This window comes from Syngnathus typhle, linkage group LG1 (assembly GCF_033458585.1).
Source record: "Syngnathus typhle isolate RoL2023-S1 ecotype Sweden linkage group LG1, RoL_Styp_1.0, whole genome shotgun sequence".
NCBI lineage: Eukaryota > Metazoa > Chordata > Actinopteri > Syngnathiformes > Syngnathidae > Syngnathus > Syngnathus typhle.
In genome coordinates this window covers 12,628,787-12,750,682 of record NC_083738.1, presented here as the reverse complement: position 1 = coordinate 12,750,682, position 121,896 = coordinate 12,628,787, and the positions used below count along the sequence as shown (strand labels likewise).

Genomic DNA, 121,896 nt, shown 5'->3' with positions numbered 1-121,896 from the left:
TTTCTATATATTTGCATTCCAAATTGCTTTTGCAATTATGATAATTTTGGATTAGATATTTGGATATTTTATAAACGGACAATAGTTTGGGTTTCAACTTTGTATAATGTGCAAATGTCTTCTCTCCTAAACTGCAATTTCCTGTATCCACATTTGCTGCTAAAATGATGCAAATTCCATCATTTTCTCAGGAATGAAACAGATATTTTAATTACGGAAGAAAAATTTAACCTTGGTTCTGAATGTTGAAATTTCCCAAACACAAAAATGTTTTGGAGTATAAGATTTTATCTACACCATCAATCACTTTAATTCTGAACAGTCACATCCCCAGATATTAGAGGGTGTGTGCACTTGTGCAACCACATTATCTCATCGTTTACTTTTACAGGTTACACAGTAGGTCGCCAAACTTTTGGGAAAAAGTTTTCCAATCATTTATGTTAGTTGCTGCAGACTTTTTGCCCGTTTGAAACCATTTTCAAGCTATTCAGCTCATTTCGGACATCTTGGGAAGTGTTTATGACATTCCTCAAATGGCTAATTTCTTTTACAATACAATGTCCAAATGACACTTTTACATCCTCCAATTACATTTTGAGCAATTCAAAGAAGTCCCACTGTGAGGCTCACGTTATTCATTTTAACGATTCAATTAATTCCACAGCTTTTATCATCAGTTCATCAGTATCCGTAAGTAACTGTTTTATAAATGACCCAATCAACAAAAACGTAGCTTTGAACATCCTACACTAAGTATTCATATGCAATCTAACAAGATGAACATTTTCCATTTCTACTTGTACTTACAGTTGTTGTTCTTATTTTGTAGTGGTCTGGAAACGTTACTATTTTTACGGCCTCATATTGACACAAGAGGGGCTAATGAAAAAGAAACCTTTCTCAGTAGTGCTATTGTTACAAACGATCGTTGCAGTCTGTGCCACACAAATCCGAAAGCAAATGTTGCATCATTAACTAAATAAGAGTTAAAATGCAAACTATATGCAATTTTAAATTATCTTCTTATTTTATTATCCTCATTATTTGGAGAAAATAATAAAAATAATAAAATTACTGTTGGAACTCAGGAAATGTTGCTTCATGTATAATAATCATTTCGAGCAATACAAAAAATAAGATTTCATTCTTTTTCGTCAACCTTAAAAAAACATTTGATGTTTGCATGTAATTTAATATATGATATTTTGTGTTTTGGATTTGGTACATACAGTAGGCCTACTTTTGAGAAGAAGAAAAAAACGCCACTGAACTTGCAGTATATCATTGCCGTTGGGTTGTAATACATTTTATATTTATTTTCTTCGAACCATAAATCAAACTTCTTAAAAACAAGTAAAAAAAAAAGTCGAAACGAAGTCTCTGAGGCAAATGGTAATAATAACTTTTATGAAGCAACAAAATAGCCCTCCTCAACCTGTGTTTGAAAAAAAAAAAACCTAAATGTTTGTCTCTCTGGAGAATAACAATTAGCCACTGCATAGGGTCACATTTCAACACAGAACTCTAATTGAAATGTTTTATTCAGAGTATCGTTAGAAAGACATGGCAACCTTTTATGAATGTGTCAAATCATTATTTCCACAACAATGTTGAAAGCTGTACAATAGTTTTGCTTTTTCTGTCTTTTTTTAATCAAGCACAGCAGCATGGTGATTTCAAGCCAACTTGACTAAAGAGCTCTAAGATGGCATTCAGCGTTACAAGCGATCATTAAGCTCACTGACAAAAGGTCATCTTTCAAACGTAGCAATCGATGTTACTTTGAGGTGACATCACTAAAGTAAAAGGAGTGTGTAAAAGCAGAATTTGAGGCAAAACATTCAGAAGCTGAAATATGTACCTAACAGATGTCAGAAATGATTGTCACTGTCTTTGCCTGCATCACTGTTCATTACATCTTCTGTCTTTGAGCTCTGTAAAAAAAATAAAAAATAATACATAACACATACCGCTGACATGATGGAGGTATTAAGAAACATGTTCAAAATACTTTATGATCTAATGTTGTCCAGTGTATTGTTTTAGTAAAATGCTATCAAATACAAAACATTATTGGTTGGATATAATAATATAAAGAGCTACAGTACCAATCAAATATTTTCCCTTCAACAAGACTAACTATTTATAAATTATCATTATTATTACTGTGTGAAGGCCTTCACCTTGCATAACATGTTATTGCTATTTCACCCAGTTTTTTGACGCTTAACTACTTCCACATAATTCATCCGATTCACCTCATTCCACTTTTTGCTTATTCCAAATATTCACACCAAGCATGCGTGTATTTTTTTCCATTCCAAATATTTACCGTTTTCGAGAAATTTCGATCCAAAATTTCACCATTCATTCTTTATGGCACAATCAACATTTCTCATTTTTTTCCACATCATTCATCCAATTCACCTTCTTTTACTTTACACATATTCCAGATATTCATGTCATTAGGGCTTCCATTTTTTTCCTTGCACAAATTTACCATTTTTGCAAAATTAACAATATATTCATGTATTTATAAAAATGTAGGGGTCGTTGTACTATAGCAAGCAGCATTTTATAGCTGTCTTCTGGCCATATTTTCAAGAGCGTGATATGAATTGGTATTCAGAGTCCTCTAGGCGAGTAAATCACAGTAAGCCATTAATGTTGCATTAGTACAGGAGTGGCCAACACGTGGCTCGCGGGTGGGTGGGTGTGGGTGTTAATGGGACGTCAAACGCTGCGTGTTCGCTTCGCTTCCGGGGGGGGTATGGGATGTGGCTCTTTGCGGTACACAGTAAAAAAATGTGGCTCTTAGTCTCTGACCGGTTCTTTTCTAAGGCCAGTTTGATTTTGTTCTAAGATGAGGTACACTTAGAAACAAAACACGACGACGGAAACTAGTGAGCTACGTGATTGGAATGGTGGGGCTGAACCAGGTAAAAAGCTCCATAGAAAACAGCAGTTTGAACAGCCAGTTAGGCCACAAGGGTCAATTCTGAGCTGTTATGGTCATGTCTTGAATTTCTGCCCATAGCAGTGAAGGCTGCAAATGTATGAATTCCTTGCAGCAAGAACAAAAGAGTTTATTTACTGCAATGTTTTTGGTTGTATTGATTTCAAACAGAAATAATGTGGTGAGTCCCCCCATGAAATCATGAACGCAATCAAAGGGTTTTGGAACCCTGATGAAAAGGAACACCTGTTATTCTGCTTCTTCATGTCTACCTTGGACTTGAAGAAGAGGCCGATGACGCCTTTGGAGCGTCTGTCTGCTGTTCGGTCCGAGGGGATGCAGAGGGACATGGACTTGCTGTCTCTCCTGGCTCGCGTGGTCTCCACCTCTTCGGACCCACCCACCACCGCCAGTGATAATCCTACATTATGAGCGCAATCAGCTAAGTTACACCAATACTACGTTCCGAAATAAACTAGTCAAGTGTGGATTGTTTTGTAGTTTACCTGTAATGGTAGGCAGGGACCTGGAATTAGTGCCGCTCAGAGATACATTATTCGGCTCTGACAAGTTGGTGTCACTATGGAACTCCTGCTTCTTGGACAGCTGGGGGCGGGTGACAGAGATCATCATGACCCATCCACACACATGCACAGAACTAACAGTAAGAAGTCATGCTCACCCGTTTGCAGTCCAGAGTGTTTGTTTGCTCTTTCTCCTCCGTGATGAAGATCATGCTACTCCTCTTCCTCTTCTTCTTAGTCTTTCTCAGTTTCACCTCAGAGTCACCCACGGTCACAAGATCGCCATCTTGCCCGCTGGTGCTGAGGCTGCCGCTGGAGCGAGGTAGTGTGCTGCTCGAGAATGGCTCAGGGGGGAAGTCCCTGCAAAGAGGAGAAAGAAGGTCCGGGTGTCATTCACTCAGATCCCAAAAAGCAGGCACTTATATGAATGTTTTGCTAATAATGCCAAGACAGTTAGTGCGTGTGCGCTTGTATGGTGCCAGTATTTTTGTTACTCAGCCAGTGTTCTTGGGTCTGGTAGACTCATTACGAATTGTAGGTTCTTAAGTTTGTGCTAGTTTTTGCATGCACAAACCACATCAGTCCCTCACAGTTTATACTCCCTATTTTTCTCTGATAATATTACTTGAACTACCTGTCGACAGTGAGTTTGGTTGGTGTTGCACATTCAGAACCTTGCAGTGAGGAAATGGAGATTATGGAATGACGAACAGATCGCAGCATGGAGCAAGGTCGAGTAGACTTTCTGTCATCCAAGTCCAACTGGAAAAACAGTGAGGCAGAATTATGTAACACTTGTCATCTTATGATCACGTGGATACTTGTATACCTTGGACTGGTCGTCAGCCAATCACAGGGCAGAGTCAACGCATTTGTGATGAACCTTTCGAGATACGGACCGTAGCCTCGCAATTTTTTTGCATCTACTTACGAACCAATTTTCGACTTCCGAACCAACTGAACAGAATTTTTATTAGCTTTGGGGTTCTTACCAACTCTCTCACGCCATACTCCTTCTCCACTTTCTTTTTCATCTGTTTGAAACATTCTTCCATGCGCTCGTGAAAGGGACGCAAGTCATCTGTGACTCTCTTCCCATGGAGAGCAATGCCTCCACCCAGCAACGGAATCTACAAACAGATTCAACAGTGTAGGAAGTTAAAACTGATTGTGACAAGGCACCAAATAGATCTGGGCTACATCTGGGCCAGAGCTTTCGAAATCTGTTCGGGTTCTGTACATTCAAAGCGACAACAATTTTTTACAAGTTTTACAAATGTTTTAACTTGTTTAAGGATGTGAAATGTAATTTTGTCAGGTAGGCTACCTGCCATGCAATGAGGTCCTTAAGACGCAGTAATTTCTCTTCATCATCTGGGTGCTGCTGATTGTACTCGTCTGTAAAGAAAGCCTGGCAGCAAAACAAGCCAAACACAATTATAGAAAGGTTGAATGTTTCATAAGCGATTACGATATAATAAAACATAAGTACTACAAGTACATAGCATATATGTCGACATATGTTCAAATGTCAGGAAATTGTGGTTTAGTAAAACATTTCGACCAAGATTAAGTGCCCTCAACACCATTAATGTGACCTATACCCTAAAAGTGTAGTTGAAGGGAAAAAAAAAAATCTTTTAGACAGGGTACCAGAAGATTTTTATTTTGATATGGTTTAATCAGAGGCACTTTCAATTAAAGTAGATGTGTGCTGACTCCCATGTGACGTAGTTTTTAATGTGATTGTTTAATCCTGGACAGTGACGTTTTCAGTTAGGAGAGAGTGTGCACATTTTTTACATAATTATGGCCAGCCTCACACAGTTCCACAACCCGTGATTGGGCAGCTAAGCTACTAGATCTCAATCTACTAGTCCAGCTCCCACTTTACTCTGGTGTCGCTGGGTTGTGAATTAGTGGTGACTTCATGCATGTGCCACTCATTTTCAATCTGGTTGTGTGTTCCTACTCAGGCCTACGTCAGCAGTACAAAGGATATTTTAATCACCTTTTCGTATTTGGCAAAGCCACCCATGACTGCTGGGTCCACGATACCATTGAGAAGCATTGAGAGGGGGTTGATGGGAAGGCTCCAGTCTGCCTGGTATTGGTTGATCAGAGCCAGAATTTTCTCATTGGTGGACTCCATGGTTTCAATGGCATTCTCCAAAGGAGACAAGGTTGTCTGAAGACGCAGTGGCCCAGGCATAGAGGGATGAAAGATGTAAAAGACACAAATAATAGAAAGAGATTGAGCCTGATGTAGGGTTTTGAGGAATACAATTATACAAAAAAAAAAAAGAGGTAATCAAATCTTATCATCCTTACATGTTTCATGTCAGTAGCCTCGAACCAACGCAGGATACCGGGCAACTTGTACACAGTGGTAAAGGTCGTACGCTCGATCCACATAGACTTTAAAAGAAGAGAAATTATATGAGATTAGTAAGGCCAACCAGTGTTAAAAAAAATCACATACCCAACAGTGGACAGATTCTAATATTACATGGACTGGGAGGGCACCATTTCATACTTGATGGCAACGACATTCACTCCTCTATGGTCATAAAAGTCTACTCACAGCAAACTCATTGTTTGGGTCCACTGGTCCTTTCCTCACAGGTCTGGAATAATGAAAACGTTGCACGTAGTTGGACTTGTAGAAGCTAGACGGAGTCAAACAAAGGTCAGTGTCATTGAAATTCCAAACTCTCTTGCAGTTTTTGTCTCACTGCACACTTGTGCCTCTTCAAACAACACTGACTTGATGATCTGGTCCGGGACTGGTTTATTCTTCAGACGAGGAGGGATTTCAAGGACAGGCTGGACAGTGAAACACTGGATATCTGTACCAATTCACTGAGCATTTAAATATTACATAATTGGAAATACAATGGAACTGCCTAAGTCCAATGCCACCGATATTGTGCAAGTTGAAATTCTAAAATCAGTAATTGAACTGCTTTCTCATATTGTCGATTTCATATTTTTTTCCCATAAATTGGAAATACCGGTCGTATGTCCCCATGTCATTTATTTTTTCTACCATCAGTATTCAATTTCAAATGTTAAAATGAACTTGAAAACAAACCATCGAACTTTCACGGACACTTGACCCGTCTGGGAATTGTCGTAAAAGTCTGCTTCTGCCTCACTCCCTGGGAGCCGTACAACGTTGCCTCAAGCTTAAACTTCTGAGAGTTGTTTGTGTGTCTAGACAATAATTATAATGGTGGAATAATTAAATCAGGTATATTTGAGTAAGGCTGTTAAAAATGGATAGCTGTCATGCTTTGGTGCAAACAAACAGAAGATTATTTTCTGATTATTACAATACTCAGCCATCACGTTGTTTTATGTATTGCATCAATCAAAGTAGTATCAGCAATAATACCAACTTGAATGAAACAATAAGGTTTTTGATACGTCAAGCAAGAAGGATGTTTTTTTTTAAATCCCCAGAATTAGTGATTGTGGAAATGCAAGGAATCGGCCAAACAGTGACGAAACAGGACATTGCATTGATAATTGAGGTGCCAAATATTTATGTACATTGATTTATTCTGTCACAAGGATACACTGGAGAGGAGAGTTGCGGATGTCGTCCCCAGGCATGGTGGTGGTATTGAGGCGCACGGCACTGGGGAATTGGCTCATCAGTTGGTTTTGGAAGTCCTCTCTGCGCTCATACTCCTTACCTCGATGAATGAACACCTTGTTCTGTTGGACAATAAATGGCTGTAAAAATTCTTATAACTTGCATTTGCTCAGAATTATAATTGTTTTTTCTAACCACCTTCATTTAGCTCTAGCGCTTTTTCACACTTTTTCTACCCTGCTCTTGTAAAAGCTAAAATTGATTTTTCTGAAAATTCCTTGGCACAGCAGATTCATTGTAATTGAAAAAAGTTAGGGCACCATTTCCTACTTTCATAAGCTCCTCTGTGTATTATTGCGTTATATAGTTCAATTTGTTGAGAATATTAAAGTTTCACTTTACAAATGGGGGAACTATACAACATGAACACACACCCTGAGGAATGGAGGGTATCCCTGCCCATAGTAGCCAACTGCAAAGTAGTCTGGTTTGGGCCTCAGAATCTTCATGATGTTCTCATAGAACTTTGCTTGTTTCTCCTGCAGAAAGGAAAAGATAAATGCATCTTTCATTGCGTCCATGCACAAGGTTTGAATGGGCGTTCCCCCTTCCCCACATGTTACCTGCTCTCAAAGCTGCACTCAGCAGAATACAGGGAATTAGGTGAAAATAAAGTGCAAACCTTACAAGGTTATTTCTATAACCAAATAAATTCACTGAGAGAGCAACTGCAGGAGTCCTGTAAGGCAATGAGATTTTTTTCCCCTCCAATGGTGAGAATAAGAGTAGTCTAACCAAAGAAGGATAGATCATAAGAGTACTAGCCTAAAGGGAAATTAAATAACGGCATGAGGGGCATTAACTTAAAAATCGGGGAGTTATGAAATGTTCAGTAATGTCAGTGAATACGTATATTGTAACTACATATGCTTTTTTTTTTCCTGAAAAGCAAAAGTAGCTTTAATCTTTAAATACACCAGCGGTAGACTTATCAGTACCATTTTTTTTCATGTATAATGCGCAAAATTTAACTAATTTATTGTCCTAAAATCCGGGGTGCGCATTATACATGGGTACAAAAAAAAAAAAAACTTTTTTTTTTTTTTTTTAAGAAAATCATGGTACAACAATTTTTGAAGAAAATCTTGTCAGGATGGTTCTTTACAACGTCACTTTCCGCTCTTTTCATTTTAACCTAACTGATCGCGGTGGTACCTTTCTGGGCAGTCGGAGAAATCAACGCCAACAAAAGTCAAGTTTATTTATTTAAAATAAAATACATCCTGCCTAGTTAAGAAATCACCAGAAAGATCACCATGACAATTGTGAATAATAAATAAATAATTATTATATATATTATATATAAATTATTATTATAATAATAAATAATTGTGATAAATAACTGGAACATCACTCAAACATTGGTGATCCCGTTGAGAGTCTCACATATTTCTTTGCTATCGAGTTTGCTACTGCGAGATCAGATACTGACCGGCAGAATAACATCCGGTTGTTCCCAAAGATGATTTTTTTTTTGAAATCATTTTACGTTTACGGATTTAAGTAACCCGGCCGGGTCATACCAAAGACTATAAAAATGGGACCCATTGCCTCCCTGCTTGGCACTCAGCATTAAGGGTTGGAATTGGGGGGTTAGATCACCAAATGATTCCCGAGCGCGGCGCCGCTGCTGTTCACTGCTCCCCTCTCCCCCAGGGGATGGATCAAAATCACACGAATGGATCAAATGCAGAGGACAAATTTCACCACACCCAGATGCGTGTGAGACGATCATTGGGACTTTAAAAAAAATAAAAATAATAAAAACATTTGCAAGAGTATTATACATGGGTACAGGCTTTTTTCCAGCATCGACATGTCGTTTTTAGGGTGCGTATTATACATGGAAAAAAACGGTACTCTTTTTTTTCAATTCAGAGCACTATACTCGAGCTGACGATTTGTTGATTGAGGCACACGTTACCAGTCTCTTGCCGAGTAGCTCGTAGTCAAAGATCTCGTTCTCGTACTGATCAGCAAGTTCCTTGCACAGAGTGATGGCCTCTTCCCACATCTAAACACACACACACACACGCACACACACGTCCGTGCGCGCACGCACGCTCGTCAAAAGAAATTAAAAAAAGACAGCAGTGTCCTTCATTACACCATCTGCTGACAAACAGCCACCGTCTGGCCTCCAGGTCATGCATTTTATGGAAATCTCTGTGACAAATGAAGGAACTCAATCACTGTTTGAGGGAACATAAAGGACTCAGTGGAGATAGAAAATGAAAGTGCCACCAAGACATGAAAAATTGGCTATAAAATGTCTCATCATAATTTTGCTGCTAGTGTGGTGCATTTTTAACTTTTTAGAAAATACAATTCAACTGGATGGAAAGACCACTTTCACAACTATTGATTTGAGGGAATGGAAGGACATCTAAGAACATAACCCCTTTAAAGAAAACTACATCGTACAAATGTGTTATGGCACAATTCAGACCTTGCCCATGTCAAAATAGTCGATGATGGTGTCCGAGAGCGTTTCTTTGAGCTGTCGCTGGGTTTGAGAGCCACGGAACTCAAAGTGGCTACACAAATCATCTGACCACTGAAGGAGAAAACACAAACAGAGGACATGTCCCTTTCTTTTTACAATAGAATATAGGTAGATATTTTTAAAACATATTGATATCGTTCTATCAAAAGCAAAAATGTCATTTAGCCCAGTTATGTTTCCAGTGATATAAAAAGTTGTTTATAAAGGTCACAGTTTTAGACAGCACTGCATAAAGGAATGCATTGTGCTCTAATGAATGACAAATGTCATTCAAGAAATGATATCATCAAATTATAATCATAAATCATTGTTTGAGTCCTGAAAATTGCTCCAAAAAGAAGTAGAAGAAAACACACTACTGCACTTTTCAAATGAGCTCTTTGCAACTCAGTCCGTAAGAACTGCTAGTCTGCTACCAGAATATCCAAAACATTTGCTACCTTCCCTGCATGTGAGTGACTTGGTTCTTTGGGATATGTGCATGCGCAAATTACAAATTCTAACCAGAATATGCTCTCCAAAATGCATCCGTACGTTCTTCTCAGCAATCTCCCAAGTGCCCAAGATAAGACACAAAAATTCTCACTTTGTGTGCTTGTGTCGTTTATCCATGCCTATATAACGGTCTCACTCAAGGCAGGCAGACATGTGATTAGAGAGCAAGACCGGCTAGAAACTCAATTCCACTTTATGTGTTCACGTGTTCTGGCTACCTTGAGGAGGCGTGAGTGCAGCAGCAATGTGTACGCCGCCTCAGTGTAGTTTTCACCCTCCAGGTGAAGGTCTCGCAGCTTGTAAAGATACCTGAATACACATAGACATCACCGAGCGGGCGCGCGCGCACACACACACGTTCACACGCGCTTGCGTGCACGCACACACACTCACGCGCACACGCAAACACACACACACATGAAGAGGTTATACACAAACAATATGTGAGTCATGCATCATTCCACTAGATGACACTGTTGGACAACCCGATGTATTCATCACATGTCTGTCAATTGTGGGGCACGCAGACGTAAGAGAGACGCAAAACAATTACAATGATATTAATGGTTGGTGATTGTGAACTTTATTCGAGAAGTAATAAAGTAATTGAATGTGTGTGTGTGTGTGTGTGTGTGTGTGTGTGTGTGTGTGTGTGTGTGTGTGTGTACATTAGTCCCTGAAAATGTTTGGCATTGTAAAGAAGAAGAAGATACACAACTTTTGTTCTTCCACGATTTAGGTGCAGGTGTACCTACTGCTATGTCTTGTAAGTGTACATTCCGTAAAAAAAAATCTTAATACAATCTCCTCCATTTGAAAAAAAGAAAACAGGCCAAGCAGATGGCAAGCAATGATGCAGATAATCCACTAGGGACTGGGTGTCGTATTCACAAAAACACTTTGATTGGGTGTACAGCATAAATGGTCATCAGAAATACACAATGGGAACTGACAAAATGCATAATCTCCTCTTGTGAGCCAGTCTTCCACTTCCCACCCACTAGGCCTTTCTTTCTCATACCACTCTCCCTCAGTCAAACCAAGTGCTGATCCAGTGGGTTGTGACATTAATTCAGTGGGACATGTATAATCCCTTGTGAGATTATGGAGCCTCACACACTTATTTGCACACGCAAACACACACATATCCTCACTGAACTCAAAGGCAACATATGTCGGCTGTAGCATGGACATACCTGATATACATTCCTTCACGATTGATGTCCTTGTAAAAGTTCTGTAAGAGCAAACCAATAATGGTTAGTGACAATGTCGCTCAAACCATTGCATACATTGTTTTAAGAAGAATAGGTTGCATTTAATTGTGTGTGTGTGTGTGTGCGTGCCCTAATATGTTGGTCCATATATTGTTTTCCATGATCGTTTGAAGTGTCACATACATTCTCAGGTTATTAATGTTGAATAACTTCAACAGAAAGCAGGAGACTAGTGATGCAACCCTTTAGCAATATGAACCTTCCGACAGGAATCCTCAATGTGGACTCACCAGCCAGTTCATTTCAGGATCTGTTCAACTGAATTTACAAATAAACCCTATGGTGGTTGTTTGTAGAGACGTATAAATGGACAGGTCCCACTCCCGTTGCAGACTAATTTACTAAAATATTAGAAAAATCTATATGTGCTATAGAGCGACGCCATTGCAAACCAATGATCATAAACTTGTCACAAGATGCACAATATTCGAATATTTTATCTATTGTATATGTAGACTTATAATAAGTACTGAAACTGGCTACATTTTACAGTATAATTCTATTATTTCAATGCAGGCAGCTCTTTTGGTGTCTCTCCAGCTCTTAGGTATTACATAAAATAAATATTAGTCAACTTTTCAATAAATGAATGAATGAATGAACAAATGAATGAATATTAGTAGGAACAGCCATGTTTTAGCTGTCTAGATGTTTTGTTGAGCTGTATTAAAAGACTTTGGAAGTTAGGCCTCCTTTTGTGTACCACTGGCAGCAAAATGAGCTGCAGAGTATTATGCTCCCGCCATCATGATTGACGAACAATATTGTGCTTGAAAGCATCACCCTGACTCCAACAAAAGCATATCTGGTGGCTAAATAGTTCAATTGCTGTCTTGTTGGAACATAGAAAAAAGATCCAGAAGGCATTTAGCTTCCCCAGCTGCAAATTACAGCCAAGCTTGAAGCTATTTCGAAAGACAAACTACCAGTTCTAGGCAATTGTGATCACTAACAAGTTAATGCGGCTTGGCCTCGTCAAGAACAAGAACAAATTCTAGAACCTTAAAACACAATCAAAGATTTAGCTGAAAGTAAGCTTATCAAATTTAAGGCTGCGTTTGATCCAGCATACATTAGAGAAAATTCAAACTTGTGAACTCAATTATTTTTCATGAATAGTGTTGGCCAATAAAACTATTAAATTCCATGTTGAGCTGTCAAGCACTTTGAGTAAAAAATGCATTTCAGTTTAAACCCAATAAAACTACAGTATGGCTGCTAAATATCAGCAATGGCTTTGGCGGTGGACAGGTCTCTATGAATCCATTGTATGCCCTGGGTGATTAAACATTTAGTATCTTTGTAAAAGGGTATCTTTTTAACCCACCACTTATTTTGGATCTCGTTAGATTCTGTGGGTGTATCCAATAACACCCGAGTGTAAACACACAGTCACTGAGGGGCAAAAGTTGGTCTATTGTGAGTTTTTCCACTATTTTCTCTTCCTTGCAAAGGTCAGACACAATATCGATGCGGAATATTATCAGTGGGCTCGTATCCCGCCGGAGAATGCCCATCTACACGAAGGTCATGTGCTCCATGGTGCCTCATAGCCAAGTGAGTCAAGCTCTAATTAAATGATGATGCACCAAAGTGGGGGCTGTAGACAAAATCTAACCAACACTACTGTGACCTCAGCAGGTGAGTGCCTGGGGAGGCCACTAGCATAACATGAGGATACAGCTGGGCGTGACTTTGTGGTCATGTTAGTTTGCAACCGCATCTGCATGCATTTTTGCATTGGCATTTCTTTCTTAAAGCCAACATTTAATTAACAATCATCATTCAAATTTAACCTTTTTACTACTTGTTTGCAAATCCTTTGCAATCAATTATAGCCCGAAGTTGCATAGACATGATGCATAGACATCACAGAGTTCATCCATGGTGATGCTCTGCCAGGCCATCACTGCAACCGTCTTCCTATTTGTTGTTGGGACATTTTCCTTCTGCTTTGCAAATTAGACTTGGATCACAAGGCACCAATGTATGTCAGGAAATGCCTTGGACACCCCTGTTCTATTATATACTGTACTATACTGCCTTATGGCATGTCCAAGGTTTGAAATGACTTTTGGATGTCCTGAGCACAGATATGCATTTCCAAGCTGGACCAAACTGTCAAGTTATTGAGGACCACAGAGCAACCCCGCCAGCAAACATTTGATGAAAGGGACTTACGAGGAGATTGACCGTGCAGCTCATGCGATTGTTGCGGCTGTCATCCCTTATCACGGTGCGGTAGTCCAGCAGACGGATGAGGAGTCCTTTCACCAAGGCGACAAAATGCTCCACTTGAGGCCTCAAAGTGGTGTTCGGTGCAGAACAGTCCAACAGTCTGCCAAGAGAATTGCCAAAACTTTGTTATTTCCTTAAACATGAGCAAAAAAACAACAACATTTTCAGCTTTTTGACAAGCTGGTGGGGCCACACACACACACACACAAAAACCCACTGGACTTTAAGGTACCTGTTTGGAACTTTTCTAGGTCGAAAAGGTAATACCCCAAAAGTAGAATGATGCAGTTTTTAAAACGATATAAAAAAAACTTGTGGACAAAAGTATTGGAACTATGGCATTACACAAATAGGAAGTGAACATTGAAGAAAATGGAAGCAGTTGCCCCGCAAGACATTGTGTGATGCCAATGGCCAATGATGGTTTTAACATTTATAGTGCATTTTTAGAAGGGTCTTTAGTGCATAGTACAAAATGTGCAACAAGTGCAACAATTCAATCCCTAAGCCATTTAATGGCGTAAGAAGAGAATCACAATACATTTGTCTATTTTTTTTTTTTTCATTGCGGCTGTAACTAGTCCTACATGGTTTCCAGTAGTTGCATGTATCGCTCATCTCCGCCTCCACCCTCCACCTCGTGGTCCAACTTTAGAATGATCTCGTTCTCAAACTGCAGATGAAGCAAGACCAAAGAGCGATTAGAAAAAAGACAGCAGGAGTATTACTGTACTACTGTATATATATGGGAATTAATTATCCATGTACAATGAAGGTGTCTGTTTTATTTTTATGCACAGTGTAAAAGAAAATCAATGATACAGTGCAGCCCACGTGCGTCCGTAAACCCGGAGGCATTTGTACGTGTCATTTTTATATGCACTTGATTAAAGACACTTGCTGTGCAATGTGCATGCACCTTGTTGAAATTCCCACAGTGTGCATATTCACACGTGATCATGTCAAAGAAAATGGGAATGGTCGCCCTCCTCAACTCCTCCTCTGGGATCAAAGTCATCTCGAGGATAGGACCAACCATACCAGGGATGAAACAGATCTTATGGGTGCCTGCAGGAAATGAAAAGAGGCACAAAGTTAATTCTCGGCCCAGCAGGATAGATGTACTCACCACTATTCCAGTATACCGCTTCAACATCAGCTCTGATATATCAAACAAGAAACAATGTTGCCACAGTTCCCTTAAAAAAACTTGGTTACTTTCCTAATGACTTGATTTTATGAGTTACATCCAGCAGATACAGACAACTCTGATTAACATGAAAACTACATTTAGGATTGTATAGTGTTATTTTACGATGATGTATTTTATTACTTGATACCATGCCTTACAGCACAGTATATGTTGTAATCGAATGATAGCATGTAGGACTTTCTTACCCAATTTGAACCAAATGTCTCGAATCGCAAAGCCAATGAGTCGTCTCATGTCTCCATATCTGAAATAGAGAGCCATTCAACCGTTCCAATCTCAAAACTTATTTTCTACAATAGAAAAAAAAAAAAGAACATCCTGCTGCCAAAAGTAACTCTGCGCTAAACTGCCTTAACATGAACTTAATTGAATTATCTTTCCACACGCGGTCCAACTCGGGTGCAGCAGTATAAACAGTGATGCAGATCCTGAAATAAATGTGCTTCATTAGAGCGAAGGGAGAAGGTGTGTGAGTGATGTGGCCTTTATCTCACTTGGCGAGAATCTTGTTCCTCTTTGTTGGCGAGAAATGTTGTAGCTGCAGAGATTCCTGAGTAATGAATGCAACAGCCAGGTGGAAGTAGTTATTCCACAACTAGACAGTGGAAAAAAAGAGGAGCTATGACGCACATTGACGTAAAAAGCAGCATGGACAAATCCTCCAATGACATTACACAGCTATACTCACCTGTACTTCAAAATCATCATTGCTGAGAAACTTTTTATTCATTGTGTCAGCATAAGTATTGATGGCTCTCAGGAACACCCTAAATCACAACAAATATAGCCACATATCCAGCATAATGAATCAGCACAAGCTTGTCTGTCATTGGGATTGATCACGCCATAAAGAAATTGCTTTAAAAACTGCTGTAGCTTTTTAACTACACCTTGCCGTTTGAATTCAATTGAACGATTCACTATAAAAAGAAGAATACCTGTTCTGAACCATGATCATGGCCATCCAGTCAGAGGGGTACACATGCTTGCCGATCAGGTCTTTAAAAAGTAAGAAAGACTCCATCAGAAAGTCCTGGATTGAAGAGAACAAGGTGTTCTTATCAAAAGTGTACTCGATTATTGTACGCGCATGCATGGACACTTACCACTAGATCTGATGTCTTAGTGAAGGTTTCTATGTATGTAGAGTAATGACGGTCATTCATTTGACTTAGGATAGCTGTCATGCAGGCCACCACCCGGGACTATTCAGGTCATTTTTATGTAGAGAAGACAAGGAGAGAGAGACCTGCGGTTACCTATCGGTTGTGTGCAGCTGCTCCTCAATTGAGTACTACACATCAAACGACCACAACAAAAAGGCTGACCCGTGTGTGTCTTTTTTCTTGAGTAATATCCAAATGTCAGTGTCATATATTTCCGCTTAAAGGAACAATTTTGAGAACTTGTCACTGTAAGAGAGCTGACAAGACGCTAGTAAAGGTTTTAGCCCACCACTGGCTTTGTTGACATAATTACCTTGTTCCACAGTCAACACTTTGACATCATGGACAGCAAATATAGGTCAGAGAAAGATTCATACAATAAAAGCGGTTTCTACTTAACCTTTTGAGAGATGTGCCTACTTGTCAAGGAAGAACACATTCATTTATGAGATTTGGGTAAAAGAGGGGCTGCTGCATACAAATATATTTATCAGATTTCTCTCTGCCTAAAATTTTGAAAACTATGCTTCGCTTTCGTTCCCCTTCACAAATATGACCTCCAGAAAGAGTGTGCTACGGAAAATTTATCACAATTCTCTGAAAACTACTACTATAGAAAACAACAAACTTAAATACAAATTAATTCACTGAAAAAGTCAGCCTGCATCGAGGAGGACCTTCACAAGGGCAAAAAACAAACCAGCAATGAACTGGGAGAACACGAACAGACAATAATATGAAGGTAAAAACAGAACAGATTTTATGAATATGGGAACCCGATACATACCATAATACACTTTCATTCAATTCTGTGCAAAAAAAAACACAGACAAGGTTACTAACGACGTCGCGACTTGCTTCCCCCCGACCAATCAGTTTACTCTCCATTAGAAAAACCAGAAACACAGGACAACAGTAGGAGGACTTTCATCGTGTTATCGAGCAAAGTGGTTCAGTCCGCATCGTTATTGACCAATGTGGGAGTGCCAGCCATTTCTTTATGGTAATGCTCAAACTTGAGGTCTGCATTCTTCTTATCACTTGGGCAGTTTTTAAATTTAAGTGAGACCACTTACAATGAATGAAAAAGAATGGCAGAAATAACTTCAAGGTCAACTGAAGGCAATCGCACCTGCATATTTCATGAAGACTGTTTAAGTATTTTTCCCTCACAAAGATAAGATATATCTAATAACAACACTCTCTCATACAGGTAAATAAGATTACCATCAAATAAACTGATTAATATGGTTGGATTTCAGAGTACAAATATAACACTGCATGGGCCTACATACAAACAAGCACAGGAGCATACAAACTCGTCAGCCCGACAGCAGCTGGTCACATGACCTGTTGCCCCACTTTGTTTTACAGTAATTAGTCTCAGGACCTACACTATGTACAGTATATCCTCAATTTTCTTAAACATAAAACGCACATATGCACGCCTGAGTGGAGAATGTTTACAATTCTGCATTACATCATCAACGCTGAATAAATTATGAAGTGTTTGTGTATGTGTGTGTGTGTGGTCTTATGCAACACAGGAGATTAGTGACAAAACAGGACACAGATGCTAGGGAGCTAGCTGGTGAGTCCTGGGATTTGCCCTCCCCATCCTCCTCTTCACTCTTAATTTTTCTCACTATTCCTCCTCACTTATCTCTCGTGTACATAATGCATCAATATCTAGTATGGGCCACCTGTATCCATACAGCAACAGAGAATTAACCAGACAAATTACGCCATTAAAGTGTTTTGATTAAAAATGTAAGTGTTGTGATTAAATCAAACACTGATTTGATCACTTACCGTATTCACTGGTTGAGAAAATATCAAATGCATCTCCTTTTCCCTTTAAAACGGATGCAAATTATAATTATTCATTACCACCCCCATTGAGGTGCCCAATGGTGTGGGAATAGTTAGATAAAACTGATGCAATTAAATATGACTAACTACGATCATTACATTTAACTTGAGAAAGAAACCTGCAGCAGATATTTGAAAGATTCAAAAATGGAGGGTAGTATGTGCTGACAGGATGCAACAGCTGCACAAAAAATACCAGTTAAAGAAATTCCTAGACTTAGTACATTACTTTGCGACAAATGAAATTTGCGAATTATACAACTGAAAACTTTGTACCCTTCTGTGAAGATAATTGCTGACAATTGCCACTAGGCTGCAGATATGCGTAACATGAGGCGCAATTAAGTTACTGATCACCACACCAAATTCAGCCACGGTCTGGTACATGTGTAGTTTGCATATGCATAAAAAAAATATAGTTAATGAACAATAAAAATAAAGGAGGTGAATTAGACCCGTTTACTACTTTATAAAAGCAATAAAGGGAAAGAATCATAATAGGATGAGGTCATCCATGCTCCATTGTTTGGGGGAGAGGAATCACATATGTGGCGAGTCATGTTTTCAACACCTTGACAGTATTTATATCTACATAAAAAGTACAACAAATCTAAAGAACACATTTGGGGTCACAGCACGGTAAATTCAAACTTACAAAGTCCCAACAGGTTGTCTGAAGCAGAGCTGTGGCTAATGCAGGAGGTCCACACATTTTTCTACTTCTATTTCTAAATAATATTCATTTTGTACTACTATTACAGTATTCACAGGCTAAATCAAAACAATATATGAAATAAGTTACGTTCACAGTCAACTCATTGGTAAAATAATTACATGTAAAATCAATCCATCAGTAAAGCAACTATAGTTTCTTTTTCAAGGTAACTGTGGCAACACCTCAAAAGACTGGACACAAGTCTGAGCCTCATCTTTCATGTACACAACATGCACTTACTGTAGAGTACTGATGGAGGCTTGTGGAGGGTTTAAGAGGGATGGATTGTCAAAGGTGTAATTAGAGTTGTTGTGTTCGCGCATGTGCCATCTGTTCATATAAAAATCATTATGTCCTCAAGCTACAATTTCTCTGTTATTAAAGCACACAAGGACAGAAGAGATGACAAAAAGCAAAACGCAAGATTATTGACAACGAGTCATAGTCACATTTTTGTCTGTTAAACAACACTTATTAAATTTATTTTGAATACATTTTTTTATTTTCTTTGATGTATAAATAAGACCCCATCAAAAGCCTATTTGTTAGCCCGATGCATGGAGAAACAGTAATTGTTAAATAAAATAAGTTTTTGTTGTCCTTGGTAGCCGTACGTACGGAAGAGGATTAGGGCCAGTGAAGAAAAAAAAAACAAGGGTGACAGGATTCTGACTTTTTTAGAATAAAGTCAGAATCCTGTCACCCCTCGGGTTTTTTTTTCTTCACTGGCCCTAATCCTCTTCCGTACTTTTCATCTCAAAGTGTTACCAAAAAAAATTAAGCAAACAATCAAGAGAAACAACAATATTCCTCTAGTAGTTTCATAATAATAATTTGACTTTTCATAATTTTGTTGTGTGGTCCTTATACTTCTTTGTGCCAAATAATCTACAAGACTGGGGGACTAATAACTTGCAAATATGAACACAAATAGAATTGCAAATTGTGAGTCATGCTGACACAAGTTTCAGGCTGCAGAAGAAAGCTCGGGGCTGCAATGAAACTAGATGCATACACGTGTCTGTTTGTGGAGGTTAACTATGCAGGGACCTTTCTCAACAGACAAAGTCATGGGAAGTTAAAAATAAATGAGGCAAATCTGTTTTGCAAATGGAAACACGACCTGCAGTTTAACAACAGCAAGCGACATCCCTGGAATGTACACAGGCAACATGTGTGTACATTTTGTACATTCTGATCTGTCTTATTTTTAAGCTGCACTGGATCCACCAACAGCTTTATCGTGTATAATCTGACGTGCAGGATTTTTGATGTGATGAATACACTGGTCCAGATGGTGCCCCAGTCATGGCCAGAACCAAACACTTTAATGTTTGGATTCTAGGATGCAGTTGTTACATGTATTTATGAGACTCTAACAGGTGCATCTGTTTCAAAACTCATAATCATGAGGTCAACGATGTACCCAAGTTAAAGCCCTTAATCCTGTTTTCCAGTAAAAGAGAATCCTTCTTGACAGACAATCGAGGAAATTAGTAACTTCCCCAACAAACCAGACAGGCACAACAGATAAAGCATTTATATTTAAACTTCATTTAAAATGTCTCTTTCTAATTGCTTCATTTGCCTTGGCTAAGAGCACATCACCGGGCTTGGGTGCATCAGGGTAACAAAAAAAATGACTACATTTGGCATTGAGAGGGGAAAGGAGCTTAAATGGGTCCGAGGCAGAAAGCGAGAAAGGCGAACGTGGATGCAGACAAGACTAAGATAGAAGTAAAGCCAGAGCGTGTGTTATTAATGTGTGCACCAGGGTGTTTGTGTTTGTTACAAGCACTGGCATTAGTCCCAGCCGAAGGAACGTTTATGCTGCCAAACTTTTACTCAGTCTTCATCCATGCCAGGGTCAAAACACAAATGCGCGCGCATACACACGCACGCACACGCACACACACGCACACACACGCACACACACACACACAAGGAGACGTGACATTGTATTAGAAAGGGAAACAAGGAAATGTAATTTTTAAAGAAGGTGAAACACTTAGGGTAATAACCCATGAGGCGAAGGTGATGGATAAGCAGGCAGCGATGACTGCATTTGTAGCAAAAACAGATGAAGATGACGATAGAGTGGATAGAGAGGGGTAAAGAGAGAGAGTGAGAGAGGGATGGAGCGGGAGAAGAGGGCGGATCACTGCAAGCATGTGAGGAACAGAACGCAAAGGAGAGAGCAAAGAGAGCGGCAAAGACTCACAGAGGACTAAAGGATTATTAAAGATGTGAGCAAACAGACGAGATGACAATCAAGAGACTGGAAAAGACGAGGAAAACATCAAGTAAGTCTACGTGTGTGTGTGTGTGTGCATTGTACGTGTGTTTATGTGCAAATAGAATCAAATAGTCTAACAACCCTCTGTGGAGCCCTTTCCAGTCCACAGTCAGCTCACTGTGGACATACAAGCAGGTATTTGAAAGGAGGTGATGCGCAAACAGGCACCACAGAACCAATGAGACCACTAAAACAAACAAAAACAATCAAACAACGTGAAACTCTATTGAGAGCGCATTTTGCCGCACAGCTCTTCAGATGTGACAGCTGTGCATCTTTGCGTAATTTTCTTTAAGTAATAGTAACTACACAGGCACGGGGACCAAATGCATCCACCCAAGTAACCTTCTGTGCCTTTCTGTATTCGTGACAATTAACACTTTTACACCCTGCAGTTCCAGATGTTCCCGACCGACTACGTGTGTGAGTCAAAGAGGCAGAGCGGCTCAGCTGATTGCTATTAAAAGCCCATGTGCCAATCGTTCTAATATGGGATTATATTGCAAGGCAATAACCCTCCTCTCGTACACTAATGCTGGGCCTGTGCTGCAGGAGGAAAGATGAGAGTCACAAAGTCAGCTCGCATGCATTTTCAGGAATAAGAGAACCAGAGCAGTTCATTTCTGTCGCTCAAGTTACACTCTGCACTCCTGTAACTCCTGTGGGGCTAATTATTGGAAGCTGTGTAGACCTGCAGGTCCTAAAAGATGTCAAGGGTGCAAACGTACCAGTGAGGGTAAAAGCTTTGCTTGTGTACCAGGGTGGAACCTCTGAAATTGAATGTAATTTGTTTTTTGGACATACTCATTTGTTGAGTTTTACCATGGAAAATAGTGAACATGGAAATAATTAGTTTGAGAGTTTAACTGCAACAATGGTTAGACTTTTATTGATCCACAAAAATGTTGTGCCAAGATGAATGTTGTGGCAGACTTAATTTTCACGTCACACAACTGTGAAAATAAGTTAAATAGGGTTAAAAATGTGAAACCCAAACCCAACCTGATTTATTCAGTGACTTGAAAAATGGGAATGAACGCACGCATGCGCGTACGCACGCAGAATAGCACCACAGGGTATTCAGACTGCTGGAAAATAAGAAGGGGAATGAGCAGAAGAAGCTAACAGTTATCTTATTGCGTATCCTATAATTATAATTCCACTTGCTTCTCTTTTTGTGTCAGGTAACGGACCAAGCTTCAGGTTGCATCCGTCTTGGCTATCATTCTCTTATGTCACAATCATGGCGTCTTTTGCTCAATCGAGGCTTAAGCGACCACACATGAGGATTTGCGATGGTAAATACTGAATAGGTTCAACGTTTACAATTATCAGCCCCAACAGCTCAGATCATGCCAATCTGTGTTATGTAAAATTCACTCAACACACCCATACTTTAAGCAACCAGGATAATCTTTTTAGATATAACTAATTAGGCCTAGGCTGATTTTGGGCACAAGATAAGGAATATTTTAGTTAGTTAGTTACTTTGGAGCTTTTTCTATGAGACTGTATAATGATAAATTCTTTGCTTTCTTCAATCCGTTTTTTTTTTATCCACAAAATATCGATTGGGCCACTAAGCCTGCAACATATTTAACCTATTTATGCAAAATATAATACAAATAAAAACGGTAAAAAGCGAATAAACACTGAATACAGTACATGAAATTAGGTATTTTTTTAACAATATAGTTGCCCATCAAAAACGCTCTAATAATAACGCAGAATGTAAAGATTGGGATACTGCAGTCCGTCATCAACATTCTTATCATTTAGACTCACAAACAAACAAACAAACAAACAAACACACACTTTCAGTTGCACCTAAATTGATGTAATTGAGAAGATTGCTGCTTTGACAATTTACTTTCTCTCACGGCTAAACAATCACTCAATATCTCTCTCGATCCATCAATCTATCAATATATAATATATCCCGCACCACTGAATAATCATTGACGATACTCTAGTGCCAAAAAACAGGGAGAGTTAATCATTTGATGTCTATATACAACATCACGAGAATAGAACTTCTGACTTCGTATGGGAACGAGGGTGAAGATGTATGAGGAAGAGAGCCAGGTTGATGACGGACAGGTTGAAGACAACATGCAGACAGGATGAGTGATAAGTCAGTGCAAAGATAAGAGGATGGAGTGAGAGAAAAGAGCAGTGAGCAATGGATGTACATGGACGTGTGTGCGCTCCAGCTGTAAGAGATGAGCAAAATTACTGGCGCAAGAGAGGTAAACTCCAAATCTTAGTTTTCCTCACTAAACCAGCACACCTCAAGCAACAAATCGATTCCATTGGTAGATGGATTTGTCAAAAACTTGCATTCCTTTAATATATCATTCCTTCTCTGCTTGTATAGGTTGCTAATGACTCATAAAAAAGTGTCACTCATAAATCAGAAGAAGACATACTTTTTCTTCCTGTGTGGGCCTTGACTCGATCGACATGTCACTATGAATTACATCCCGTTTAGCATGAGAACAAAAAGCTGCAAAAAGGCTGACTGCATTCCCTTGATGAAAGAGATGACAGGAGCGAGTACCCACTGAAAATTGAAATAGTGTAAGGGATCAATTTTATTCATTATTTATGGCTCTCGTCTTCATTAGGGTCACGGGTGAGCTGGAGGCAGGGTACACCTTGGACTGGTGACCAATCAATTTCTGGCCGCATATGGATACACAATCACGTTGGCAACAGAATGTTCAGCCCAGTTGAACTCTACTGTCAAATGGGAAAAAGAAATGAGAACTTTGTGATCTAAAATATTCGCAAGCAAATGCTGAAGTAATACAAAATAGCGATAAGCATGTATTCCTAATTTGTGAATATTGACTTATGTACATTAGCAAAATCCAATCGCAATTTTCTTCTCCTACTAATTGTATCTTCACGTAAGTGTGTATTCTCCACATGGATAAGAGGTAATTGTTTTTATTAATTGTGATCTCAAAATCAAACAAAATAATGATGATGATTAATATATTTTCCATAGTGGCCTAGTCCTACTGAAATTGCAAATGCACTATACAAATGATATTTGATAATACCCCTGTGATTGGCTGGCGACAGTCCAATGTACACCCTTCCGCTCGTCCGAAGTCAACTGGGGTAAAATTCTGCTCACCCGTGACTGTGAGGAGGATAAGCACTGTATAAAATGGTTGGATGCACTTTATTATATTGTGGAACCCCAACTTGACAAGAATCCTAAAATTGAATTTCTTGTTTACATCATGCCGCATCCGACCACACAAATCAAACATCAGTCAGAGTTGTGTTGTGCAGTAATTTACACGCAAACCAAAAACTATTGAAAGAAGAAAAAAAAAACACAGCCGCAGCTACAATGAGAAGCTACCTGGGAAAAAAATGAATTAATTACAGCAAGTGAAACAAAGAGATGGAGCAAAATTGGAACATAAATTCACCATGAAACTCCAAATTACATTTTCTATTACTGCAATGGATTTTGAATGTGTAGTGATGATGTTTTTCCAGCTAACTTGAAAAAAAGAGAAAAGAGTTCATTTTGTCACCCGCTGCTTCAGTGGGAACTTTTGGGTTTAATTAGATCGGCCCGGCTGACATGTTTGTCTTTTTGCATGATTCGTAGATTAGCTTTGGTGACATCTGGCTCTTCAGCTGAGAAGCTGATTGAAGCACATTGTCCCTTAAAATTACAGATGCGTCCAATTAAAGTTAACAGCAAAAAGAAGCGAGGGAGAAAATCGCCGGGTTGGTGTTCTGCTCGCTTTGTTTTTGCGAGTTACTTTTTCTGAGGTCCCAGCATCATGACACTTTTGATGAAATGTTGAAAAAGATAAAGTTGGGATCAGGCAGAAGACCTACATCTGCAGAATCATAATTTTCCAATTCTCAGCAGAAATGTATACAATTCAATGGGAAAATAATGAGAACTGCAGAAAATACCAGAAATAACACATAAACATCTTCTTAGTACTCATGCTAAAATAGCCATTATCATATTAAGTTATGCATGTGTTGTCAACAATAAGCTCCGTCTTTCTTTGGAGACAGAACAACCATCACGTCCCTCTTACAGTCAGACAAGGATCTGTGCAGGGATCAGGTCTCGCTTTGTGTTGTTGGCTTTCATAAATATGCAAAGAAATCTCTGGTGAGAATCTTGCAGGTTTATTTGGATTCATTTGAAGACAACCCTCAAGGCTATTGCCAATGCAGCTGTATCTTAAGTTTCTGTTTCTACAATCTTCAAATTTTAGAAACAAGTGCACTGATCAAGAGGCATTTTGTCTGCAGTTCTAGGTTTCACGTGACATTCTTACAGTTTCAAAGTCACCCAAATGTGTAGTAGGATCCCCCTGTATTAAGATTGCATCAATATCATCAAAGCGAAATGATCCATAACATGAAATGCGTGTTGAGTTTTGGAAAACAATATATCAATGTGACTACACCACCCAAAAAGCGATGAGCCTCAACAAAGTCATAAAGTATTTACTGTCTTATGAATGTGAGGCTTTGAGGATGAAGGAGCCAAAAGTGTAATTACAGGGCACTAATGCGAGTCTCAATCCGGTGCACATTTACACGTTCACACACATACACGTGCACGCAAGCACACACAAACAGACACACGCGTCAATCGCCTGTTGAATAATTGACCTCACCTTGAGACGACATGGAACATGATTCGTTGTGCAGCTAGTACTCTGTTACAAGTGTAAAAGAGTGTGTGGCCATGCACTTAAACCCCCCCCCCCCTTCCCCTTCCTCTTAATCTAAAAAGCCAGCGGCATACCAAGCCATGAAGATGAACTGAATAACACAGAATTTGACAATTGCAAACGAATTACAGTGGTTGAGACTGTCTCTCATACAACCACTAACTTACTGCCACAAGAAAATGTGACCTGAAATATTTCTAGTGGAAAACAAAGTTTTAAAGTACAAATTATAACATTTAATTCAAGGAAAACACAGATTGCTCTGGCTTCTGTAGCCACAGTTTTTACTGCTAGTTTCTTGTGCATCGGATTAGACGCAAATATGTTCTGCTAAGCTGTTATGCTAATTCAATTATTTGAAACCTTTTCTATCTCAACCTCGACTAAAGCCCCAAGTCCATCTGAAGACAAACAGCCCAAAAGAATGATGATGCAACCATCATGCTTCACTTTGATGATGAGCAGTAAAAAATATGGAATGTTTTGGCCAAAAAGTACACAGAAATATTTATTAAACCAAGTGATCAGTTACATCAAGAACAAAGATGTTTGGAATGTTATTGGCATTGGCTTCATTAATCGAGTTTGACACAGAAGACATGCTTTCAGTCAGACCAGATTTGTGAAGTATTCGTTTTTTTAGCTTTCTTCTAGCTTTTCTACAATTTCTGTACATTAACAAAACAAAATAATGACTCACTCTTTTGTCTTTTGATTGCCAATTGAAAATGGAAAGAACAAACATATTCAGATTTCTGTCTAACTCTAATAAATTGTGCAGTGGTTGCATCGCTCGGTGTACAGCAGGTTTAATGGGTCGAAAGAAGCTCATCCTAATATATTTCATCTGTGCCAAAAGCCAAGATGTTTATAGTGCAGAGACATTCCCAGCCCCACCACACGCACGGACGCGTGCACACGCACACGCACATAACATGCACGCACGCGCGCACAGCCACACACGCACACACACACGCGCACATGCACAAGCATATGCTCACGCAGACCTCTGGCCTGTGCACGGCAGACAATTGGCGAGAAGCACAAACATAGCAACTGGCAAATTAAATTCACAGCATGTAGAAACGGATTTCAGTAAATCGAAAAAGACGCTGCTCAAAACTCGGTGTCGTGTTTAAAGGTTAGATGTGTGTTCATGCGTGTGTGTCTTTAATAACAGATTCAAACATATACTTGCATTGCGTATTGATTACTCGCAAGTGTGGCTTTACAAATCTCTCTTATTTACGTGCATCCTTTTACGTTTCCCCCTTTTCTGTCTTTCATCTTCAGACAATTCTTCCTGTCACTTTTAGAGATTTCAACTTGGGAAAATTGGCTTTTCCATCTCTTACCCTGACATCCGTACATTACTCTCATCTCATGGACAATCACTCCTTCTTCCTCTGTTCTCTCGCCTCTTATGCTGCTCACAACTTCTTTGTGACTACCTATGCTGCTGTTACCCTAGCGCTCCTCATTTGTCGCCCCCTCATTTGTCGCCTCCTCATTCGGCCCCCCCATCCCCCTCGGGCAATAGCATTACCTCCCCTTCTCCTCCACGCTCATTTTCCACCATCAGGGGTATGGATGCGGGTGAACTACAAGCAGAGGATCAGAGCATGTATGTGAACGACAATTGAAAGCATGACAACGATTTGGGAAAGTGGCTGGTGAGCAGGGAAAAATAAATACAAAAGATTGGCAAGTGGCAGTTGCACTCAAACTTACCACAAAGGCAACAGTTTGCCGTTTGTCAAAATTGCAAGCAGATATACAAACATCTGTCCCTGTTGAGATTTCAGTTTCTGATAAGGGGAGCCTACACACATAACAATAATAGAGTCAGCAAGAACCTGATTTTCAATTAAAAATGACGAGGCACGATAGCAACAAATAAAAGTTATCAAAACACTAGCAGTTAGCCAAGCCTCTATTACTTCCTCAAATTACTACTTTTTTTTTTTCTAGCTTGTAACACAGACCGGTCGTGGTAGCACAACAGACATCTGAGTCAGAGGAGGAAACTTTTACTTGTTGTTGGAGATATTGACATGAGTGCTGGCCGTTTATATCCCCCATGTGTGAAGTCTCTCATATTTTAAAAACTCGATAAAATGTTAAAAATTGGAATGCATCTCGTCCACTTTACACACAAAATTTCAATGAGATCCATGCACATGAAAAGAAGAAAGTATTACTTCTGCAGGCAGAATATGAATTCAATGTTACCACTACGTACTGTAGCTAAAGCCAACAATTTTGAATCAGCTTTTGTAGTGGAACTAATAAAGATTGTGCAGATTTGCCAGTTTGTGACCTACTTTCGTGTGGTTTAAAAATATGCAGTTGCTAGTTGAAATGGGACTGGCAACCAGTCCATGGTGAACTCAGCCACTCACCCAAAGTCAGCAAGGGCCGGTCCTATGTGAGGAAGGATGAATGCATAGAAAATGGATGGGTGGGTGAGTAGTTTGAATCATATTTCCGTGACTAAATGGTGCTGACATGCAACTGCTAAGAAGGAGGGGGAGATGCAATGCTCACTTACACACATATCGAGTGTAGTATATAAACAGCTGGTGACATTGAATCTGGTGTGGCTGCAGTTTGGAGAAACAAATCGTCGGAAATGAGATGAAGTGAAATCGCCTTCAACAGACTATGCCGGAATCACAAAGCAAACACTGGAGTATACATTCTTAAATATGCAGACACCTGCTGTCAATACACTCACAATCTCATACACAAACATTGTCTGGCTCACTTGTCTCACTTGCAGGAAGATGATCACCTGCAATTATTTTCCACTTCTCTTTCCTCTATACACTGAGGTTTGTCTCAAATTTAGATTTATCATGCAACCATTACACACAAACACGCAAATGATGAAAAAATTACTGGTCAAAACCTCTTTGCACATTTCAGAACCAAGGCTACACACGCGCAGATGATGCAAAAGTCAGTGGTCAAAACCTGTTTGTACATTTCAGAACCAAGGCTAGTACAGTGAACCTTATTAAACAAAGTTAATAATGGTAGGATATTGAGAAGTCCTTGAGCCAAACACATTAACGTTATTAATTTATTGAGAGAAAATGCAGGAATGTTGCTGAAGTTAGAGGCTTTGTGTGATGCTGACTCCCACAACGATGCCACTTGCCAAAGTTAGCAACACCTTTCAATTTTACATTCGACCAAACCCACAATGGTACAAAACACTCACTGTTGTCAGAGCTGTTTCATCAGACCTAAATAGAATCACTTCTATTTGTGAACAAATCAGAACTTGGAGGAAATCACCACTGAAAAAACCTTAATCTAATGGAATGTTAACAGGCCCCAAAATAGAACAAATGTTTTTTTTTTTGTTTTTTTTGGGAGACGGTCAGGAAAGACAGCTAAAAAGATTTTTTAAATTCGTACAATAATTCACATTATCTTATGCTTTAATTTAACAATACAAAATGTTTTGGCAGCATGTTGACGTAGTGGTTAGCAAGTCTGCCTGCCTGTCTCGTCTAAAGCATCTGGCCTCGGGCCACCTATGACAAGTGTGCAAGTGAGCAACTATGAATGGTTGTCTAAATTCGCCATGCAACAGAGTGACGTCGAGTCTGGGTGCACCCCACCTCTCTCCCAAAGTAAGCTGGTAGGGATTGGAGCTCACCCCCAATGTATTTTCTAATTCTTTGATTATCTTGTCTAGCTTTACTGAACACAAAGCGTGAATGTAAAGTGAGCATTATTATCTTAGAAAGGGTACATTATTTTGAATACAACTCCTGTTGGAAGTGTAGCTAATGAATTGGTCTTTTTTAGTTCCTGCAGCAGGTAAAGATCTGTTTCTATCACCCACCTGCTGATCTGATAAGAGCTTGATTGAGTCGTATTGATCCGGCACCGCAGCAATGTTTGAGGCTCACGGATGGTGCTAATGTCGGTATCGTCATGGCAGGCTGGATGATTATTCTTGTACTCTACCACTTTTTCTTTCAGTCAGTGTCTTTTCATTTTTCCCCAGGTGCAAAGAGTCTCTGCCAACTCATCATCTTCAGTTCGTTGGTCGGAAGCTGGAAAAAACCTTGACAATGGCAAATTGCTGAACTACTGAGGAGATCATTAATGAAAGGGCATTGAGCCTTTGGTTGTAGAGTGGGTATTGAATGCCGAGCTGTCCCCTGCCAGCACACTACCACTTTTCTGACCCACTTTCGATTGGACGTAATCCGGCTGACTCTGACTGATGTGCCTGCTCGCTCCATCCCTCTTCAGCTCCCCGGGGGGCTGAGGCAACCTGCCGAGGAGCATGGGCAGGAGGGTGTCCGACCCGACAAATCCCGTGCCCGCGCTGGGAGTACCGTTAGCAGTGGGACGATGGGGCCCACTATGCAGTGTTGGGGTACAGACCTCTCCTGGATTGCGAACTCTTCCTTCCATCAAACGACACGTCAGCGAAGTGGCCAACCCGCAGCAAGCCCTCACCATGGCAACAAGTGCAGAGGAGACAGGAGGAGTTATCAGGAGTGACGGCAACGGTCTGTCACTGTCCAAGGAGGCGTCTCAGAACAAAATCAACAACCAAACACGGGATGACATGGGGTCACAAGGGTCGGGCAGTAGCGTTTACTGCCAGATAAAAATGATACGGACGAATCCAACAGACTCAAAGGGGAAAAGGGCATCAAAGTACACCAATGGCAGCGTGGTGGGTTCTGACATGGTCGGAGGCGTTTGCACTGAGGCCCCAGAGGAAAAGCAGCAGAGCCAAGAGAAAAGAAAGGTGCAGTCTCCACGTGGGGAGCAACATCGTTCTGTGTTAAAGACTGGCGCCGTTTGCACGACGGTTCGGATGGCGGCGACCTCCTCGCCCCAACTGTGCGGAACGTGCGGGAGGAGACGGTCGCAGCTTACCCAATGCACGGGCGCATGTCGCAGGAGGGGAGCACCTCAATTATCATCAAGCCAGACTTTACCACACCCCGCATGGAAGCAGGGTACAGTGCCAAACTACTTAAGAAAAGAGTCGGCCCCGGACCCCAAAAACCAAGACACATCAGTTAAAACCAGTAAAATCCCGCAGTTGTCACACACAATACCAAAAAGACACAATTCCAACTCCAGTAGTGCAGCACCCACTCGGAATAAAACAAAGAATCAGCAGACAAGGCCACATTCTGCAGAGTTTACACACTGCAAGGACACAGCCACACAAACAGCTGACCCACAACCTAGCAGGACTGTCTCACAGGCACCACAAACAAACTCATCCACTAAAACAGAACCACTTTTATCAGACAAACACAAGCATGATAAAAGTCAGTATGCAAATTTAAACTCCAAGCCTCCAGAACCTTCTGGTCAAACCAATACAAAATGTAGCACCCCTCCATCTCTCCCTGCAAAGAAATCCTCCAAAATGACTGTCTCCAAACTATCCAGTCTCACAGATTCCAACAAAAACATACAACAGACAAACAGTCCCAAACAAAACTGCTCTAAAGAGACTAAACAAAAGGACTTTCCAAAACATAAGAGCAAATCGTTTGATGACCACACTCAGTCTTGCAAGACGCACAACACAGCGCAATGTAACGGCGCTCCACCAGGACTACTGGCTGGGAGTGCCCCTCGTGGCCTGGAGTGCAAGTTACAGAGTGTAGAAGAGAACCTTGTGTCCAATCAAGAGAAGATCAAGGTGCTCCTCAATGTCATCCTGGACCTGGAGAAGAGTAAAGCCCTCAGCGAAGGGTGAGGCAATGTGCTGATCATTACTTTTACATGTTTACAAAATGAAATAGAGTTGAGGAGCTAATTTAGAATAGTTTTCTCAGGGATTCATAAAACGGTGGCCTTCACTGTGATGACTCAGGTCCCATTGATTGCTCGGTGTGTTGTCCACTTGAGACAACCCTCACCTCCGATATAAAAAGCTGGTGCACCCACTGGCTCGTTAGTGTAATGTAATACGTACATTCCAAATGCCATGTGTAAGTATGTGTAATCCTATCTCAATTCTTGAGGGCATCGAGTCAATTCCTTGCAAATCCAACACTCATATCTCATCTACCTTATAAGGTGACTAGTCACCATGGTAACACCATTCCTTCCAAACGAGAAGGTATTGACCCGGAGATGGGGGGAAAAATCAGTTCCTCAAGCCCTCTCCAGTTATTTATTTTATTCCCAATACATCTAAATTGGCCAATGCCCTCACCTAATTTACCAAACGCTGTCCACTTTTCTCTCCTTGAACCTGCTCCCAAGTTATGTACCTTCAGATAAAGTGCAGTACTGTACCCCTTTCCTCTGCTTCTTCATATTTCTTTCCGCAAAACTAAACACATTTCTAACTAACAACCACCATGTTTGTTCTTTCTCTCCTTCTGGCATCTGCTTCCACCCTGACAACCTGTCTAACACTCAAGTACATCGTTATGTGCTTTGATTCATCTTGCTATCTGCACTCTCATTTTCACCTCATTTATCTCCTGCAGCCTACACAATGTTTAAGCTTTACATTTAACTTCTTTTCAAGCGCTCTTTCTTAACGAATGCTGATCTCACGTGAGGTTACACACATGTGGTCATGCCATTAAGCCCCTATCCCACTGAGGGTTTTCAAATACAGTGAAAGTTGTGTTCTCTGCAGGGTTTGTTCAAGGTTGCAAATGTTCTCCAATAAATATTCAAATTTCCCTTGCGACAAGAATCACTAAAACAGTTGATGAAAGTTTTGTGAAAATTTGCAACCCCGAGGAATTCTGATGCGAATGCAACATTTGTTGAGACTCGCAATTGTTTGTCCCTCAGTGGGATGGGAGCTTAATGGCACGGCCACATGTGTGTTATATCACGTGAGATCAGCATTACTGTCTCTGGGATGGCACTCAAAACCTCGCTAATATAGTGCATGTAGATCGTGCTGAATTGATTGTCAAAAAAATTAGTCTCGAAGACGATTCATTATGTCTTAAAGCATTTGAATCTTAATGGAGTGGACTTTTACATTGCAGCCAGAATAGGTGCTGTTCAACAGCTCCCTACTATTTTGTAGTCTAAAGAAAAACAAGACAATATCATCTATGGAAATTTAAGATACATCCTACTTCACCATCAAACTAAAAGGATGTTTCTAATTCTCTGCCTCGCTCATGAATATGGACAATAAAAGCACCCTTCTTTTTTTTCCCATGGCGTTATATTTTCATTGGAGTTTCATCTGATGAGGGCCGGTAAGTGCAACAACTGTATTGAGCAGGTAATTAATCTCCCTTCAAGAAAAAAAGGGATCTAATTGTTACATTGGCACATCTGTTTAAGACATTCAACCATTGCCAGGTTATATCATTTAGCGTGTCCATCTAGATTCCTTTTAAACACAGGAGTGCCCTCGTCCCCTCTCAGGGTAGACAGATGTCCCGCACAGCAGGATAATCCCTATCAGATTACATTTGTGAAATGCAATTAAATCTTTAAGGCTCCTAAATTGAGTGTGCAGGCACTACAGCACTGCACGTTAGAAGCTGAGTGTTGGGGACATTTACGTATATCTCATCTTAAGTAGTTGAAAAAGACGATTTGAATGGGTGGGGAAGAGTATAAGAAATGTGATTTCAGCTCACAGAAGGAAACTGCGATAAAGCAAAGACACGCCTGCTGCTGTGCTCAGCTAAAATAAACAATCAAGGCTTGCTTTTGTTAATGGTAAATACAATAGGAGTCACGCGGTCTATCTTGATGAATTAAAACAGCAAATTTACAGGCAGGCATCAGTTGTCTTCATGTTGAAAGGGAAAACAAAGTGGTCGTACATTGTGGCCAGGACTATGTTTTAATTTCTCCCAATTATCCTACAAAGACAGTACAGGCGAATGTCTGCCATTAGATTGGCGAACATTTGGCATCTTGAACGAACCCTGTCGAGAACGCAACATTCGCTGCTTTCAGAAACTCACGATTGGTCGCCGCTCAGTGGGACATCGCCTCCCATGCATAATCTGAACAGTCCCGCAAACAATACTGTCTTTTCAGCTATTTTTAATTTAAGGATAGCACCTGATTCATGATTCATGAGAGGGAATGTTTTCTATGATTGCAACTGACCGACAAACGAACCAACCCACCAGTCAACAGCAACGAAAACAATTTCATTTTTTTGTATCGATTTCCCTACAAATTCCAGTTGAAAATCTTAATACAGCTGTTGTGGCATCTTTCTTTAGGAAAAAGTAACACCTATTGAATTTGCACATCATGTCTTCAGAGAATACAATCAAAACATGTACGTCTTCTCTGGCTTCAAGAAAACACTCGGGACAAAGATCCTCTTCAATATTGTGAGATATATTGTATCGGTAAACCTCACGTGCTATTTTGGTCTCTACAACAAAGAGACCCAGCTGTGTGCAGTATAAGTGGGTGGAGAGAGCAAGGAAGGTTGTGACATGACAAGTACAACTAAAAGTACGAAAGATGACTTCTAACTTGCACAATTACACACAGTGTTGTCATTGTTTCTTCTATTACAAAAACAGTTCAAGGTCACAAAATAATAATATAGTTGATCATATTTCCCTCAAGTGGAAGGGATTACTGGGCTTGTACACACTGATAGAAGCAAATACTTTAATTAGTAATTCATTTATATTGGTAGTATTCATTATAAAAAGTGTGTATTTATTTGTATAAAATTCATTTTTAGCCAAATTCCACGTGTATTTTCTCTATCCCCCATGTACTTGTTTTATATTAAATTGTATGCATCTATTTTTTGCAAGAAAAGTATTTTTCAATAAGAACATAAAGCAATTTAGTAGGAAATAAGAACACAATCAGATACTGTGTGATATGTGAAGCACTTGTTTATCATTTCTGCAGCCGAAGCTCATACAGAACGGGTCAGGACATTAACAACTGTCCCACCTGCCAAAAGACAGCCTGCATCATCTACAGGTAAAAAGAGAAGCTAATGTGATGTGTGGATAGGACTGTACATCATTTGTTTTGATGGTGACGTTTTTTTTTTTCCCTTCTCTACTTTCCCTGCTTCAAAACATTCATCAAATAATTATTTTTGTTTCATTTTTCACTACCTACCTCTTCAGTCTGGTCTCCTGCCGAGTTTGCCCTTCCTGCTCCTCCTGATACTATAGACAGTACACATCCCAGTTTTGATGTATGAAATGTATGAACTCATCTCTCATTGTTTAAAATCAATATGTGAGGAATGTGATGCACTCCCTCAGAAAGTTATATACTCAAAGCAACATTCTGTGAATGCAAGCACATCACAATTGATCTGTCGTGCTTGTCTTTGTGGCCAGAGTGTAATACCTTGGTAAGTCATAGCGTTTGGGGATCCTGTGCAGTTTAGGGGTGTGTGTTGTTACAGTCTGATACAACACACTGTATACCAGTTTAATCCTAGAGTCATTATGCAAATCAGCAGGTTCTCATCTCGTGAAAGCAGCCTAATTTGCATTTCATGTCGTGTGTTGTAGCCTGGATCCATGCGCGCATTGCCAAAAGCCTTTAAAATTCCTACCACACTGACTGCACACACTTAGCTGCAATAAAATGCAATATTCCCTGCACAAATGCAAATACAGTATCCTCGGGTAGACAGGTGCTAATTAATCAAACAAATCACAAGCACTTTGTTTGGTCTGTCAAAATGTTCCCATTTATCGGTTTCATTTGTGCAAGCAGTCCACAATGGCCTATAAAAGCATGCAGAATCATGCACCCCTCAGAGGGAGTTTTGCATGCTGAATGACAAATATACAAAAGAAAGTCATAGACAATTTGTGCTTTGGCCATTGTAAAATAATGCATTCATCCATCCCTTGATGCATTGTTCCTCAATTATTTTTTGTTATGCCTCCCCCCAGGAAGAAGAAAATATTTCACGCCCCTCAACTCTCTTCAGTGACTATAAATAAAATCATTTGTCTATAAAATTGTAATAAGTACACCTCTGCATAACATTGTAGCCGCTCCCCAGGCGCTGCACCCCACCCTCATCCCGAGGGAGGCCTGGCACATTATTTGAGAGGGACTGCCTTAAAGGAAATTCTTGCCGGCTGAGATGAGGGCGGCGCCTGGGATTGAAACATCAACTCTAACGATTTGTGATTTAAAAAATTGGGTTTTGATGTGGGCTGGCTGCCCGAAGATATTTTGATTTTGCCGTTCTTAATTAAAGTCAATGACGGGAGACAAAAGGATAAACTTTTGACAGCCCCTCCGTTTTCCTCTGACAGCAAGGAATAGAAGTCCCATATGCACTTCATCATAAAAAGAGAGCATACCAGATAAAAACATTCCAAAGCAGAAGAGTTCTGGCTATGATGCAGGGAATTAATCCCTGACACTTTCAAGTGAAATTGGCTGTGTTGACTTTTAAACAACTATTTACCCCAAGCATATCCGATCAGTGCTGTTCTGTGGGGAGAATAAACCCCAACAATTGAAGACAAATATAAAAACATTGAGGAACATGTTACAGTTTGACTTACGACTTCTAACATTGTGGCCTTATTCATGATCACTTTACACCTCCTTCACTTTGGCCATCTTGTGTCAGATGGTTAACATTATTAGGGTTATTAAATTGCCAAAGGAAATTCTCAAAGTTCGTGATGCAGATGCAGAGAATGGAAAGAAAGTCTAATATATTTGCATAAATGGCCACAACAAGAGTTTATTTTGTATTTTAATTTCAAATGGAGGTAGACCATGACCAAAGACAAGTGTGCCAATTTGGGTCGACTGGTGCCGGTACACTCGGCGTCAAAACGGGGTTATTGTCATTTTCGTGATAACGCAAGTCCAGTCTAACATCTTTGGGGCCATGTTGCTAGTGCACATAGCAGCCTCGCACATGACGTACCAGCTTATTTGATGACACTGTAGTCTCAATTAGCGTAAAAGCTGGTGGATCGTCATTTTTGTGCAGGGTCTTTACTTAGGCGAGTTTGTGAATTTGACAGACGCACCACGACAGACTGGGCATTCCTGCCTTACTCACCAACGCATTTGCAGATTTCGGATTTTGCTGGAATAGACCGATACTTGTAGAAAGGTCCTGTCTGAGTCTAGCAAAATACCAGAAGAAAGAATACTGCACCCATGCAACAGTAGAAAGAAACTCCACCCATGCGCACAACTAGACTGCACTTTGCACTAGACTTGCACCTGCAACTAAAATAGAGTCAAGGTATAGAGTCTAATGTTCTACAATACAGTACAGTAAGTGGACGTGGATGCCTCGTCTGGTGCATCTTCCTGACATGATTTTTTGATGGGATCTCTACCCATTAGAGTTGTAAACCTCACAGCCTCCTTCATCCTTGATCTGTTATTCCGTGCACAGAGAACTCTCCATTGTCCTCTGTCGCAGCATATGAGGTCCTTACTCAGCCTCTTATGCAGCTCGTCTAACTGCTCTTTTGAGGCTCTTCCCTTCCTCGTTCACTCTGCGCTGACCTCAGATTCATGAAAGCAGAGGGCTTTCAAAATTCCATTTCTCTGAAAATATTATTTTCTCTCTGCTCGCATCACATGACTGTTTTTTTTCTATTCATAGTATACTTTTTCTTTCAACACAAATGTATGTTAGAAAAGTTTTAAAACTGTTGTCAAAAAATATTCATTTTGAACCAAAGAGGCGAGAAGACTCATGGCACAGAATGAGGAATGCATGAAGGTGTGGCAGACTGAGAAAGTGTATTAGATTTGAGGATGATACCTTAGAAGGGGAAAATAATATGCAATATATGTTGGAGACACCAGTCCTGAAACTGTTATGACACACTTCATCTACAGTACAGACACATCCATGACTTTTCTTTAAGCAGTTTTGCATGTATAAGAGAGTCAAATTCAGAATACAGTGATAGACATGTGAAATATCGATAGCTTAATAGAATATACTTCACGTCTTTATCACTCTATTCTGAGTTTGACTCCCATCCATCCATCCATCCATCCATCCATCCATCCATCCATCCATCCATCCATCCATCCGTCCATCCGTCCATCCGTCCGTCCATCCATCGATCCATCCATCCAGCCATCCAGCCAGCCATCCATCCATTCAGTACTATTAATGGCTGAATAGGGAAATTCAATTGACAATGCGTGCTCACACAAACACATGCAGGACACACACACGCACGCACTAAAACTACATCGTAAGTAAAGATGTGAGTATCTTCTAAAAAAGAAATGACCTGCAGCGGTGGACACTTCAGAGAGATTGGGTTGGAAGGATTGGGCGGTGGGGGAGCTCGGTATGATTGGGGTGTGGGGGGTGTTTTTTGTGGGGGTGGTGGTGAGAGAGTTTTACTTTGAACACATCACACAAACCATCCAGCCTTTCCACATTCTTTGCTTATGTACTTCATTCTGGTGGTTTCATTTCTAGCGCACCAATTCCTTCTTTTCTCGTCTCAAGAGCTGTTGACAAATGAGGAAGGCTATGGCCAGATGCATGCGTTAACATCTTGATTTTAAAGCATTTTCTTAAAATTCTGAAGTGTTTAGTTAGTAGAATTTGCCCTTCAAATTGCTACTTCCTCCATCCTTCTCTTCTCTTGTGCAATAAGTTGTTTGATGTTCTTCATGACTGTCTAAAAATGAGCTGCATAATAAAAATAAAAAACTGCGACTTGACGTGCGACATTAAACCTGCGTCTAAATTGTGGCCATTGCTGCGTGTCTACATTAACAACATCTCTCGTCCTCCCTCTCTGCAGTGTGGAGCACGACTTCCGCCAGCAGGAGGGACGCTTCCAGGGGGTGATGGAGTACCTGGAGGGAGAGTACGATGTGCCTGCACCCCTTCTGACCAAAGCCGCAGTGGCCACATCCCAGGCCAACCGGCCCAGCGCCAAAGCTCGTGTCAAGAAACTCCGCAAGAAGTGTTTCTGGTGGCTCTGATAGTAGCACAGCAGCCTCTAAGGGATACAAGTGTAGTTGAGTCCAGAAAGTTCCACTGCAAGGGAATTTTACTGTGGTACAGTGGCTTTGGAAAATAAGTGGAAATGGGACAAACATATGAAGTTCATAGGAGCTGCTAAACTTCCAATGTACGATATAACCAGACCTACGTAAATTTTTATTTTGTGGTCCAAGTGGTCGTACTATCGTACTATTATATAGCCTGTAGCATACAGATGGAGAAGTAAGACATATTGCCACTTGGCAAAGTGTTTGTCCTGGAAGATATATTCAAAGGACTCATGGCTGAATTATTTCATCAATACAGATGAAAATGAATCACAATGTGGCTGTTTTGGCAAAATTACAATGGCAAAAACAGAGAACCAAAATAACATATATATTTAAAAAATCCCTGGAATTGAACAGCCTGATTTTGGATGTAGCACTAAGTGAAGCACCAATGAGGACATGTGGAGGAACTCAATCTGAGGAACTCAACAGGGCAATAAAGGGACAGCCTGTTTGGGTGGAGTCAGCAAAGTGCTTGAAATGTTAACGGTGAATACATTAAGAGACATGATGGAGCAGCCGATGACAGACTGACAACCTGTCTCGTGGTATTAACATTTGTGTCACCGCTGACCCACTCACTGATGGATTCTATACAGCATTTCCATTCAAAGTGGGCTTCCACTTTTGGCTCAAACTTTCTACAACTGTTCTCACTTAGAGTATATTCATTCAGGACTCATATACATGCAACAAAAGAAAAGCTGTTGCAAAATGTGCGTACACCAGCAATGTATTCATTGTTCGTAATTGGTTTGTATGTAATGTTCCCAAATGTGCCGGGTTTAGGCCAATCTGAGCCCAAAGTAGCAACACAGAGCGAAAAACATCCTTTTAATATAAACAGTTGGTTACAAACTAATGCAGTCTGGATTGGGCAAATTTTTGTGACACATCATTTCAACATTCTGTCCACACAAAGGCCACAGCATTATTGAAGCCCATTTCTATTTGGCACACTCAGAGAGGTCTTGATTTAAATAAAACGTGTTTAAGAACATTTCTGAAAACAGAAAGACTAAGAATGAGTAGTATAGCCTATTTGAGCACTTTCATTCTCATCTTTAGTTATTGAGAACAATTGCAATATGCAGTTCGCGTCCTATCGACCATGTGTGAGCATACTGTACATCACAGGGAAAAAATGGAATGGGAGGTTAAACATGTTGATGTAATAGCCAGCATGTGGACAAGGGTATTGCTTTTGGTGGTCGCTTTAATGTTGTCACTACATGGAAAACATGTGATGGTCTGGTAAGATACAGTGTATTAGATTTGACAGGGAAAGGAGGCATGGAAGCCAAGAATTCCCCTCTTCACAGCCATGTCATCCAGCTCTTCTGTGACATTCCAGAGGCATTCCAAAGTCAACCGGGAGACATAACATGTTATCCCTGTGGCAACCACCTAAGGGAATATGCCCAGAACACCTCACCAGGGAGGTGTCGTGGAGGTCCTGAGCAGAAGCCCCAATTGCAGAGGAGCTGAAACTCTACTCTGAGCACCACCCAGATGACCGAGCTTCTATTTTCTATCTTCTTATTATAAGTTATTGCAGGCACTTGTTCTTTGAGCCACGACCCACAGCTCCTAATTATAGGTGAGGGTGGGATTGTAGTTCAGCTGGTACAGTACAGAAAGCTTTGCCTTTTTGCTCAGCTACCTCTTCACCGCGACAGATCGATTACTGCAGACATTGCACCAACCGGCCTGTCGATCTCCTGCTCCATCCTCCGCTCACTCGTGAATGAGACACAAAGGGTCAAACACCTTCTCCAAGTTTGCAAAGCACATGTAGATTGGTTGGGGTAACTCCCATGCAACCTTGAGGACCCTGTCCAAGATGCCAATGATGAAGATGCAATGCTAAATTAACACCTATCTGACGGAATCAATCGAAAATCAGCATTCTTTGCTTAATGGCTACAAACATTTGGGGTGATCTCAGTAGCTAGTACATGGTAATAATGTTGTGGCCAGTTAGTGTGCACTACACAAGATATTTTGATACATCGAGTATAAATTTGACAGCCTTAAAGCTGCAGCCTAGGTATTCACGATACAACAAAGATACTCCCACAACAGACAAAATAAACCCCCAAACTCATCAAAATGTTAGACAAGTCTGTTCTTCAGGTTGACACAGTGGTTTCAATTCAAGTAAGTTGACAGGTAAATGATTTACGGTATATAGATGCAGATATTTTCTTTTTAGAATTGAACTGCTTGTGCAATGGCGGCTCGGTGGCGCACTGGGTAGCACGTCCGCCTCACAGTTAGGAGGGTGCGGGTTCGATTGCACCTCCGGCCCTCCCTGTGTGGAGTTTGCATGTTCTCCCCGGGCCCGCGTGGGTTTTCTCCGGGCACTCCGGTTTCCTCCCACATCCCAAAAACATGCTTGGTAGGCCGATTGAAGACTCCAAATTGTCCCTAGGTATGAGTGCGAGTGCAAATGGTTGTTTGTCTCTGTGTGCCCTGCGATTGGCTGGCAACCGATTCAGGGTGTCCCCCGCCTACTGCCCGATGACGGCTGGGATAGGCTCCAGCACGCCCGCGACCCCCGTGGGGACTAAGCGGTTCAGAAAATGGATGGATGGATGGATGCTTGTGCAATAAAACAAATAGCCAAACACCCCTCCCCACACACACACGCTCACACGACTGTCTTTGTAACAGTCACCCACAAATAAAGACAATTCAGTTCTAGTTCTAAGCAATACAAACTCTAACCTTGTAAGCCTCATTCAACTAATTGCTGACAAGTAGCTAACAATTACAACCCTGGATGTTCTCATACTTAAAAATGCAGCAGTCTATTACAAGTGTTTTGGGTATTTGCTCCAAAGTTGTCCTATAATGGTGTCCATGCATCTCCTCGTATTTCTCCCATGTGTACAATAAACTAGTTTATTTTCCACAAGGCGCGTCTATTGCTGACTCAACATGAAGTCAACTGTGTAAATTGCGAGCATGCTGCTGTAACAAAACAACACCGATAGAGTCAATAAATTTATCTGATATACTGCCATACTGTTTGCATAGGTATAACACTTATAGCTTAAGATCAGGGGATGCTTTGAGAATAATTGTCAATTTCTGTCTATGTGAAGCCCTTTGAGACTGCTTGTGATTTAGGGCTATACAAATAAACTTGACTTGACTTGACTTATCAACAGCTAAACTCACTCATTGGCCACAAAATTAGTTATGATTGCTTCATGTAATGAAATCCTATACAAGGAATTTTCTAAAGATAACAAGTCTAAGTTTTGATTGAAACTTTCAGAAAGGCCCCATTTTTATTGTGTTTGTAGCTTGCTGTGGCACCAAACTGTTGTGCACCACTGCAAACTACAAACACAATAAAATGAAGTGGTGCTTTGAGACACAAGTGACCCTGACTTGGGCAGTGAACTCAACTTAGCTCTCTTGACAACAAAAAGACGTTTAGCACAATAAGTCTTAAGAAAATAGGCTTCAAGCTGTTTGATGCCACTTTCAGATAAGCTTTACAGTCAAACTAACATAAACTAAGGAAAATTACAAGTTGTGTATTCAAAACAACCACATACAAGCAATACAGCTATATTCACAAGCAGTTTTCACTGAACAAAGAGTAATATTGTTATTGTATTGTTATCAAGATATTATTATGTTCCATTTACGTTTACATTCCGGTGTACGTTCTTAGGAAGACTGTATTAAGTGAGTTCACAAAACCGTGATCTATTGAGGAAGCGTTAATATGTATATATGTATATTAATAAGGCAACCCTTCCGACGTGACTATCATCCAAAATATTACGAGTCTCATTCTAAGACTTTTAAAGGATTACCACATGCCTACATTTGAGCACATATATGTATTTGGTGATAAGGGATTATGTTTTACATAAGTAGAGTTGTCATAAAAGTCACACAGGAGGCTCACGGGCAGGCTGCATTGTCATTGAACTGGTAATGTCTATTCCCCTCTCCTCCTTTGTTCAAGGAAGAACATGAAACCTGACAGTAGTTGTGATATCTAAACTATGGGACGACTTGACTAGGCCATCCGGCATGATTATAGCACAATAGACCGGTAAACCAGTCTGAAATGAACAGTGTGTGCAACATCACAGGGATTACATGAAGCGGCCCTAAATGTCCAACGCGGCTCCAAACAGAGTTTGTCATTGCTTTGATACTTAATTGGCATAAACATTTTTTCCAGGAAATCAGATGTCATTGATGAGTGCACATTTAGTCCTATAAAACACTCACTAATCAAATTCTGGAAAATTAATTTTGACAAGTCCACCTTGTCCAGTGGTAAAAAAAATAACACTTCTGCCACAGTGTCGATCAAAATTGTGCATTATCATCCTAGTGAAATGTATATTTTTATAAAGCTCTTGTACTGAATATCATTAGATTACAAAAGGGTACCTAATCAATAAGTATTGTTACACTTAATTTGTACATTGTAGCATAAACGGTACTTACAATTAGCGCGTGTTCTCTGCCCATTGTGATGACTGTCTGGTTGATAATTCCCAGCAAAGAAACCACAATGTCTTGGACGTGCTGAAATGTTTCCCCCTGAAAAAAGAGCCAGGCAAAAGAAAGAAAAAAACAGATGAGGATAAACAAGAAACAAGGAGCTCAGGTGCACATTAAAACTTTGCAAAATAATAATAATACAGCCACACAAAGTTTTCAAAGGTCAATTAATAACACGATAGTCTTCACCATACAGAAAATGAGCATCAGTGAAGTTTAACTGTCATTTTTCAAGTGGACTTTTCTGCAGAATGCGTGCGTGTGCGCGCGTGTTTGTGTGTGTGTGAATGCGCGTGCGTGTGTGTGCGCATGTGTCTCATTGGATGCATGCGTGTGTGTGGAAAACAAATTTCTTCTTTTTTTTATCCCTTTGAGGATACTTTTCTCATTTGAAAGAGGTTGAGGCCTATTCAAGGCTTTCAGATTCGCATTCTACATTCCTGAAGTGTCATTCCCAAACCTGGAACTGAAATGTTATTTAAATACTGAAGTATGAAATTGGAAGAACTGGGACGAACTTTTCCTTCTGGTACTGCTCGAGGCATTGCTTAAAAGACAACATCATTGCATCGAAGGAAAAAAAAATAGTGATACGATGATAGAAATGATTCATCTTTTAAAAACAAACTCAAGGAAATTTCAAAGAATAGTTCATCGGCTGTGAGGTAATTTTGCATTTGCAGGAATTAAGACAACTCTTGTCTTAATTTAAAAAGTGCAAATATGTGATCAAATAATGCATTGGTCATTTCACAAGTGGAGAGATTCAACATTTCTAAGCATGTATGATTTTTATAAAACCATGTTGTCATAATCTGTGCCTTTGCTGATCAGCCATTCTGAAAAACCTGGAGGGAGGACCAAATAGAAACAAGTGCCAAGGTCCCAAAATAACAGATGTTATCTTGCAAAGTTTAAATCAAGACAACAAAGAAATATGGAAATTGTCCTTTTTCTTAAAAGGTTGCTCATAAATGCCCCCCCCCACACACACACACACCAAGCTGTGAATTTCATTCCTTCTATCAATACCTCACTCACTCTTGCTCTCTCTGTGGGTTGGCAAAGCATCTTAAACACGCACCACCCAGAGAGGCGGAGAGGAGAGGAGGAAAAAAAAACCGACGCTGGGTGCAACGTAAGGGGTTCTGAAGCAACATCACTCCTATCACCTCTTTGCCTTTTCCTCCCGGTTGCCATGGTTATTATGCTAATAAACCAAAACAAGGTAAGAAAATAGATGGGGCACAGAAAATGGATGAATGGAAACAAACAGCAACTTGTATTCAAGGAAAAAGAAAAACATCAATCCGAACATGGATGTGCCTTTGATTTGATTGCACCCTACGGTGTGTTCATTACATCTAAGGATTAAGTTAAACCAACCAATTATCTGTCATGAATAATTGCTTCAAACAAGAGCAAGAATTATTGTTTATCGTGTCATCTCGTCCTTGTTTAACAGTCCAGAACTAATATACAGCTGGAGACCAAGGATTTATTAATTCCAACAAGGAGCGCCAAACATTCAAGAACGACAAACAATTATTTGCTTGACTGATTATATATATATGTATAAATATATATATATATATATATATATATATATATATATATATATATATATATTTTTTTTTTTTTCTTAGTTTTTTTTTTCTGGCACACACTGCAGTACGGATTCATAATACCAACACACGCGTGGGATCGTACCGTCTCAACATAGATAATGCACACTGTTGGTCAAAAACTACAGAAATGTATTCATTCAACAAATTGTTTGTAGAACTGAGACGCTTCTTAATGTGTCCTGCTTCTCCCTCTTTGGTTAGTGAGACAAAAGAGGCCAAAACACATTAGCAAGAACAAACCCCAATGCCAATGAAGTTCGACATTGTAGAAAATGTAAATACAAACAGAATGCAAGGATTTGAAAATCATTTTCAACAATTAGCAAATTTAAATAACTGGTAAATTTGAGGAATGGAAAAACACCATTTTGGAATACTCAACATGTGAGTTTCATAACTGGGTGTAAAAAGAGCAATCCCAAAAGGCTTAGATGTTCAGAATGATGGCCGCCCTTCAATGAACAAATAGACCTGCAAATATTTTAACAGGTTGAGAGCACTTTTCAAAGAACAACTGCAATCTGTTTTATACACGGCCCAATTTCAAAGGAATTGGAGTTTGTGTTTCAAAACAATATTTTTATACATCATTTATTGTATAATATGGAATAGGTGTTCTAATCAAGGGGCCAATGAAAGTTTGCTGCTTAACAGCACTGTTTTTCATTTTGACCTTCCCCAAAATTAATGAAAACCATGAGTTGTAGCTTTTATAGTAAAAAAATATGAGTGTATTTGTACATTTTCACACTGTGCCACCCTCCACTTTCACTTTACCCTCAAGCCAATAAAAATCCTCATCACCATTAATTACATGTCTTGTCTTCCCCTTCAGTGTATGTTTGCTTCATTAGTGCAATGCACATGAATAGAACTGGAGAAGCAAAACCTTTCCTTTTTAAAAGAGTCGACAGGTAGTCAAAAAATCACCAGAGCAATTAAAAATAAACGATGCAATGTGTATGAGGTTGCCGCAAAACATATAATTCTAATGGGCCCTGCTGCACTGAGCGACTTGATGATTAAGGACAGATAGTCCTCGGGTGTGTTGCTGAGCGGTGAGGTCAAACTGAGCTAATGATGCTGACGAACAAAGGACAAGAAGTGTTTTGCTAGTTCCGGGTGCTCATGCAGTGACTTCAATTTCAAGCAACTGTTACACCCAAATGTGAAAATAAAATCCACCTTCAGATGTGTGTGTTACTTAATGGTGTCTTCCTTGGTGGACACATAAACCCTCTTCAAAAAACTACAGGGTTAATCATTTGTCATTTTGGTGTGAACCTGATAACCGACTAAACGACCGCCTCTCTAACTATGTACATAAACCTTTTACCTTAAACCTACCGCTCTGATAATCACACAATTTAGTTTGAGCCTGAATTGCCTTCCCAATCAAAGTAAGCAAAGGCCAGATTATTGGATGTCTTTATGATATCATGACCAATTACAAGGTCGTGTGGTGTTAGGTGTAGTGAGAGTGATTTTCTTCCCCATTGTGTTCAGAAAATGATTGGGGTTGATATTCTTAACACTTTAGGCATCAGAATTTCAAATAAAATACTCAAAAGGTGCAGTTTTGCTACCTTGGCACTCAAAGGGTTGATTGTAAAACATGTTAATTGTTTTTCTCCAACAATAACTGTTTCAGGTGAAAGTCTAGACCCAAAAATGGACTATAAACTATAGGTGAAGGTGTTGAAGAATGTCCCTTCCATGTTTTTTCTGTGACTCTTCCAGTCTGTAGTGCTATTCTACATTTTGACTCTAACCTCAGTGGCTACTTCCTTCTGAGAACATCCAGTTTGATCAGTTGCTAGGTGTCGTTTTGGTCTCAAAATGAGAGCAGCGTAATGAAGAGGAAATTTTAAATGCCAATTATAATTGGAGAAGATTATTTACTGGTCAATTCATGGACCAAACCTTTCTTGTCCCTCTTAGAACAGTAGGTAGAGCAAAGTGTACTAAATCATTCAATAGGTGGACATGGGCCTTCAATTTTAGAGAAGATTCCTCTGATTTCACGTGCATTTTTGGTTTGAATTAAAATTCTACCCAAAAGCAGAATATATCGTGTTTGTAAGTACTGATGTGTGCGCTTGACTTTGACCAAGCCACAGACTCTGCTTTGGGGGAGCAGACTAAAAATCGTCAGTGTTGACATCAGAGTAGTGCACGGTCATCTCAATACAGTACACAGTATACACTCTAAGAGCAATGCATACACACATTTTTCTCTTAAGTCAGATGCGGGATCACTAACAGTGTGAAGGTGTTAGAAATCATGTTACAGGACAACACAACATAATGACTTTGACAACTTTGTCACCCGGGTGCTGGATCTCATCAAATTATATGTTTGCAGTGTTTGTGTAGGTGGCTCACCACATTGTCTTTGCTCAGGACCTCCAGAATGTTGTTGAGCAACTCTAGACTTTTTCTCCTCTCATCATGACGCCCGTCCGCCATGGTGACCAAAGCTCTGCTCAGCTCACGCAGCATCATTGGCAACAAGATGTCTCGACATTCTGAGAAAAAACACATCCAAACGGAAGGTTTAATTGCAAATTACTGAAAAAGTTCATTTACTAACTTTGGGCGAAGATATTAAAAACAAAAGGACTTTTAGCAAAGATCCTCAAGACTTGTCTAAATGTTCTTTTTAGGTTAAATAATGCTTCAACTGACACCTGTGCTCAACCTGAGGGCATAGATAGAAGGGAAACCAATGAGAAATGATGCAACCATCTTAAATTTCTTATTTAACCCTCGCCTGAGAATGTATGATATTAATCAAACGTCTATTGCGGTTCCATGCATGTCTGCTGCTGTCAGACCCATAGCCATCACATCAATCACGATAATGTCGTTGCCTTCTCCTTTGCACTGATTAATCCAAATCTTTTGTTTGTTCATTTGTTACCTTGGCCTCTAACACACTTCATCATCACAATTAAGTCCATTAAAAAGTGAGGAAGCATCTAATTAGAGACCTTTTACAGACCTCATTGACGCTTAAAAGATGCCTTGATATTGTTTTTCTGATATTTGTAGCAAATATGTGAGCCGGCGAAGACAGATTGCCATGAATTGATTTAAAATGATTCATGTTTCAATCTCTCTGTCCTCACATAAAAGCATAATTTTTCAAGTTTATGAGATGAAAGCATTGTTTTTGAATTGACAGGACATTTACTCTACTTACTTTAAAAGGACTTGAGCTCATTTTTCTTCTTACAATTTACACCAGCTGCTGAGCCACTCTACAGTGTTTATGTAAATAAACACGGTGTCTGGTTTGGAGATGTTCCAAAGAAATGCTGCCAAATCACTAATAAACAGCATTTGAAGCTTTATGGTAGTTAAGTCAGAAATGAGCTGGAAGCAGATGAAGCCAATTAAAGGATTAACCATTGTCGTTTTAATCCATTTTGGAAGGGGTCATGAATCACTCATATTTAATTTGATACAAATATCTCATGATCCAGCTCCGCCAGGGTCGGGTGTTAGCATGAAGGCTACCCCACTGGAAAAAAGCAAAGCAAAATCTTCCTGTCTCAGTTTGATTATATGAACATAGAACATTTATACTGTAATTCAAACATGTTTCCACACAATTATCATGGAACAATACTGTAGTTTTTAAGAAGCCAAAAAAGCCAGACTCTTTCAGTAGGTTCTCTATTATTGCAGCAATCAAGCTTAATGCTCACTTATAAGTATGTTTCATGTTACGATAGAATGTGGATAGAATCACAACTGAGAATGTGGTGAGAGGTGTGTACAGCTCCCACTATTTTAGTACTATCAATATCTGCAAACACAAAGCTAGCACAGAAGGAAAATCAGTATAACTATGAAGCTGATTTGAAAATGCAACATTTTGAAAACAATTTCAGCTTTCATGAACGTCATTCACAACAACGACAACACAATCTTCAGATATCTTCTCAAAACACCACTAATATTCCTACTACTAATATTAATTATAATGAAATTCCCAATTAAAAATGATGAATTTGGACAAAAATCCTCAGTCGCATTCAACAACATCTACCGTTTTTTTCCGTGTATAGTGCGCAATATTTTACTAATTTATTGTCCTAAAATCTGGGGTGCGTATTATACATGGGTACAAAGAAAAAAATTTTTAATATTTTTTTTTTTTAATATATTTTTTTTTTTTTTTTTTTTTTTTAAATAAAGTCATGGTACAACAAAACCAACAACAGGACTGACCGACAAAGTCGTGGAACAAAAAGACAGGGTGACATTACCAAAGACAGGAACAGAATGACAGTAACACATGCAATGATCCAACGGTGAGCGAGGGGCAGACAGGACTTAAATACAAAACACGTTACATCGATTGAGGTGACACAGGAAGAGCGGGGTGACACGAACAGAAACTATGGCAACCTAGACACATAGCAAAACTGGGGACGAGACATGACAAATCTCCCCCGAAATAAAACTCACCTTTCTTCTTGTTTGTTGTCAATCGCGCATCGCATTCAGCCATCCTGCCCAACACACTTAGTAAAATTCATAATTGACGACACATCGTTTGATGCGATGGTGCAATCGATGGTGTGTTATTGTCAAATATTGTTTGTTTTTTAATCTCCATCGCGGACCGGACGTCATACGGAGGCCGCCATTACAGATGCGCAGAACGGTTGCGCAAGACACGTCAGCTATATAAAGAGCGAGAGTTCAGTTCTCCACCTATTAGTTTCAATTCACAGTTTAATTAGCAGTTTCAATCAGCAAATAACAAAATGCGTATTACAGGTAATATTTTATTTCACAACACTTTGCCTTGTTCCTTTCGTCTCTGCTGTTCATTTCAAACACGCTCCATACGACCGCAATGCTCTTGTATCAGACGCTCGCTCGATCACCTGCTAGTTTGCCGTCTGTCACAATGTACCCTACACAAATCCGAAACATTTGTTGCGGCTCCGAGTCACGACGAGGGGCAAGTTTTGGTTTCCAAGGGTGTTTTTATTCCTCTTCAACGTCTCTCCCATACAGAGCCGCCGTATGCGCACGGAGCGCGGTGGTGCGTTTAGGGGCAGTCGGAGAAATCAACGCCAACAAAAAAATGACATCCAGCCTAGTTAAGACCATACCAAAGACTTTAAAAATGGGACCCATTGCCTCCCTGCGTGTGTGACGATCTTTGGGACTTAAAAAAAAAAAAAAAAAAAAAAATTAAAAATTTTTTTTTAAAAAATTCATAAAAATTGGGTGCGTATTATACATGGGTACAAGCTTTTTTCCAGCATCAGCATGCCATTGTTAGGGGTGCGTACTATACATGGGGGCGCACTATACATGGAAAAAAACGGTAACTGCAAAATGATCTCTCTCATCCAAGTTGCTGGTTTCTACAAAATGGAGCCACCCACACAGACCCCTTCATCTTCTCCTTGTAGACGCAGGTATAGAATCTTGATATGTGTGTATATCCATTAAAAGCCCATCTAGGCTAATGCTTGTTAGGTCCATTTTTAACCAAGCTGAGACTGCTTGCTTCCCACCCCTTGGGAACAGAGAGTGTGCGTCACAAGAGGGCCTCTATGCCTCCCAGCAACAATCACATCTAACATTAAAAGCAAGAAAAGAGACAGAGAGAGTAAAAATTAAATACTATAGGGTGTGATTACTTGAAAATCCTTCTTGAGAACAGTTTAAGTTTACTAAAATCGATAAGAGTGAAATATTTTATTCTTCTTGCAGAAAATAAGCACTGGCCTATAGTAACCTGCTGAAGTGCAAAACAATTACATTGATATAAAGATACAAAAAAGCTTAAATACATCAAATTTCTGCTTTATAAATTGTTGATTCATTCTTCCATTCTTTATTTATAGTGTTTGTCCTCACTCAGGCTGTGGAAGAGCAGAAGCCAAGTCCTGCTGGCTTTAGGCAAGAGTAAAACTACATCCTGGAAGGGTCCCAAGTCAAAGAAACATCATTTATAGACTAGTGTACACAAACAGCCACTCGGGCGCATATCCATACCTTTTGGAGTCTTTATTTGAACTACTATGCATGTTTGTGGAATGTTGGAAGGAACTGGAGCACCCGCAGAAAAGCCATGCAAACTGCACTCAGACAGGCCAAAGGCATGATTCCAACCTTTGTTATTCCAATGTTATTCATTTATGTATTCTTTTTTATCATGTTGTTAAAGCTGTTTCATAATCTAATCCTAACCCTGGACTGATCGCTATCTAATGGTAATACATTTTATTTCCATCCCATCCATTTTCTGAACCGCTTAATCCCCACGGGGGTCGCGGGCGCGCTGGAGCCTATCCCAGCCATCAACGGGCAGTAGGCGGGGGACACCCTGAACCGGTTGGCAGCCAATCGCAGAGCACACAGAGACAAAAAACCATTCGCACTCACACCTAGGGACAATTTGTAGCGGTCAATGAGCCTACCAAGCATGTTTTTGGGATGTGGGAGGAAACCGGAGTGCCCGGAGAAAACCTACGCGGGCCCGGGGAGATCACGCAAACTCCACACAGGGAGGGCCGGAGGTGGAATCGAACCCGCACCCTCCTAACTGTAGGGCGGACGTGCTACCCACTGCGACACCGAGCCGCGCTATAAATTTTATTTATCTTATAAAAAACAATTATATGTTAATTTATCTGATCTGAGGCAACACTGTACAGCCGATTAAAAGGGCGCAATCCATGAACACAACTATAATATGAATCAAATTTAAAGATGGGAAACATTATCTGATCGATAGCCTCCAGAGCAGAAAGATAAAAAGGGCAGAAATAATAGTCTGATGAGATGAAAAAAAATATAGTGAGGCTAAAAAGGAGCATGCCCAATCCATTCGTTCTGATCAATAAGGGTAGAGGGCAGTCTTTGTTTTATTAGGGACACACTTGATACATCTGTCAAAAAGAAAGGAACAAATCATCTTTCTTGCACTTGTGATGAAGATAACAAAGGCTTGTGTGGCACAGCGGAATTTTCTGTGCAAGCATGACAATTAATCCATCTGCCTTCTGGGGAAGAGCTATAGATTATTCATTAATCAACCCTCTTGAGAATTTCTTTCCCTGGTGAAATCTAGAGGCACCGTTGCAACATGTTCATAATTCAACAAAATAAACTCAGGTGATATTTCCTAAATGACAGAACCAGTTTAGATCTGGATTTAGCTGAGAGGATTTGCTCGCAATTTGACGCCACAAAAGCTTTTTTGTTTTTTATTGGTTCAGGAGCCACTCTGAAAACATAAATAAAATCTAGACTGAAGTGTTAAAGTGCCTGAGGATTGACGAGTGCATTTGCAAAAGTTACACTTTAGAAATATTAATCAGAATGGTGTGAGGAACATAGTGTTTCTGAAAGGTCTTGACACTTCTGGTTTTGTAGCCGCAGTACATTTCAAGTATTACTTGGGCTTCTTTTTGTGTGATCTGACTCAAACTAATGACTCTGTCAGTCAGCATACATAAAAGTGCTTCCGATGTGCAAAAGGAGGACAAGCAAAAGTGGAAGAGCCCATTTGAGTAGGGGTGTAGTAGTCTGTCCAATCACAAGTTGATAGAGAATGGTTCTTCCTATTCCATTGCGGATGTTCCCATCAAAGCACATCTCATAGTTTCAAGTCCAACTGTAGATGACCAAGTCCATCTTTGACAGAAATCTCCTTCAATGTTTTCTGTATAGTCTTTTGAGTGATTGATAAAGTAGTGGTTCAAAGAGGCAGCTTGCCTAATCCAGGCATGACATAAATTCCTGCAAAATATGCTCGACACAATCTGATGCAAGGCTAAAAAGCAAAAAAATATGGAAAGATAATGGGTGGAGTTTCTAAAAGTTCCTTTCACAATACAACGAGAGCAGCCTGTCGAATCACCTAATTCGGATTCAGGGCCAATCGCTTCTCTTGTTTGACTGTCTCTCTATCTACTTTAAAGCCTTGCATAGTTTAGAACACTCTGGTTACATTTACTGAGGAACTTAAATAACCCCCATACACCCCAAAAACATGCTTCTTAAACACACGAAATTGAAAGCGCGTGTGACCAAAGTCAACTGGGATTGGGGCAAATTGACCCAAACGAGGATAGAATGTATATAAAAGAGATCTTTCTGAGACAAAAAAAGTTTGCACACGTCACTCGAGGGTATCCAATTACGCGTGTGGCTTGACGTCAACCAAATGATATGTGTATGTAACCAGAGTGCTTTGTCTTACAAGATTGGAGTGCCCTCCCACTCCGGAGTGTACGGAGGCAGTCTACGCAGGCACAGGGAGAACAGGCAAACTCCACACAGGAAGGCCGGAGCCAAAATACAACCCTGCACCTTAGGACCTTGATGTGAACGTGCTAACCAGTTTTCCACCGTGATGTCATCATTCATACATTATAAATCCATCCATCCATCCATCCATCCATTTTCTGAACCGCTTAGTCCCCACGGGGGTCGCGGGCGTGCTGGAGCCTATCCCAGGCGTCATCGGGCAGTAGGCGGGGGACACCCTGAACCGGTTGCCAGCCAATCGCAGGGCACACAGAGACAAACAACCATTTGCACTCGCACTCATACCTAGGGACAATTTGGAGTCTTCAATCGGCCTACCAAGCATGTTTTTGGGATGTGGGAGGAAACCGGAGTGCCCGGGGAGAACATGCAAACTCCACACAGGGAGGGCCGGAGGTGGAATCGAACCCGCACCCTCCTGACTGTGAGGCGGACGTGCTACCCAGTGTTCCACCGAGCCGCCTACATTATAAATCAATAATTGAATTTTAACAGTTTCTCTTAAATTTGTAATAATCTATTAATTTAGTTCAACATCTTGATTTTAAGGCATATTTCAGCCTGACACAAAATGCTGTCATGTTGGCTTGCTTGAGCTACACGGTGACCCTAGGGGCTTTTACTCGGTCGGGTAGGAACACCACCTACGCTGGTGTGCTCCTTCAAGGTCACGTAGTTAAAGCGATTGTTTTTCAAGTGATTGTGCTTTCAAGTAGAGTACCACTGTAGCTGACCATATAATGTACACTGGCAATCCTGAAAATATGTCACTAAATAAAAACTTATTCTTGGTCCAATCCACTCCAAATGACTATCAACTGGCTTTGCAATACTTATACCTCACCTTTGCCTTTTTATTAGTCTTTAAGCTATCTTGTAAATACTTGCACTGTTCGTTTCTATTGACCAACCACAGCATAATGCACTACACAAACGCTTACTGAATTGTATTGTTAATAGTTCATCATTCCCAAGCAGGGTATCCTAGTGTAAAAATCTCTAAACATGTTAACATAAAGATATGATGTAGGATGAACATATTTTCATGAACCTTTGTTCTTGTTTTTCATCTGTTATGTCCATCTATATTTTGGTAAGTAGATAACTTATGATATAGAAGTGCTTCTGGATATTGGAAAAGCGCACCATAAGCTTTCTTTGACTTCCTGGACTTTAGCTTTCTGCTGTGGCCGGAACTCCAGCAACCAAAACTAGTATCCTGCTAAAGAACCAAGCAAAAGATTACAAAGTAGCTATCAGCAGACATATCCTAATCTAAGGGCTACAGTTACTCGACCACACTACCTAGTTTGCTGCTAGCCAATGTGTGGTCACTCAACAATAAGATGGATGAGCTGAGAGCCAAGGAAACACCTCACTATGAAATCAGCGATGCTGTGCTTGGATTTTTATTCAAAATTGGATCACTAACAGTGCATCAAAGTCTGCGACCCACTCAGTCTACTGCTGAGAGTGCACAGCATGCCTCAGGTAACAAAGATCTGCTATTACAGATGGGTGTGGACGGTGATGCACATTTAAAAATAATCTCCCAATGAACCACCATCACATCTCAATTCCAACAAAGGAAAAAGACATACTGGACTAAGTATAATGTCAAGTGAAGGATGTGTCCAATTTGCAAAGTCCATTCAACTTGATGAGCATTATGTTGTTTGTGATCTTTGCCAGCCAAAGCAGATTCCTAATTTTACACTACATGATCAGATCCTTTACACACAGACATCTTTAACCTGTCCCTCTTGGATAACATTTGTTCATTTGTCTGTGCCCACCTCTTTCAAATACTCAAAGTGCCACTCCCCAAGAGAGGAAAAAATTGTGCGAATACCCCCCTCCCCACATTGCACTCAGAACAGTTGTGACTAAGTGCTTTGGGAAATTACTCACATGTATTGTATACAGAAAACAGTCCTGGACCTTTGACGATCATTATCCATGCAGCCCTCACACATACACATGTTGCAAGCACAATACAGTGTGTTGGAATGCTGTTTATTGACTACAACTCAGCATTCAACACGGTCATCCCAAGCAGACCAACTGTGAAGCTGCTTACCCTCTGACTGACATCCCTCCACTGCAAATGAGAGCTGGATTCTCTCACAGAGACCTCCAAAAGTCAGAGTTGGCACCAGAATCTCAGCTCAGGCAAAAGGACAGTGAGCACGGGAACCCCCTTGAGCTATGTGCTCAGCTCTCTCTTAAACACCCATGACTCAGCTGGTGTCCTCTTGCCATGAGAATAGTCTCGAAATGCGGACTAGACTAAAGAAATCATTATCGACCCAAGGCAGAGGAAAAACAGATCGCACCATCAATGGGAGTCAGGCGAGAGTGACTTCAAACTGCTTGGTACTTCCCAATTAGTGATAACCTTACGTAGACCCACAACACCCAGGATATCATCAGGGAGGATCAACATTAATTGTTAGCACAGTGAGATAACTCAGCATACACCCAAACTTTTCATCGATTTCCACAGAGAAACAGTTTATAAACATTCAGGACAGGAAGACTCTCCAAGCGTGTCATTAAAAGTGCAAAGCACATCCGTGGTGTAGCACTCACACCACTACATCACATTTATGACAGCTGTGCCACAAAGAGGTCACAGAGCATTATCAGAACACACCACACCACAAAACAAACTTTTTACAGGTCTTCCAACTGGCAGTCGCTCCAGGCAAGTCACAGAACAAGACTAAAAATACAGCTTCTACTAACAGGCTAGCAGACTCAAAGGACAAAATCTAGAGCCGGCAACCACCCTGTTGAATGCCTACATCTTTGGATAATGTATGCACTAATACTCTTATTATAATATATTATATTATAGTTTCAGCAGTTGCATATATATATATATATATATATATATATATATATATATATATATATATATATATATAATCAGTCATATTATATATATACGTATATACGGTATATACATATATATACACACACACACACACACATACATACTATATTTGAGTTTTAGAGATAGCAAAAGCCAAAAAGACAATTAGTTTTACGATTACTGGAAGAAGACGAAATACTTTCCACTTCACAGACTTAAACCGGGTTTGTATGATTTATGGTCGTCACGGACATACGGCTCAAGTGTATTTGAATCTGCTTTTGCTAGTCAAACTGTGTGGGCAGAAGTTGAGGCACAAAGGGGCTCTTACTTAATCACAGAAGTGTTTGGGGAATTACATAAATCGAGGCCATCAGAGTGTGTCTGAAAGTAAGTTGTGTATAAGCGAGGACATTAGTTTGTATTTGCCCCGAGTGGAGCTGAGGGAGAGATGGCGGTTTGATGCACTTACTGCAGCAGTGCACCACAACGAGGATCGCATACAGAAAGCTGGCATTCATTTCACATCATTTGCCAGCAGTATTCTGTCTGGCAGAAGGAGCAGCATTTACACTTGCATTTACTTTAGCTGAGGGGGCTGCAATGTGTCTTTCAACCATGTCACCTTCTAATCCTCTCAGCCATTAACATCCTCATTTGACTGTGTAGACAGTACACATCTCACCAGCAACATGAGGTGCACTGCACAAAACCCAAAAGGTTTAGTGATTTTTTTTTTTATTCCTCATATCGCAGTACTATTCATTTACTTACTTATTTGTTCGTTTGTGTGTTTATTTATTTGTTCAATTATTTGTAAGCACTTTTATTTTTTTCAGTCTCGATGGAACTAAATGACTACTTCAAATTGCCCGTAGATGTGACTGAATAGTTGTTCATCTTTGTCTGCCCTGCAATTGGCTGGAATAGGCAGCACCGCACCGCAATCCTCTTGAGGAAAACCGGTTTAGAAAATGGATGGGTTGATGGATGTAACTGTGCCCCCTGATTCCAAATGTTAGCGAATTGATTAGCTGCTATCAAACAAACCAAACTAATTAGGACAACTTATTTTCCATTTCCGCTGTTTTAGGGAACCATTGTAGTCTCGCTGGTCTTAAAAATGGAAAGGTCTCATAACGTCTGTTGTCAAGCTCATTTACGAGCCCATGCAGATGGCTAATCCAAAAACACACAAACAAATAAAAGCCTGTCTTTATTATTGAGGGCTTTTTTTTAGTCCGATTTATGTGTTTGAGAGACCCCCACCCCATTTCCAAAGATACAACCATTATCCAAAATCACCTTTTTTTTTTTATTCTCAATTTTGAAGGTGTGGGCAATAGTTGCACTATTTTAAACTGGAGCTCAATCTCATGGGCCTATTAAAAATAAATAGGTGTATTTCGAAGAGTCGTAGCTCATTTTTTTCTCATTATTAAGCTTATGCTGTAAGCACAGTAGCAATTTAAAAAATGCCGCTCAGACGGAGCTTCATTATTTCCTCCTATGTATTTGCCTAGAATTAATGACACCACTGATAAATATCTATTCAATTCACCAGGACAATGTCTTTAAGTTATTCCTAACCTTTGATGACGATACCTTCAAACCATTTATGATAGCGACTCAAAGAACCCAGGTCCTTATCCTTTGAACAGTCACAGATATAATAATTGAGCTGAAAAAAAACCCCTGCAGTTGAAAATAAGATTATATTTGCATCACAAGCAAACAAATTTGATATTACCGTTTCTGCATTCTTACAAGATACTGAGTTTTGAGTTTGCCACAAACACAACAATTGTAAAAATAAGACTAGGATGGAATTTGATATGATCTTTTCCTTGACCATTTTATTTCTAAACCGTAAATGAGGTAGACAACTTTATTGAACTCGGAACAACGATCAAGCAGTTAACCAATGAAATATTTTTTAAATATAACCAATGCGTCATTTGGAGGCAAACATACTTTTATGGACACAATTTAGATTCATAATTCTACGTCAGCAGTAATTCACTGGACGTTTGTGGACCTTGACAGAAGCCAAGTGTGACATCAACTTTATAGAACATATGCAATGGTAATCAGATGACGGAGAATGTTCATTTTGTGAACTATAAAGACTGAGTGTTTTCTTGATTTATACGACTGAGAATATCACAAGTGTATGGTAGCATTACATCTTGGGTCTATAAATGTGGATAGCTATAAAATAAGCAAGTTGAGCATAAATTGATCCTCGGTGGTGTGTTAAACGCTTGTGTATCTGAATCTAATTCCCCTATGTCCACCGTCAATAGGCCTTTTGCCACATTCTCTTTGGGTATTTAGTGATTTGCTTTGACATCCAAAGTTCTCTCATGTGGAAAAGCATAAGCTCATTAAATCTGGACCTTAATGTCAATAATGCAGATTGGAGGAACTAGAGAGTGCCCACTCTTTGCTGATTAAATCCAGACAATAATGAGGAAACAGCACATCACACTTCCATATTCATAAGCACTCACATGCGTCTGTTCAGCATTCTCAACAAGAAATATATAGAGCGGAGGTGTGAACCATGTCAACAAGTGATTCAGGCAATTTGGATAATGACATTGCTTCTGTTTTCAGAGGGAGTGGGAATCATATTTTCTATTTACACGTAGTGCATCGTTTCTTATTTAAAGGCTATTTCGGAGGGGGGCTCAATACAGTGATACCAATAGCACTTGATTAGAATGCATAGTGAACTGCAGGCTGAAGCAATCTGGATTCAACCTGCTTTTAGAGTCTAAAATTTAGACTAACAGCAGTTAAACTTTTTTTAAGTTTTCTCTGTGTCTCCCCTCTGCATTCTCATGATCTGTTTCTCCTCTTTTACGCACCCATTGTTCAAATTACAAATTATACTTTGTCTAATGAGGGAATTCATTTCAAAACCGGGCTTGTCATATTGATGCATTCAGTATGTATGTACATATGCATGTGTTTATGTGTGTATGGATTGCATGTGGAAGTGTATCTAGACAACTACTGAGTCAGAGAGTAATTTTACAGCTTGCGGGTGACCCTGACAGAAGAGTGGAAATCTAGTTGGGGTCCATTCGTCTTCATCTCATTTTATACAAACCTGAGTGAACACGATTGTAAATACTGTTTTACATTTTATGCATACTCACAGGCGTTTAACTTCATTTGCTACTGGATGAATACCAATGTTGCCTATAAGGATTCTGCGACTAGCCTAAAGACTAAATTGCTAGTCCGGTGACTGTGAACTGCTGTTTCCGTTTAACCTTGTTTAATACCCATGTTTTTTTTTTTTTATTATTCATTTGATCTAACGTTAGTTAAAATTCTAACCAATGCACATATGCAATTTCTAATCCACACACGTAATACCTCAGAAAGGGACAGTAATCAAAACTAAACACAACTATCATAATTATTTTTTGACAGTGTTTGTAATGAATCTTGGATTGCGCAAGTGGTCAAAATTCTGTGTTCGGTCACTCTACAAGAAATGTGATTCATTGCAGTCATACAGCACTGCAAACCACAAACAATAGGTCTGTGAAACTCATGTTGCTGCTGCTGAGTTTTATTTTTGCATAATAATTGGAAATTTTACAGTATCATACTTGATCACAGAGCCTCTCCAAACCACTGTCAGTGGTTTTGACATTTGTCCCTGGTGAGGCTGCTTGGCAGGCCAGCTCAGACAAGCAGGTGGAGCTATGATATATGTACCTGCAGTATGGTGATAGCACACCGGGGGCTATTAATGACTATGAATATCTAATTTAGCTCTGCTGCATATTTTCGCCCCCTGGTTGATAGCAATCCTTGCATACAAGCCGTCTGATTATCATTTCAATGCTAGAATCCATCTCAATTACACTTTGCATCATGCCTTATTTGGCAATGCATGAACGAATTAATAAATAAGGAGCATGGGATAGGTAGGAGAGAGTAGAGGGTTGACAAGATGTTGTTGACCCACAACGTACAGATTTGGGTAACCATTGAATTTTATACAAATTGGTGCATCATTTGACCGAGTCCACATTGAGCTCCACTGCCCTTTTTTTTTAGCTCGTTTCTGATGTTTTTTTAACTGTAAAATTGGGCGCCCCTATTCGATTGTTACGGCCCTGATCCTCTTCAGTAGATTGTAGAATGTGAAGAGTTAAACAAAAGGATTTTGCATCATATGTTAGGATTAGGATAGCTAGCCTTGGTAAGTCATCATCATCATCATCATCATCATCATCATCATCATCATCATCATCATCATCATCATCATCATCATCATCAAATACGAAAGGACAAAGCATTGTCAAGCAATCAAACCTACTACTTATACGTTTTGCATAATAAATTGTACTTTTTTTTCAATTATAATTAAAACAAATTGATTATCAGAACTGCCAATTTTCAGAATCAGCATTGGCCTTGGTGAATTGTTCACTATTGGCTTTTGTGAAGCTAGTTATCATCATTTAGGGCTCACAAGTTCATTTATTTGCTCACAGGTCATAACACAACTGCCTAAGCGACAGCTCATACATCAACAAATTTGAGGCACCATTGAACAAACGAACAAACAACCCCTTCCCAAATCGACTTAATCTTCTTGTTACATTTTATCAGTACTTTAGAAAGCATGCATCTATCCAACAGTATGAACCTATCTGCCTGCTTTTGCTGAATAAATACTGCAGTTTGAAGCCTTCAAAAACTTATTTTGAAGCATGTCTGTCCTTTTGGCCCGACATAAAACTGTGCTCACGTTCATTAATCAGCTGTATATCCGCTGCCTTTATTCTACAAGCAGCTGTTGTCTCCTCCTCATTCGCCTAGCATCAGTCTTTGTCATCGCCTCACTTATCCCTGCAATTTCCTCTGTGTTTACCAATCATCGTGTCACCACTCTTTTCGCTGCTCCAATTATTTGGGAAAAGGATATATATCTTTCCAATGTTTGAACCGCTTCCATCAGCTTTTTCTGTTCACCCTTGACACACTAGGTCTTATTACCTTCACCTCTGTCTAACTCCATCGCCGTCCAACGTCTGAGAAGTTCATCTTCAAGGGTGATACTGGGTTCAAAGCATTTGGTAAAAAACAAACCCATTCCAGGATGAATGTTTGTTCACAAATAGGTCAAATTGATCAATTTGAGAACATGCCATGCCCTCCCTTCTCTCAGACTCCTTCATTATCCTGCTCTTTACCTCTCGTGTGCACCTTTTTCCTCACTCTTACCCACCCCCACCTCTCTCCTCTCCAGGTGACAGAGTGTGAGGGCGCTGACAGCTGGCCTAAGAGGACAGCCTGTCGTCTCGGCCCCAGGGGAATCAATCATCCGAGTCGCGATCAATACAAAGGGGCCGAATACGGAACTGGCTATCCGGACTTGCTGTAGGCTGATTGATGGCCGGAATCACAAGCTTGTGCACATGCATAGGCATTCACAACGACTCAGAAATACACACCCAAGCTTATGGACTGTGTCATATTTAAGTACACAGACACGGGAGTCACTGCTTTTAACCCAATTTAGCCTTACACAATCTACTCTAAATTTTTACTGTCCTCCTCCCCTTCCTCCGCCAGGGCCTCATGATGTGCACACATCACGTCAGCATTAAAGCAGCACATTAGCTGTCACAATGCAGTCTTGAGCTGACAAACCAACACTTATCAGCCCACTGGGTCCAAATTAGTCGGATGTAATGGGGTTGTACGAGCAAAGGGTGGGTGAACTGTGCCTGATCATTCATGTTTTGCACTTTCAAAAAGGTACTTGTGGTGTCATTTCCTACCCGGTGAATTATTCAAATACGGAGGTTGTGCACTGTGAAAAGTGTCACATAAATATATCAAAATAAAGTGCTCTGAAAACACTTGCTGCCGTGTTTATCTGAAACGTTAATACCTGCTGGCCTTTGGCACTGCAATATTCATATGCAGCCCATTGCAACTACTGAAACACAGAAAATGTTCCTCTTGCAATAGACTTTCTGACATTCTCTGTCTGTGTGCACGTGTCAGATTAAAGGACAAAGTCTAACTGACACCAGTAACTCTCTGCGTTACTAACAGAAGCCAAATATGTTCTTTGTTGTCGTTGAGCAACCATTAACAGCCTGTTACTTCTTCAATTCAAATGACAAATGTACCGTAATTTTCGGACTATAAGTCGCGTTTTTTTCATAGTTTGGGTGGGGGGGCGACTTATACTCAGGAGCGACTTATATACATATATGTTTTTTTTTCTCTTTTTTGGGCATTTTATGGCTGGTGCGACTTATATTCCGGTGCGATTTATAGTCCGAAAATTACGGTATATTGACTGTGCTTAATGCTTTTCCGTGAACGTATTACAAACTGTATTTTGATATTTATTGTTTTATAGTTAGTGTAGATTTTGAATAATCAAATAAAACAAAACTATATTAAAAACAACTTCTATTACACAACTATACTGCTACCTAATTAAGTAAAAAACATATGGGATGGTATTTTTTTGTAATTATGTTGGCTTGTACGGTCAAAAATTAAGCATTGATGGAGGGCTGCACAAAATTAAAACAACCAAAAAACAACAACAAAATGCAAGTATTTTTGTAGATGCCACTCAAAATTCATGGGCATGAGGCTCACCTCATTAAAAGCATTGACTTTTTTCCCTCTCTTCCCCATAACACATTGCTGAATTACGGTACTTATAATGGAGGACCTTGAATGTCCTGAATGTTTAAAGAAAATTTGGAGGTGCTTATTGATTAAGCAGCAGGTTCTAAACCAACAACAAGGCATATGTAGAAATACTACTTGCTATTGTTATTGTTATATGTCCTGTGGCACTTTGTTGCAGCTATAGCTGTTGTTAATGTGCTACATAAATAAAGATGTATTGTAATGTTATTGTAAAACCAATAATGAATGCTGATTCCCTTTGATGCGCCAAGCAACACTGCAATAAACATTGGTATAGTTGTGTAAAACACTTCGGAAAATCATTGTCAGTTAACAGTTTGTTGTTTCATCTACAAATGCAAGTTAAATCTATACCGTGAAAATTAAAAACAATATATTAACAACACACAAAAACGCCACTGGCCTCTCTGGGCCCAGACACATCTGAGATGGGCTGATCCAAAGTGGAAAATTGTATTGTGGTCAGATGAGTCCACAGTTCAAATTGTTTTGGGAACTCGTGGACGTCGAGTCCTCAGGGCTACAGTTGAATGGCAGCATTATGAAGTGCAAAATACATCAACAGAGCCCCCGGGCTGTTGAGCAACTGAAGTACGTACATCAAGCAAGAACGGGAAAAGAATTCTATGAACAAGCTTCAACATTAATTCATGTCTTGTCATAAGTGTTGTTATAAGGAAGGGTTGTGTAACACAGCGCTAAGCATGCTTCTGTGCCATCTTTAAATGGAACACATTACAGGTGTCATATTCAAAAAGAATGAATAGACTCTATCCCTCCGAACTCTTGAAGTCTGACCATTTTGCAGTTTGCTGTATAATGAATTAAACCTCAGTGTCATCTCACCACAAAACAAACCACAAAAGACAACAACTAACGATATTTAGAAGCATAGCATAGAAAACAAAAGTAGCAAAGATGCATCAACATTATTTTGATATCAACCAATAGTGTTGTTTTAGGGCAGACAGGTCTTAAACCTCACGTTGTTGGATGGGGGTGTGCAAGATTTGCTGCTGTACACACTGTACATCCTGCTTCACCATTTGGCGGTATCGTTCTACAGAACACTTTCGTGAATTGTGGTGGAAGAAAAGGAACATTGTCTAACAGTATTAGCATTAAGCACTGAGCTGTATAAAGATAAAACTTTGAGATCTAAGAACTCCCGTACTGGTAATAAAGAGCAACGTGCACAGCTGTCCGTCCACGGCACAAAGTATTCATTCCACAGTGTTAGGATCTAAACATTAAGCGAGAAGCAACTAATGCTCAGGAGGATTTGCTAATGGTCTGCTACAGTAGTGTGCATGTTTTCCTTTCTCTTTTTACACAGTCAAGTCGAGTGCTGTCGTCATGTGGAATCAAGTAACCTGCTAACCTGGTCGCTGGAAAAGATGACTGCTGACAATTTCCGTCATAGAAACCACTTTCTGGTTTTGGAGTTTCTCGGGCGGGATGAAGGCATAAAAGTCATGCAGCAACTGACTGGAGGGATAAAGAAAGACAAAATGTATAGATATATCAGTTGCGGTTATGTATATATATATATATATATATATATATATATATATATATATATATATATATATATATATATATATATATATCAGTGTGTATGTGTGGTCCTTTGTATGCTTCATTCAAATGTTGGGTTTATTTTTTACTTTGTACATTTCTAATAGGTTGTATGAAAATATACATATAATAAATAACACAAAAGCCTCATCTCAGCAATAATTGCGACTAATTTATTTTCTAGGCAAGTACAAGTGTAATCAAGACAGTTTATGCTGTACAGTATTTTTTGTTTGTTTATGTTCATCAACACATTCGCCAACAACGGGCTTTTCTTGGTAACATTAGCATATTGCAGAGTTGGGAATTTGCAACAGTGATAATGGAAAACCATCATATCTCAATATAAAGATATTAGCATACATTTGAAAACATGAATTCTCCAACTTAGCGTGCAGTCACTATGTGGTGGCACAGGCATGAGCTTGGCCCTTTACGCCCCCTTGAAAACAAATGAGATCCAACTTTGATGAGGATGGCATTTTAAATCATGCTTCTCCCAGATTCAATCTTAGAGTAATTAATCAAAAGTCCTTTATTATAATGCGCATCTGAAAATGGTTTGTTTGTTTGTTTGTTTGTTTGTTTGTTTGTTTCAGTGTAGTGATTTTGAATAATAAAGTAGTAGGAATATACTTGGGCATGGACTCATTCTAAAGACAGCAATGTTCCATTTATTGTAGTGAGCTAATGTCTTTTGCAAAAAATGTTCATTATGATTATTATGCATGCTAATGATTACACATTCAGCCGCAGTTTTGACATGTTTTGACATGTTTCATTAAGTACATTTCGGTTCAGTATATATAAGACTATGATCACAGTTTCTTTTGTATAATAATTAAAAGAAATAATACTTATTTGCTACAATACACATTCACATTCAGACGCAGTTTTGACATGTTTCACTAAGTAGATTTCGGTTCAGTATACATAAGACTATGATCACAGTTTCTTTTGTATAATAATTAAAATAAATACTGACTTGTTACAATAATGTAACACAAAAAGAACAGTCCACACCTAACCTCTACACGATTATGGAACTTCAGATATGCATAACAAAGACTTTCTTGGGCACACACAAGAGTTCACGATAGATTTATCAGGCAAGCTAATCATCTGAGATTAAACTAATTAAAACTTCAGAATGTCATTCGGTGCTCTACGGACAAGCAAAGGGCAGAGAGTGCATCCAGAGTGCACGCATCGCTCTATGAATCACACCAGACAAGCCGACAGGATTATGAGAATGTAAAGTGTGAGTATATATAAGAGATGAGACCAAGCTTTGAGGTCTGCCTCATGCATTGCGATTGGAATTTATATACCGCTTGCTTTGAAAAAAGCCTGAGGCAACACTGACCTGGGATATTGTATACTTTGGGAATTTCATGCAAGTTTACATGGCTGCATTATGCACCCAGCACACATGTGCACCAAACTAACTTTGTGGAGCAGAAATGAAATGAAATGAAACACAAAATAAGAATGAAGGTATGAAAAAAAAAAGTGGCAATCTTGTGTGACATTGATTTTAACTTGCTGTGTTTTGCTGCATGTGGTGAAAGGCAGATGTAGCACCTTTGGACACTGCGTTGACACGAAATACTCAGGAGTACTGAACTGGCAGGGGTACTAATACACAAGGATTATTTTCACAAAACCTCATGAACAGATGAGGAGGCGGGCATTATGGTAATGAGGGTGATGGAATTGAAACTGGAAGGATAACAACTCACCACTTTAATGTCATATTTATATGAAATAAGAATGTCAAGACAATACATTTTCCCGTGGCGCTGCTGGAGCAGTGTGATCTCTGCATTAACAGTGGTCTACGAGGAACCCCTAGTGGTCCATGAATATGTTGATAGAATTCTAAATGAATCCTATCCATCCATCCATTTCCAAAAGTGCAGTCCTCAAATGGGCCAGAGGACTTTCAGACAGACTCTGACGGGCATGTTTTTTAAATGTGGGATGAAGCAACCACATAAAAGACAGCCAAGCATGGTGACCACATGCAAAGTCTGCACAGAACACGGAACCTCTTGACTGTGAGGCACACATGACTGCCGCTTGATATATTTTCAATTAAATGTAATGATGAGAATGATCAAATCTTTGCACCAGTGGTAATAAATACACGGCTGTGTGTTTTACTATTGCCAAACATCTACGACATGATGGATGAGCAGCAGAAGTCTGAGTTAGAGTCATTTTAAAAGGAATACATGCAACGCACTTGACATCATGTCGTTGTGCATTACAATCAAAGCTTCAAACAGACAATATGAAGATAATAATTGGTGTCTCAGGCTCGGCACAAGCAGCATTTTTCCTCACATTAAGATGTGCTTTTAATACTTTTAATACCCCGCAATGATACTGAAGAGGATAGTGTGATTGTGAGCCAAAGGCCACGAAAATGGGAAATGGGGTTAAAAGAGGATGCTTGTATGGTTTCAACGTGATACTTTCGCTGGAATTGTCAATTTGGTGGGAAAATGGAGGAGCCGCAGAGTGCTAAAGCGCATGTCCTTGTGTATATGTCATCTTAATGAGATTTTTATCACCTGATGAAAAAGAAGCTCCCTCAGGGGGGGAAAAGTGTGTTGGATAAAAAGACGGGTTGGTGGGCTGGTGGGACAAAAGATTCCATATTGTCTCACGGAGTGGGAGTTGAGATAAGACATGGAGTGTGTGTGTGCGTGTGCGTGTGTGCACATTATGACAGCATACCTTAGTAATTTGACATCAAATACTTTCTCAACATCACGTAGTACTGCTGGCAGGTACTTCAGGGCTGCAACCTGAACATCCACAAAAGAGTTCAAATTTTCAGATGATGTTTTTTTTTAATACTTTTTACCTTTGTGTTTTTGATTATGTGTGGAGATATTTAGAGGCATTTACAACAAGAAAAAAAATATCACCGTATAAACAAAACGGCCCTCAGTAGAGCAGTGATTGCCCACCACTGTGCTGCAGCAGTATACACTAAGAGATCATCAGCTGTGCCACAAGAAATTTCCCAATGTCACCTCGAAAGAAAATAATGTTTTCATACACAACTAATAAATGAATTGAATCTATGATGCCAGCAACCAATAGTGATAAACAGAATTCACTTATCTTCCACTATGGCAGAAATTACAATTAACACATGCATTCAATCATTTCCAGTCTTAGAAACTTTCACCCAAAGTCTGGGATAGACTTCAGCTTTTACTGATCCTAAGGATCATAAGCACTGTTGAAAATGGATTGAAACACTGAATTGTCATGTTGTACAAGCTGCTTCTGTATATTCTTATTCATCTAGGTAATTTCTTTCTCAGAACATTATATTGAAATTGTCAGAAGCAAAACCATTTGAGTCTCTTAGGAATGTTTGAAAGGATGCCATTTAATCCGGAGGATAGGTGGTGCATTAGCCATCACCATTCACATTTACCGTTTACAAACCTATAAGATGCCGCGTCGCGATACGTTCCCTGTGTGAAGTGAAGTGTGGGGAAAAAAAAAAGTCAACATATGCGGCCCACAAAGATTACATTTGTTGTAACAATGCCTTTTGGTATAAGAACTATATTGTTATCGCGAATGAAGCCAAGATCTTAGTCCTTGTCAAGTGCAGCAACAGACTTATAAACCAATAAAAGTTTGTAGAAATTGATTAAAGTAGTAACAAACAAACACCAGAGAAGCTTCAATCTCTGAAGCGAATAAGTGGGGAGAAAACCATGTATGGAGGATGATAATGGTTACAATGATGATGATGAGGAGGATGAAGAGTTAATGGTGTGGTGAAAAGTGCAAGCAATTACCCGCAGCAGCAGAGTGGTGTTGTAGTCTGTCCTCATCAGGTTGTTGATTGACTCGAAAAGCTTCCTCAGCGACTCTTCAAACTCTGCCTGCTCATTGCCCACGTAGAGCCTGTGGAGACAATGCAGTCACAATGGGAATGTACTGTATCACTTGAAAACCAGATTACATCATGGTATGGCCTTTGACTTGGAGTAAAAAAATCCTATTAAATTATCACTTGAAAATTTACTCACAATGTTATAATCATTTAGTATAGCCATTCATTTTATCCACTCATTCATATGGACAATGAAGGCCTCATTTTGAACTTGCACATGCTGACTGACATTTAGTTGAAAGATAGCAGATGATTAAATAAACAAATGATAAAACCTTCTAAATTCTGACATGCATCTCTGCCCTCTTCCTTCTGCTGCCCAACTAGAATTCTTTGTGATTCATTTGAGCTCTGCGGCTGTTAATTACAATAAAAATGATGAGGGCCCGGGGAGGTGGGGGATTAACATGTGGCACACTGCAAACTTGGGTGTTCATGTGTGGGAGGGATTAAGCGGTAACACACAGCAGTATTGTCACTCGGCTGCATAGAGACTACTATTCTGATTACAGACGCATTGTCCATGCTTAATCCAGCAGGCCTATTCAGGTGTGCTGTAGGTTTTGGCATGATTTCGACATGGTGTGTGGTAGTGTGAAGTCAGCTCATGCTTTCATTACACGCACTTGTATAATCTTGGTGTTTCATGCTCTATGCACAAGTTTAGATTTGGCAGTATAATATGAATCAAGAAAACTATAACACAATCTCATGACATTCTTTTTTTCTCAAAAATACAGCTTTTTTGTCGTTTAGGTTCTTCTGCTCTGGATTCTCTTTTTTCCATCTGTCAAACCCCCTCTCAAATCTTGGTCTGCCCACCTGCATTTCCAATAAATATTCATCTCAATACAAAATGCAACAGACGGTGTGTATCAGCCTTTCCTGTTGCACAGCAACTGCTCTCTGGAAAGATAAGGCATAAAGATCCACCCCACACTGCACACCTAAGCCGCCAAACAGGACAGCATCCAATAAATAAAACTCACATAGAGCAAAAATTATGTCGGTAATTGATTTGAAAACATCATAACTTAAACACATGCCTTGCTTACTGGCATCACGGCAGTGCTCAAGAAGAAGATTCACATCTCTCCAATGAGTTGTAATTTGCTGAATAAGATGTATTTACAAAGGAAAAAGATGGTGCCAAAGCACTTTCTTCTATGATTAAAACATAAACTTTCTAGAACGTCTCATTCCCCCCATAATGCCACAAGATGGTGAAAAAACATATTCCTCTATTAGTTGTGGCTTTGGTCTGAGTAAAAACAGTATTTCAGCGTATAACGTTCAAATGAAAAAGTTTTGTTCTATTTTGTTTTGGTTTTTAAAGATGCAAATAGACAACTTTACTAATGCCAAGTATTCCTTTTCTGCCTACAGTGGGATTCAATTCATTGACTCTGCCTCATGGCTCAAAGTCACCCAGTGTGGATAATGAGGCAGGTTCCTCCCAAACTGAATCGAAATTCTGTATACAATACAAAATACATGATGAAATGAAAGTAAAACTGCAGCAATAAATGGTTCTGGTTAGGAACTGGCCTCTTTATCCCTAATAAATAAAACAACTCAGTGTGTGTGAGTCTGTGTGACCTCAGGCTATTGCTTTCCACAGACACATACTCAAAGTCAACACCCTGCCACAAGTTGGTAGCGACAGATGGATATGAGGGAAGTATGATGAAAAGGGGACAATAAACACACAAGATGGGGTGACTGAACAAAAAGTCAGCAGATGTGAGAGGAAAGCAGCAACAAAGCAACACCAAACTATGAGTTATGACCACATCAGTTCCAGATGACTGAACTGACCTGCTAAGAGAAACCTGCTTGCGAGACGACGAGAGCGATAGATGTTGGAGGACATGAAGGAGAAACAGGGCAAGGGAAGGAAAAAGAAACAAAAGGAACAAGATCCAACAAAGCCATGAAAGCTGCAGGTCATGGAGGACGGAAGGGGTAAAAAAAAAAAAAAAAAGAGATGAAAAGTTTCAATGCAGAGGGAGCAGCGCCTTATCGACTTTGAGGTGGTCGCCGAGCGACAGATAGGAGCTCAGTTATCAGTCCATAGACGCCCTGGGGAGGCGGGCTTTCGGAACTTGGAATGATTGGTAATTCCAAGGACAAAGATATTAACAATTGCTTGTCTAAATATATGTGTGGACTATCTAATAGTACTACACAAGTTTCATAAACGGTGGAGCACTAGTGAGCACGTCCACCTCACAGTTCTGATGTGCATGGTTCGATTTCGGCTGGAGTTTGCTCCAGCACGCCAATAAATGGATAAGCGGTTTGGATAATGAATGAACGGATTTCAGTTTCATAGTCAGATATTTGAATAAATCCCAAACTGAATTGAAAGTGATGTCACATGCAGGCAAGGACATATGTTTACCCATACTTTTACATCCATCCAAACCAGAGGACTTTGGGCAAGAGACAGAGTAAACCAGGCCTGGTTGTAGGGAACATAAGAAAACAATATCTCAGTCAAACCTAGATTTAGGAGTACTTACTTAAATATGTACTTATTGATTTTATGACCCAGGGTTACTTACTTATCGTGGCACACTGCAGCCGTGCACTCTAATATTGACCCTTGCCATTGCCCTCAATGCATATTAACCTCAAGGACACTGTAAGCAACACCCTTGGTTTGCTTGTCAAAGTTGATTAGAGTGATGCAGGATTAGTGGCATGTAGGTGGCACACTCAAATAATTTACAACTCATTAGGGTGATCAGCGAATAAAAAAGCACACAACACACTCACTGGGAGTAGAGCATGCGGGAACGAACGATGAACTTGAAGATGTACTCCAGAGCTTTGAGAGTTCGCAGAATGGCCTCACAGTGCTCCCCTCGACTGGAGATGTCCAGGTACCTCTTCAGCACAGACATCAACTTCCTGCAAGACAAAGAAAAGCGCAAATGATACTTTCACTTTTTCAATACCTCCATTTTCACTTTTATAGCACAGGGAAGAAGTGTAAAAGTGAATGAGAGACTAGTCGAGGGGAAAATAGTTTTCACACCTGAGCTGACTACCTCTCACATAGTTCACAGCATTTGTGATGGGTATAGTATGGGTAAAATATACAGTGCATAACACATACGTCAATAACACATACAATGCAGCATTCAAGACCCCTCAGCGCTAATTTCAATCACAATAATAAACACTTGTCAACATATTCGGTTAGGTCTCTTTCTGGTTTCTGCAAGTATACCTAATGAAATGGTCTTTATCCTCCGGCAAGCTGTCAAACCAAACTCATAAATAAAAACATGGACCTCCAGAGGTCTACGACTTATGGCTTTGTGATGCCAACGAGGAATGCAACAAACTATATATTTAATCCTCTTAAACAATAAAAGCCTCCCTAAATCGACTCTAATCTTGCCTAACAGCTATCCGGCCGCAGTTAAAAATATGACCAGCTTTATTACCATTAAGTCTTCCCCAGTTCTGTCTCTGCCGCATGACTGAAAGGCGCATTGGACAGGATTTTATGTTTTCTTTTTTCCTGTGTATAAAACCAAAATGGGGAATTTAGAATGTAGGCTCCTGCAAGATTGTGGGCTCCAAGCAGCAGTGACCCTCTTAAAGAGAGTGAACAATGGCAATGGCAAGGGAAGGATAGAGGGCCAGATGATAAGATGGCAAGGAGCACTACAACAGTTTTACACCATACCCTTCCACACAAAAAACAACAATTCATTAAAATGATTCATCCATCTTTACTCAGTAGAAACCATAAACCAAAGATCAATTAATGTTTTTTGTACCTCATCAAAAACGCTATTAATAGTTCATCAAAAGCAACAGTGTTAAATAAAAGCAGTCAAATAAAAATATTTTATTTTAATGAAAGACGAGAAATTTCCAGGAGTTCAATTAATTTATTGTACTCAAAAATGTTTTCTTTGATTTTTTTTCCCCCTTTAGATTGTAATGTTAAAACTGGAGCTGAAATAGAGTCACTCGCTCCGGTTGCAAAAAAATCCCCCCAAAACTTATTTGCAATCATTATACTGAACTGTAAGGATAAATATAATTAAGAACAAGATTTAGTTTCTTGTGTGTTGACAAAGAGTATAGACATGACCTTAAACATTCTCGCAGGCAATGGCAAAATTCAATTGGCATTTTAATGCAGCGCACATAATTCTAAAGGACAACTAACTTAAGAGTTCTAATTGATGAAGAATCAGATTCAATGAGAAGGTGTCTTTGCTTCTAATAGCAAGTAGGTCAAATGAGAATTTGTTAATGCACTTAGGGTTTTTTTTCATCTCGTGTGCAACCTGTTGTTTTAAATATGCTTTCCAGTAATGTGTACATACATAGTACATACATGCATAGTACATACATGCATACAATATGTACATACATACAGAAAAATTATGCAAAACAAACCTTTGCTTTTACTTTAGTAAACAATGACCATCAATCCTTTTTGTGCAATATTACTTACGAGCAGATGTTTAATTATTTCTAATTACTTCTACTAGTACCAAATAAAAAAAGTACATAATTGGATAATAAACAGTAATCGGGAAAAAAATGTGTGTGCTTTAGTGCAAATAAGATAGTATCTGATTATTCGTTTAAATTATTAAAACGAATCACTTAAACACAATACAATAGTGACAGCCCTAGTTTTGCCCCAGTTTTATTTTAAGTATTTTTTTTCAGTGTGTCCACTATTCCGAAAAGGAATACCAGCCAAAGAAAAAGGATTATGAATCAAGATTTAACCTACTTGTAGGCTAATGTGGCGCTGAAATGCTGCTTGATGTAGGCCTCCAACACAGTGTTAAAATGCTGAAATTTTCTGTCTGCGATCAGACTGATTATATAGATCTTGTGGAAAACAAACAAAAAAAGAAGCATGAGAATCCATGTGAGCTAGTCGGACGGATGACACTTTGAACTTGGCTCACCAAGGCGTCAAACACGAGAATGTCGTAGTCATCGGTCTGAGAGTGCTCCATCATGATGTTGAACAAAGCATCCAAGGTGTCCTGCAGGAACTACATACAAGGTAGATAAGTTGCTGAGTAGAAACATGCACGGAAACGTCACGCATGGCGCTAACGGGCTGCTACTGCCCCACAGAAATTGGTGTGCCTAATTCAGCCTCTCCAAAATTTAAATATGAAGCAACTGAAGTCAGAAGAATAGATTATTTTTCTCCCCATCCGTCATTTATTGGTTAAGCACGGGGAGGGGAGGGAGAAATCCTGGCACTGTGCCAAACAGAGTGATACTGACCTTGACTACCTCCTCTCCATCGATGAGTTTCAGTTTTTCCAGGTTTTCTCGCAGGAGTTCAGGGTGAGTCCTCCATTTAAGAAGCCCCAGCAGACCCACTGCAACGAGAGCAGTTTATCTTGAGCTTTTTCTCGTTTGAGAATAAATATTGAATAAAACTTCCCAAATGTCAATGACTTCCAGGACCTTCTATTTATTTGTTTTGTGTTGTTTGCTGGCAACTTTGTGGACATTTGGTGAGGTGTGTCAAGTTTTGGTTTGCTTGACTTCCTCAGCTCGTGACTTTGCAGTGTGCTGTATAATGAATTAAACCTCAGCGTCATCTCACCACAAAGAAAATCACAAAAGACAACAACTAATGATATTTAGAAGCATAGCAAAGAAAACAAAAGTAGCTTACTAGAAGGAGTTACATTGGCAACATTTAAAGACATATGTATCAAACTGCACATCTGGTGGTTGACCTTAAACAACCTTGGTGATATGCTGAGAGAGAGAAAAAGAGAGCGACAAAGAGAGAGAGAGAGAGAGAGAGAGAGAGAGAGAGAGAGAGAGAGAGAGAGAGAGAGAGAGAGAGAGAGAGAGAGAGAGAGACAGAGAGACAGAGAGACAGAGAGACAGAGAGACAGAGAGACAGAGAGACAGAGAGACAGAGAGAGAGAGAGAGAGAGAGAGAGAGAGAGAGAGAGAGAGAGAGAGAGAGAGAGAGAGAGAGAGAGAGAGAGAGAGACAGAGACAGAGAGACAGAGAGACAGAGAGAGAGAGAGAGAGACAGAGAGACAGAGAGAGACAGGGAGAGACAGAGAGAGACAGAGAGAGACAGAGAGACAGAGAGAGACAGAGAGAGACAGAGAGACAGAGAGACAGAGAGAGACAGAGAGAGACAGAGAGAGACAGAGAGAGACAGAGAGAGACAGAGAGAGACAGAGACAGAGACAGAGAGAGACAGAGAGAGACAGAGAGAGACAGAGAGAGACAGAGAGAGACAGAGACAGAGACAGAGACAGAGACAGAGACAGAGACAGAGACAGAGACAGAGACAGAGACAGAGACAGAGACAGAGACAGAGACAGAGAGACAGAGAGACAGAGACAGAGAGACAGAGAGACAGAGAGACAGAGAGACAGAGAGAGAAATGCCTGCGGTGTAGGTGATTGAAACAAAGGTTAATGTTCATTATGGTGATGGACTTGCTACCCTGGTAACAGCTGTTGTTTGACACCTATGTCAGATCTACTTTACTGGCTGCCATGCGAGAAAGTGTGTGGATACAATACATTGGTGGATATGGGGTGAATATCAGTCAGCGGCCAGCCTGGGTGGGACAGCACAGGACACTAATAGTGTGTCACATCATCCAGTATGACTTATTTGCCATTGTTAAAATACAATCATGCAGTGGTTTATAACAACAACAATGTACCTGGAGTCATTCTAATTATGAAACAAGCAGACAAGATCACAATTACAGAACAAGGCCTTCCCCTCAGCTCATATCATAATAACTTTTAGAATGCTGCATGACACACCGAGGCACACAATATGTTCTCTGAAATAGATCTGTTAAAGGACATTTTGCCGTGACATCACACTATCTTCTTATTGGGAATAACACACATTTTTTTGTGGGATAGAAAAGTTAAAATCAGGGTGATATTATCGATAGATTTAAGTAAATAACTAAAATTTTAATTTTTAAATTGTAGAGAAATTTACCAGTGCTTGGGGAGAAATTTACCAGTGCTTGGGGATTGTGAAAAAAGGTGTACTTTCATTACACTGTGATATTTAATCTGTAATGTTACAAATGTCGATATACTGTCACATTTTGGTGGTTTTGACATAATTCCCCAATGGAAGTACGGACTGATTAGTACGTCCCATGTAGTACATGTGTTTTTCTTGTATGCCAGATTTGTGGATTGCTTCTTTGTTTAAATCCTTGGAGCTGGGCGGGACACCTTTCAATAATAATTCCCATGTCCATGCGTGACGGCACTAATAACTTTCCAACAGTAGAGGGGGCTAATACATTTTCAGACGTTTTCGGGTAGTTTTAATACAATTCAGTTTCACGTAGACTGAAAGTGGCCAAGAATGTAGTGAAGAGATTCTGAGCCGAACTGTTTTTTCCCATCTTCTCTAACCTATATTACTTTTTCCCAGCTGTACACACAGAGTAAAAATCAGTGGCCCGCTTATTTGCTGGTTGTACTCATGAATGCATGAGTGCAAAAGAAAATCAGCACTGAAAGGCTACTTTCAGAGTGTGAATAATTTTCAAGTCTGTGTTATTCTCAAGAAATTACAGTAAACAAACCTTTACATGGGAAAACAGAAGTTTGTGATAATGATTATGTTGACTGATAGTCTGACTCTGTGAAGTGTCAGTCAAAAGGAGCACGTCACACAAGGTTAATTGCTTAGAAACGAGACTGAACACTGGCCGTAATTTGCATTTCAATAGGTAAATTGATTAAAAAGTAAATGCCATGGAAAACCAAACCGTTAACTGAGGGACTGGCTAATTGACTCTTCTGTTGCTTGGATTAATGGCAGACAGAAATGGTTATTTTTGTGATTGAAATGAATAGTGCCGAGAGGTGACGTTAGCAAGTAGGCTAGGTTCACGCTGCACGTCTTAATGCTCAATTTGGATTTTTTTGTGTGTAAGACTTCAGCTTACATATTCAATGCGACCTCAGCCGGTCTAGCGTGTGACCCAAATGCGTCCCGCAGAAAACCTCATGCGCAGGAGAAGAGATGTCACTCATAAAGTGTTTAGGGAAGTACGTATATGTGTTTATGGAAGTGAATGTGGTTGAATCTGGAGGGGCTCATCTTTTTATCAGCAGAGGAATAAAAATTGTTAGAAAATGAGGCGAAGCTTTTCAATTGCCCAAGATGTCTACTAAAGATTATGTCGCGTCATTGCCATGCATAATAAATAAAACATCCATGTGACTGAATTACTTTGTTCTACTTGAATGTCCACTTGATTATTCATCTTTTTCAGTGGGATTAAAAGAGTAAAAATACGTAATGACTGTCAGCCAAAACAATTTTTTCAGATTCACGGACAATTTGGAACTCTCATGAAACACTGTCTCCTGCACATCCGGGGCTTTGAACAACATTTAGTTTGGATATGCGACCTGGCTGTTCTGAGCTCGCGAAAAAATCTGCTATGTATCCTATCTAGAACCGAATATGAAAATGAGTGCGATTGGATTAAAATAACTAATAAATTGATTTAAAAAATACAATGTAGAATCCTCTTTTGTTTAATGTGTCAGTTTGACAATAATCTTGAACAGTGGGGGACAAATAGCTGGTAGCAAGCATGTGTTCCCACTTATTTGGAGAACTGTGATCTAGATTTGCATATTAATTTCCTCCAAGTTATGCTATATAATAGTCTCCGATTCCTTGATAGGGTGAGTCAGAAAATGTGCTAAAAAATAGTTAAAAAGAGTGTTTCAATATGTTTAGATGTGCTTAAAGAGGAAGTCAATTGTAAAATTGTGTGTACACTATGTTCCATGCGGTCCCACTTGTCTGAACTCTGGCATGTGTGAAATATAGAGTAAGCGTCAAAATCCACACATTTTTATCCATCTCAGCAAACATTTGACCACTTGCTGTTAACTGAAAATGACACCACAGTTGCTCAGGGCTCCGGTAATACAATCACGGCTCAGCTTACATGACCAAACTCAGAAAACCAAAAGGTAGGGCCCCAGAGAAATTTTATTTTATTTTTATAATTATATATATTTTTTTTTTCACTTGCCCTTTAAAACATGTGGGAGGGTTAATTAAATATTATGGTCACTTCAAATCCTGGATTTACATCCATCACAGGTGGGTCGGGAACAGATCAACCGCAATAAATAGGGGTTCACTCACTGTAGTTTGGATTTACAGCATATCATATTTTTCCAGATTTTCTTACTCTTTTACGGCTAGACGAGCAAGACAACACACACGCACACACACACCCATACACACGCAGTTACCATTCTGAGTAAGCTTGGTGGAGCAGACCAGGGTGGAAATGGTGAAGCCGTCTCTCGAGCTGACAGACAGGCCCCCACTGACCCCACTCACATTGCTGGTGCTGCGGCTCAGTGCAGCCCCCTTGTGGAGGTCTCCATAGTGGTAGCGGGTGGAGGGCAAGGACAAGTAGCAGTTCACATCCTCCATGCGCTTGCTGTCACCCTATGACACCAATGTGCATATATGATAATTAAATCCTCTAAACACAATCTAGTCTTGTTTATATTTATGTTTTTGTTCAACAATGAGCAGCATGGTGAACAAGTGATTAGCACACTTGCCTTACACTTCTGAGGCTTAGGTTTTGAATCACAGTTGCAGACTTCCTGTATGGATTTTATAATCCACAAAAATCTGGCACTCGACCAATGCTGTGTAGACTTTTTGGATCCAACATATGAGCCCTGCGATTGGCTGGTGACCAGTCCCTCCCTCACACCTAAAATCAGCTAGGGGAGGCTGCAGCTAACTCTAATGAGGGCAAGCGCTATAAATAATGGGTGGATTTCCAACTTAATTTGCACGCCCTCTGATAGTTTAAGATTAACTTCAGCTCTTAGTGACCACTTTAGTGCTAAGCCAATGGGATCTATTAAATGTGTGTGGGTGTACGTGTATGTGTACGTGTATGTGTACGTGTGTGCACGTTTGTGTGTGTGTGCGCGTGCGCGCTTGCGTGCGTGTGTGTGTGCGTGTGTGTGTGTGTTTGTGTGTGAGGGCTTGAAGTGGTACAGAGATTGAGAAGAGTGCTTTGATAATATTGAGCAACAGGGAACAGAGAGACCATCTATTAGGTTGCAGAGTACATCACGAGTAATTAATCTTCACTTCAGTTGACATTTAATCAATAAGCGGACTCAGTTTACCAGCGCTCATTAACCAGGAAATCTATTTAGCTTCTCTCAGCCTGTTTGGGTAGGCCAAGTGTCACATTCAGACATAGGCTACTATAAACCTGCTTCTTTTACTAGGTAAAAAGTCAGTGTAAAATGCAGATTTTTTGGATTAGGACACTTTTTATAATATGAACTTTTTGTGGAGGAGAATCCTTTGAATTTTTTTTAAATTAGTACTGAAGACAAAACCAATTAGACTTCTAAACTATTTTCTCGCATAATTTCTAGAATGTCTGTCTTAACTTGGGTATGGTAGTACCTGCCTGGCTAGCTAATAAATGTTCTTGTCTTGTGTGGACATCATGTTAAAAAAATAAATACTCTTTGGTTCAGAAGTATCTGGAAACCTTCTGCACACGTCTGACGCAAATTCATTCTATTCCTGGCAGTTTTAATTAGCTGTGGCGAAATGAAATTTTTGAAAGACCTATTTGAGACACAGAAATGGCATGTTTGGAGTAGTTGAGACTTGTGCTGTGCTTCCCAAATGCTCTGATGCCACAATGTCCCCTAAAAAAAAAATACCTCAATGTTTTTATGATAATATTTTTTACTTACAATAATTAAATGAAATGTTAACTGTTCATATACAATTGGATATTTCACAAAAACCTAGATTAATGCAACAAATATATTGCAGCAGTTATCATAATGTAAATGCTCATTGGGCCCCTAGGCCATCCTTTTCCCATTTCTGCACTTGCCGGACCACAGACAAGGATCCGTGCTAACAATGAAACCACAATTATTGCACAATAAAGATCAGCAAATGCTTCGGAAATGCTGTTTTTGCCCTGTCTCTTAATCGGTTGGTGAAAATGGCATAAATATATGTACCTCAGAAGAGGGTAATGTTGTTGTAACAATTTGAAAGTTATGAAATATGTCGCAAACTGTTCCCAGTTTGGTTGTGACTTTTTGCAAATACTTAGTTTTCAATCAACCGGTATGAACAAGATAACAAGAACAAAATATGATTGCACCAGAGTCAAACTGTGCAATAAAAAGTATAGAGAAACAGCATTAAAAACTATAAATGTTTTCCACCATATTAAGGAACTTGAACATAGGGAATAAAAGGAGATCTGTAGGCAGTCCATGGAGCCCATTACCAGTCCATCGATTATTCAGTTTGTCTTGTTTGACTCTCGAACAAGAGGCGATTGAATGATTGCCAGCCAATCACAGGTTACACAAAGGCAAAAAAACATTTGCTATGCTGGATCGTTTACAGGCTTCATTGAACCTGTCTTTATAAAATGGGAGAGTGCCAACGTGCTGGCAGAAAACAGACAACCACCCACAAAACACATAAGCAAGTCTAACACAAAAAGGCCAGAACACAAATTTGAACCCCCAACTGCAGAACTGTGAAGCCACCATGCGCCCGCCATACCATGCTTGCCCATTATGCGCCAGTAAAATTATTTAAAAAATCACTGTTATTTGGCCAATGATAGTCAACATTTATTATGATCGAACTGATGATACATCATTTCTTCAAGTATTCACTGCGCAGCAAGTCTGACTTACTTTTATATGAGAGGCATAGGTGACTGCTCTTTGCTCTGCCAATTTAAAGTAATTTTCAAAATACTCTTAAATCCTAACCTTGAAGACCACAAGGTCATGGAGTCCATCCTGTAGAACCGTCCCGTCAGTCTTCATCAGGCGGACAAAGGCCATGGCAAACTTTTTTTCACTCTTGTCCTTGGCTGCAGCACCACGTAGAGGACGGGCATGGCAAGAGAGCACATTGGGGAAATAAAGGAATGAGTGGCCGAGAGGGACATGACAGCTTCCTGTATAATCAAGTGTGTGTGTAATGAGTCCTTGGGTCATTTGCAAATTGCTTCCAATCTTTTTGTCCTTTACCATGTCACATTATGCTCAGGTAAGGGGGAGGAGGGAGAAGATGCAGGGGGGGACGTGTACTGTAAGCAGACGACTGTCAGACTCACACTCTTGAGAGGAGCGGTGTCTGAACATGAAGCGAAGATGGATTCTGTACATTTCCTCCAGAGGGACGGCCACCTGGAGGACAGGAAAATACATCATCTTTCAAAAAGTTGTAGCCTGCTCATTGTGCTCATACTTTTCATGACAAAGCTTTCAGAAGTGAAAGGCAAATTAAATAATGGTACAACAGCAACAACAACACACCTTGAATGTCTCCATCCAGCGGGGTTGTTTGACTTGGTAATAGATGACTGATCTGTATTCACTCGTTGGCTTATCCCCTGCTCCGAGACAGATGGAGTTCTAGAAGTGTAGATAAAAGGAGTATGAATATGACATTTCAGATGATTTATGTCAAGTGTTACGTAAGTGCACAGTACGACGACATTGTGACTACGCTCATAACCTGACTCATTCATATCTCAAATCAGCTTTCCCCATTGAAATGAATGGAAATGATACATAATAATCAGTTCCAGCCCGCCTCCCCATCAAACAATAAAAAAATATGTTTCTATTAGACAAATCATAACATCGTAATAATCAAATTCAATGTGAAGGAAGTATGTGTAAATCCCGATTCAGTGATTTTATTCAATGAAAATTGTACTGCTCATTCTTCTGGTCCTTAAACAAGCAGCAGTATAATACGAACACGCTTAATGAACAAAGACAGTAATACCACTCATAATGTTAATATGATAATAATTATAATTACCTGTGATCATTGTTATATGCTCTCTCTGCCTGCGTTGCTGCACCGTTTGTCTTCAAATATTCATTATTTAAAGCAGTGATTCTCAACCTGTTTTCAGTTACGTGATGAGTAATAAATAGGGGTGTAAATCGCGGGTTTTGTCACGATACGATATAATATCGATATAAAGAACTGCGATACGATATTTGCCGATATCTTAAAGCCTGCTGCGATTCATTCACGATATATCGCGATATAATGCTCTACGATCGATTTTTTTTTTTTTAAATAAAAAATATAGAACAATATCCTGATTTATAACAATTCATACGCAAAATCAACAAGGTACTGCAAACTCTTTATTTAGGAAATGACAAGAGTATTGTAGTATACAAATTGCTTACTTTAACACTGAACTTTGATGTCGTGTTTTTTCTTTAAATGTGCGGCGAGATTTGTGCTCCCTGAATATTTGATCACCGCATGGCAGGATTTACAAACTGCACGTGTCTTGGCCGATGAGCCATCTTTTCTTTGGAATCCAAAGTGCTTCCAAACGAATGACTTGAAGCCTAAAGGGGAGCAAATTTCCTCGTCTTTTTGGACACTAGCCATAGCACCAGCCCAGGAGCCGCGGACTAGTTGTCCCCTCCCCTTTCACGCGCGTGCTCTGCTCACAACACAACAACGCCGGAAAGAGGAAGCAAGCAACAATGAACTGGATTTCAAAATAAAGTCGCGTCTAATGTCCGAGGTCAAACACGGCGATATAAATCGATGTTTACCTTTAGCATCGATGCCAATAAATCGTAGAGCATTATATCGATTAATCGATGTGTATCGATGTATCGTTACACCCCTAGTAATAAATGATTAGGAATTTAAATGAGAATAAATAACGATGTTCGCTATTCAGAGACAGCCCGTTTTTTATGTATTCTTATCCACTGTACTTTGAAAGGATGATGATTTTTTCAATACAGTTCTTGCACAAAATTTCACTAAGCAAGTGTACTTCCTAAAGTGACCATTGAGTGGTCTCAATGGAAAAAAATACTTGATCATTTGCAAGCGAAATTTCAATGTCAAACAAAATTGTGCGTTATTATCTTGTTAAGTCATGTCTTTTGCGTGGTTATTGAATTAGGATGAATGAAGGTGGGTGTAGAGGCTCCATCACTTTCCTATTACATCTCCTGTTGCTCACCTGTACGACCTTGCCCTTCTCATCACACACGCACATGATGACCTCCACGTTTTTCTGCGTGGTCTTGTTGTATTTGTCGAAGTCGCCACCCTGCAGCGTGAGGTAGATGTCATTGCGCACATCTCCCGGCATGATGATCTCAGGGAAGCCCAGCTTGCGTGCAACCACAGTGTTGCGGTCCACCAGGTGAGGATATTCTTTGCGAATTTGGACGATGTTACCAACCAGGGCCTTCATGGTCACCCAAAGTCCTGGAAAGACCATATTTTAAATGTGTGGTCACTATTTTTCTGTGTGCATACGTAATTGAGACAGGAAATCATACAGTCAATTAAGTCAATCAAGTCCTGATGCATTTTCTAGCTAAGCAAAAAAATGTGTCAGTGTTTTTCTCCTCTTATCTCACATTGCCTCCTCAATCATAACGCCTACACAGGCAGAAGAAAAGAATTAAACACATATTTTAAATCTAATATATATAAATATAATATTTTACAAAATATTTTAAAAGTGAATGGGAAAAAAAGAAGTTACGCTGGTGAAAAAATCCAAAGTAAGGATGAAAGACTGATTTTAGGTAACCTCTTTGTATAAACTGTTATTTCAAAGCTAACCAATGGAGAGGAACCTCTAATGTCCATTCTGTGTCTTAATTAAGGATTATAGCGCCAGTCCTCATTAGGGTGACGTGCGGTGAGGCTTGTGACTGGTGAGGAACTGACTGCTCTGCAGCCGGACATAGTAAATCCATGTAACCCAAACTGAAGATTAGCCTGTAGTACATATTTCAGCTTGGAACTTCATTGAAACTTATTTTTCAAAGTTTTTAATTAATGATTCTGTCAATTCCACACTATTCAGGTGACAGTAAAAAAACAAATTATATATACCTATATATATTTTTTTTATATAGGGTCAAGTTCATTGTATGTTGAAATACAACCACTTTGTAAGGAAAAAAATTGATCTGAAAAAATCTCAGTATTTCACACGGATGGCATGAGTGCTCACAGCAAGACAGAAAGTGCTAGTAGAAAACTCTACCTTGGCCACCACTGTCTCCCCGGGACGTGGTCACTTTGTTCAGAAAGGTGTGGAGAAAGTCGTTCTCAGCCACAACTCTGCACACCCACGCACGCACACACACAAGCATGAATACATTACCAATGAAGCGCAGTGACGCAGAGGTCTTTCGGCATACAAAATGACATTTGACTTTCAAAAACACCAAAGATTCACAAAAAGGAAGAAGGAGCACATACGGAAAGAATGGGATGAAAAACTGCTTCTCCTCGTCGCATTCAACCTTTCCTTTGATGAGATCACTGATGTCCATTACTGGGAAACAAGAAAACTGTCTCTCGTGACAATATCATAGAAGAAAAAAATGAAAATATAAGCTATACTTTCTATGTATGTGCCTTACATGACTGACTTGTATGTACTGACTCTTATGATTTGGCAACTCTCAGTAAAACAGTGTCAGTTTACTGTACATGCTGTAAATGTTCTTAATGCAAGAGATGAACTTTAAGGTCATCAGTAAAAATAAAAAGAGGCTGCAACATTTTCATTTCTATTCATTTCTAGTACAATTGCAGATGAGCTGGAGCTTATCCCAGCGACCTTAGGCCAAAGGGTGGGGCACACTCTAGACTAAAATAGCCTACGACAAAAATGTTTCACATCCCTGAGTTTTTACTGAAGCTAGCATGCAAACTCCACCTAGTAGCTGAGATCCAAATGTTGATCCTTAACACTATGAGTCCAGTGTGTTAACCGCTATATTTCTCCTCTTTTTAATCCGATTTGCATATTTTCATATTTGTATGTTGTTTTCCATACCTGCCACTCCAAAAGGTCGTCTGAGACCCTGAGTACACTTTTTGTTGCTTTCTTTCAGGTCCATTCTGCCCACTCGGACTATCTGACAGATGAGGTAAATCTTCTCCCTACACAGGTCCTTATTCCCTAAATCCTACCAGAAAAAAAGACACACACACACACAGAGTGCAGGCCCTTTAAGTGCAAGAATGTGCAATAATCAACAAACAAGTCAGATGAAAGGTAGTCTGAGGGCAATTTAAGGTAAAATGAAAAGTATGTGAGGATTAAGTAGAGCACCATTGTCCCCTTGTGGTCACTTACCGTAAAGACAACCTTCAGGTTGTTGAGCATGTCAATTTCTTTAGGGAAGCCTTTGCTGCCCCACCGAATTAGATAGTTCTCACTGCAGAAAAGAACAACAGCTTATGAAATAAACACATGGACAAAAAAAGCCAACCAATCAAAGTGTGTGTTCCACTTGGGTTACTCTAAATGAAGTATACAGTTGGAATAATAGAAAGGATGTTTTCAAATAAATTTGATTAATTACTACTGTAGTGATATCTGTTGACGTACATTTAAAATACCTGACATTAACAGTGAAGTAAGGCTACATTTCCCAATATAAATGATTACAATGAATTATTCAGGGTGAATTTCAGCTGGATTTATGACAGACAATAGTGTTATGAAGTTGTGCTAAAAAATTCCATGTAACCATCTTACAATATTGAGTCACTAATTTCAATCTTCCTACATTCAGGAATGAGCAAGTGAATCCAAACTTGCCATAGCATAAAAAAGGAAACTTATTTAGATGTTTGCAATTAGTGTGGTTGCTGACAGTGTAATTTTCCAACTTTCCCACTAGGCTGAGCCATGACACAATTTTGAAGCTTGTCCTTCCACTTCCCTGCACTGGGGGATGCAACGTGGGATACATTGAGGGGCTATCAACAACCCTGCGTTCTTATTTCCTTTTAAATTAATATACAACTAATTTTGACTTTGTTTAATTCCTAGCCAAAGTATTATTGAAACAACAACTGTCAGACACTTTAACTGCTATGTGCTTGATTTTTACTGAATTCGCAGTTACTCCCTGCAATGTTGCATGCACTCTGGCACAGATCAAATGGATATTACGTTAAAGTAGTGTAATAAAAAACACACTTAGATGGATGGTGACCCGAACATTTACTGCATGTTCTTGGGTGAAATTAGAATTTAAGACAAGTAGCAGATTTGTGAATGCAGTCTGTAGGATGAGGCAGATCTTGCCAGCATGATAGTGAATGACAAGGCTTAACATCAACACTGTCAGCACCCGCCACGTGGTGCCAGTCAAGATGTGCAGCACTGTAATTTGTCTTTTTCACTTTCTTATTTCTGGCATAGCAGTGTTTTTCATCATGAACGAGGCACAGGAAGGCAGATTTGATGTATGAATAGATATGCACTGTGCGGCCCTGTGGGTGTCTTGCTCCTTTCAGCCATAAACACAAGCATACAAAATAATCGCCTTAATTTTGTGCTCTCCAGAGGTCTTAAAAATGCCTCGTTAACGTGCAATTGTATTGACAGAAAAAATATATATATACGTATTTCCATTACAAAGATTTACAAATGTATTCACTACCACCCTTAGCTTTTTATCCATTTAATTATATTACAAACACAAATTTAAACGATTTCGTTATCTTTACTTATCTTTACTAACAGGTTCAGAAAATAATGGTCTGAGATAATGATGCACCCCAAAAACACTCCAATGCCCAAATCAGTTATCGTCATTTGGAAAAAAAGTCACCGTGTGATACCTGATGATTGCTTGTTGGTTAGGGTCGTAGAGGGACATAAAGAGTTCTGAATCCTCTCCCACACGACACACAAAGTTCCTGACAAAGACATAGAGGCTGTGTGTGGGTGATGACTGGATGCGTGCTGAGATGCCACTGTGTTCTGTTTGAATGTTGGACTGTAAAGTGAAACATTTTAAGGTTAACTTGGGCCGTTGATAATGATGCCTGTCACATTATACAATAACATTTTATAATAAAAGCTGAAGAATTCCTCTTATAAGGCTAATGAATTGCTGCAGAAATGTAAAGTAGGCTACAAGGATCTCAATTTAACCCCATCCAATTTATAATGATGTGAATACTTAGCAATCCAGACGTGATCAGCAAGTAAATTGCAGATACAGGCATTTTCATGCATTTTAATTTAAGCATGCCTTAGTAAGAAATTCTCATATAAAAGAACAGAGATGGTTCTTTCTTAACTTTCCCTTACCTGCTCTTCTTTAATGCGTTCATTGATCTTAGCAGAGGCCTCTTCGTGGGCTCGGAAGAGGCTAATGACACTGGCCTGCTCTGGGTCCAAAATATTCCCATCGTCATCTCGAACTACTTGATCCAACTCCAAAATTCTGCAGTTGTCCAAAGCAGGAAAGATGGAACCATTAATGAGTGTATCCGTGTTGATTTGTTTTATTGTGTAAAATGTTAAAATAGCTTTATGCGTTAAAATATACACAGTGCATAAGTATGTCTGACTAAATAAGCTTACATGGTGTAATGAGAACTTCTGTCATTGCAGACAGAAAGGTATGAATGTAATAATGTTTAATATTTCAGTTGGTGTCTAAAATTGCAAGGCAAATATTCCAAGTGCCAAATAAATAAACAAATAGTCACATTATCTTAGCAGAGACAGGTTTATCTTGAACTGTGGTATTTGACCTTTGATAGTTTATATTTGTATTGCACCAGTTAAAAACATATGGGTAATTTTGTAAGTCGGAACACAACAATAAAATGAAAGGAAAACTGTAACAGTGCCCATAAGGACGCATTAAGGAGACATTGCTCTTAAAAGCAATTTTCAACGTATATAAAATGTAAAATTAAGATGCATAATTTATTTGAAGCTGCAGTAAGGAAAAAAAAAATGTTTCACTTTGTTTAAATGTGCCTCAGAGTTCTCACAGACACATTACCATAATATTCCATTGGTGAGTGTTTCATATTGTAGGTGACTCCAGTTAATTGCAAACACAGAGTATAAGGTTGAAGGGCTTGAATAAATAATATCCAAGTTTAATAAAATGAAGAATTCTCATCTTTGACTGACAATAAGCATTAACATTGATGGAAAGATTTCAGTGTTGGTCAGCATGTCAAAAAATCTAATATTTTATTAATCAATGTGTAGTCTGTGTGATTTATGCGTTGTACAGATACTGTCCGAATATCCTCATCAACAAAGATTACGTTTTAAAATTAAAATGTCACAGAGGATCCAAGAAAGATTTTTGCTAATTGCATGTAGGCTGACCATGCATTCTCCAACAAATGTGATGACTACCGTTCAAAACTTCGGGGTCACTAAGAAATGTCCTTATTTTTAAAATAAAATCCCTACTTTTTTAATGAAGATAACTGAGATACGGAGTAAAGTTGATACCCCTATTTTTGAAGAATTGCTGGCTGTCTTAATTGTTGACGTTCGCTGGCTTCCGTGCCACCAAGTCTGACAGTGTCAATCACAAATGATCAGCATTGTCTTTATAAAGGCACAAATTACAGTTCTGGTAATTATGGGATATTATAAGATGCGCAAGTGAGAGAGATGAATATTTCCAACATGAATACATTTGAATGCTTTTTGACCTACTTGTTGCCATAATCAATCTTGGAGATAACCTTCTGCTTGAGTTCCTTGAATTCATCAGTGGGCAGCGTTCCGGAGAGGAGCTGGGAACGCCACTCCATCAGCTCCCACATCAGCCTCTGTACCTGCCTTACACGTGCTTCCTTGTTGGCCTGTACATGCGAACGCAATACACTCAGCACAAATGTATTCACTCTTATTCATACACTGCGAGTGTGTGTATTGTACCACAAAAAGCTGCTTCCAAATGCTACCCCACTCTCTCAGCGTCATGGTCACCTCCTTCACCAGAGGCATCTCTGCAGAAAGCACCACCTCCTCATCTCTGTATGGGGGAAGCACATTGTATGTATTGTGTCTGCGATAAGGTAACCCTTTATCCAGCAAGTAACAACATATGGTGAATAAAATCATTTTAATTTGCACTTGAAAAAAACACCCCAGTTATTTTGACTTAGAGTAGTATGTCATAAATGTTGGATGCATCCATGCAGCTTCGTGCTGACCAGTTACCCTGAAGGAGCACTATTTATAATGAAGTGTTACTAATATACTAACACTGTTACCAGAGAAAGTTGGATTTTTTGCAAAGTCAAAAATGTGTGCTTATAATTAGTATGCAACAAATGATTGACACCTCAAAAGTCACATCTTCTGTCTCTGATGGGTTGGTTTTTTTCAAGCAGTGTGCTTACTTCTAAGTAGAAGCTATGCATTGTCAATGCATAGTATCTATCAGTGACGTCATTGTGAATCCTTACATCGTCACAACTATGCCTTTTCAGGGAACCCTGTGAGCAATGAACATTGCATCGTCAAAGTCAGCAAGCCATTGGCCCTTTTTTAAATAACAGACCGAGACGGGGATTGAGTGACCTACAGTAGTTTGTGGAAAATTGAACAAATTCACCAAATTTAGAAATTGTTTTCTACTTACAGTGATGAAGTGTATGTGCGCATGTAGTATATGCAGATATGAAGACATATTTGCTTAAAAGCCAAAGTGACACAGTACTGGGGCAAAAGCACACACCATTATAGTACAGGTTGAGAATAGATGGCCTAAAATCTTTGCACGGTTCTTTATACTGCAAACAATGGATTCATATAGTCTAAAATTTAAAATAAATGAGCAGTAAATAGTAGAACATATATCAGTCTAGTGGTACATACTGCATTCCATGCAAACAGAGCAGATTGATTCCCAATCCAAATTAATGCTACCCAGTAACAGCAACAACTACGATGTTTGATATACAACCTTCACTTACCCTCGATGTGCAACAATTGCCTCCTTTAGGTGTACAAAGCTGGCAGGAAACACACCCTGAAGAGCAAAATGCAAAGGCAGTGATTAATTAGAAAATGATTCAGCACAGAACTAGAGCATAACATCGCTCAAACATCATTGTGGCATTCATAATGCAAGAGCCAGTCTATTCGTTGTTACCTGATGGGCTTTGTTTCTGGCCAAGTAGCCTTTGTACCAACCTAAAAGAATACATTATACATACAACACACACACACGATTAAAATTTGGAATATCAATCTGAATACATAAGTATGGTGTACCCTGCTTAACAACTGCGATGTCAGGAGAGAAAATTGATATCTTGTGTATGTTGTTTGGCATTGCTTTTTTTGAACTAAATTGGAAAACACGATCAGTATGATCCAAAGAAATCTTGACGTGTTAAATATGTCAGATATTGTATGATACCATCGCAGGTCTCCTGGATGTAGACAGCATCTCCAACCTCCAGAGAAAGTTGATTTTCTCCACAGCCAGTAAAGTTCCACTTGGCTGAAAAAAGATGACATTTGCAAAACACCCATAGGATTACACCAGAGCAACCTCTTGCAGTGTGCACATGGATGAACATGAAGCTCTTGCAGTTGTAAAGTAGATCCCTGAGATGAAAAGTCAAAAGCTCAGCTCAAACTATATGTATGTGCATTCGACTTTTAGTTGATTGCGTGGGAAGTTGAATGATGGAAAATGGTTTGAACAAAATGCATTAAATAATGCCATCTGCTGCAAAGGAGGCACTGACCTTTGCATACGATTTTATTACACATCCCAATGGAAGTTTTAATGAGTTTACACAGCGCTTAACTACTGCTGATCTTCTCTTTACATATCAAACATCACTGGTTACAGCATGCAGTTATTAGACTTCCTTCCTTCTTTCACTTCCTGACATGTATACCTGCATGAGTATAACAGTCAGTGCTGACAAAAAAAAACCTCAATTGTCCTTGAATATTATTAGCTTTAGACATGAACATGTATTATTTTCCACACCCTAAAGTCATATAATCATTGCTTTTTCTAAAATACGTCAGAGACCCTCTGCTTTATCATCAAAATGGCATGACCATTCGCTACTACGGTGTTTCCTCATCTGCTCTGCTTCTATTGTTGACTTCTGTAACCGTTTGTAAATTCATTCAGCCGGCAGCATTATGACATTTAGTTGCATTGTAGTTCAAATAAAAATGTGTAATTGTTCACCGAGAGGCCCTTTTGCACCTACTCATATCCTGTAAAAGCAGTAATACAGTTGTCTCTTTGTCTTATTGAGATTCTTTGCATTTAACATACGTCATCACACTTTGGATAATATGCACAATAGCAATAATCATGTCTCCTAGCGTACAAATATCTATGAATAAATCGCCACAAAATGACTCACCTACACCATATCGCTCAATGGTGGTGGTTGCCCAAGGAGTCATGTTCTCTTGTGTCACTTACACTGCTCACTTAGGTTATTTTTAAGTTGGCTGCTAAATGTTTCACTTTTTTTTTTAATCCAAACTGAAAGCAGCTCTCCTCCCCTCTTTGCCTCTTCCTCTTTTCTCTTCTCTTCCTGCCTTCAGGCTCTTAAGAGGAAGTGGGTACCGCAAGGTGGAGTCCAGAATGTGCTTGACTGCTAGTGTGGGAGATATATACGATAAGAACTCTTGACAAAACCAATCAATGGACTACACAGATCATTTCAACTGGTACATTTTTTAGTAAGTTACATAAAAAAAGATGCATGATACTTTGACTTCCTGCTTAGTGCTACAAGCTGTAATGCCTGCTCTTGGCCCTAGCCCATTTAAAAGCACACCTCCAACACTACATTTGTTCTCATGACTCAGGTTGAAAACATGTCATGTAATGAAATTTGAAAACATGTAATAAACAACGGTAGTGTTTCTTTGGGGTCTGGAACAGATACTAAATGGCTTTTTAATTTTTTTCCACAACAAAATATATATATATATTGACTGAACTGAGTAATGAACATGGTCACAGAACGAAATAAAGTATGTCAAGATACGGGAGGTAGACTGATATACGCTATTTTTATGCCGATATTTGCTATTTCTTAATTCATCGGCATCGGCCGATATCTGTGATTACTAGCGACGATTTAAAGTTAGGCAAGTTTTTATTTACGTGTTTATTTACGCTTATATGTTCCAACATGATTGATTTAGGTATATTACTTGTTTTATATATTTCATACTTGGTCAATGTATTGATTTGTGTGTTCAATAAATGATGTTTAGTTCAGAAATGTTTTGCACCCACTTGTTGTTATTAGTGTGACATTTTAGTGTGTAAATAAAGCACAAAACTCGGAGATATCGGCCCTAACAATTAGTCATAAAATCGGCAGCTCATATCAGTAATCGGTAAGTATCGGCATCGGTTATAGACAAATCCATATCGGTCAATCCCTACAAAGTACCACTGAGTCATGAGACAAAAACAATGTAAGGCGCTCTTTCTTACCAAGGAGCCCACCTTTGAATGTCAACTGTGCTTTATTGTCGTAGCTCATCATGGTATTGTTGTGGTGACAAAAGCATATGATTCATAAATCTTCATAACAATAAAAGGCAATTTCTGCTTTTGGACAAACTCTTGTTTGCATTCTTAGACAAATATTTATCTAGTTGGTGATAAAAGGTTTTGCTGACTGGTATCTTTCTACAACACTGACATTCAAGTTAAAGAGTATAATGTGAATCTGTTGTAATGGAAACAAACACGAGATATGTTAATTGTTAAGGCACCATGGATTTAACTGTGATGTTGATAATTACCTAAGCTATAGATGGAACATGACTCGGACGAAAGAAAAGGCCAGAGGTGGTAAAAGTGACGATGGCCATTAAAATTCCCACAGGAGAAACAAACAGAAACATGCCGTGTGGCTCTCTCAACAAGAATTGAGTAGGATGAATAGGGAAGCCACAGAAATTATCTTATTTTTAACTATGATGAAATACAAACGTGTATTGGAAATTAACAAGCATGTGGTTCTTTGTCATTTCATCCACCCAGAACAAACCGACAAACTGTTAATCATTTGCAGACAGATATGTTTTCTTGGATTCTGGTAGCTTTACTGAAACTATCACATTATGAATAGATTAATAGCCATCTCCAGTTACCAACAAAATCTAAAAAGAAAGAGTCTGATGGTTCCGAGACGAAACAAGGGTGAACATAGAAGCTGCCTTTCAGAGGTGGATGGGCTGAGAGGATTTAGTAGCAATAAGGAATTAGCTACATTTCTGATTAATAGGTGAGACTTCAACACTATTTGACGTTAATTGATTGTAAATTCCGCACATAAATTCTGAAATGGATAACCTTATACGCCCCTTGCCGGTGCATGTATCGCTTTAAGAAAGTCCTGTGACCGACAGCTGACTGTTTGCCTGTCACTGAGGCACCAAACTGTTTTTAGAAGGAAGCGCATCCACCATCTGTCAACAGGGATGCGTCTCTGAAAAAAAAAAACCTTCTATTTCAAAATAATTCTATTCTTCAAGTCTCTGCGATAGAATTTCTTTATTAATCACTTTATTCATAACGAATACATACTTGATTATTCCATTTTTAACCATGAAGCTTCTCTGAAGCATGCACCAGACCGGCAGGTTCAGAGTTTAATTATTAAGGAGTGTCAACCCCTCGTCGTTGTTGAAAGTGAGGGGTCCATAAAATGTTGCGAGAGGTAATTGATCTTTAATTTACTTACTATTTAAATATTGATTTTGCATTTGGCTCAACTTGGTGTAATCTTTAGACTGTCAAAGAAATGGCGGCCAAAGAAATTATAAAGAGGAAGAGGAATGAATGAAAATTGCAGGAGCTCGATGAAGAACTTGGCAACCACAAACGTAGCAGTATATTCCACTAATGAGCTCCAGAAAAACCTGGCATAGGCCAATATTCCAAGATCCTCTGAAATTGGGACAACAAAAAGCACACATATCCAAGCAACTTAGTAGCGCAGCTGTCGGGTCAACACTTTTGCCCAATGGCAGCCATCATTTTTAACATATTTTGCTTAACCTTTACAAACATCAATGTTGAAAATTCGGAACCAATGGAGAAGTATGTGGATGCTTTTGCAGCAGTGAATAAAAAAAAAAAAAAAAGAAGTACTACAAATGCTTGATGAATTACTATTGTATAATTGACGTCATTGCATTTTAAATCATCTTGTGACCTTAAAGCAACCCACCAAGAAAAGGTAAGACTTTGTTAGCGCTTTACTGACACAAATGGTTGTTGCACTGAAGCATACAGTGGAACAGTTATTGGAATCACTTTGAATGCAAATTATCGTGAGATAGAGAGGAGAGGAGCAATAGGAAGAGACAAAGAGAGAGAGAGTGTGTGTGGCGCTGCCTCTGTCTCTTTAGTGTCTTCCCCACACGCGGACTCATTAGGTGTCCAAACACACTCGCTCAAACACCAGCGTACACACATGCGCGCGCACACACAGACACACAGAGGCACACACACATCATGAGCATGCCTGTGGTTTTACTTGCTTCCTTCTAGGAGCCAATATGAGGTGACGTGGTCCGTGTGGTGAGTTGATCGATCTCTACTTGCTTCTATTTAATATTTTAGCTAAAGCAAACATTTTTAACTGTATTGGTAGTTGCAGTGTGACATTACAGTTGGCTTTATTTACTCTATATTTTCTGTAGATGAAGACTAATCAGCTTGTCTGGTTTTGTTTTAAAACCACGATAGTTTGTCATCTATATTCATTATATATTCATAAACATTTTATGTAAAGATAGTCATAAAAACATCTTGTAGCGCCAGTGTTTGTCTGTGTGTCTGCCATGTATGTTGTGTGTCGGAGTGACAGACCAGCTGAGTCTCCTCCACCAGCGCATGGGGTTGAAACAAATTCATTTTATAGCATTTGGGATCAATGGCGTAGGGCGAAGCATTGACCTGTGATGTGAGTCAGTGTTGAACCTTGTGTAAATGGCACCCAGTGTACAAAATAAAACGGGACTAGGGTACCAATTATATCCTCAACTAGAGAAGCTAGATTGTTAAATAGTGATGAAACAAAGAAGAATAGTATAAATCAGAATTGAATGTTAGCCCTCCCTAGTGCAAAATAGTGCACACAAAACAATAATAGTACAAGTGGCTTTCAGATTAGTCTTCTATAAATTACCGCGCCCATGGGGTTACAAGCCTTTACCGCTTCTGTCTTGACAAGAGTTTCGACAACCTCACACTGCATGGTCACGACGGTGGTTGAGATGGACATGTATGTGAATTGGTTCTCAATGCCTAGTCAGGGGCAGAGGATATGGAGGTGCAGAAGACTGAGGGAGAGAAACCTGTTGGTGATATGACAGACAGATGAACCTGAAAATAAAATCTGACAACTTGGTATCTGCAAGAGGAAAGTTAGGAAGCTAGTTTTTCTACGTGAGGTGATATGATATGTCCAATGGAATTCTGGTTAAATTTCACATGGACAAGAATTTAAAGGCATTATTGACCATATGGAAGAAAAATCTGAAACTATATCTAGTCATAAACATGGCTGATACCAGCCACAGCTTTTGTTATACGAGGATATTATTACATTGTATGGCAAGATCTGGAACAGTTGTATGCGACATCTTTTTTAAACAGGGAATGCAATACAGAGTTGTGGGGAAAGGTAGAGCTGTGGAGTTAGTTGAGAAATGTAAACATAAGGATAATAATTTACTAGAATCTATGTAATAAATTGTCAATGGATTCCTTATATACTACAAGAGAAAGTGACAATGGAAGGGTAATGGAAGAATTCATGGAAGACAGAAACCTAGGATGTTGAAATGATGGAACGGGTATGAGCCTTAATGTTACTGGAGCGCTACAGAGTCAGCCATGGACCTAATTCTGGTTGCATGGGCAGTGAAGAGAGGAATGACAATTAGAAGGAATCACTATCCTGTTGTGATCAAAGTAGGCGTGGAAGTAGATGTAGGGTTAGTTGAAAGCTGGGCTTTTAACAAGACAGATTGGAAAAAATTTATTAGTTATCACAGATAACTGCAAGTGGATTTGAAAGGAAATGAAAATATGAAATCAATTGGGATATGTGTCAAACAATATTGGAGGATGATAGAGCAGGAGAAAAGCTGGTAAGTATAAAAGAAAAATTGTGCCATTGTGAATGTAAACAAGTAATTATAGGGTGGAATAAGGCTTTTAGATTGGGAAGTTCAATCATGATGGCCAGAATTTTATTTCATATAAAAAGGATGTAAGCAAAGGTTAGGAAAATTCTAAAATATAAAAAAAGGGAGGATTTGGAGGACATTGCAGCTCTTCAGCGTGGACCATTTACAAAAGCAGAACTTGATAGAAGAAGGTAATAAACGATTGGCACCAAGTATGGATCGAGCTTGGTGTATAACAAAGTGAAATAAGAGGATATGTTTGACAAAACCAAAGTGACCTCAAAGAGTGGACGAGTACAATGAACCCAGTGTTGTGTGTGGAGCATGAAATTAGGCAGGCACAAGTTAATAAAAAGTGTGTGGAGGCAGTATTTTTTGATATAAAGGTGTATGATTTACGATTGAAGAGAAGATGGGGAATTAACGGCAATAGGTATCTTATATTGTCACGTAAGAATGGCATGTTCAAGAAAAGTTTGTAAAGACAATGGTGCACTCATAGGAAGTGTGATCAGTTCTTTGCTATTTTCAATAATGATTACTGGAAGTGTGGGTGGGGTAGGAGAAGGGCTTAAATGAGTTTTCAGGTTCATGGTTCCATGAAAGGTTGATGCGGGCTGTGCATATTCAGAATGCTGAGGAGGGTTCAAGGCATTGAGGAAGATCTAGCGGGAATAAAAAGAATTCTAAAACAGACACAGAAGAAAAGATGGCAAAAACAATGGGATAAAGAGGGAAAAGGAAGATGGTTTCACAGAATGCGTAGCAAAATGGATCAAATGAGGACAGCTTGAGGAAACATAAGAGATTAATTAGAAATGTCGAGGTTGAGGTTGTTTTAGCACATTAGCTGTTAATAAAAATGTCTACACGTGTTCCTTGTATACTGATATTATACAGACATTACTGGAAGCAACTGCAGTTCATCCGAAGGTCCTTTATCTTTAGATCCAGCGAGAAAGAAACCTCACAATGGCATTGTATTCGTAATGCGCAGAAAATCCACAAGGAACTTTCAATGTTGTCGTAACAAAAAGTGTGCTAAGGTCAGTGGCAACATAATGAGCTTGATCCCCTTATGAGTGCCATTTGTTCGTGCACATATATATTTCATGTGTTTTATGTCCCCTATGGTGCTTCTTTCTGGAACTATGTTCATTTTCACACCTAAGATGCACACAGTCTGTGTGCTACAGAGGCACAAACTCTGTTGCTTTTTCTCTCGAGGGCTCACACATCAATACTGTAATCATCCATACATGTTCAATAATAGAAAAGCCCACAATAGAGCGCAGACCTCAGTGTCCGTATTCCTCCAAATATTTGCAATTCACAGCTCGCTCATCTTTGCTATGAACTCATTTCTTTGCTGTTTTTGTGCTCAGGCCAAGTCTATTGTGAAAGTACCATTTTGTGCCTTGGTGCCAAGGAACCACAGTGGCACCCTAAGATATGCGTGCCATACAAGCTTGAGGACGATTCTTTTTTTTTTTTTTGCATAAAATCGAGATACGAGTGTGCTTGAGTTCCCCGCTGCTAGAAGGAAACAGCAAATTTGACAACATCCAGCTAACATCAAGTCACATAGGTTGCCGAGTAGTGCAAGGACAATATCAGTTGTTGGCCGGGAATGCACAGTTGAGGTGATCTGCGAACTGCAATTAGACCCAAAAATACATCAGGTAGCCTACAATTAGAATGGTTTTAACATGAAGTTATGAGGTCTGGTTGCTGCCACATTATTTTCAAAGTTCATCTGATTGCTTTTTATGAAAGACCGGGAAGTATTTTTCTAACACATATTTACAATAATTAAAACTTATCGCATCAACTTGGCAATTGAACAATACCTTTTGCTTTCATGCTTGGCATACTAAAAAGGTCACAAAAAGAAGTTAAATAGTACATTCTTACCCAGAAACCTAAAACGAGGCATCATTTTATCGTGCTGATCAAATTTTAGAGATGTAAGTTGATTTTGCTTGTAATTTCAAGGCACTTGCCTTCGTAACAGCCATTTGGATGGTGGATGTCCTTAATGTGATGACATACTGTCAATTAATGAAAGAGGGAAAGGAAATGGGAATGAAGCCAAATTTGATGCTTTGTCGACATTTTCAAAGTAAGTATTAGACGAATTCTTGCTGCTACATAGAAGCAATCCAATTCATCCCAATAAGCACTAAAGCAATGTACTTCACACCACACGTTGGACAATTTCCATGATGGTTTTTTTTGCTTATTAGTCAGAGGAAGAGAGGATATTCCGAAAAGACACATCTGGCTGATATAAAATAAATAAATAAATAAATGAAAAGATTTCAAAAAAGGTTGCAAATGAGCACTTGGTATTTGAAGAATCTCGAAAATCAAAAGCTGCCTTGCAGCTGAGAAGTCATCATTACTCATCGTCACTAAGTCACATCATGTCTGGTAAAGCAGCACGTTGGCAAGTTCTTTGTGGCTGCTCTTCATCTTTTTGCCATAAATAATCGACGAAGTGATGGGAATCTTTTTATTATTATTATATTGTGAATATGTGAATGCTTGACTTGCTTTACGGTGTGTTCTAACCTACTTGAACAAATTCAGTCTTAAATATTTTTCCTGTGACTGGGTTTTTGCTCACAAGATGGGAGCAAAAACCTTAAACTCAGTCTCACAGAACAGTAATGTTAGCAGTGCTTTTGCGAGTCCAATTTGGCGTCCTTGCTATGATTGGTAACAAAAATAAGTTACACACTAATGCAAAGTCAATCCATAACATTAATGTATTCTACATTGTCATGAATGTCCGCAAGTGCGTTAAAACACAATTAACAGGACTTTACAGCACTTTGATAACTGAGCCATAGCATTAAATTTGTTGCAAAGGGATGGTACTCGACATACTAGCTTTGGTATTGATCTCATTAGATTGTATAGATACCTACACTTTGGAGGCCAGTCAGTGAATTAAACAGGAAAGCGGACAAATGCTTTTGCAGTAGACGCTGTCCACATACAAACCAGCTGAATCAATCTCAGTGGTTGATAAATGTAACACAAGCAGACTAGTGAGCAAATGTCATCTTGCAAAATGGAATGACCGTTTCTATTTGATGCAGCTCTGGTGGATTGAGAGTACAGAAAGATGGAGGAATTAAAGCATTTAAACCCAAACTTCACATTGTGGAAATTAACGAAATAGAATTACTTGCAATCATGTATTGGTTTAAGATACGTCAGTGACTATCTTTTTTATCTTTAAGTTCTTTCAATCAGTTTCAGTACTTCAGTACTGAGCAGTTATCTTCAAATAACACATATTCACCGTAATGGTTTGGCAAATGAAATAATCTTTTAAAAATTCAGCTGAAAGTCTAAAACAATACCCAGATACTAGATAGTCCACATGACCTTTCTGCCTGTTCAATTATGCTCACTTTTGATTTCAAGATTCAGTGATTATTTTCTTCATTTGCTCTAAGTGGAGGTTTTGATTCTCCATCGGAAGTATTAAAAACTTCACACAACATAGAAATGAACACGAAAATATCCTCATTGTCGATTGCCCAGTTGGATGAAAATAATGCCTCACTTGTTTGTTTTGTCACTTTCTGCCCACTAGATGGTAGTAAAGCCATGGAAGACGGTGTGCTTGAAGCCATTCACTAGATTCAACACCAGTGAAGACCTCTGCCTTCAGGACCACAACATGGAACAATGGATTCCACCTCGACAGTCAACTTACACTGAGAGTACAGAGAGACATGGAGTCATTTGGATGAGACTGCAAGAAGCCTGATCATCGGAAGCACACTTACCGTACATGGAATTAGATGCATCTTTGATCGTTTTTATGTTTTAGTTAATTGCTGAAGGGTAAAAAAATCAGGATGTCAAAAGGCTGAATCTGGTGCGAGCCAACCAGCCATGCTGTCCAAAATAGCAGTGGGTCTCATCCTGACCCTTCTAATCCTTCTGACCATCATCGGCAATGTGCTGGTGTGCCTGGCGGTGTGCGCTTCACGACGCCTTCGCTGTCTGACCAACTGCTTCATCGTGTCACTGGCGGTGACCGACCTTCTGCTCGGCCTGGCCGTGCTGCCCTTCTCGGCCCACCTGCAACTCACCGACGACTGGCCGTTGGGCCCGGTCTTCTGCAACTTCTACATCTCCATGGACGTCATGCTCTGCACCGCCTCCATTCTCACGCTGCTGGCCATAAGTATGGACCGCTATTTGGCCGTCACAATGCCGCTCAGATACAGCTCCCTGGTTCTGCCTTGGAGAGTATTTGTGGCCATGGCGAGCGTCTGGACTGTGTCGGTGGCTGTGTCCTTCTTGCCCATCTACATGGGCTGGAACACCGTCAATGGGACAGTGCAAAACTACGACCGGCGGACTCCCGAGAGGACGTGTCGCTTCGAGCTCAACAGGCCTTACGTGCTGACCGACTCGCTTCTCACCTTCTATCTGCCCTTGCTGGTCATGTGCTGCACTTACCTGAGAATACTTCGCATCGCACGGGCACAGATTAAGCGCATCATCAGTGCTCGGCCCACGTGCATCACCACCTACACGAGCCACCAATCGGCCGTCACAACTGTCCTCTCCAGTGTCCCGGCATCGGCACTGCGGGAGCACAAGGCCACAGTGACACTCGCAGCAGTGATAGGAGCCTTTGTGGTGTGCTGGCTACCTTACTTCATCCTGTTCACGACGCTTGGCCTACAGGAAAATCCCGACCCTAACAAAGTGCCAGAATTTTCCATCGTGCTGTGGCTGGGTTATGCCAACTCGGCCCTCAATCCCATCCTCTACGGAGCTCTTAACAGGGACTTCAGGTCCGCCTACACGCACCTACTGAGATGTCGTTGGCCGACATACAGTGGGTGGAGGAGCAGACATGCTTCTGCCACCGAAACAATAGCAGGTATACACACAATGTTATGTGAAAGGTTATTTCGGAGAAGCATTTGTTTAATATCGCAAAATCAATGAGCGTAGGCTCAGAATTGCAGCCTGAGAACAGTTCTACTACAAAAACATGTACCTTTATGAATGTTCACCTTAGCTTCTTGGATCACATATCCTAACATTCTTTGGCGAAATAAGTATTTCAGCTTCAGAATTCACAGATAAAGGATGTACAAGCCAACATTTAAGATAACAGCAACTTAGCCAAATTGCCAATGCCAACATTATTACAAATTTGCTAAGACCAAACATGCTAGGATGCTGATCATATGACTTTGGAGGATAGTCAAGATCAATAGGTTTCCTGCAGTAATGCTCAATGATCCCTAAGACTTTGAAGACCAGTGGGGTAAAAAAAAAAAAAAAAAACTTTTTAGCCGATATCGATCAGCTAAAAATTGTGTGGGACCCTGATTCCAGATCACATGATGGGGACAACTCTACCATCTACTATCTGTGTCTTGTTGGGTAGCATCCAAAATCAATTGGGTTCTTAGGTTATATGGTTCTTGCTGAAATTCTGCAAGAGTATTTATGAATAAGTCACATTGAAAGAAAGTTCACTTGATGAAATTTCATAGCTTTGAGTTTGACCATGGATTTTGTTTACTTTTCTACAATAAAATGTTAACTGGCCATTGTTGCCTTTGTTTGATGTTCCTCCACTTTAGGCAGAGAACAGCTCATGGAGGTCACGCTGCTGTGTGGACACGCATCTGCCAGCTGCAGGGCGGGTCAAACTGTTCACAACTTCATGCCACAAGAGACAAATAACAGGACTAACACAAGCATGACCCAATTTGTAAAGGGCACAACTGACAGCGATGTTGATGGCAGTTAAAAGGTAAACTAATATGCTCTCTGCAATGTGGACGATCGTTGATAGTCACCACCTACGAATGTGAGCTGACTCAACCTCTAGTCAATCACAGGGCACATTATAGAAGGCACCCACGGTCACTGAGTGAAAACTGAACACGCGCTGCCTACACGCATGTCATGAAAATGAAACACTACAGCATCAGTGACGACACACTAAGAGATGTTTTCGATGCTATGTTGGTCAGTGTACTAAATCTGTGGCCGAAAAAACATATATAAAACAATTTAGAATGCTTGAGAATTACCAGGATTACCACATTAAAAATTGTATTGCACTTAACAGCAATAAAAGCTATTGTAAATTGAGGAAATTCATTTTTATTTTTGCTTTTGTGGGTTCCTCATGTAATGACAGAAAATGAGAGGCCCAAATTTCAGTCACACGTTAATGTGGCTCTGATCCTCAAAGAAATGAATGATCTGGAAAAGAGGAGCATCCTCAGGATTCAGGACTGATAAACGTTCAACAATCGATGACAACATAGTGATGAGAAAAGATGATCCTTTCTGATCCAGTCTGTGTGCCTGTTGTCACACGCCGTAGTCTTAATCTAAGAGTGGAAACGAAAGACCTCTGCAGCACCACTTCTCTTCACACACAAGAAACATCAATGGACACGGACTATGGCAACTGAGGCCAAATAGAGGCAGATCCCTGGAGGACTTAAAATGTTCACCAACATACTGGCCCTTTAGCACAAGCAGTGCAGCTGGACGTTTAAAACAAGTGCGTCCTCTTGTGGTAGCATCAAGTACCACAAGCTGAACTGTGACTATATGGTAAGGGTACTATATTGGTCTAAAACGAGGCATTGCTATTAAAGTGACCTCATCATCAATTGATGTATTGTCACAAGTCTGTGTTATTGGAATATGTAGCATAGAATGTACTGCAAATACACGAGTACATTTATTTCCAATGACTCTTTGGCGAGAATGTTGGCAAATGTACTCTATCAACTTACAGTGTCAGAAATACAGTATCTTACTACTTTTTACTTCGTATAGTTGCTCTGGTTACAGGTTTGAATACATGCTAAAGTGCTTTCCAAACGGTTGCAAATATTCTCACAGACTATGTTATGTTAGTTTCATGCAAAAAGCCAATACTTTTTAGATACGAGTGTAAATGGGTTCAAATGAAATATGACAAATATTCATGACCTGTTGTCACGCTTAAAATGTAACAGAGGTGCCCCATTTGTCTTGTCTGTATGTTTCTACATACGTTTAACTGGCGTTCAAATGTGTGTTAAATTTAATGAAGAAGAAATGTAATAAAGGCATTAAGGTTTACCTCGAGCTGGCTGTGGGTCAAACGAAGTAATCAGGTGCAAAGTGCCATGGTGAGAAAAGAAAACAAGAACCTGATGGTTATTCTGGCTGAGAACCAAAAGTACTCTGCGGATATGAGATAAAGTTCTAGAAAAAGAACCACGATGTTTTGGACAGATGATGAGCAATAACTATACTGATGCCCATGGGACTTTAACTTTGTTTTCATCAGACTAGAGGTTTTCTCACAGGATGGATGTCACACTGGATCTCAATTTCTTAGTTCACATCGCTCACCCAGGAGCTTCACCCCAGGTTGGTCTACTCATCCGCAGCACCAAGCCCTATGAAAAGTCGTTTAAACACTTACAGAGGTCACTGTGCTCTTGGGGACAGTAAGTAGGGAAGAAAAACATGTGTAGGCTTATCAAACAATCCCATCTGAGCTCTCCTTGAAAATCCTGTGAGAGTGTTTTTTGTTTAATGGCACTTAACAGGGTGGGGGGTGGTCTCCACTCAAAAGCTAAAGAGAACATTTCTGGAGTGTAAATACTACACAACTGTGTCCATGTGAGAATCCTGCCTTCCTGCCTTCCTGCCTTCCTTCCTTCCTTCCTTCCTTCCTTCCTTCCTTCCTTCCTTCCTTCCTTCCTTCCTTCCTTCCTTCCTTCCTTCCTTCCTTCCTTCCTTCCAGAATAGATCTTCAACTATTTCCGATTTTTTTATGAAGGTTGAATTAGTATAACCAGAAAACTGAAAAGGTGTTGACTTTTGGAACGTGCTGTGTATTTAGTCGTTTCTCGTGTGCTACTAAAGTTAACTATAACCATATTTTTCTTTTGTCCACGGTACATCCTCCTCCAGGCTGTTTAATCTTTATAACTTACAACTTCATTTATTACCCAGATTGTAGAAAGACTTTTCCACCCATCAATCTCTTCAATTTTACTTGATTCAGTTCACATCCTCTAGAAATCAGCAACCGGATAAGATTTACTCATAAAAATGGTCATATTACAACCACTTTATCCACAGTTACATTTTAAATCACATTTACCAGCGATGGCAAGAGCAGGTTTTACAGGAGGCATAGCTGGGACAATGTCGATCCACATCGTACAGTACTGTATATTTTTAAACAATATTTATATTTAAAAAAATAAAATAAAAAAACACCAAAGTAGTCCTGGACCACAAATGTGGCTCAGACCAATGACGAACAAGAACTCACTACTCTTTTTGACAAAACTCTCCAAAACATTATTGTTGTCGACCATTTGGTTGCAATGTTGTACCCAATCAAGTGGCAAGCAAGACAGAAGATATTTTACAACTACAATAAAAAGTGACCACCACGAATCCAGCCTCCAAGTGCCTTGGAAAGGGTTTACGTGGGGAAAATGGCAAACACTCAGCAGAAATCGCTTTATACGCTGCTATCACGTCTTAAAAACCTGTGGTTGACGTGTTCAGAAAGTTTCACAAATACTTCAATGGACAGCAATTACAATTTTATTTATGATGCTTTCATCTTTAAGAGCGCCTGTAGGTCCACTGGCGTACATCACGCTTTGCTCTGTTGGTCACTCAAGGCATCCATCCCTCTGTCTCGTTTGGAACGATGGCCATACGGACTGCTCACGCTACATGAAAACCATTCATCATTACTTCTTAGACAAAACATCTATGTGAGGGAGGGTTTTAGAAAGAAAAAAAAAAGGCTTGCAGTCAGAATCACACACTCATATATAAGTATCTCTATAGAAGCTATCAATCATAAATATTGTCATTATTCAACGGTGTCATCGACAAGCCCTCCTCCTTTTCTTCTCTTCTTTCTCCCTTTGTACACACACACACACGCACGCACGCACACACACACAGGAAGAGCATCATGAATCATAAATCTTATGAATGCCATCTAAACACTTTTCAGAGCTATGAGGAATAGAGATGATTGATCGAGGCGGTCGAGGGGGGCGAAAGCAAAGAAGATGGACAGAAGGTTGAAACCAGCAACGCAGGGGTCACTGGCTGCAGTTTGGGGGTCAAACGGATTTGGCGGAAGCACAATATGGCCGACGAGGAAGGAGAGATGTGCGGTGGGGGGCTGAAGAATGGATGAAGGAGGAGGGAGTGAGAGGAGGAAGAGGAGGAGGAGGTTGGGGGATGTTGCCTCAGTGAGGCTGAAGCCATAACTCATCTTTTATTAAAAATAATGAAAAAAACTTAATGAGTTAATATCTGGAGAAAGAGACAGTGAGACAGTGAGGCAGCAACGGCGAAAGGGACAGCAAATGGAGGGAAGCAAGGAAAAGTGATCAGACCGAAAAGCGAAGCGGGTCAGTGTTTAGTCATTTATCCCACTTTCCAAAAGTTCATATAAAAGCCATTAAGGCAGGCGAGGGGCCAGTCATTGTTGTCCCCTTTCTTTCTGATGACCTAAATCCCCCTGCCTGCTTGGTAATTAACGGCACTTAACAACCAATTAACTGTGATGAGCTAAATTAGCAGGGTACACTCTCCATTGACGAGTACATTATGAGCGTACAACTCGAGAGAAACCTCAACGGCCCGTGTTTGCTTGTCGACAAATGACGGATTAATTACTATTAAAGCATCCGCATGCTAATGAGCTGAGAAACAATTAGATGGGCTGTTAGCATACGAGAGCAGCTGCAGCACGGACGGCAAGCGAAGGGCGGGAGTGAAAGGAAGAAATCTTCATTGGGAAGCGATACTGATTAAATGGATGGAGAGAAGCACTCTTCACCCAATATCCATGAACTTATTAAATACATGACATCAGAATTTGTCTTTCCTACCACGCAGCTATACATCCCCTAGCCTGCCATCATCTATTCTTTGCCACGGAAAACTCTTTCTTTTTCTTTACCAGCTTCTCTCCAACTCTTCCCTCCTTCCTGCTTGGGGGACACAGTCCTGTGAAGGAATTTAATATGCAACTTTTATATGAGAAACCAATCGCATACGTCCGGGTCTATTGGGCTCGCAATCTATCGGCCCGGACGGCTAATGTAATAGAGGGAGCCGGGGCTATTTATCACATGGGGAGCTATGGTTCCTTCTCTCTCTCTCTCGCTCTGTCTTTATTCAAGCCCAGATTCCATGGCTGCCACTAAATCAGGCCAACTATGAGCTATAGCTGCCCAGAGGGTATCTCCTCTTTTATAGAGGGATTTGGATTGTGTATCTTCCGGTTCCTCAGTGGTCGTTGAAGCCTCTTACGGAAGCCATAAAGACTCAAACTAAAGGAAAGGAGTTACGCGTCCCTCTGTCCCCTTTGTGTGGACATGGAGACGGACGGGGGAGGTGGAGGCGTAATGAAGCTGATGACGAATTTATTAATAGTGCAACGATGTGGCAACGGGCTTTCTAGACATACAGGTAGACTTTGGCATGTAAGCTTTTATTTTCAGAGCAAACTACCATATCTACTCGCACAGAAACAAACATACCACAACATGACTCCTGTGAGCTTGGGAAAGTGGGAAAAAACGATCACACACAGCCAGGTGGAGTATGTAGCGAGATTGCTCCAGTACGCAATATCTCAGACAGGAACTGTTGGATGCTCAGTGCATTGCGCGAGAAACATTGCGTATCTAAAGGTGTTATTGTTCTTCAGATGACAAACTGGTTGAGACTAACTCACTGCCATCGGTGCAACCAAGAACTGCATTCCATTGTGTCTCGTTTGATTCATTCACAGATCAACAATCATTTCCAGGAAAATCAAATATTTAAATATTAATTAATCAAATAACCAATAGGTGCGCTCATCAAATTTTGCACAATAATGAGAAGTGCTTTTCAATCATTTTCGCCACTCATGTAGCTTTAAAGGTAACCAAAGTATTGTCCCAATATTGGACACCAAGATTTATCTCAACAGTGGAACCTCCAACCTCAACCAAACTGCAACAACATCACTTCTTCAAAAAAGCCAAAAAGGTAGTATGAATATAATTGATCAAAAATTCCTACTGCATTGTGATGTTTGGTAAATCTGAGGTTTAAAATAGATGTAAAATATCTTGCCATAAACAAAGTGTGTGCGCGTGCGTGTGTGTGGCAGAGGGGTATATTGCCGGCCACCTGCAGCAATTAACATGCCGCAGATAACCAAATTCATTTAAACAAATTAGCCACATTACCGGCCACTGTGTACTCGCTGATGGCAATTAATAAGAAATTAGCCACAATCAGCCCTATATTAACATCTCACAGAGGGGCCGCGGCTGGAAATTAATAAGCGGAGATTCATCTCTCTTACTGTCTTTCTGGCTCCTCATCCTCCTCCCACGTACACAACCACACACACCTACACACACCTATATTGTTCATCACACACCTCAAAAACACGCTTTTTTCTTCCTATGAAGCGTCTCATGATCTGCAATCTGCTCGTGTCAGCTAGCCAGCTTCCTCTTTACCAGGGTGTGAAATCCCCCTGATAGACATATGTGCGTGCATGCGTGTGCATACGTGCATGTGTGTGTGCGTGTGTGTGCGTGCACGTGCGTGTGTCTGGCATATACACACACACACACACGTATAGAGCGATAGAGATATACCATAGATTGTATATTTAAACAGTGTGTGGCCTACTGCAAGCATGTGTGTGTATGTAAAGGTGCCACACAAATGAGAAGTGGTGGGGCATCAGCAGAGACAAGGCCAGCCTCTGGGGGTCCTCACACCAATCAGCAAAGTTCACCAAGAATCAATTAACACCAGTGGGAGGGGGCAGAGGGTACGGCAGCGCACACACTAAGACATACACACAGTGTCCGCACGCACGTTGCCTACACATGGCACTGTCTGAGGAGATATTCATCACATCACACATTGAACTAAATGCCAGCCAGCATGTGTGTGTGCGCATGTCCATCTCAGAGTGCCCCTGACTCTCATGGTGTGAGTTTGGGGAACAGATTGGGGGTCAGCAGGGGGGCAGACCAGGGTCACCCCCGTCTGAGTGGAGTGTGTATGCATGTGTGTGTGTGTGTGTGTGTGTGTTTCTGACCACTACCCCCAAGGCTGGCCTGCAGGCAGACGTGAATAAGACGGATGGAGCTGATTCAAAGTATAAGTTCATTAAATCCATGGAGAATAAAAACATGATAAAGTGTGGCGGCGGCACAATGAGCGTCTCGTGTTTCATATTCCATTCACTCACTGGGGCTTCATGACTACCATTCATCATTGCATCCTTACCCAAAATGAGTGACCGTTCGAGCCTTGACAAATAAGTTGCCGCTCTCATGTGAAAGCAAAAAGTTTTTCGAGGAGGTGACAAAGCCTGGGCTCCAAAAGACAAGGGACCCAAATAAAGTAATCACAGTGCATCTTCCACGTGAACATTCCACTGTGAAACCACACCTCCTTCCTCTTCCTCCCTGCCATCTCCATCTGTTCCCCCATTGCACTCGTCCATCCACTGTACCCCCTCCTTGCCATCCATCCTCTTTTCCCCTCGTTTCCTCTGCTCCACTTTGGCCTTCCTACCCTGGGGGAGGTAAGGTGATCTCCCTGTGCTAGTGTAAGTGACTGGTATTCGTCTGCATCTCTGTCTGTCTGTTTGATCCCGCCACTAATGACTCCACTGGGAGGGAGCATTGATAATGGGAAATCAATATAGAGGACAGCGCTCAGGAGTGGCCTCACTTAGCTCTCGCTCTTTCACGCCTCACAGCAAAGTGCCTCCGTGTGTGTGTGTGTGTGTGTGTCGGCACAGCTATATTTAAAGTGCATGTACTCCCTCATGATTTTCCATTGCTCTATTAAAATCTTTTCCCAGTTTTAATTCATCTTTTTTAGACAGTACAACTAAAATTTAACATCAAAATTGGAGTTGGTTCAACAGAGTAAACAAGCACAATAAAAAAATGAAAATGTATGCTTATCCGGTGCTTAAAAATCATCTTTAAGATGCACAACTAAAGTTTTAGATCTGTATAGAGGATTACAAAAAATGAAGACTAATAAGCAAATTAATGTATCTACGTTGCCTCCAGAAATTATGTATAAATGCTAAGAGATGTTAGTCAGTGAAATGTACACAAAAGATTCAATTCTTTTCATAGAAATTCTCGCTATCACCCAGGTACGTCCTCTGGGGGTTATGAGCAATCTGATTGGATTCTGAGTAAATGCTACGATCTTGCGGGCAATTACATGGTATCACTTCTACAGCGAGCGGATTTAAGATTTAAAAGTTACGTTTGACTATTCGGAGTTAAGACTGTAAATATCAGCAACTGCTTTCTGATTACTAGTGCTATCGGGATTTCATATCGCTTGAGAAATCACATCACTTTTGCTCCTCATGTGTATGGAGATTCAATTAAAAATGTCTTCAAGTCATTCCCAGTTTTACTTGATTCACATTTGTGTTTGTCTGTGAAGTTTTGATGTGCCAATCCCCAAACAAATGAACAGCAAAGTGACAATTTATATGTTGCAGATATTTGAAATGGCAATTGTGAATAGGAAGAATGTAGTTGCTATAGACAAAGCTGAGTGAACTGCAAAATAATCAACATTGCTTCTAGAACAAATAGCACTTTTTAAGAATAAATACAATTATGCATCTATAAAATACAAATATACTATTTTTGGCACAATGTGTAGGCTTGACTCAGCAGCATTCACACCATACAGAGGCAGATGGACATTTCGGAGGTGTGTGTGTATGCGTGCGTGCGTGCACATTTAAGTACATTTGAGTTAACGTGCGTGTCCTCAATCATTCACACTCTTACGCCTGGAGCAAGACAGGTGGGGCTGGTGGCATGAGGCCGGTGCCCCCCCGACACTCCAAGCCCTACAACCCTGAGGGTCCAGAAGGCCCAGCAAAGCAGGAGGCTGAAGTGCAGCTCCCTCTGCCAGGCACCAGTGCACTATGACTGGTGGCAGCTGGTCCTCTGTCACCTCCCCTCCCTCCTCTGCCCCACTACTCCCCTGCATGAGCGCCCCGTGGGCAGTCAACAGGAGGGGTGAGGAGGTCAAGAGGCAGGGGAGAATTGGTGGAACGGTGGCGACACGCGGGATAATCGGCTTTTATGAAGCGGAGAGAGCGCAGATAGAGAGAAGGGGCGCGCGCCTCTGACACAAGGCGACTTGACTACAAGCAGTAATGAATTAGCGCATTAGCCCCAGACCAGGGGCGTTCGAGACAACTCAGCTGCTCTTAACAACACGCTGGCTGGCACGTATAAATCACTCAAAGGTCGTTACAGCGGGACCAGGAGTTTATTCATTACATTAGTCATATTCTCTCCATTGGGTCCGTCTTGAAACATATCCCGTTTAATCCTCTAAGTGAAAATATACTAAAAAAAGATTAGAAAATCAAATCCAAAGAAATTGAAAAGGATACAAGAACCCTCTTGTCCAAACGTGTGTTCAATTATCATCAGGCCCAAAATGATGTCTTTTAATGCTTTAACTCTTTCTCTCACATGACCATCCATCTTCCTCTCCCGGCGCATCCCTTTTAATTCTGACCAGTGTGGTTACATCCTTCCCTCTCATCCTCCGCTCCCTCCTTCTTAACTAGCGTGAAGAGGCAGCCATGCGTTCAACCATCAGACAGGCCAAACGTGCTCCATGCCCCTCACACACGCACATGCGCTCGCTGCCCAGGCTTATTGTTCCTTCATGTGACATATCAGTGTATCCTTTGTGGTTGAATAAGCATCCTGGTGTCCTTTTTTTTCTGATTTGTGTGCAGTATGCATATTTAAAGTTGATCTTTTTTGTTGTTTTTGTTGTTTTCTTTTACAGTGTATTATTCTTCAGTTTACTGCTGCATTAGGGGGGGCAACTTCTGCCTTACAGTACTGACTTTCATTTGCGTACTCACAGAACATACTTATCCTTGGTAATGCCATTATGCATTGCAATTTTGATGAGAATGCATTTTGTTCTAATAGAATATTGGATTTACACAGTCAAGATTTTGTAGCTGATCACCAAGTTATTTAAAATAAAATTAAAATTTGAAAAGTCAGACTAATCTATTTAAACAATTTGATTATTTATTCGAGAGAGAGAGAGAAAGCGAGAGAGAGAGAGAGAGCAATAGAGATAATGATGATGCTCAGTTTTTATTGACATTATCAGGTAAATGTTCATTTAACATTCTCATAGTTGTAGATAGGTGTGTTTTACAACTGCTCTGACGTGTATACAGTATTTTGACCACACTGAGAAAAACAATAGTGTGACTGCAGCTGTTGTACATGTTTATCAGTACAAAAAAAAAGCTGAGATGACTTTTTAATTATTCTGACTAAAAGTGGCTGTGGCCGGAGAATTTTATCATGATTAAGTCATTTGATCTAACTGTAGGAATAGATGAAGTCGAATTTCCTCAAAGATAATCCAATGAAACTATTGCTGCGCCCATTAAGTGATGCAGTGCAGTTCTACGCCACTGCAGACAACCACAAGAATAAACCTGTGATCAAATAAAAATGCAGAAATGTTGCAGTGCCTTTAATCTGGCTCTACAGATGTACCTAATGAAATGTCCTGTCCTATGTCATCTTTAATTGGTATATCCACCTGACATTTTTCCTAAATGTGCTAGCACAAGTGTCAGCAGATAAATAATGTCCACACAGAGTTCAAAGACCACAACAAGGAGGATGCTGCTGTTAGTGGTCCTGGCCTGCACGCTCCCCAATGGGGGATCCATATCTCTCATCTCAAGCAACAATCCCACTGAGCATGTCAATATGAAACACTATACCAACAAGCATGAAACCCCCCTCCCCCCACCCTTGTACTCCCTCCTCTTGGGCTGAGAGCATGAAACTCCATGCTGCATCTCTATGCGTGCAGGGAATGGGGGGGGAGATGTGTAAATTCGACTAAATCAAGTCCCTGCAACAGTAAAACACATTGTGGCTTTATTGCACTCAATATGATGTGATTTATTCCACGACTTTTCCTCAATGCTGCTGGGGCCGTAAAGCTTTGTTTACCCCACTTAAAAAAAAAAAAGAAAAAAAGGAATCATCAGCCTTGTAAATGTTGTCAGATGGCCCATGCCATGCACTGTCTTTGGTCCTAATACTACCTATATTAAAGAGTTTAAATATTTCATAAGGGCGGTTTTAAGAGCGAGGGAGGGGAAATCGTTAGCTGCGGTAAAGTTTCATTAACTGCTCCCCCGTTTGGCTGCGAGGCAAACTCATCTCCTCTTATTGTAATAAAACAATCTCTCTCTCTCTCTCTCCTATCTCAGTCTCCGCTTCTCCTTTACATCATAATAACACACTACATCCCCTTTAAATGCACTATTACTTACCGCTGCCTTTTCATATTCGAACATCACGGGCACTTTAGCGACAATATAAAAGCGTGTCATTCATTATTCACAAGCAGTCGGCGTGCCCCCCTTTAAAGAATAAGAAAGAAAAAAAAAAAAAAAGAGTGAGGCGCGCCGCTGAAATTGATAACGTTGAGGAGACAAGCAATAAAAACGCAGCCCCCGGGTACCGAGCTGCAGACCATGCACACCCCGATTATGCAGATCAAGTGGTAATTTCTCAAACAAATCGTACTCTTTCACTCTTTTGTTGTCGTTCCTTTTGGGGACGTTTGGCGTCATCCTGTCAGCTTTTATATTGCCCGCAGTGGGAAAAAGGAGGATTAATGTATGCGTGCAAGACTTAATTGCCGCTTGTCAAAAGAGCAATACCGTACTTAATATTTTGGCCTCCTGCCCTCCAGGTTGCGTCCTAAAAGTAGGAACTACTACTATGTGGTTATTTCTGAAATTAAGACGGCTAAGCGTAAAACAACACTGTAGGTTGCATGTAGATTTATGAGTGTAGTGGTGTCAATTAATGTGCTATAATCTCTTAATCCCAGATTACAACGGATTAGCTACATCTTCGAACAGTAGGTGCACGGCCACTCTGTGCAGGTTTAGCGCCCTTTCAATAAAGCAGTCATGGCTAAATGTTCCGATTTATCATTTTTATCACACGGTTCATCACCATTCCGTTCATGTTCTGCGCTATACGTCTACAAAAAAAGCAGCAGTGCAAATGCTTTGGATTAAAATCGACTTCATTTTATCTTTTTGTCAGGAATGTGTGTCACTGTTTAGGGATGGAATTAGCTTTGTTAAATGTCACCAAGAGAAACATAAAAACAAACTGATGACAGCTTTTAACAGACCAATTCTCCCCATCAAAAGCCACTGGTGAGCTCCCATATGGCGGCTAGAGGCAGCCAACACGCACTCACTCACTCACTCACTCATTCACTCACTCCAGTCAGTCTGTCCATATTGCCAAACGAACACCCCAGGCCTCGTCCCAGCTCTTATTTGCTTCACTAGACTGGATATTAAAGAAGATGCCTCTTTATTTATTATTTTTCCACTGAATGCAAACTTTCTATTCGGGTCTCTCGCGGTATAAAATGAATAAAACAATATTGACCATTAGCATACGTTTTTATCGTAAGACCGTGAACATATACATTATGGGTTTTTTTTAACATGTCTAAAGAGGCATTCAAAGTATTATACTGTCATGATCCTGCAGGATTGCATTAGCCAAACCAGCAAATTGCCACTTTATTAGGGTGCACAAGCATAATACTATAATTACATTTTTAAAAAGTAAACTACTTTCATAAAGCTAAAAACCTATATCACTATTGCGGTCATGCCTGCAGATTTAGTTTGTATCATGGTGACTGCACTGCAAATGTTTTACAAAAAATCTGCCCTCTCATCTAATAAAATAAATTAGACAAAAAAAACTGTATCTAACACCTTCAATGAATTACAGTTCAATGCAAACTCTAACTGCAATAATACATATACTGTACTATGAAATTAATTTCAAAGAAGCCTTTTTAACTCACAGTATTGTCTGTACAATGTTTTATTCCTCTATAGCTAAACAAAGCAATATTACTTCAACGCACATGAGTATGATGCATGTGAAGCTGCACGCCACTGTTTAAAAAAAAAAAAAAAAAAACGGATTTCTCAGAAAAATCATGGAAATTGTGATTTCCAAAAAAAGGTGTTCTTACAAACTGTGCTATAGGCATGTAGATGTGTTTTTTGTTCTTTAAGTTTTGGCCAGCAAATGTGCACTGAGCTACTATTAAACTCCATCAAATAAAAACGCATTAGTGGCCAACTCTTTACAACAGGTACCAAATAAACCCACCTTGTCAATAATTGAACCTTGTGTTTGTTAGAGTGAAGTAATGTGATCTCCTAAAAAGGCCCCTGCCGCAGCCAAGGGGCAAGCGCATTAGTCTGTCCTAGAGACAAGTTGGTGGAAATTAGATTATGGGGCCAATTTGGGCACGTGTTCCATTGGATGTGAGAGCTCAAGCAGTTTCCAGAGGCGCGAGCACTTTATGTGAAGTAGCCCATGGCCGTGCCTTGTCAGCTCACTCAATGTGGCACAAGGCAAGCATTCGAGCACTCTGCCAAGCTCAATGGGCATGCTGGCGAGAGCTTGCCTTTTAAATGAATGGCTTTCAACATCTTCTGTGCACAATCAACCACATATAAAGTCATTAACATATTTCATAATAATAATAGTGTGAGTGACATTAACTCAAATAAACAATTTGGCACCATGGGATTTTTCTCCATACCAAATCAAACAAGAATATTTTTTCACCTTAAAATTAAATTTGTGTAAGAAAAGTGCGGCACTTCATTTGGTAGTCCATGCCAGCAGAATTGAATGTACATAGAGCTGCATATGGAAAATGTCCCCAGTTTATATTGACATCGAAGAAGATAGCTAGAATTGTTCAGCATTGAACAAAAAAAAAAGGGATTTGAACACTTGGTATTGGATAATTAGCAGAAAAAATATTAGAAACACCTCCAACTATGATTAAATTGACAGATCTTATTAAAATTAATCAGGTGACGCCTGGTTTACAATAAAATAACCTGAAATGACACTGGAATACTATTTTGCATGTTGCACTGTTATAATAGTGGAAAACGAAATATCGACAGTCAAATTTAAACAAAAAGTTGTTTGAAATAAAGAAATGGACTGCGTGCAATTAAATGCACTTTTACATCATTAATAAAATACTTTTTAAAGTATTAGCTGCTTCCACAACGCATGATAGTCCCTCAAAATGCGCCTAGTATTGTAGATTATAATTCGCTCATCGTGTCAAATTGACGTCCTACCTACATTAACATTCAATCAGTCATCCCGCTGCCAGCCAATGAAAGGTGAGGAAAGAGAGGAGGAGGAGGATGGAGCTGTCAGACGCTGCGTTTTGGGGGGGAGGAGGATCAGGAGGATGGAGCGCCACAAATGTCCATCAAAGTTTAACAAACGCCACCACAAGACGACTCGGTACCTCCAAAACGGCCTGTTTAACCCAGAAAGCTTGGATGCGCCGGATAGACATGGAGACTTATCCCACTTTCGGACCAGTTTGACCCAGCTGCGAGTCCTCCAGAACAACAAGAAAAAATATCCACTTTCAACTCGAACCGCCGAGATGGACCAAGCACCGAGCCCTCCTCCTAAATCGACCCAGCACGAACCCATCAGCTTCGGAATCGATCAGATCTTGGGAGCCGGGACGGAGTCAGACAACGGGCCTGGAAGACATCGCAATGTAAGCGGCGGGGACGGTTACTACAGCTTAGGGAGCCCGACCGGGAGCAGCGCGCCTGCCTACACGGCTTTGTCCATCTCCCTGTCCGGTGTCATGCCCCCGGCGGAGGCGTCGGTCTCGTACGGGGAGAGCAGGAGTGTGGGAAGCCGAGGAGTGATTCGAGTGCCGGCCCACAGACCTATGGCAGCGCCGGGACCGCAAACCCCGGTTCAGAGCGCCGTGCCGGGCTTTGGGGGTCTGTGTTTCCCCTGGATAGGAAACCGCTTCGCTAAGGAAAGAATATCTGGTAGGCCAGCCGTTCCACTAGCTGATAGATATAAAATATGTTGTACATACAAAATGTAGATATTTATTTATCATTTTAGCGACTACTACTTAATTGATGGCTCCACAAATATCATAAACGAGGGCCTGCTCACTTATCCACTTTCCTTTTTTTAATTATTATTATTAGTGAAAGAACAGTACGTCACCCATCCAGGTCTTAAATAGAAATACTTCAATCTTGATTTATTTTTGTTATAGGTTTTAAATCTGCACAAATGCATTGAAATGTAAGCCATTTCATAATGAACTAAAATTGAACCTCAGAGAGCTTCATAAACATCGAAATGTTTTTCAAGATACAAAGTAAATGAACGCAAATAATTCCATTTGTTTAAAAAAGAAATGTGTGCATTAAAATCCCTTAATATTTCATAGTTATTTAGAGGGTGAAAATATATGTCTTACTTGTATCTGACTTGGTTAAAGCATTCAAACAATGTCAAGATTCAATATTTAATTTGTCGCTCGACTTAAAACAAAAAACAAACCTAAGAAATATATACTCAATTTAATAAGAGAAATTGTGTAAGGCAATTTTTAAGACTTGAGTTGCGTAGTAGTTTAGTCAGTGCGGCTACGCAATGTGCGCCGTGTGATAACTTGTCAATGTTAGGACCTAAATATTTTCTACGCTGAATTGTGTGGGTGCTTACACTCACCGTGTCTTTCTCTGTCCTCATCCAGCGGCTCTGGTTCCATTCTCGGTGACGCGGCGGATAGGCCACCCGTACCAGAACCGGACGCCCCCCAAAAGGAAAAAGCCGCGCACGTCCTTTTCAAGAGTGCAGATCTGCGAGTTGGAGAAACGTTTCCACCGCCAGAAGTACTTGGCCAGCGCCGAGAGGGCAGCCCTTGCCAAAAGCCTCAAAATGACCGACGCGCAGGTCAAAACCTGGTTCCAGAACCGCAGAACCAAGTGGAGGTGTCTATTGTTAACTCTTTTTTTTTTCAACCCGCGTCTTGATGTTAACTCTTTTTTTTAAACCCGCGTTTTAAATTGAAAACGAGAGACGTGCGGCTCGTTACAATCACCAGGTAAATTGTACAATTTCCTGTTCATTGACCTCGGTGACACGGAATAAAAACACAGGTTTTTTTAAAGTGTGTTAAAAAATAGAAGATAAAAACAAAGTGGCAAAACTCTCAGCTATCTACAATTTTCACATAAACGTTGCACAAGAAAACCTTTTATTATTATTATTATTATTATTATTATTATTATTATTATTATTATTATTATTATTATTATTATTATTATTATTATTATTATTATTATTATTATTATTATTATATAAACCATTAACAAATACCCCCCCCCCCTCCTCCTTGCTCATTTCTGGGAGTGTATAAGTGCACTCATAACTTGAGTATCGACAAACGCACATTTTAAAACTTAAAAATGAGTCAAGTAAAAGTAATATTGAAAGAGATAACAAATACATGTATTTTTGTTTATCAAAACGTCTTAGTGAACATATAATTTAATAAATGAAGTTGGAGTTTAATGCTTAAATACTTGCGTCAAATACTCTTGTTAATACTCTTGAGAGAAATTGACTTTTATTTGGAAAAAATAACTCAAACAGTTTTACCAAATGTTAACAATAATTTTCTTAACACTCACACAAATCTATCATGTTAGCTTTAAATGTGAAACTTTTTTTATCCCCTCTCTTGTTATGAACTTATATTAATATTTGATTTGCGCTCGCGTCAGGAGGCAGACAGCGGAGGAGCGGGAGGCGGAGCGCCAGCAGGCCAATCGGCTCATCCTGCAGCTGCAGCAGTCCGCCCTGCACAAGTCCCTGGGCGAATCCGCTGTGTCTGACCCGCTGTGCGCGCACAATTCCTCCCTCTATGCCCTGCAGAACCTGCAGCCATGGGCCGAGGACAGAGAGTAGAGACGTGACACCAGACTTCGAATCGATGGGCGTCATCTGTTATTCTCAATAGGATGACGAGATCCACTTTTCGGTGCGGGGGCCATGTGAGAACAGTAAATTTGCGAGTGAACTTTGATGGATGGGAAATTGCAAGACAAATAGAGGACGTCTGAGCGGTGAAATTAGACCTTGCACATTTTTTGGGGGTGAGTGACGTCAATCACGAAGCGAATGGGACTTCAATTTCCACCTCTGAGACTTCTTCATATACCGACACCCAAAAAAATAAAAGGACCGAAAGGGGCAAAAACCTCAAAACGTCTAATCACGTAACAAATTGTCTTCCAATCTGCTTGTATTTGTCCTGTTCATTGGGGAGATTGCGTGGCAGCAGGTACCAGCCAGCCAAGTGTGTACACTGAGGCATCATAAGTCAATATCTCATTAAATCCCGAAGATTTAAAGGATACTACATTGAAAGGTTTTATGAGCCATTAGGCTCATATTTGAAAAGGGTAACGGCAAATAAGGCAGACACATGCACTAAAATTGACTGTGCCCTGCTAAACCAAACAAGAATATTATTCACATAAAGGTTTTTAATTATACTGCACTTAAAGCCTCACTTTGGCAAATTTATATAAGGATTTATCCCATTTATTTACGCTGCACTGGCACAATCACTTGTATATATATAACATTCGGTGCACCTAAAATGTTACACAATAAATACAAATAAAGAAATTAAGAAAAGAGCAGGCTAAATGCTGGATAATAAGCATGTTCAGTGTGTATTTGTCCTCATAAGTATGTTAATATGGTTTGTTTGTGGGCCATGAAAGGATGTACAGTATTCTTTTTTGTACTTTTATTGTGTGGACAACAGTACAAATACAAATGTTTTGTGAGCAAATTCTTTCAAGTATCATGACATCAACAAAAGCCACAACAAGATAACCCGCGATTGTTTCTTAAAAAAAGTTTATTGATAAATATATCGATTTTTTACAACAATTCAGCACACAGAAGTTCATTGCAACAGGTTTGATGTTGTCCATCAATCTGTACTCCTGCTCACATGTCTGGATGAGCTGCCACACCGGAGCCTGTTCTCGTGAGAATTCAATAGGATTTGTGGTGGAGTGAATTAGAAATGGAATGGGTGCTTAAAGCATCATTTTTATTATGAGAAAAATGACAATAATAAAAATAAAGCCCTCTTCCTCATTTTTGGCAAAGTAATATTGCGCTGAAATGTGGTGTAAGTCCAGTTGTAAACTTTTGCATGATTTTCTATCAAATTCTACTGAGAACAGTGCCTGCTGTGGTAAAGCACCGAGAGCAGAGGTTCCATTACGTCCCCACTGTTCTCTCAAACAATGGCTCAAACAAAATGGCTTCTGAAATAACAAATCAGTCTCATTTTTCTTCAAAAGGTCAAATTTTTGACATCCTCTCATACAGTTGCCGCTCCCTCACAGTGAAAGTTTTGGTCAACGATGTTGGAAATTCCAATCTGAACAGTTCTTTCATACCAATCTGTCTGTTTCACTGCACATAATATGATATTACATGCTCCAACAAATGTCGTTGTATTTTTCAGACAAACAAAAACGTCACATAGGACACACATGCACCTTTCAGAGTCCTTCTATGTGCCAAAGTGAACATCCTTTTGCTGACCGGCCAAAGCATAACTGCAGTTATTATATTTCCACCTAGGCTGAATGAGGCAAAAAGACACAGACGAGCAGCAACGATCCCTTTCTTGAAGCAGAAGCAACAAATAGAACATTTAATCCAATATTGTTACAACAGTGAGACTCTTAACGGACACCAGCGGGAACACGCAAGTTGCTCTCTCTTCATTGATGGCTGTGGCAGAATTCGGGTGACGTGTGAGCCCCATGACTGCCCTATTGTATGGCACACTTACTTAAATAGATGCTCCTCCCTGCATGCATGACAATATTGCTCCATTTTTGGGGGGAGACTGACAGAGATTCACAAAGAGCACAATTATTATCAACCACTTGAGTCCTGCTTAGTGACTGTCCACTTGTGTTCTCATTAAAAAGTGAGAGGCTTTACACAAAATGAACACTTAACCATGTGACGGAAACAAACAAAGCAGGTACAATTCTGCGGGACTTTTTTGAGCTCTATTGATGTCTTCACCCTGTTTCAGTGAAATACCTTCCGTGTTGTTTAGTGAAAGTCACTTTGTTTTAAGTATACCTTTTCTTTGCTTTGTTCCACTCCACTTGGCCATGGCCTTCTTCCACTTGATCTCTAGATGACATTTTCAAAGAGTTGAAGAGACCTCATGATGTTTTCGTCCTGTGCAAAACAAGAGCATAGAAAGGGGATGAGGGCAGTTCATCTGACAAGTAATTTAGTTGACTGGCCGCTAGAGGGCAGTGTGTACAACATATTTCTAAACAAGCTTCAATCTTTCTATACAGTTAGATTCTAACTGTATAGAAAGATTGGGGCTATAAATGTTGCCACATTTTCTGTTGACATTTATGGTCATTTATAGTTAGATACAAACAGAATAGCTGATAAGAAATGGATACTTTGACACAAGGGAAGATAGAAATATCTGAGGCACCAAACGCAGTGCAAAATGAGATCCAATCCAATACTATTTCAACAATTCTATTTCTACAATTAAGGATTAATTTAACAAAGTATTTATTATACCATGGTTCTAGTTTATACCACTAGCTCACCCTACAGCAAACCAAAAAGGACCTGATCAAATCTGTAAAAATCAGGTGACATGTACATACATACTGGAAAAATGAGTCCTGGATGCAATTTAAAATTGGAGGTACAATTATCTGCTTGATTGGGAGCCAGTTAACATTCTGGAGCAGCTGATGTTTATGCAAGAAGTCTGAGTGGTAGATCCGCAAGAAGCGTTCCAACAGTTCAGGTGGGATGTGACTGGGCTATTGACAAGGATGGCGATGCTGATGGGTATGAGGGATTGACTGTAGAATCTGATGTTTTGTAAATGGAAGTGCGCAGACCAAATGTTCTGACAAGGATGACAGCCAGACTCTTAGCCTGAGGGGATGGATGGAGGAACAATTGGTTTGGCAATCTGATTTTTGCAAGATTTTTGAACTAATAATTTAAAATTTATTTCATAACTCTGCCCCTGATCATTTTCGTCTTCAAACTGCTGCAAAGTGTGGAACAAAATGCAAATGTCTCCTTATCGGTTAAGGACCATCCCCAACATAAAATAAGATCTGACAGGATTGCTCAAAACTAGACATGATTATATTTTGTGCATCTTTTTTTAATGCATCTTTTGCATTGGATTGCAATTGTTTGTCTGATAAAAACTGGATAATGCATTATAAGAGGAATGGCACAGGTGTTCTAATAACATGCAAGATGGTCCCTCTGTAGCAGTGAGCGAGGCACATATAAACAATGAAGAAGCCAAATAGAATTCCGCTATGCCATTGTTTCACTCACACCTGCACTGAGTGCAAACCAATAACAATAACACTCTTTAACCAAGTTAGCAAGATTCTCAGGTTGCTGAGAAAAAAATCAAATGTAGAGTACCTCTTGACAAGAATAGATGAATTCATCAATGGTGACCACACCGTCTCGGTTCTTATCCATTTTCTGTGGAAAAAAAGCACACAAGCTGCCAGGTTAACTTTTCAAATATATAAATGCAGTTTGCAAAACATTCCCATATATAACATTGTTTTAGTTTTTTTGCACCGAAGAAAAATGTGTGGTCTTAGTTAACATATTTGCCTTACAGCTCTGAGATTCTGGGTTCGATTGTGTGGGCCTTCTGCAGGAGGCTCTCCGACCATATTAGAAAAAGTGTTTTTTGATAAAAGTGATAGAGTGTATTCTTTTTGGAAGAGTTCATTTTGTTACCTGAAAGAAGGCATCCACATGCTGCTTGTGTGCATCTGTTTTCAAGGCAGGGTATGTGTACTTGCCCATCATGTCATAAATGGCTCTGACAATGTCTGTCATCTCCTGTAAAGGACACACCAAGACAAAAAACAAAAACAAAAAACACTTTCAACACAAAAATCTAGGTTGGACACTTCCTTAGGTACACGTCCGCAAACTGATTACAATAGCTGTATCAAAATGATGGGTGCTCAGTATTGAGTTAAATGCCGTAGATATTAATTCATCCATCCATCATTGGGGTCAGGTCAGAGGGAGGCAACAGTCCCAACTTCCCTCTCTTCCAGCTTTTAAAAAGTATGTTGCCATTGTACCAGAGAACCATCAAAGCAAAATATATTGCTTTGTTCTTACAATTTTTATCTGCTTGTCTTTAAGCTTGGCAAACATTTTCCAGGTCGGTAGGTGCACATTTAATTCGTTTCGGGTGCTGCTTGACCTTGACTAAGTGTGAGGACATTATTTCAAATTTTGCAACACATTATAACAAATATGTCAGATTAAAGTAGACTAAAGCTCCTGAGCTGTATTCTCAATGGAATTACAATGAAGCAAAAACTCTGCAGTTTTGGATGA

General features: G+C 39.9%; 4 protein-coding genes across 5 annotated transcripts in view; 2 read left to right on the top strand and 2 right to left on the bottom strand.

Moving 5' to 3' along the window:
• Positions 1-1,526: 1,526 nt before the first annotated feature.
• Positions 1,527-90,711, bottom strand: LOC133150533 (dedicator of cytokinesis protein 2-like). Of its 2 annotated transcripts, XM_061273115.1 has the most exons (52): positions 90,553-90,711; positions 89,577-89,660; positions 89,307-89,347; positions 89,128-89,183; positions 88,085-88,181; positions 87,860-88,008; positions 86,477-86,612; positions 86,002-86,159; positions 84,503-84,584; positions 84,200-84,332; positions 83,617-83,692; positions 83,399-83,475; positions 82,355-82,605; positions 80,655-80,753; positions 80,453-80,525; positions 80,103-80,206; positions 77,556-77,757; positions 73,537-73,634; positions 73,206-73,295; positions 73,025-73,125; positions 71,032-71,166; positions 68,153-68,261; positions 67,065-67,135; positions 64,123-64,229; positions 47,225-47,367; positions 43,155-43,250; positions 31,324-31,374; positions 15,980-16,078; positions 15,812-15,906; positions 15,562-15,640; positions 15,368-15,468; positions 15,059-15,117; positions 14,580-14,728; positions 14,248-14,333; positions 13,604-13,760; positions 11,342-11,382; positions 10,364-10,454; positions 9,594-9,701; positions 9,069-9,158; positions 7,519-7,623; positions 7,065-7,206; positions 6,251-6,332; positions 6,068-6,152; positions 5,815-5,901; positions 5,495-5,671; positions 4,811-4,894; positions 4,476-4,613; positions 4,118-4,245; positions 3,642-3,843; positions 3,466-3,565; positions 3,232-3,380; positions 1,527-1,937 (listed from the first exon to the last, which is right to left on the bottom strand). In XM_061273115.1, the coding sequence occupies exons 1-52, from the start codon at positions 90,593-90,595 to the stop codon at positions 1,875-1,877; spliced, it is 5,559 nt and encodes a 1,852-aa protein (XP_061129099.1). In that variant the 5' UTR covers positions 90,596-90,711; the 3' UTR covers positions 1,527-1,874. The 2 variants fall into 2 exon arrangements, with proteins under 2 accessions (XP_061129099.1, XP_061129108.1); XM_061273124.1 differs by lacking the exon at positions 31,324-31,374.
• A 2,963-nt stretch (positions 90,712-93,674) lies between these two features.
• Positions 93,675-101,803, top strand: LOC133158662 (histamine H2 receptor-like). Its single transcript, XM_061285997.1, has 3 exons — positions 93,675-93,746; positions 98,973-100,280; positions 100,996-101,803. Exons 2-3 carry the CDS (start codon positions 99,278-99,280, stop codon positions 101,163-101,165), a joined length of 1,173 nt encoding a protein of 390 aa, XP_061141981.1. The 5' UTR covers positions 93,675-93,746; positions 98,973-99,277; the 3' UTR covers positions 101,166-101,803.
• A 13,227-nt stretch (positions 101,804-115,030) lies between these two features.
• Positions 115,031-117,378, top strand: LOC133162203 (T-cell leukemia homeobox protein 3-like). The gene is made up of 3 exons (XM_061291226.1): positions 115,031-115,436; positions 116,162-116,399; positions 117,195-117,378. The coding sequence occupies exons 1-3, from the start codon at positions 115,031-115,033 to the stop codon at positions 117,376-117,378; spliced, it is 828 nt and encodes a 275-aa protein (XP_061147210.1).
• A 946-nt stretch (positions 117,379-118,324) lies between these two features.
• Positions 118,325-121,896, bottom strand: part of LOC133162209 (Kv channel-interacting protein 1-like) — a 14,784-nt gene continuing 11,212 nt past the window's right edge. The window contains exons 6-8 of the mRNA XM_061291238.1: positions 121,279-121,383; positions 120,949-121,011; positions 118,325-119,700 (exon numbers count right to left, since the gene is read on the bottom strand). Coding sequence (XP_061147222.1) covers positions 119,653-119,700; positions 120,949-121,011; positions 121,279-121,383 — 216 coding nt within the window. The 3' untranslated portion in view covers positions 118,325-119,652. The remainder of the gene's footprint in view (positions 119,701-120,948; positions 121,012-121,278; positions 121,384-121,896) is intronic.

Coding starts and splice junctions, on each gene's coding strand:
- LOC133150533 (XM_061273115.1), bottom strand. CDS start 90,595: ATGACTCCTTGGGCAACCACCACCATTGAGCGATATGGTGTAG. Junction 14,334..14,579: donor ACTGTGGGAATTTCAACAAG/GTGCATGCACAT, acceptor CTTCATCTGCAG/TTTGAGAACGAGATCATTCT. Junction 5,902..6,067: donor ACCCAAACAATGAGTTTGCT/GTGAGTAGACTT, acceptor CTTCTTTTAAAG/TCTATGTGGATCGAGCGTAC.
- LOC133158662 (XM_061285997.1), top strand. CDS start 99,278: ATGCTGTCCAAAATAGCAGTGGGTCTCATCCTGACCCTTCTAATCCTT. Junction 100,281..100,995: donor TGCCACCGAAACAATAGCAG/GTATACACACAA, acceptor CCTCCACTTTAG/GCAGAGAACAGCTCATGGAG.
- LOC133162203 (XM_061291226.1), top strand. CDS start 115,031: ATGGACCAAGCACCGAGCCCTCCTCCTAAATCGACCCAGCACGAACCC. Junction 115,437..116,161: donor CGCTAAGGAAAGAATATCTG/GTAGGCCAGCCG, acceptor GTCCTCATCCAG/CGGCTCTGGTTCCATTCTCG. Junction 116,400..117,194: donor AACCGCAGAACCAAGTGGAG/GTGTCTATTGTT, acceptor CGCTCGCGTCAG/GAGGCAGACAGCGGAGGAGC.